At 40.2% G+C, this 141116-nt stretch overlaps 10 protein-coding genes across 17 annotated transcripts; 5 read left to right on the forward strand and 5 right to left on the reverse strand.

The window, feature by feature from the left end:
• Positions 1-1189: 1189 nt before the first annotated feature.
• Positions 1190-9817, forward strand: snx24 (sorting nexin 24). The gene is made up of 7 exons (XM_063478639.1): positions 1190-1381; positions 3297-3380; positions 7188-7292; positions 7423-7517; positions 7631-7660; positions 7807-7871; positions 7988-9817. Exons 1-7 carry the CDS (start codon positions 1313-1315, stop codon positions 8056-8058), a joined length of 519 nt encoding a protein of 172 aa, XP_063334709.1. The 5' UTR covers positions 1190-1312; the 3' UTR covers positions 8059-9817.
• A 59-nt stretch (positions 9818-9876) lies between these two features.
• ggcx (gamma-glutamyl carboxylase) lies at positions 9877-16736 on the reverse strand. The gene is made up of 15 exons (XM_063478638.1): positions 16531-16736; positions 16101-16304; positions 15857-16015; positions 14293-14458; positions 14129-14207; positions 13933-14039; positions 13692-13855; positions 13316-13617; positions 12934-13065; positions 12483-12634; positions 12231-12400; positions 11998-12128; positions 11769-11916; positions 10743-10947; positions 9877-10648 (listed from the first exon to the last, which is right to left on the reverse strand). Exons 1-15 carry the CDS (start codon positions 16553-16555, stop codon positions 10489-10491), a joined length of 2304 nt encoding a protein of 767 aa, XP_063334708.1. The 5' UTR covers positions 16556-16736; the 3' UTR covers positions 9877-10488.
• A 6197-nt stretch (positions 16737-22933) lies between these two features.
• Positions 22934-32440, forward strand: gmcl1 (germ cell-less, spermatogenesis associated). 4 transcript variants are annotated; one of them, XM_063478642.1, is made up of 15 exons: positions 22934-23276; positions 24474-24660; positions 24767-24886; positions 24971-25067; positions 25151-25248; positions 25346-25458; positions 25627-25692; positions 26904-26988; positions 27076-27166; positions 27470-27610; positions 27719-27788; positions 27918-27993; positions 28074-28219; positions 29869-29956; positions 30038-32440. In XM_063478642.1, exons 2-15 carry the CDS (start codon positions 24481-24483, stop codon positions 30176-30178), a joined length of 1512 nt encoding a protein of 503 aa, XP_063334712.1. In that variant the 5' UTR covers positions 22934-23276; positions 24474-24480; the 3' UTR covers positions 30179-32440. The 4 variants fall into 4 exon arrangements, with proteins under 4 accessions (XP_063334712.1, XP_063334711.1, XP_063334713.1 ...); XM_063478641.1 differs by having other exon boundaries at positions 24479-24660; XM_063478640.1 differs by lacking the exon at positions 22934-23276 and adding an exon at positions 23842-23991.
• Positions 32441-32797: 357 nt separating this feature from the next.
• On the reverse strand, positions 32798-34693 carry fam136a (family with sequence similarity 136 member A). The gene is made up of 3 exons (XM_063478645.1): positions 34426-34693; positions 34208-34348; positions 32798-33090 (listed from the first exon to the last, which is right to left on the reverse strand). Exons 1-3 carry the CDS (start codon positions 34510-34512, stop codon positions 32902-32904), a joined length of 417 nt encoding a protein of 138 aa, XP_063334715.1. The 5' UTR covers positions 34513-34693; the 3' UTR covers positions 32798-32901.
• Positions 34694-35145: 452 nt separating this feature from the next.
• On the forward strand, positions 35146-39525 carry pcyox1 (prenylcysteine oxidase 1). Of its 2 annotated transcripts, none has more exons than XM_063480677.1 (7): positions 35146-35419; positions 35564-35708; positions 37313-37519; positions 37602-37776; positions 37863-38074; positions 38165-38317; positions 38422-39525. In XM_063480677.1, exons 2-7 carry the CDS (start codon positions 35597-35599, stop codon positions 39090-39092), a joined length of 1530 nt encoding a protein of 509 aa, XP_063336747.1. In that variant the 5' UTR covers positions 35146-35419; positions 35564-35596; the 3' UTR covers positions 39093-39525. The 2 variants fall into 2 exon arrangements, with proteins under 2 accessions (XP_063336747.1, XP_063336746.1); XM_063480676.1 differs by having other exon boundaries at positions 35146-35353.
• A 4917-nt stretch (positions 39526-44442) lies between these two features.
• On the forward strand, positions 44443-47701 carry LOC134630886 (uncharacterized). 4 transcript variants are annotated; one of them, XM_063478647.1, is made up of 13 exons: positions 44443-44737; positions 44889-44942; positions 45047-45073; positions 45274-45324; positions 45417-45452; positions 45536-45556; positions 45642-45677; positions 45786-45824; positions 45947-45979; positions 46072-46086; positions 46282-46320; positions 46414-46446; positions 47313-47701. In XM_063478647.1, the coding sequence occupies exons 1-13, from the start codon at positions 44458-44460 to the stop codon at positions 47324-47326; spliced, it is 678 nt and encodes a 225-aa protein (XP_063334717.1). In that variant the 5' UTR covers positions 44443-44457; the 3' UTR covers positions 47327-47701. The 4 variants fall into 4 exon arrangements, with proteins under 4 accessions (XP_063334717.1, XP_063334718.1, XP_063334720.1 ...); XM_063478648.1 differs by having other exon boundaries at positions 45789-45824; XM_063478650.1 differs by lacking the exons at positions 46282-46320; positions 46414-46446; positions 47313-47701 and having other exon boundaries at positions 45789-45824; positions 46049-46079.
• Positions 47702-48831: 1130 nt separating this feature from the next.
• On the reverse strand, positions 48832-60243 carry slc20a1b (solute carrier family 20 member 1b). The gene is made up of 11 exons (XM_063478646.1): positions 59936-60243; positions 58168-58883; positions 57818-57958; positions 56936-57021; positions 56558-56654; positions 53133-53252; positions 51654-51911; positions 50898-51528; positions 50616-50801; positions 50401-50485; positions 48832-50200 (listed from the first exon to the last, which is right to left on the reverse strand). The coding sequence occupies exons 2-11, from the start codon at positions 58508-58510 to the stop codon at positions 50045-50047; spliced, it is 2103 nt and encodes a 700-aa protein (XP_063334716.1). The 5' UTR covers positions 58511-58883; positions 59936-60243; the 3' UTR covers positions 48832-50044.
• A 20318-nt stretch (positions 60244-80561) lies between these two features.
• stard7 (StAR related lipid transfer domain containing 7) lies at positions 80562-85968 on the forward strand. Its single transcript, XM_063478654.1, has 8 exons — positions 80562-81490; positions 81736-81899; positions 82067-82116; positions 82527-82637; positions 82823-82905; positions 83012-83111; positions 83210-83294; positions 83833-85968. The coding sequence occupies exons 1-8, from the start codon at positions 81036-81038 to the stop codon at positions 84009-84011; spliced, it is 1227 nt and encodes a 408-aa protein (XP_063334724.1). The 5' UTR covers positions 80562-81035; the 3' UTR covers positions 84012-85968.
• A 6704-nt stretch (positions 85969-92672) lies between these two features.
• drg1 (developmentally regulated GTP binding protein 1) lies at positions 92673-103724 on the reverse strand. Its single transcript, XM_063480679.1, has 9 exons — positions 103535-103724; positions 101872-101995; positions 101568-101743; positions 101393-101462; positions 98502-98671; positions 97683-97813; positions 94996-95163; positions 94728-94850; positions 92673-93042 (listed from the first exon to the last, which is right to left on the reverse strand). The coding sequence occupies exons 1-9, from the start codon at positions 103571-103573 to the stop codon at positions 92943-92945; spliced, it is 1101 nt and encodes a 366-aa protein (XP_063336749.1). The 5' UTR covers positions 103574-103724; the 3' UTR covers positions 92673-92942.
• Positions 103725-105942: 2218 nt separating this feature from the next.
• Positions 105943-133254, reverse strand: kcnn2 (potassium calcium-activated channel subfamily N member 2). The gene is given in 9 exon segments (XM_063480680.1): positions 105943-107971; positions 111489-111558; positions 114352-114360; positions 116184-116311; positions 116390-116500; positions 116662-116803; positions 117091-117509; positions 131770-131865; positions 132269-133254. Coding segments are annotated over 9 exon segments (2034 nt in total). The 5' UTR covers positions 133052-133254; the 3' UTR covers positions 105943-107695.
• Between the last annotated feature and the right edge of the window lie 7862 nt (positions 133255-141116).

The following is a 141116-nucleotide window of genomic DNA, read 5'->3' on the forward strand; positions in this document are numbered from 1 at the left end:
TGCAGGCATTCCTTTATACTCAGCTCTCTTAAGGTCCCACCACAGCACTGATTCACACATTCAAACGACACATTGATTCTTCTCTTTTTCAGCAATTCTGTTGTAGATTTGCTGCTGTGCTTGTGATCGTTGTCCTGCTGCATGATCCAATTTCAGCCAAACTTTAGCTGTCAGAGAAATGGCTTCACATTGGTATACAGTGGAGTTCATGGTTGACTCAATGTCTGCAAGGTTCCCAGGTCCTGCGGCTGTAAATATAGCTAAAATCATCACCCCTCTACCACGCTTCACAGTTTGTATGAGGTGTTTTGTGCTGATATGCTGTGTTTTATTTCCTCCTGCATGGCGTTGTGCATTATTGCCAAACATCTACACTTTGGTGTCATCTGTCCAAAGGACATTGTTCCCGAAGTCCCAAGGTTCAGGTGCAACTTTGCAAGGTTTAGCCATGATGCCAACCCTTCAAACAAGCCATACTTGTTCAATCTTTTTCTAATTGTAATATTGTGAGCTTTAACACTTAACGTGCTAACTGAGGCTTGTAAAGCAGAGTTGTGTTTTTGCTGTTCTTCCAAGCATTTCAAAGTCTCGAAAAGGATGAGGATGGAGCTGGAAAAGAGGAAGACCACAGAAAAGATTTGCACATGTAGTGAAGGAGGACATGCAGATTACTAGGGTGTCAGCAGAGGATGGTAGAGATAGGGTGAAATGAATGCAGATAACCCAACATTCACACACTTACATATATGCATCGAAGGCAACTCAGAATTCAGTATCTTGCCCAAGGATCCTTTCTCATGTAGATTAAAGAAGCCAGGGCTCAAACCACCATCCAACTAGCAGACAGCCTTCTCTGTCTCCACAGCCACCACAGATGCTAAATTATCGAAATAACAATAAAACCGAAGCCCGTGACATTAAAAAATACACAATTTGACACAATGTACCCATGCCCTTGCTCCTCTAATTCCTGCCTGTCGAAGTTAATTAATTAATTAATTGTTTTATAATTAAAAGGAAAGACATTCACGATTAAAAATGACCCCACTGGGCCACCTGAAGGTTAAACTGTCCTCTGTGGCGCTTTCTTCAAGATAATCCTTACAACGGTGTGCCCTCCGGTCCAGCAGGGGGCACCACTGAGATCTCTTTCGTCACATTTGAATTCTGTGATTTTTATCAGCCAAACTGGAGTAATCCACCAGCACTGAGTGAGTGAGTGTGTGCGTGCGTGTGTCTATGTGTTCGTGTGCGCCAAAGGATCAAGATCAAACATCACCTACCTGAAAATCACGCCTCAGTTCGAGTGAAGATGCATCCGGTGCGAGTGTCGATCCCGTCTTTTCGCTCAGAAAACAGCTCGGTGGAGAAAGGATACACGGTGAGCTGCTCCCTAATAAACCCTGTGTGTCTGTGTGTCGCCTGTCCTGCCGCTGTCATCAGATTTAATGTCAACTCTGCTGCTGTCTCTCTTGTTAGATCATAAACTGCACTCTGCTCGCTTCAAATCAGCACTGAATTCGCACTTTATGGCGCAAATGAGGCACGAAAAGAGGCAAAAGTTACTCTGACTTTAGAATCTGTGTCTAATCAAAGAGGCTCCAGAGTTTTAAACCAGCCCTCCACAGCCCAGCTGACATCTTGACATCTGTAAAATAATAATAATAATAATGAGAAGAAGAAGAATAGACACTGCTCCTGAAAAGAGTAACTTACTCTATCTAGAGTAAAGAATAAATAAGATAAAGAGAAATACTTTAATGAGGTTATAAGTAGCTGAGATATGCCCAGTTTAAAGATATATAATGTAGGGAGTCCTTGATTGGGAATAAACAAAGGGAAGGATTTAATCCAGGCAGCACTGCTTCACCCTTAAATGTTTTCTTTTGTAAAATATTGTCTAAAATCACTTCCAGTAAAGGCTGCTGTCACTGCAAACACATAAGGGTGGTTTCAGCTTTTTAAAATCAGTCATCTGTACTCATTTAGAGATCAAACTAATTTTACTGCAGTCTTCTAACATCAGAATCAGTAAGATATATATCTGTCTTTTACTCATCTTGTGACTACAACATTTTATCTAAGCACATCAAACTCATTTTGCCACTGTTACAGCCCACTTTGACCTTAAGTGGGCCAAACCACTGTCAGTGTAAAGAAGTTGGACTGCGCATTTAATACCAATTAATATTAAAAGAAGACCAATTTCAACAGTATATCTCAGTTTTTCTAGACAATAAAGAAATGCTGCTGTAAAAAAAAATGTAAGAAATCTGTCAGCGCAGATAAATAAATGTGTTCTGGTGGCTCACTGCCCAGAAAATTGACTTTTTCCCCTGCTGTGGACCCATTGTAAAAGAAAATATAAATATATATTAATTTTTATAGTAGATGGTAAGAAAAAACGTTTCTGTGGTTTAATTGTTATTGTTTATTTATTACTTAGGTGTAGAATGAATGGCAGTGGTGGACTTCATCAGTAGGAAACACTGTAAAATCTATGAAAATACAGTTAAGAGTACAAAATCTATGCCCTCCTTTACATTTTCCACAGCCGTGCGGGTCTTTGTGGGCCGTGTCAAACGCGGGTCTTGTGTTTGACACCCCTGCTCTAAGGAGTCCTATCCCCTTTATTGGGAACCACTGTTCAATTAGGCAACAGTTCCCAGTTTTGTGGTATCATTTTGAGGAAGGCTTTTTTTTCCTGTTTTAATGTCATGATGTTTTATTGCTGGAAGTCATGAGGACCTTAGAGCAGTGCTTTAGAGTTTGACTTCCTGACCTCCAAGATATTGTGTAATACCCATAAAAAGAACGTTTTCTGAATTTATTTCTCGGTATTCACGTATGGGCACTGTGTTCAGGTTTATGAGATGATTATATATTTTATTTAAAATATATTTTTAAATAAGATCCAACACCTGTTTGGATTCTTCCAGCATTTGTTAATAATGATTACTTGTTGGCTTTTCCGTCTTGGATGATGCGGTGTGTGTGTTCACAGCGCTGCCGTCATTTATAGTGAATTTCCTCCTTTGCAAAATGCTGTCCAGAACGGCAGTGTGCGAGCTGTGAGTCTCTTACTGAAGGAAGGGAAGTGGAGGGCAGCCTGTTTAGGGATGTTAACAGTAACTCTGACAGATCAATTTGTTTTTTCTGTCACAACAGCCAGATGTTTCCTCTTGTTGTGGAATTAATGCTGACATCGACGTTACTGTCACTGCTGAGTGTATGGGTACAGCGGAGAAATTTTCAGTTGAATGAGTCACTAAGCTGACTTATCTTTTTTCTTTCAGGTCTTTAAAATTGACGTGTTGATGAACGGCAGACAGCATACTGTTGAGAAACGCTACAGCGAATTCCACGCTTTGCATAAAATGGTGAGATTCAGCTTTCAGTTCTGATTCTTTTTTTTTTTCGCACAATCATTCTTTCCTGTGAGCTAAAAATTTACTAAAGCATTCAAGTGTTTAACTTCTGCCATTAATGTGTGAAAAACCTACAGATTTTACACATCAACAGTGTTGGGAAGGTTACTTTTAAAATGTATTCCATTACAGAATACTGAATACATGCCCCAAAATGTATTCTGTAACGTATTCCGTTACGTTACTCAATGAGGGTAACGTATTCTGAATACTTTGGATTACTTAATATATTATCATGCTGTTTACAACTACATGAATGTACTATTGCTGTGATTTATTACTGTTACTGAAGGTCCGCGGCTCCGAACCATAGTAAAGGGACCTCTGGGTAATACGTCGGGTTCGTGTCGGGCTCGTAGCTGAAAACTAGCTTTACTTTGTTGTCTGGGTCAACTTTGCTAGAGACAGAGAGAGGCGTTGAAAGGCTGCTCCAACGGAACTTATTGTTTCGGAGGAAAACACGAACACAGCGTACAGTTGAGTCTTAATAGCTTACTTACAAATGGGCTCGTCAGGCACTCTTCTTGGCTGCAGTGGTTATTATTATATTTACATGCTTCCAGCTCCCGTTTTTGCTTCGTGACAACTCGGACTTTTCCTTTCTCTCCCTCCCTCGCTCACAGACACATAACGTGTATGGCAGTCCATTCTCGCTGCAGCACGGACTACACTGCCCATGAGGCTACATTCTTTAGGGCCATGCCTGTAGCATTCTGCCTTTTAGCTTAGCACAACAACAACAACAAAAAAGCGCTCTCTCACCCAGGAAACACGCAGAGAGAGAGCGCGTCACCCTGTAACCATGGCAACCGTAACGCTGCCGTCTGGAACAACAGAACATAGCTGTCAAACAAACCCAAACAGTCCTGACCCGCGAGAATATGAAACAGGAAAGTACCGCCGTGTAATCCATTTATTTCACCAAAGTAACTGTATTCTGAATACCACCTTTTTAAACGGTAACTGTAACGGAATACAGTTACTCATATTTTGTATTCTAAATACGTAACGGCGGTACATGTATTCCGTTACTCCCCAACACTGCACATCAACCATGATATTCTAATTTAACTTAACACTGGTTTATGAATCACTCAAACATCAGAACACACCTGCCTGAACCAGTGTTGTGTTTACACATAACAACTTAGCAAAGCAACCAGTTTTAAATCTTTAGGCGCTTAGGAGCCTGTTGCAAAAACACATTCTCCAAAAACACATTCTTTAGTTGAATCTACAAAAAATGCCAATGATACCACAGTTTGACAGGTATGTGATAGATTTTTTGCACCAACTTGGTGATTCCCAAAGAGCTATTAGCTGAAAACGTGCCATATATATTACCAGAGAGTGCTGGTGCAGTGTGTCCTTAAGAGATTGAGGAAACTGGACAGATACGGACAAACGAATAAGTGTCAGGCCTAAAAAAAAAACTATGTTGCACAGATGAAGTTGTCCTTAAGAAATAATGAATAAATCCAGCAAAGAACTGACACAGGAGGTGAGAAATGCATCTGGGCCTTCAGCTGATCCATCTACTGTTCACTGAAGCCTCATCAGGAATGGTCTCAGTGGAATGGCAGCTGACAAGAAGCCATGCTTAAGGGAGGAAAACACTCAAAGATTATTTATAGGACAGCAGGGCTGGACTGGGACAAAAAAATTGGCCCGGGCATTTTGACTAGAGACCAGCCCACCAGGTATTATAGGAAAAGCCATAAAACCTTTGAATGAAAACAAACGCTGTTGTGACAGTGATGTACAGTCTTGTTGGTATATGTATGATTTCTATACATTTTACATCAGATGAAAACTTTGGTTGTAAGATTCAGATAATTATTTATTCAAAGCGAGACATTTTAAATGAGAATAAGAAAGAAAAGTATTTCTTTGTGCCCCCCTTTTCCTGTTAATGCCCTACCTGGCCCCCTGGCAAAACTTTGCTAGACCCGCCCCTGCACAGTTACCAACAGTCAGCTAGGTAGAAAAGGATCCTGGTGTTATTTGTCTCTCAGAAACAGTTCATAACTTCCCTTCAACTCATTCATGCCACCTTAAAGGTAAACCTGTTTCTCCATCACCTGTTCAGCTCTGATGATTCAGTAAGGACATCTCCTGGTTTCATCTTCATGTTTCCCTCTCACCACATGACCAGCAGCTTTTACAGCTGTGGCTCCAGCAAACATCAGCTGATACTAGAAATTAATATTAAATAAATTCTAACAACAGCTAATCAAGCTTAAACGTGCTGCTGTTGTTTAGCGCGACATTCACTGGTTTCCTCTTTCTGGCGCAAAGTGGGTGATAAACAAACAAGAGAGACGGGACTTGCATCAGAAACGGGTCTCTCCTCCTCCTGCCTCCCCTTTCTCTCATCCACGTGCTGGCCTCTGTGGAAGCTCCGCCATAGCCACCACCAAACACCAGAGTTATTTGTACACATATGCCAGCATCTGGCCAATCCACGACCTTTCATTTTTTTATGCCGTTACAAAAACAGCAACTAAAAAATGTATGTATGTAAATATATATATATATATATGTATGTATATATATGTGTATATATATATGTATGTATATATATATACTGTATGTGTGTGTGTTCATAGCTACATGCATAGAGAGAAAAGTAGTGGTCCTAATATTGAGCCCTGGGGAACTCCTTTCCTTATGATACTGGAAGAAAAGAGGAAGATCAAGTAAAATGGACAGACTGTGTTCTAGCTGATAATTTGAAAACCAGCTTAGAGCATTCACAGAAAAGTTCACATTGTGTAATCTGTTTACTGACTAAGATGGCACAAACACACAGTCCATTGTCTCAGCAATGTCATTCCCTACATTAATAGCAACAGTTATTGTGCTGTGTTGTTTTCCAAACCTGACTGATGTTTGGAAAGAACAGACACTTTTTCAAATTGTTTTTTACTTATTAATTTATAAACATTTAAAGAATCTTTGCTAAAATACACAATTTAGATAGTCATAGGCTATTTTTAAATGACTAATAATTACTTTATCATAGTAATAACCACACTATGGTCCCAGTGTTTTGTTGGTGATTGTTCTATAATATCAGTAATCCAAAAAAGACATTTTTAAGGATTTTATTTTAAATTACTAAATATTTTCAGTTTTAAAATAGCATGAAAAAGTCTAGCCACAAGTTTTCCCTTAACAAGTTGACTTCAGCTCTGCCTTTATCTACAAATGATCAGAGGCTGATAAACCGCAATAAGCCCAGGAAACACCCAAAAACGGTTGCATTTGCAGCTGCAAGGAGAGTAAGGAGTTGCAGAGAGGGCATAACATACAAAAGTTTATTAGCTGAAATGTTCCAAATCAGTTAACTATGAACAGCTTCTCAGAGCTAAACGTTTGTTCTTCTGTTTTCGGTGTGGTTTGTTCGGTGACCCCAAAAATATTTTGGCATTTTGAGTAATTTAAAATATGTGAAATCAATTAAATAAATGTCTGAACATCCAGCTTAAGTGCTTTTGCATAAAGAAATGTTATACTAGCACTTTTGTTGAGCAAAATCCTTTGCAAAGGTAAATTTGTTAGGTGAGAGAGGGTATGTAGAAGGTCTTCTTATTTTTATTTCATTGAATGAGAGAGTTGACACTGCGTCAGACAGGAACTCTGTGAGAATGAGGTTGGACTTGTCCAGTTGGTTTTCTTCTGGGCAAAATAGTTTAACTGTGCACATAACTTTGAAGCAACTGTACACATTTGTGTAACACTTTTAAATCCCTCCAGCTGAAGAAGACCATAAAACCACCCGAGATCCCCTCGAAGCATGTGAGAAACTGGGTCCCCAAGGTCCTGGAGCAGAGGAGACATGGCTTGGAGCTCTACCTGCAGGTATTTGGACACACATTCAGGTGGAGGGAATTTGTCTCAGATATAAAGAAGTTAAATGGATTCAAACTCGCCCCTGGAGTGCTTCGTTTTGGTGCTTTGTACACACTGAAATTTGCTTTTGTTCTGTTAGACTATAATTATGGAAAACGAGGTCCTTCCAAAGATATTCCTGGATTTCCTGAACATCCGCCATTTTCCTTCGGTGCCAAAAACAGAAAGTTGTGGGTGAGTGTAAACTGCTGGTTTACTTTAGAATAAAAGACCAGTTTGTGGCATTTGCGCTTGTTCCCAGGGTCGTGGAGGGTTATGTGGCATAACTTTTATTTTTCTTCTTTAAGGTCGTTTGATACAGAATCACTGGAGTCGAGGTGAGTCGTTTTTTCTCTCCCATAGGTCACGTTCTTAATCTGCACTTTAACCAGTTAAAACATAAGTAACTATTTGCTCTACACTTGAATTTCACTCAGATTGATTGGCACAGACCTCCTGATTTCTCCTTCTTCCTCTCTTTTAGTAAACTTTCGCATCAGCCGGTCATGCTGTTTCTGAGAGACCCCTACCTGCTGCCGGCTGGACACGGTGTGTTCAGGCCGCTTACACATAACATCTTAAAAGGCTTTCCTTTCTTCTCCATTTAAAACAAAATGTACTCATTCTTTATTTGACCTATTTTTCTTTCTTCTTCACCTTTTCAGATGAATTTTCTAACGTTGTGATCGAAGGCGTGGTGCACGGAGTTTACTACCCAGATCTTCAGCCAAGGTAGAGCCTCCAAGCCGAATCTGAGGGGACGTCACTACAAACGGGATGCTTCTTTTTTTTTCTGCACCATTTTAGGTGTGCTTCATGAAAAGCATAACACGTTAGGACACACTGAGCCCTTCACATCTTCCAAAGCAAATAACAAGAAAGGACGCCTGGACTCAGGTTCAGCACATTTTAAAGCATAAACACTATATTATCCGTTGTCCACTAACAAACTCTCCACTGTAAAAATGAAGTGAAACTGTTTGACTGGTTACTTGGATGTGTTGAAGCACAGAGGCGTATTTTCAGAAAAAATAGAGCTCGATACATTGTAACTAACTTTACTTTGTAAAAAACGTAACCAGCAAAATTAACAGGGAGGATCAACTGGAATTAGAAATGTGAGGCTCATAAGAGCAACGGACCTGATTGTATTCTTTTTTTGGTTTGTTAGTTTTAGTCACCCTACAGTGTATTCTGAATGACTCTTGCACTCTCATGAACTGAAAAAGGGTTAGTGTGCCAGACGCACAGGAGCATTTCTGGCATCTAAAGCACAGGGTTAGACTGAGGAGATTGATGGATCATGGCCTGCAAACAGGGAGGTGCCCTTCTCTATTTTATCTCCAGTGATGTGGTGTTTCTGTTTATTTCGAGCTGCCAAAAGGAGCCTGCTGTGGGAGTGCAGTGGGTGAATTTTTTTTTTTTTAGGGACTGAAGAGGGTGTTTGTGCGTTTTGGTGGAGCCGACAGCGAGACGTTAGGGTGGAAATGATTGACTTTTTAAACAGACTCTGGCTGTGATATTGACGTCTTTCATGAAGTCTGTGAGAAGTACTCTAGTGTTGATATTTGTGCTAGTGAGCTCGCTATGATGAAGTGACAAAGATTGAAATATGTGCTGACTAGTAGATGCAGATGGGAACGGTGCAGTTACTTTGGCTTCACTTGAGTTTTCCGTTCCCTCAGCAGATCTTCCCACATAAAAAAAAAAAAAAAAAAAAACAGGGAATCTCAGCCTTTTGAAATTAAGGGTTTGCTCTGTCGTCATCTTAAACGCACACCACCGACTTAGTCTCTAGTTCTCAACCCAACAGAGAAAAAAATAAGAAATGTGTGTAAAAGCTGTAGGTACACGTAGATTTCTCACTTACTGTTTGTGCATGACTTTGCAGATCGTGTTCATTTGTTTTATGGAAACAATTTGTGACCCGTCTCTAACACTAACGCACTCGTATTAATGTTTAAATCACAAATATAATCAAGGGTCAGTTAAGTTGTGGTAACTGGAAGCATAGTTGGCGCCGCCGTGTAAAAGGGATGCAAAGTGTTTCATTTTACAGACAGATGGTGATTTAGAAGACTTACAGCCAGTAAAATAACAGTGCAATATGATATGAAACACAAAACTTTGTCTTTATCTTGCTGCCTGGAATTTATTTCATGTAAAACTTTAAAATCTAACACCCTTCGATGACTGGTAGCTTTTGATGAAACGGACAGCAATTAATAACCTAATAGTTTTTTGGGTTTTTTTAACGTGACTGGACCTCCACTGCACATTTATAGCCAAATAACTGAATAATGAAGAGATTGTGATTGTGTGTCTTAGCAAATCATTGCCTGGAAATCCATGTTGTAGATTTATATGTATTTATATTGTGTGCCGTGTGTCATTCTGTGCCATAATGCCAGCCTACAGTGAACACTGGACGTCTGCTGTAGCACTTTATGAAGGGTAATGTGTACAATACTGACACCAATAAAAGGAAAAAGAATTCCCTATTTTCAGCAAGCTTGTCGTCAGACTCATTTCAATATCAAAATTTATTTTCATCAATAGATCTCCGTAAGAAAAATGACAGAAAATACTTTTTTCCCTTGCATTGTACCATAGCTGGTTAGAACGTTAAACTGACTGAAGTATCATGAATATTTGTAAACATAATTTATCTCAAATTGTTCTAATCTAGTTGGAGCTGGCAGATGAACAGAAAAGGAAGAGGAGCTTTTGACCACAAGGATCCTGTTCACTGAGATCTGTCCCTTTGAAACATAAAACCCTTCCTCCTTCAGTCACATGCTTCCACCTGCTTCACTTCTGTCATTCAAAACAGCATTAGCATTTCTGCACACACACATATGCTCCTCTAGCAAATAATGCCTGCTATCTGTTTAAGCGCACTTATTTTTAAGAACAACACTTTTTTAAACGGTCATTAACAAAAGCTCTAACCATGTAGTGACTTTACATTTGGACATAATCTGAAATGTTTCAGAAGTGAAAATGGAAAAAAAGAAAAGCGCTGTGATCTCCGGGCAGTGATGTCCCAGTGTAGTAACAGTCCAGTAGTAATAGCGTGGACACACACACTCACTCACATTGATGGGAATGTGTGATTCAGTACCTACAGGCAGTTCACCGAGTATTTTTTTTGGCCTCCGTGGCATTAAAGTTCTGCATGACCGACTTCATCTTTGAGCCGCTCGTCTTGACTGGCTTCTGCTTGAGGTTCCTTCATGTTGGCGTAGGCAACTTCCCTCGTCAGCTGCTCGAGCGGAGGCAGACCCACCGCCAGGTTTCTCATTGCAATGGCTGTCATCAAGATTCTGGAAGACAAATGTGCAGAGTTGGTGTGTTTGTTTAGTTGGTTTTTCTACACTTTGTCTGCATCTGTGCATTCTCAGAGAGCTCGGCACTCACCCTCTGCGTATTGTGTAATACTTCTTCACGGCAAAGCGCTGCAGTCGCTCCAGCATGCCGGCCTCCCTGCGTTTCTTAACTTCCTTCATCCGTCGCTGCCTCTTCAGGAACAGCCGCACAATCGGGTCAGTGGCATTGACCTCCGAACCCTCGTCATCATCTGCAGCCATGAGAGGCTGCAGCTCGGGAGGAAGTGGCTCAGTTTCTGTGGGGTGAGACGGACTCAAGTAAAGCAGGCACACCAGGAGAGAGCTGAATGGGATTTTTAGTGACATGCAGATCAGCCACCGACAGGTGAATGGAATTAGGTTTACTGTTTCATTAAAATGTAAAGCCACCTCGACTTTGTTATACACCACCAGGCTAAGCACACACCCCCACCCCATGAGTAGCATCATAAACTTTTATATATCTACTGTATTGTTTACAGTGTTGGCCTTCTTTACTGATTTTTTTACTGCATTTTTTTTTGTTTATGTATTGCTACATCCTTAATGAGCTAGAGAGGCCAGTTTGAGATAGTTTAGACATGAGAAGCTGTCAGGCACGAGGAACAGAGGAATGTGAAGTGAAGGAGGACATGCAGAGGAGGAGGCAGATGATCTGCTATAGCGACCTCTAAAGGGAGCAGCTGAAAGAAAAAAAGGCGGCCTCCAGCACGTACACACATCTGCGGTTGTAACTGGAGTAACAACTGTTGAAAGTATTCCAGCAGGAAGTTGTGTCTCGCCACAATGCAAAAACTACTCTGGAACGGCTCAGGGAGCTAAAGGAACAACTTTAACTTGTGCCTCCAAATTCCAAAGATCCAAACCCAGTTGAGTATCCATGGAAAGAAAGGGGAGAACAAAAGCAAGCCACAACCTGAAGAATCCTCTGCCCTGTTTTGTGGGTACACGGGTAACCTACACAGCACTGAGCATGTATGTTTTCAGATCTTTCTCAGGAACCTTACCACTATTCTGTAACCCCCTAAAATAATCCACTAAAAGCTATGCAATGTGTTATTTTTGAAAGCATCTTCACCTGTTCCATTGCGAACACGCTCCTGGATTTCATAGAGCTTGGTGAAGTTCTTCTGTAGTGCCGCCTCGGTGGTGTTTACATAGACGTACATGTAGCAAGAGGGGTCCTCAGACACTGTGTACACCTTATGATAAGCCCCGGCAGGTACCTACACAAAGCCACAGTAAGGTAAATACTAAAACAAGATAAAGAGCAAAGCATGAACAGTGACAATGGTGAGCAGCTGTACCTTTATCTGCTCACCGGGCTGCAGAGTGTAGTTCTTCTTCTCCTCCACTATCTCTACATTCACCTGGCCCTGCAACACCTGGATGCTGGTGTTGCCCAAATCTTCACTCACAAAGTTTTCCAAGTGGAGACCTAAAAAGGGAAGATAACAATAACACATAATGAGGAACAAAACAACACACCATACATGGCTTTTTCATCCAAAAGAAAAATTGTAAAAGTGAGGTTTGTAACCTGGGAAATCAGCAATAAAGACGATCTCGGTCTGGTTGTCCAAACTTCCCTCGATCTCCTGGAACTTGGTCCTCCAAGGCGAGAGGTCCACCAGCAGAGGCATGAGCCATTTGTTTGGTTTGAAAGGTGACCATTCAGCCCTCACAATGTCCACACGAGGATCAAAAATCCTTAGAAAAGCATCCAGAGCAGATTTAAACCTCACTCTTTTACAATTCTGACAGAAGGCTAAAAAACAAAAAGCTCTCGTACCTTTGCTGGAAGCGTTCATTGATGGACACCCAGATGTCAAAGTAGATTTCAGGATCGGAGATGTTATAACGAGGCAGGTACTGATGTAGGCATGTAGCATACTGCTTCAGCATGTCTCCGTGGTCCTTCCAGCGACGGCTCTGTGTGAACACCTACAGAAGGCAGATTGTAAATTGGAAGAGCAATAATTTAGGAAAGACTACAATCTAAAAAGGTCAAGGAAAGGCAGTTTTGTTTATTAAAGAAACATCCATATACAGATGGAGACACTGTCGGGGGAAATTAAAGGAATTCCAAACATCACAGATTACAGTTATAACTAATGCATAATATTAATAATTACAATATAGTCAAAGCACTTCTGTAAGCACTAATTTCTGTTTTGTTTTGGGGGGGTTTAGCTCAGATAGCAAACGTTATCGAATCTGACAGTGTTTCCCCTGTAACTCACCCCTGGGTTCAGATATCCAGTTTCACCCGTTTTCCTGTCTTTGTAGGTGATTTTAACGTGCTGATGGCTGCGAGAGTGAACCATCATGTCCCATGAATATCCGTACAGGCCATTAGTCCAGTTGTTATAACCCTTGACAAAAAAAGAAGTTTAAGTAAAGTCATAAATCACATCACCATTTTCACACTTTAAATTCACCACTGAGTGTAGTGGGAACTTGTTGATGAGTAAGCTTTCAGCTCTCTGTTGTCAACAGACGTCAGAGCTGCTCTTTGCTGTTGACTCTGATTGAGCAACCATTGGTCTCAGCAGATAACTCAACGAGGGCTTCATGGATGAATGTGTTATCTGTACAAGCATTTCAAAACAAAGATCTTAGTACCTGTGTGATGAAGTGAGAGTAGGGCATGATGAACTGTTCCATTATGTAAAGAACAGTAAAAATGGCTCCCAGCTTGTGTTTTAGTCTCAATTTGGATGATTTGGCAGCAGCTGGGGTCTGTCTTTGCTGAGTGCCACTGCCTTGGATTTCTTCGTAAACACAGGAAGGGCTGGACTGGGACCCCGGTGAAGTGAGGGGCAGGACTGGCCTGAGGAATGATGGGAAATGGGCAAAAAAATTTCTTGGCCAGTCAGGGTAGCAGAAGAGAGGACTGGTGGCCAGCATTGTGTAGGGAAACATCCCTGTGGAGGATTAAGACGAAGGTAAAATAACAGCACAGAATTAAAAGTGTTCCTTTAAAAAAAGAATAACTCACCAATGCTGAAGAGCTGCGAGTTCATACAGTGGAAGTAGCTGACAAAGAAAAATGCATAAGGCCGAGTAACGTCAAAAAACAGCAGATAGCCAGCGGTCAGATCCAAAATGAGACCGCCTCCGTGCACCACCAACAGGCTAACTAACTCCACAGGAAGAATCAGTCTGATAAAGGAGGGGAAGGCATGATCAGAAACAAATTACTGGGATAATCACAGTTAAAGGCTTCAAAAAATACCTACTTGAAGGGGTCAAACAGCCAATGGTGAGCCAGGTATGACATTGAGTATCCCTCCACCCAATCAGCATCCAACTTCTTCACTCCGGCAATGAAGTATACTATAAATATCTTTGAGGAACAGCAGAGACGTCATTAGGTGACTTATGAATCCATAAGCTGAAAAACACGTATCATATGTATGAGCTAAATAAACAAACCTGAGCTCGCAGCAGTGTGTAATTCCACAGAGGCACATGAGCATTTCTTATAGAGGGTCTCCGCAGTCCATCGATAGACCTACAAAAACACACACACGGACATCAATGAAAGAAACAAACAAGCACAAACACACACTCAAGTAGATTACTAAACATCACCGTACCAGTATCTGTTGCCATCCATGAGTAAGAGCTGAAATCCAATGAGGCCGTAGAGGTAGGAGTGATTGTTCCAGGCGGTTTTGTCCAGGAAGAAGATGTACCAGTACGTGGAGAGGAACATGAGGCAGGAGAGGCGGTAGAAGCAGCCGAGCATGATGCCCGAAGCGCCTTAAGTCAAAAACAAGAACCGCAAAAATAAATAGATTCTTATCGTTAATGAGTCTGTTTTTACACATGAATAGTATCTCCTAACTATCCTGACTCTATGGAAGCTTGTTTCCACCACTGAAAACAAAAACGCTTTTCATATCAGGTTATTTACTCAAAGTTTGAGTCAGTAAGTCAAGATTTTTTAGATAATAAGCTAAAATGTTGACTCATGGATGGCAAAACACTTTATTTTTCCAGTGGTGGAAACAAACTTTAAAACAACTCAGTTTGTGAAGACTTTTTTTTAAAAGGGAACTTGTCACTCTGAATTCACAGTGAAGTCACTGAAATTAACTTTGTTGTAAAGCGACATTTTAAATGGAAATGATTAGTTTAACTAGGCATCAAGGGTATAAAGATGCTAGTGTTGCATTATGGGAAATGTAGGACCCAGTTTCTTTTTTTTTAAAAGGTAACTTTTGGCTTTTTACCAGGCTGACCCACCGCTCAGTGACATCACAAGCAAACAGTGGATCGGACTGAATAACCGAGGGACACTGCAAGAGGCAACTTGTTAATGTCATAGTGTCGTGACTTTATCAAGACACTAATCATTAATAAAACAGTCGTAAGCACAAAAGTGAATTAATGAAAAGTCATTTTATAAAAGTAAAAGGTTGTCAACACCACATGCATACCCCGCTTTATCTTTCTTTGACTCTAATGGGATCATTCATCACTAAAAGAATATTATGTTGTATTTAGTAACTTAGTTACTTAAACTTACTTCTAAGTTATTAAATGGTTAAAAGCAGCAATGGCTGATGTCTTCTGACTTTCAGGATCTCATAACAGCAAAAACCCAAAAAATGCTGAACTCTGAGGGTGAGTGGTCAGGGTGCATGCTACGTATGTGCAAATCTGGCTTCTAGTTTCATTCCTTTACTGTCTTTCTCTCTCTCTCTGCAGCTTGTAGCCAAACTCCTGGATCCAAAAGAAACAGCCAACACTGAGCGACTACATTGAGCGGGGAAAAGAGGTCCAATTTTATAGAAATCTATGCAAAATTGCCCTTCCGCTCATTTAATCTAATAACTAGTAAACACTTTTAAACTTGTTGGTTATACGTGAAAAACATGTATAACTTTAATAAGGCTGATGTGTCCTAGCTTTGTATCTGCTGTCTGTTTGTTTTCTTGCTCAATCTTTAGTGAGCTCTACCTTTTCATTGATTTAAACCTTGCAAGAGTCGGCTGGCTTGGGGAGAAAAAATGTAAGTGGAAAAATGCAGGCATGTGTTTCCCACAGAGAGCGCTTCCTATTAAAAAAAAAAAAAAAAGACTGCATCCACTCAGACTCAAAAACAGGTGTTCTCTCAAGTCGGGAATAAACCTGGAAACACTGAGCCTGACCCACCGAGGAACATCACCACGTACACCAGGTACATCCAGTCCAGCGGCAAGGGCTGTAAGAAGTTGAAGAGAGGAAAGCGACACACGGGGGCCCCATCCAGGTACTTGTAGTCCAGGTTACTGAGGCCACGTTCCTGTGTGATGTCTATGACCATCAGCAAACCTGCACAAAGTATCAAAAGCATCACAGCAGGTCTGAGACAGTCAGTATACCCAGCAGGCAGACTGTACAGGTGTGATTAGTTTACCAAACAAGCAGCGGAAGATGCCCAGAGATGCAGGATCCGTGGGGCGGTTCAGGAGAGCCACAAAGCTGTGCCAGGAAGTCAGGTCCTCCTTCTTGAAGCCAAATATTTGCTCCATCTTGCTTCTGGTGGGCGTTTGTTCACGTTTGGGAGCTTTGTGCTGGTCCTTTGCAGTTTGATCATCTCCCTCACGGCGAACAAAAGCGCCTGCAGGGCACAAATTGGAGTTTTTATGTACTAAACACGAAGTGAATTAACTCACTCACGCAGAGTCCCTGCGTGAGTTACAAACCTTCCAGCTCTCATTTAAACACTGAACACGGCTCAGGTTTAGACGTTGTTTGCTACATGTTGGTCTAACTGGTTATTACGTTATTACATAAACAACAACACACGATGTGCGGGGGCAGTGCCACTGCAACAATAACCTCACCTGCCGTAGCGTCTCTCGCCTCCATGTTAGAAAAATGCCGGGTTCTGGTTCGGGACAGGGGGGAGGAGGGTCTCTCTGCTCTCCCTGACCCAGGTGCGGGAGTTCTGTGCGGTCACGGACAAAGTTTACGTGTCACAGCTCCACACACAGTAGTGTGTCAGGCGGACAGGAGGAGCAGGAGGAGAGGAGGAGGAGGCGGAGGAGGATGGGACAGGAGCGATTGGAATGTTGTGAAAGAGGTGCTTTTCATCTATTGGCTGATTCCCACTCTGGCCCCACCCACCAGAGGGCGTTTCTTAGACGTCACATCCTGGTTGAGACTTGCTGTAGTACGTGACCGAGCCGAGCTACCTGAAAATGGGAAAACTCAGCGGTCACGTGTCTTAATGAAGTTACTGTAACTTTATTTCATTTTTATCTTCAAATTTAGATCCAGATTCAATCACTCCGTTCCGTTTTTGACGACTGAAATTCCCCCCCAAAAAAGATGTATAATTGAATGCAAGAGTACGTTCTCTGTCTTTGTCTCAGAAAATATAAAATACATGCAAATTATAACATTTTCATGTTCTAATCTTTGCAAGGTACTTAATTAGTATTTAATTTTAAATGTTAATGGGGGAGGGGGGCAGTTCAGTATTGTCTAATGTTATTTATATAGTATGTTATAATTTTTATAAAGTGTTCAACAAGAGTCTACTCACCGGCCATTTCATCAGTCCACTTTCTCCATATAATGTAATCATCCAATCACATTGCAGCAACTCAATGTATTTATCCAGGCAGACATGGTCAAGACCTGCTGAAGTTCAAATTGAGCATCAGAATGGGGACGAAAGGTGATTCAAGTGACTGGTTATTTCAGAGACTGCTAAATTACTGGGCTTTTCCCGCACAATTCTAGGGTTTACAGAGGATGAAAATGAGAAAATATTCCACGAGCTGCAGTTCACTGGGTAAAAATGCTCTTGATGAAAGAGGTCAGAGGAGAACAGCCAGACTGCTTTGTTAGGAAAGCAACAGTAAGAGAAATAACAACTTGTTACATCAAAGGGGTGCAGAAGAGCATGTCTTAATGCACAATATGTCAAACCTTTAAGCAGATGGGTTACAGCAGCAAAAGAGCACACCAGGTGCCACTCCTGTCAGCTAAGAATGAGGCTGAAGCTCATTCTTAGCTGAAGCTAAAATTCAAATGGGCTTGCCAAAAATGAACAAGAGTGGATTGGGAAGACATTGCCTGGTCAGATTATTCTAAAATATGTGTACATGTGGATATTTTCATTTTGGGATGTGGCACCAATCCACATCCCAGAGTCTGGACTTGGGCCACTTCTCCAGCAATGTGGGCATTGTGGTGAAGCGAAAGCTGAACATGAAAGCAAAACCATCTATTTACTCTGGGGCAGAGTAAATAGATGTCTGTCCCCTGTGATGGACAGACAGACAGAAGGACTGACTTTGGGTTGTGGTGGAACAAGAAATTCTCATCATGGATGTGCAGTCAACATTTCTGCACCAACTGTTTGACGCTATCATACCAATATAGACCAAATTATCTTGGGAATGTTTCCAGCACGTGAAGCATTAAGACAGTTCTTAAAGCAAAAGGGGGTCCAGCCATTGACTGAAGAGGCCCGTGACTTTATAATGTAGAGCTAAGTAGAAAGAGGGGCCCACAGGCAAGCAGCTGGTGATGGTGGGGAGAAGGAAGATATCTCTGGCAGACCCAAGCTTGGGGAGGGAGAGGCATCTCATCAAAGTGGAAAGCTAAGACAAGGGAAGACACCCCTGCAATTGTGCTTGCATTTTGTGCACTGGATCACTTTAAATTCAAGTTCATCTATTTAAATTAGGAAGGCTGTTCATCATAATCAATTCCATAAAACCTTATACAAAGTTTTTATTTAAAAGAACTGTTAAGATAAACTTGTGTATGTAAATTTATCTCAGTATATTTGACACGTAATTTAGAACATGTAAATTACACATAATAACACATTACACATCTTCCAGGAAACTGTACCCTGCAACACATAATAATAACTGCATTTGAAATGATTAAATCATAACGCGTCACTAGTTCATTTACTTGTGTAATTCCGCCGTCTTACAGTAGATGGCGCCGCTGAGCTCAGCTGCTACATCAATGTGCTACATTGAACCGTTACCGTAAAACCGTTACTAGATACCACCGATAGACGGAGAAGAATAACAAAAGGTACCCCTGGAATTTCAGGAGGTTGTCCTGCCAGATAAAGTTAAAATAGGATGCATAAGCTTTCTGGTTAGAGCATATGTATCGCCGCCCCTCAGGTGCTATAAATGCCAAAGATATGGGCACATCGCTGCAGTTTTCAAGGGGAAACAGAGGTGTCCCAAGTGTGGAGGTGAAAACAGATTTGAGGAATGTGGGGATGATGTACAGGATAAATGCAGTAATTGTGGGTGGCAGCACAGGGTAAGTTATGGGGGCTGTGAAGTCAGAAAGAAGGCCATGGAGGTTGAACATGTCAAAGCAGCTCACAACATAAGTTACGCAGAGGCTGTCAAGAGGGTACAGAAGGCAAAGGATGGACCAGGACCGGTTTAACCAATGTCGACATCAGATTTAGTACAGACACATGGAACTCATACAGGACTGACAGTGGAGAAGATTATTTTGTTTATTGCCTATGTTATAAATTGCACAGATCAAGTGAAACACAAAACAGAGAAAATTAAAATAACTGTGAAAGGAGCAGAGAGGTTTTTTGGTATTAAAGATATATCTTGGGAACATATCCAATAAAAGACTTGGAGGGGAGGGGAAAGCAGGAGGACCAGGGGAAAGGACAATGTGATTATCTTACAGTGGAATGCCAGAAGTTTGATTGCAAATGGACAAGAGTTTAAAGGATTCATCAAAAATGCAAAAAGAAACCAGAAATAATCTGTATTCAGGTTATGATAGTGTCCGCAGAGATAGAATGGAGGGTAATGGAGGAGGATGTGCAACATTTGTGAAACAAGGGATCCAATATAGAGTTGTAGCTATAGGAACACAGTTAGAATATATTGTACTTGAAATCTGATCAAGAAATGGTAGCATCAGAGTGATCAATTTTTACAATACGGCTAACAAACTGTTGTGTTAGGAGGCCTGGGTCGTTGACCCAGGGTTTTTGAGTTTGTTATATTATTTATAATTTCTAGTCTTTGGTTTCTTTGAGTTCTGTCTTATGGTTTATGTCTCTGTCGTCTCTAGTTGCTCTGTCTCCCCTGTCAGCTGTATCCCCTTTTCTAGTTCGCGTCTCTGTGTATCCTTAGTTGCTATATCCCCGTGTCCAGTCAGTCTGTGTCTGTAAGTTCAGTCTGTGTTGTGTTTCCTGTTTTACTTTGAAGGTCTCTGTCTTTTCTCAGTGTGTTCAGTTTACGCTTCTTTGTCTCGTTAGTCCTGATTTGCCCCAGCTGTGTTTCCCTCCTGTTGCCCATTCCCTGATTACTCCCTCTGCGTATTTAAGCCCTGTGTTTTCCTGTGCTCTCGGTCGCGTTCTACTGTTTACTTAGCTGTGTGTTCTGTTAGTCCTCTGGTTTAAGTTTATTTTGATTTTTTCCAGTCATGTTATGTTACCCTTTTTTGAGTTCAGTATTAAAGCTGTTTTGAGTTCACCTTTGGTCTCCGGAGTCTGCACCTTGGGTCCTATTCCTGTCTGCACACAGCCTGCACCTAACATGTTGTCAGTAGAGGAACTTGGCACATATTTAAAGGGGAAAGTAATTTGGTGTGGGGACTTTAATGCATACAGAACATTATGGGGTGATTATAATGATCGGAATGGAGCAGTGATTGAGGAATCGATAGAGCTAAAAAATTATGATGGAAGTGGTACAAGAGTTAATGTTAGAACAGGTGCAGAATCAGCAATTGACCTCACATAGTGTCAAACTCATTGGCAGGTGTTTGTTCATGGCAGGTACTAAAAGAGACAACTGTAGGCAGTGACCATTATCCTATAATGACTGAGATAGAGCTGAGTGTAGAGAACCAGGATATAGGTGTGTGCAGAAGTGGTGCTTCAGTAATGCTGATTGGGATACATTTAGAATAGTTAGTGATCAGGAAATGCAAAAGATGGATATGAATGCTGGGGTGGATGATTTCAATTATTCTATTTGTAAGGCAGTTTAGACGCAGCAAACTGGGAAATAAAGAAGAAAGAAGGTATAAGGGAAAAGGTCGTACCTTGGTGGACAAAGCAGTGTGATAAAGTGATTAAGCATCAAAATAAAGCTTTTAAGATATTAAAGAGGAAACACAGTTTTCAGAATTTCATTGAATATAAAAGATTGCAAGCTGAGGTAAGAAGAACCATTCAAAATGCAAAGAGTGACTTCTGGAGGGGTTTTTGTAATTCAGTAGGGAGGGAGACAAAAATACAGAATGGTTGGTCAATGATTAGAAGGATGAATGGTATAAAAAGGGAGTATGGATATCCAATATTGAGGGATGGAGAAGCAACAGCTGTAAAAGATGAGGAAAAGGCAAATCTGTTCCCAAAACGTTTGTTAAAATCCATAGTTCAGGCAATGTTAGTGAAGAAGGGCGAAGAGAAAGAGAAAGACAATCATAGAGAATAGGGAATTACTGAAACAGGTAGAAGATACATTAAATATTTATTAAATATTCCTTTTACAAAGACAGAATTGAATTGAGTGCTTCGGAAATCCAAATGATCAGCACCGTGAAAAGATCAGGTTTGCTATATCTTGATAAACTATCTCAGTGAGTCAGCTAAAGATCTTTTATTAGAATTATATAACAGAGTTTGGGAGGGTGGAAACTGCTGCAAAGCTGGAAGGAGGCAGTGGATGTGCCCATACGTAAACCAGGAAAGGATGATACAAATCCAGAAAGTTACAGACCTGTAGCTTTAACATCTAACATCTGTAAAATAATGGCGTGAATGGTAAATGAAAGACTAATGTACTATATAGAAAGTAAAGGATACATATCTAAACATCAAAGTGGTTTCAGAAGAGGGAGGAATACAGTGGATCCAGTATTGTGTTTGGAACATGAAGTCAGGAAAGCACAAATAAACAGAGTGTAGTGGTGGTGTTTTTTGACATAGAAAAAGCCTACAATATGATGTGGAGAGAAGGACTTCTAGTTAAAGTCAGGAAATTGGGTATCAGTGGGAAGATGTTCAGATGGATAAAGGATTTTTTTTTAAGGGGAAGACAGATACAAGTGAGAATTGTGAGGATTTACTCGGAGAGGTTTCCTGTAGAAAACGTTACACCTCAAGGGAGCATTGTGGACAGGATCACCTAACACAAGAGGTACTGAAACCTTGTTGGGAGAAAGACGGGCAGGAAACAAAGAGCTTTGGCTGGATTGTGGGTAGAAGAGCAATAGAACTTAAACTGGATCAGTTCAACATCAGTCAAAGAGTGCCGTTACCAGCAACACCTCCATGGATACTTCCTGATGCCACAGTAGATTTTACATTATTGGAAAAGAAGAAGGGGATAGGGCAGTTAATTTAAACTCCCATACAGCACAGGCTTACATTGATCAGTATTATAATTATGTGCAAATATGGTTTAGCATTTGTATCCCGGAGTTTAAGGTCAATGTAGGGAAAAGGCTCAATAATGGACTGTCAGTATACACTGGAGAAATGCTAGCAATACTGTTAGCTGTTCAATGGGTAGAAGACATGAGACCATTAAAAGCAGGCACTTGTTCAGACTCAAGCTGGTCATTGGTCAGCTTACAGTGTCACCACTCAGAAAATAGAGCAGATATCCTAACAGAGGTTCAGCAAACACTTTACAGAATACACATGATGGGACTTACAGTTGTGTTTTTATGGATTCCAGCTCATTACAAATTTCCCACGTGTGGGACTAATAAAGGTTACCTTTATCTTAACTTATCTTACTATGGAGTATAAGCAAATGAAATGGCAGATAGAGCTGCAAAGGAAGCCACAAAACATGGGGAATTTGACCTGGCTATTAGCTTCAGTCAGACAGAGATAAAGAGCATTGTAAGGCAAGAAATGAAGAAAAGATGGCAAAAACAGTGGGAGGAGGAAAGGAGGGGATGGTGGTTGTATAAAATTCAAAGGATGGCAGGAGAAATGAGAACCACAGCTAGGAGTAGGAGAATGAAGAAAATGAGAATGAGAAAAATGAAACTAGATCTTATTGATTTACTGCAAACGGACTCTAGAAGTAAACGTTATCAGGCCTTATTTCAGTTTTAAAGGAGAGTAAATTGCTTGGGAGGATTTGAATTTTTTTGTTTTTTGAGCGACGTTCCAGTCACACTCCACACCAGTTGGTGGCGGTAATGCACCATTCAGTTGTTTGCCAACCGCCAATAAAATTTAGAAGAAGAAGACGACGACGAAGAAGAAGAACAAAAAAAGAAAACAGCCTCAGAAATTTTTAGTTACACATCATCTGCTGTCTTTGACTTTACTTTCGCTATAATTTAGAAAAATGTAACTGGAAGCAGAGGCAGATGTGCTGTCTGGAAACCTGTACGGAGCAGCAGCCAGTCAGAATAAGCGCTGTTACTGTTTTTATACACGATTCTGGTCTGTGAATGTGGCAGCTAAGCTAGCTCTGAGGCTGGATCGCCTCTTAACTAGCTCGTCAACGTTTGAGCTGAGATAATCATCCGGTGTTTACCGTCCACAATAACACGTCACACGTCTCCCTCTCAGCCTTCTCCCTGTCATAATCAGCAGGTGAGTCAGCCGAGTCGTTGTTTGGGTGATAAACATAACTCGCATCAGACTCTGTTGTGGACACTCTTAGCAAACTCCATTCAAGGCTTTGTTTTGTAAAATATTTTGTGCCTGTATTTAAAAATATAAAACAACAAGGCCACGTTTTGGGCTTATTTAAAATTAAGTCGAGATGTGATAGTGCCTTACTGTTAACCAAGGAGTGTGCCACTTGCTTTTTTCTGGATATCTAACTAGTTACATGAGGCCAATGTTGGTGAAAGCTACAAAGGCAAGTGTAGCACAAGGATAAGGAAAAGTGGTGTGGTATATCAGTCTGTTGCTATCATAATAAATAATGATGTTCAAGCATGTGTATTCATTTCACTTCACAGTCAGTCAAGTTATACAAGTTATGCAGGAAAGCGTTTCTTCCTTATCTGCCACAAAACCTGTTTTTGTTTCTACTTTTATTTAAGCTCCTTATTGAGTTACACTCATCTTTTCAAATGGTGATATTATTATTTATAATTTTATTTGTTGGGAATCTTTATTTTATTCACGTTTTTCTATTTAATTGAGCTCCTAGTCTTCAGGAATAGTTCTCCAGGCTTCTTGAAGGACATTCAAAGCTCTTCTTTGGATGTTGGCTGCTTACTTCAGTGATGTTGATGTCCGGGCTCTGGGGGAGCTGATCCATGACCGATAGTGTTTCACTGTGTGATTTTCTACCCAGGTATGCTTTTACTGCATTGGCAGTGTGTTTCATTGTCATGCTGAAAAATGAAGCTGTTACCAGTCAGAAGCTTTTGAGATGGTATTGCATGGTGGATCAAAATCTGATGGTACTTTTCTGTGCTGGCATTTAATTTTCAGAAAAACAGAACTTAGACAGATATTTGTAAAGCCTGGAGAACTATTGCTCAGGACCACTTTAAAAATGCCGAGGTCGTCTGGCTCACTAAAAGCAAAGCATAAAGAAATGACTTTTGCACAGTACCATATCTGTGGATTTCTTTGACTGTTGAGCAAAACAGGCAGTTTGTCTGGATGCAACCTGTGGTGTCTCGAAATTTAATGTGCTTGCACGACAATTAAACATTTACTTAATACAGCAGCTAAAGTACCACTCCAAAAGTATTGGATTTTGATGAACTGTGAAACTACAGTATACATAACTGACTTGATATTTGTGATTGCTTTATGTCTCTTTGAAAGCACAGAAATGGGAATTCTGGGCAGCAGGTTTCAGCTGTCCTCTCAGGGACCAGAAGAGGCCACAGAGGGCACAAGTACCAACCGCAAACATAACTGCGAGTGTAAGAAGAGGAAACGAAATGCTCAGTGTGACTGTGACAGTGAGCAAGAGGAGGATGATGGCATACTCGATACACCTCGCAGGCAAGTCCAGCCAGTTCAGAATTAGATATCTTTAAGTTGTCTGTGTTTTGTCTTACTCTCGTTTTTTTCTGTTGTTTGGTTTTGTTTTTATGTTTTCCTCGAGCAGGAAGAAATTAAAAAGCACATCAAAGTACATTTATCAGACCTTGTTTCTGAATGGGGAAAACAGTGACATTCGTATCTGCGCTCTAGGACAGGAGTGGAACCTCCACAAAGTGTACCTCTGCCAGGTAAAACAAACACACGCCGAGGCATCTCAAAGCAGCCAGTGTTACATTCTCTTGTATGAGTTATCATATCCCTGCACTTTATAGTCGGGGTATTTCTCCAGCATGTTCAGCGGATCCTGGAAGGAGTCCAGCATGATGGAAATCAACCTGGAGATCCCAGATCAGAACATTGATACTGAAGGTGAGAGTCACAGAAAACCGATGCTAACTGGCCTCCTTTGTACTTGTACTCATTGGCTGATGGCTTTGTACATCCCTGTGTAGCTCTACAAGTCGTGTTTGGGTCCCTGTACCGTGATGATGTTCTGATCAAACCCAGCAGAGTCGTCAGTATTCTTGCTGCTGCTTGTATGCTACAGCTGGTAAGTACGTGTAAAAACAAGTCGCTGAGATGTGAGACAGATATCTGTATTTTGAATGATACTAAATCTTAATAAGTTTTATGGTCTGTGTTCACAGGATGATTTGATCCAGCAGTGTGGCGAAACCATGAAGGAAAACATCAGTGCAAAGACTGTGTGTGGCTACTATGCTTGTGCTAGCATCTATGGCCTGGATTCAGTCATTAAAAAGTGAGAATGTTGACATAATTGGGTTGTTTATGCCACATAAGAAAGTATGTACATGTTTGGAAATTCTTACATATATATATATATATATATATATATATATATATATATATATATATATATATATATATATATATATATATCTGTGTATTTGTGTGTCTCTTTCTGCAGATGTCTTGAGTGGCTTCTAAACAACCTGATGACCCACCAAAATGTCGACCTGATGAAAGAACTTGGGTGTGTTTGACTTTCAGTGTAGCTTCTCTGTTCATGAAATAACAGAGTTAGATTTTAGAGTTAGATTTGTTTATGGAAACTATATTCAGAGTATTTAATGAATACTTGTAAATTTACCTTCATACTATACAAATTGTACCCGTTTCAGACTCTTTGATTACTTAAATATAAATTACTTAATCTAAGTGCCAGATTTTACATTCTTTTTTTTTTCTGGCATTTTTTAGCCCTCATTACCAAGAACAGGTGATATCCACATGAAAAACACATTTAAGCTTTGTTTGAAAACTGGAAACCCATCAATTTCACACCAGCTCTAAGGCTGCTTTTATGGTCACCGTGCACCTCGTCACAGGTGGCACATGCCTGAAATGATGTTGCATCTGCTGGCGCTTGCCAGCCGGGCATCTCTTGATTTTTGTAATTGGATGTGTTTTTACTGCATTTTTAATATATTACGGTACAGAACTTTAAAGTCACAGACAAAAGAGATTATAAAGAGGGAGATTTGCAACAATTTGAAAACATGAGACTATATGGGGGGGGAACCCACTTGACAATGTCTTGGCTTCCGGTTTCGACTTCTTCTCTTCCTACATCAGCGCTGATGTGGCAGTATTGTCTGAGTGACGACACCTATCATTCAGGAGAACTGGCCTGCTCCAATGAATACCTGCACCTTAATGGCGAGCATAAAGAAAGTGACTTTGTGATGATGTTGCAGCGGTGTGTTAAGTGACCAGTATAGAGGGTATACTAGCAATTTAAATGTCACAGTCTAAAGTCAAAAGCTAGTTTTGTCCAGCATGATCTTAGTCTATTATCAACTTGAAGCGTCAGTATCATGGGGTAGAAACTCCAATTGTAGCGTGTATGATGTGGAGAAATAGAAGCAAGTGTTGGTGCCCTGATGTTTAGTTTAATTTCTGTTGATTAAGTAGGGAAATCTTCAATATGTGCTTTTTAGGTTAACGTTCAAGGGTTATATCAACATGCAGGATAGGTGGCTGGTATGTGAAAGGTCCACTGTAACAGTAGTCACAGTTACTCATGGCTTCTCTCTGTACAAACACAGCCAGACGACAGTTCATGTAGTGGTCAAGCTTTTATTCATTTTGCCACAAACTGTATGTGGACCTTGACTGTGCCCTTGGAAGTTTTTGCTCATTTCACTATTTACAATACATAAACTTGTTGCTATCTGTTTACAGGGTGGAGGTCATGGAGCAACTCATCCAGTCCTCTGACTTGTTTGTCATGCAGGTGGAGATGGACGTTTACACTGCTCTGAAAAAGGTAGAAAAAGCACAGTCGTAGACATTTTTCCTGTCACAGTCACTGCACTATGATGCGTATTTTAAGCGTTCTCGCCTCTTTCTGCAGTGGATGTTTCTGCAGCTCAATCCGCTGTGGGACGGCCCCATCAAGCAGCTTCTGGCTGATGCCGACGCCTGGCTTTGCAAGCGCAGGACAGGTACTGTAATGCACATCGGGTGAAATCACCAAGGTTATTATAGCTAAAACTAAATTACAAACCAAAAGAAACATTTTAGTTATTTAAGTATTTGCCCACTTGATGAGGCTTGTTTGTTGAGGCCACTGTCACAAAGTGTTTTCACAGTAATGCTAATTTTTAGCTTTTTATATCTTGCTCCTATAAATAAACCCTATATCATAATAAAACGCTAAAATCAACAATTAAACGAATGGAAATTAAAGCTAATTAGATTAGCTGTGTTAATCACAGTCTGTCTTTCTAATTAACCTTTATCAACAGACCTTTGTGAGAAGGAACCCTTCTTGAACACAGATGAGGGCGTTCCTTTTCGGTCAGTGTTCAACTTTGTGCGCCTGCAGTACATCATCAATGACCTCGCGTCTGCACGCATCTTGGAGAGGGACAACATTTTGCCTCCTGGTAATTTATGGCTCCGGCTGATGCCATTTCATCATAAATGTGCATCTTTTTTTTCGTGTGTGGTTATTTTAACATCTGTTTCTTGTGTTTATGTACTTTATGTTCCAGACTGGTTGACGTCCGTGTATAAGAACCAGTGGTTCGCCATGCTCCGGACAGAGTTTGAGAATGATAACGGGTAAGAACCTGAAACTTCAAACGAGTCAGTAGATTGAATTTGGACTGATTTAGTGGTGCTTTATGCTGCACATGGATCACATGCATTGCTTTTAATGCTGTTGTGATGACAAACACTTCTGTTTATTAGTCCTCAGGAGCCCAACAAAGACGAGTTTGAGCAGAGCAGCATGAGGTGTGGCAGGAAGCTCATTAAAGATGGAGATGTGAGTTTGTTTCCATACAGTTATTGTTTATGGATTCATTTCTACAAAGGGAAAACACTTTGATATTCCCCTTTTCTCAGTACTGCTGGAGGTGGACGGGCTTTAACTTTGGTTTCGACCTGCTGGTGACCTACACAAATCGCTTCATCGTCTTCAAGAGGAATACTCTGAGTCAGCCATGTGGGGGCGCTGTCAGTCTACAAGCACGAAGACACTTGGCATACAGGTCAGTGGTGCAGGCAACCAGACTGTATAATCCCGCTTTAGTTGTAGGATCTTTACCTTAAATAATGCCTCAAGGTGACAGTTGTTGTGATTTGGTGCTATATAAATAAAATTTCATTGAATAGAAAAAATTTAAATAGAGAAACTACAATCATTATATTGAGATAAATGTGCAAACACATTCCTGAGCTAAGAAATATTTGCTCATGAAGCATTTGCTAAAGTTGATTTATATACAAAGTGAAGTTCAGCATTTAAAATGATTAGTTGCTATACTTCTCAGTTGGCTATAGTTATTTTATTAGGATACAGTGATGAAGTTGTGGGCCAGCACTGACTGTGAACATGTGACTGATCAACACTGATCACTGTAATTGGTAGGTGTTATCATATTTGGCAATAGGCTGGCATTTACCCTTTTGACTGTTTAATTCTATACAGTAATGTAAAAAGGAAAGTAAACCTAAAATCTGTTGAGAGCCGATGTAAAGAGAGACGAGATAACTCTTTATTGTCATTGCACAGTCATACCTAGTACAATAGTACAACGACATTTTAAACTGTCCCACGTCGGCAGCAAGCACAACACAATACAAACGAGACAACACAGTAACTTAACGTAATAAACAAAAAGAATGAGTGTATGTTTGTTTTTAAAGGGAGTGTCATGAGTTTGCTTTCTAGAATTTGTTAATAGTCTGGACCGCAGCATTTTTTAAAGTTTATAGACGGAGAAAGAGATGATTTGTCCATGCCGGTAAACGGGGCATTGCAGTAATCACGATATGAATAAACACGATGACACAAGTGCATGAATAATCATTTCCAGCTTAGAGGGGACTGTATGTCGCAATTTATCGAATTGTTCCTTAAATTAATGAAACGGGGACAAAGATTTTACTTGCAGGTCGAAGCCCAGAAAATAATCAAATATTACACCAACATTTCAAATGCTGGACTTAAAAGTTGAACAAAAATAAGGAAGAGCCCAGCTGATTTCAGGGTATAGTTCAAAAGTAGCTTTAATCATGATCTCAGTCATAGGACGATCTGGAGCACAGCAGCAAATTTACAACGGAGCAGAATCGATGTGTCGCAATAGTCCAGACAAAGTCCAGACCTCAACCTGAAGAAATGAAAGCTGTGTATAAATAAATGTCTGCAAACCTCAATGAACTGAAGCAAAGTTACAAAGACGAGTGGGTCAAAATTTCTCCACAACCATGTGAGACACTAATAAAGTCACACAGAAAAAGATTACTTAGTTATTGCTCCTAAAGTTGCTTCTACAAACTACTTTGCTTTTCACGTGACTTTGTCTGCATTTGTTGTGTTGTGTTACCTACTTTAAACTTGGTAATGACTGGATCATTTTTATTATAGGGTGTATATACTCTTTGGGTGTATACTCTACTCTTTGACATGAATGTCTCATGTCTACTTCTATACATGTTTTTGTTATATATACTTTAATATATTATACCTAAATTGTGTATGTATACAAATTTACAATAGAAACTGATGTATAGTTTATAGTGTTCAGCTGATATTTTAAATGTATCACCTCTTTGCAACAAATTGAACTAACCTGGTGGCAAGCTGTTGAAATGTTTGAAAGCTTTACCTATCTTCAAACATCTTTGTCTCCAGGTTACGTCTTGCCTCCTTTGACAGTCGTGGAAAGCTGGTCTGCAGTCGCTCAACAGGTTACCAGCTGCTCACTCTAGAGAAAGACCAGGTCAGTGAATACTCCCTAGTCACCATTTCTAAAAGGAAATTGTAAACTTGGTAACATGCTTCAATTCCTTCAATCCTATAGGAGTATGTGGTGATGAATCTGGACAGCCGGTTGTTATCATTCCCCCTCTACGTGTGCTGTAACTTCCTGTATACATCGCCTCAGTCAGATCACCGTCCAGACTCCTCAGAAAAAGACAGGTCTGCTCGCAGTGTGTCTTGATGCCTGCTCACCAGCCATTAGCTGCGGCCATTCTTCTGTTACCGCAGAGACACTTGACACAAGCTTGTATGTACAATCTATGGCCTCATTTAACACATTTTGACACTGGACATACCGTCTGCATGCTCTCTAAACTCAGCGAGATGTTCTTGGGGAAAAAACGTTTTGTATATATGTCTACATGGGGTTTACAGTATAATGAAGCCCTATACTAGTGGTCAAGAGGGATCGGACCACCTTTTGCTCTCAGAGAAGCTTCTCTCCACCTTGTACCTCTGCTGTTAACCATCTGCACTGGGATGCTGGACCATTCTTAAAGATGGGAAACCTCCAGGTGTTTGGAGAAGCTCATAGTCTGCTCTTGACTTATCACTTATGAACTTGTGGTCATTAAGCAGACTTTGTAGGGCTTGACTTTACACTTTGTTTTTTCACTGTGTACAGGACATCGTCATCTGGGAACACAAACAAACACAGTGAAACTGAGTAGTTCCATCACATTTCAGAGCTTCTGACAATTTCCTAAGAGGAAACACACATTTGTTCTTAGAAGGAGAAATTGTGTATTAAGTAAGGACAAGAGTAAACTCACCTTTGCGTTGCTGCTGCATAAGAAACCACACACCTGCTCAGTGCAATGATGGCTGCTGGTCATAACAGTAGACAAATAGATGAAGCGACAAGTGCAGAGGCACAAAAAAAGCAGGATTTTATCACCCTGTAGCTTCCATGGGTCACTCTGAGTTGGTCATTTCCACCACCTTGTATAAAATTCATAATCCACGATGTTCACCAGCATCACAAGTTTAAGACTCAGTAATCCTCCCCAGTTAAAGCTGAGGTTGCAGTAAATACTTGTGCTATTTGGTGCTCTCAGCATAATCTTATTTTTGAGACTCACAAAATAAAAAAAATTCCAGATTTCCTTTCTGCAGTATTTATCAGCTACACTCCCCACTGTGTGTTTTACTGGTATTAAGGCAGTCACCTGCTCACTCTTCTTTTACAGTGCAGCTGCTTCTTGTTTGGCACTCTACCATCTATACTAGAAGTACCATTTAAGTTCTGTTTTTGAATACTTATCATATTAATTTGGGAAATATTTGTTTGGCGGTTTTCTAAATCTGTTGTTACCTCATGTGGTTTTGATATCTAATGGAGGTGAAAGCTTTTATTTGGCCATTATTTATTATTTTGTACTTCATTTTTATTCGTATCGATGTACTTTTGCAAACAATTTCTCCACTGCCAATAAAATTGCCCTCTGACATGGGCTGTGGTGCTATCACGAAATCTCTGTATCTAGTGAAGGTCTTTATTGCAGCTGCAAGGTTATGTTTTAACTACAGTTGATAGATAGGCATGTTATCAGTTTCATATGGCCAATTCAATAACGTAAGAAACTTGAAGCCTGATCAGTTGCTGTTTGTTTCACTCTTTAGTCAAAAGGTTCAAAGGTCACTGTGCTGTTGGCATATCTTTTGTTTTAGTTGGCTCATCTCCAGAGTCTGTTCTGGTCTCTGCAGTAATAAATGAATTTAAAGCTCAGAAGTTTAACGGCTAATAAGAGCCTGGCTCACCAAAGAGATTTTTATCTAATCTGGGTTCTCTTTTATCTCTCTGTTGTCAGCGTGCCTAATCTAGTGCTGAACACAGTCATTGTAATGGGGAAAAAAGTGAAATTCTCAGAGGCAGGCCACATAAGGAGAAATTACCCCCAACTTCTGCTAACTAATGGTCGGTTCTCAGCCCTGTAGAAATATGGGCTGGTTCTCATAAGGTACCGAGGTAGAGCCAGCACCACATCCGTGAAAGAAAGAGTTTAGAGAACACTCGTTTCCCAGCTGTACATTTATATGACGTAAGGACCAAAAGTAAGAGTCTTGTAAGTTGTGAGGTCACAAACACACAGTTACTCATCGTCTCCTACCTGCTGACTACTTCTCGGGTTTGACTCGCTGTGCATTTTCCGGTCATTTGTACAAAAATGAGTTCATTTCCATTCTACCAGATAGGCTGCATAATTAGGGTGCATAACGTGTGCAATTTAAACATTTTCTAAATAAACATATTAGATTTCAAGTAGTAAAATTATCTGTGTGGTTTACATCAGGTCTGCAGTGTGTTTATTGCTCCTTTTATATCATTTACTCAGGCTGAAAAGCTGACAGTGTTGCCTTTGTTGTACCACCATGTGTGTATATAAGAGTATACTCCACTGTTGTCATTAAAATATATGCAAAAGTGTTATTTGCTATCACTTTTTTTCAGTGTTGCTGGAGTAATGCATCCAAAGAAGGTTTGGGTTCTTTTTATTCAGATATATAAATTCACAATTAAATGAGAAACGAGAAAAAATGAGGGATCGTGATTTTAAGGAGTTTCATCGAGAATTAAAAAATCCTTCACGTGGATTACACATTTTGGTTTTCTTTACATGTTGAAATGCAACACACAGATGTGCATTAAATACATTAACCGTGTTTAACAAATGCACACCTTAAGACTCCTTGTGCATTACTGGATTTCTTTCTCGCTGCAGGTAAAGTTGGATCTAACAGGCCAGAAACTTTCATTTCAAAGTTGAAATCTCTACACATCAGCATTAATAATCACAGTCTTTGAACTCTCCCTCTGCACCTCCAGCCCTTCACTCCTTAGATAAATAAACTCCATGCCCCCGAGCTTTCCCCAGGATGGACTGCAGTCATTTATCCCGCCCCTCACTGCCGTATAGAGTCCAAGTTCTCTTTTAGTCGTCGGGCCATGCTGGGGATCAGGTTAACATGGTCATCCACACAACTGCCCACGCAGCGGTCCATCAGCGATCGAACAGCTGGCTCCTTGGCGCCGGAGTCAAAGAGATCCTTTGCTTTATCGTTGCAGGTCATCGTACATCTAGTTAGACGGTCCTGAAGGTGGGCCAGGAAGGATTGGACTTTAGATTTTTTAAAATATTATTCATTTATTTATTTTTACAGATGTCTACTGCAAATCTAACCAGCTGTAGATGTGCTTTTTAAATATTAGGTATATTCTTATCTAGTTCAATATTACTAGTGATGGGTCACATGATCCAAATATTACAACAACCAGAGTCATGAAGAACTTCAGCCACACTAAAAATGAAGAGTTGCTGGCAACTGAGAGACTTAAAGGAGAGCAAAAAGTAATATTGTGGATTCAGGCGAGCCCTAAACCCACCGGACTTTAACAGCTTATCTGACTAGAGCTTTGAAAGGGTGTGCAAGTATAGCTTGGGAGACTGACATTTTAAACTGCTGTACTTTATTTCAAAATCAGTTACATTTACTTGTAATGATGCTCAAGTCTAAGCAAAGGGGTCAATTAAGGGTTCCAAACTGGAGATCCAACATGGCTTGCTTTATTTCCTATTACCTAAAGACCAATATCAAAAAGACTCAAATGAAAAGACAAACGGCAACACAGTTTCAGTTAGGAAAATCAAAATAATAAGCCATCTTCTTTACCACCAATGTAAAGGTGTAGTTTTATTTGCCTAGACTCCAAAACCCACTAACCACAAGTCTATACATTATTTATGCTCAGTTAACACCCAAGTACCCTGTAACAGACATTTGATTTGTAACACTTGGAGAATAAATGGGGAAACTGCAAAAATATAAAAACATGCCCACTTATTTTTGCCTAGGATATCATTTACTACATCTATTCTTTAAGTTAAATATTCACTTATATTAATTTTATGTTAACACCATATGTCAGAATATAGGTTACATGTTGGATCACATGCTTCCATCTCTCCTTATCCCTTGCATCCTCCCTTTCACAACTCTCTGGATGTCCTCCCTCATTACATGCACCTCCCCTGACTTCTCCCTTATCCCTCCCCGCCTGTCAGCTCCATCTTTAACATCCTTTGTCCAGTAAGCCCACTATCCCTCCTTTGCACATGTCCAAGCCATCTCAGCCTTGCCTCTCTAACTTTTTCAATCTTAGTTACCTGGCACAGACAAAGTGATGACAGGTGTTTGCACAGTGATTTACCTGAAACTTCTCCAGCTCTGAAGTGACCAGACCCTGAGCTTTGGCCAGGGGTGTGTGACACGTTTCGATGCACTGATGCACCTGAGCCATGCTGTCTGTGGAGCGATCGCAGCACTCTGCGCTGCACCTGAACATGCGCCCCTGCAGCGAGAACAAACAACCTGTTACCACCCGGACTCGAACCTGCATACACCACCGAGAACCCGCAGACACCCTACCTGCATTTTACGGATGTGGTCCTTCTCCAGGCTTTGGACCATGTCTTCGATCACATTCTGCACGCGTGCCTGATGAGCCTCTGCCATTTCTGCTCACTCTGGAGACACCTTCAAGGTCCGCTTAGATATTCACCACAAGTTTATTATCAAACCCGGACCGGACTCACCTGCCCGCGGGGTCCCCAACTTTCTTTACTTTACAATTTGGTAATAAGTAAGGTCACCTCCATTCAAGCATGGTTCAAGAGGAGAAGTAATTGCGTCACTTCCGATTTCCTTCCGTACTTGAAAAAATACGTTTTGTTACTTCAGAATTAGGGAACGGGGTTGAAAAGTGTCAACACATTTAAATAAACACAAAAATTCTTTTTAACTAACTCGTCTTTATCTATATTTATTTTGCCGTGATTAAGTAAATAACTACTTCCGCTCAGCTCCTAAGAAAGGACATTTGAGCCCATTTCCTGTTCATATATCTTTCAAAATAAAACAAAATAAATGTAGTCCAAGGACGCTAAAAAGCAGAGAAAGCGATATGGATAACAGTTATGTTAGCTATTAGTCATTATTACAGACAAGATAAATCCTACAGTAGGCAGCTTTAAAATGTTTCGAAATTTCTGCGCACACATTTTTTATTAATCGCTGATGCTTTTATTGTGACATTCAAAGCAACCGTGCCCGGAAGTGTGTCTCAATAATTAGCGACGTTCGGGGTGGGCAGAGGTGGTTCAAGCGTTAAACTAGTTTAGTTAGTTTTCGTGTGGGTTTTACAGGGGCCTCTGTGAATAGCTCAGTCTTGTATTTAAGCAGTCTGACAAAAGTTTTAGTGAGCTTTAAAACTTGTTTTTACTCTTGTTTTGAAGCTTGACACCCTGAAGGCTACTTGTGGACCAACAGTAGTTCCCCACCATTGACTTCTGAAATTGTAAGTCTTCGAAAGCGCCCTGTACCCCTCAGTAATTTCTCTTTTAGGTTTAAAACGTTAAGTCAGGTGAGTGTGTTAATGCTAGTTTCACTTGTCTAAAAAGCTGTGCCATTATTTCCTTTGCTGTTCTATTTTTGAAGCCCTGAATGCAACCTTTGACCAAGGCTGATAGGCACTTGAAGTATCTCACGTTTTCGCCCTCCTTTGCAGATGCTTCTTAGTGCAGAGCTGTAGATACCCACAATGAGACTACAAACCCTGTCACTGAGAGCGCTGCTATTCCTGGCGCTTTGGCACACAGGAAGGAGAAGTCTAGCCTCAGCCCCAGAGCTGCAGGAACAGCCTAAGAAGATAGGTAAGGCAATAAGGCAAAAAAATAAATAAATAAATAAAAATAAAACACGGACTCGTGCTTTCTGTCACTCTTCAGCTTCTTTAGAGAACAGAGAAGTACTTTCATTCTGTCAGCCCTCTTAAACTTATCTTTGTGCCAGGTTTCTTGGTTGTTTCATCATCAGTTAGTTCCACGACTAACTGAACAATAATTTTGCCCCTGTATACCAGCACAATGGGTTTTTTTATCAAACAGTCAAGATATGATCTTTAATTTAAGGGGTTTAACAAACGTATTTCATCTGCTGTTCACGAACAACAGCCAGCTTAATGCATAGTCCCCCACTTCCAATTTCTCTAAAGAAACTGGACAAACTAACTTGGATTTAAAATAATGAGGATTGCTTTTAACAGGCTAAACCACCAAAAAAGTCCAGTGCACTGTTTTCGAGTAAAATTTTAAAAAGTAAATCTAAAGTAAATTTAATCTCATGGCATGGTCATCTTTCACTCCCTGATGAGTGATGATGAAAATCTGTTAATATTTTCAGGCTGAAAATGACCGTTTCATGAAAATAAAGGGTATTTCTGCTTTTGTTCAGAGCTGTTGAATGGAGAGTCGTCTCATTGGTGGTTCAGAACGTGGGATTGTCATGTGACTCATGTAGATTTGAAATAGTTCCCAGAAGTTCATAGCAGGATGTGAATGTGTTAATAAAAAGCTATAATAAAACTGCCTTTTTCTCTGTAATTACTAATCAAAAAATGCATTGCTCTACAATAGACTGTATGCCACAGTGAGGTTATATTTATTTAGAAGTCAAATATTCAAGGATTAGATTTAACTGCAAGGCTTACCCGCCTCCTCCACATATTTTAAACTTGTTGATTTGTTTTTGTTTTTTAACATTGCATTCTAATCAACAGAAGACTAATCATAATATGTTTTACTATACATTGATGGAACAAAATAAATATTCCAAAGATCTTTTTTTTTTTTATCTTCCAGTTTTGGGAAGAACAGAGACTGAAAGGTGACTCTTAATGATGACAGCATAATGATTCACTGCACTAGTGTTAGTGTACGTGCACTTTCTTGTTAAATACATTGCACCCTTAATGATTTTTTATTTTTATTTTTAATCTGCTTTCCACTTTTTGTGCGACATGTAAGAAATATGACGCTAAATTAGAACACATCAATACATCTGTACTGGGCAGATTACTGTGCCAGGCTTGAATGTGTATATACAGAAGACAGACACCCTACCCTCTCTCTACATTTAAGACGAGGCTTCAAACTTCTCTTTTTTTTGGTAAAGCTTGTAGTTGGGCCTGAATCAGGTGATCCTGAAGTATAACTTAGTTATGCGGTTATACTTACTTCAAGTTATTATTACTTACATTGTATACTCAGCCTACATTTGTTATGACACTTTTTCCACTACAGACAGTCAAACGTGGATTATCCAACTCCACTCTTTTTAGCTGTTGTACTTCTCGTCTCTTCCATCGCTGGTAGAACGGGAGGAGGAATAAACTTTCTGATTGTGCTCTAGCCCTCAATCTGAAAGATGTGCAGGTTAATTCATGTTAGCTCACCTTCCTGTCACTGCTCTTTTAAAGCTGTGGTTGGAGCAGGAATTGGCGGCGCAGCGACAGCATATTACCTGAGGCAAGAGTTTGGACCTGGGGTCAAGATCGACGTGTTCGAAGATGGCAGTGTTGGCGGGCGACTTGCAACGGTGAAGATCGGAGATTATGAATACGAAACGGGAGGCTCAGTGATCCATCCTCTGAACCTACATATGAAGCACTTTGTTGATAAATTAGGTAAATTTAACATCCCCTAAACCGCCTGGATTAAAGATAAGAAGTGCATAAATTGTAGCTTTTATGTTTTATGTTTTCACAGGTATTCCTCAGAGAAAAGACGTCCACTCTAAAATGGCGATCTTTGATGGAAAGCACATCATGTTCAAAGAGAGCGACTGGTTCATAGTAAATTTCTTCCGCATGCTCTGGCGATACGGGTTGAACTTTCTTCGAATGCAGATGTGGGTGGAGAGTGTTCTGGATAAGTTTATGAGGTGAGGATGCTGTTTTCTTTTTGGTGGCTTCTAAATTTCACTGCTGTTAGGTTGCCCTAATTATCTTTAAATCCTTTTCTGAACAGAATCTACCAGTACCAGCAGTATGGCTACTCATTCTCCACCGTAGAGAAGCTGTTGCATGCCATGGGAGGTGATAGTTTCCTCACTCTGATGAATCAGACCCTGGAGGAAGCCATGATGGGAGAAGGATTTTCTCAGGTCTTCATCAATGACATTGTTGCACCGATCACTCGTGTCAACTATGGGCAGAGTGTCCGCATCAATGGCTTTGTGGGTATGTTACAAAACGTGTGATTTAGCACAGATCTCACCGTTTTTTTTGGTTGTTGATTGATGAAATGGAGTGGGCATGTCTTGTTTTTAGGGGCGGTGTCATTAGCAGGGGCAGATTCAGGCCTGTGGGCAGTGGATGGAGGCAATAAGAAAGTTTGCTCAGGACTTCTTTACAACAGCAAAAGTGAGCTCATCCCTGCTAGAGTCACCTCCATTTCAGTGAAAGTTCGACCATCCAAGAGAGGTACCATTAACATTCCTTCCTGTCATATAGATCCGACCTTTTTCTCTTTCACTTTCTTGATTCTTCATATTTCATCCTGATATCCCTTCGTGTCCCACTTTCAGGCACCCCTGTCAGTTTCTACGAGATTAACTATGTTGACCAATCAGGAGCTGCACATTCCCTTTATGATATCGTGATAGTAGCAACGCCTCTTCACCGGGGGAAATCTGACATCACATTTTCAGGCTTTTCCCCTCCAATCCCTTCTCACTACCACGGGCACTACCACCAGACGGTCGCCACTCTTGTCCACGGCTTGTTCAACGTGTCTTACCTGGGGACCACAGAAGCTGCCTCAGAGTTCACCGTGTCTGATGTCCTCACCACAGACTCAAACGGTTCCATCATCAACAGCCTGAGCTCTCTGGATCCTGTGCACATCCCCAAAGGTTACAAGCGCCCCCCTGCTAGCCAAGCTAATGTCTGGAAGGTGTTCTCCAAAAAGCCGCTGTCCCAGGAGCAGCTGGAGAACATGTTCCTCTCCTATGATTCGGTGTCTGAGACCAAATGGCTGGCATACCCCGCGTACCATCCGCCGCACCGCAAGACCCCTCCTTTCATCCTGCACAACCGGCTGTACTACCTCAACGCTGTGGAGTGGGCAGCAAGTGCCATGGAGATGAGCGCCATCGCTGCCAGGAACGTGGCCCTGCTGGCACACCACCACTGGCACGAACAAACCAGCAAGATCGATCAGGAAGACCTGCACACGCGCCTAAGAGGAGAACTCTGAAAAGTGAGAACTACTTAAGAGTAGAATCAGAAGCAACAAAATAAGATCAATCGAGCCCATTTTTATATGTTGGATAACATCGTAGTTGCCAGAGGAAAGGCTGATCTGTGGGAGCATGGTGACACTAGAGCCGCAACTTTAGTTGATCAGTGGTTTCAGCTTTTCTAGTTTGGGAAATATTTGTCTTACATTAGGCAAGGCAAGGCAAGGCAAGTTTATTTATATAGCACAATTCAACAACAAGGTGATTCAAAGTGCTTTACAGAGACATTAAAAACAAAAACAAATAAAAAGCACGATTTAAAATTGATTAAGACAAGCAAACAAACAAACAAACAAACAAACAAACAAAACAGTATTTAAAATCAAAAATCAAAACAGTAGATAAAATCAGAACAGTAGATAAAATCAGAACAGTAGATAAAGTCAGTAGTTAAAATGTAAGTTTTGAAATTTAAGCTTAAAAGTGTGGATTTGGTGCTTTATTCAAAAGCAGCTGAGAATAGGTGAGTCTTCAACCTGGATTTAAATAAACTGAGTGTTTCAGCTGATCTGAGGCTTTCTGGGAGTTTGTTCCAGATATATGGAGCATAAAAGCTGAATGCAGCTTCTCCGTGTCTGGTTCTGACTCTGGGAACTGATAAAAAACCGGATCCAGATGACCTGAGGGATCTGGAAAATTTTATACCTGTGTGTGGACAAATGGGGCATTTAATTATGCCAGTCTTTTTTTAAATTAATGTTTATATTTTGGCTATATTTCATGCATGGGATCCCCAAAAAAGATTCAGACACACTAAAGTTTGGCACTGCAGTTGCTCCAATCCCCAGACATACACCTACCAATGGATAAACAGTGGACAAGATAGATGAAGCACACATACATACAGAGAGTCCTTCATTTAAAGCAAGATACCAGTAGCAATTGATTAATATTGGCAATGACAATTTCATTTATAAAGGACATTTCATTATACAACTCGATGCGTTTAAGATAAAAAAATAAAAAGCAGTGCAAGTCTACAGTGCCTTAAGGCAAAAACCCCCAACAAAACAAACTTTACAAAGAAATAAAATACAAGTTGACACACAGTCATTAAGTGTAAGTCTGTGAGACTAAAAAGGTTTTGAGTTTTTGAGTATAGACACAGTTGTAGTTGACCTCAGGTCAGCAGGCAGCTGTGAATGCTGTGCTGAGGTTGGAAGCACCCCCAGCACTCTTGGATCTAATTCAGTTAAAAGATCCACCCCTGGTGACCTGAGACGTCTGACTGGGTTATACACACTGAAGAAGTCAGACACGTACTGGGAGACCAAACCACTGAGAGCATTATGATCTATTGAAGGAACAAAGTTACTTCTTACTTATTTTCCTGCTGATGATTTGGATAATCCTGCAAATGTGGTGTTATAGTAGTCTAACATGCTTGTTATGAATGCACAGACCAATTTCTCAAGTAATTTTGAAATAATTTTCTAAAATATTGAATATAATCTTTAGTTGCAGGTAACATTGTCTAACAAAATCTGACAATAAACATGGAGTTAAACAAGCCAGCAGTTTACCCACATCACAATTCTATCATTATTTTAATCACTTATTGCACATGGATGATGTAACTACTTCAGATAATTGTAGGTTGGTCTAGTATAACAAAGATGTTCTATTTACAGGCAGTCATAGAGTTCTCATTTGGTTTTCAAATTAGTTTACAAAAAAGGAAGAACGGTAGCTCTGTGGGGCAGGTAGAAGGACAAAAAAGCAAAATCTAGGGGTTTGCCTCTTCAGTTCAGTGGAGCAGGCAACCACAGGCTGGTAACTACATGCAACATGGCTGGAGAGCAGCGGTCCAGGTTCGAGTTTGACCCGTGGCCCTTGAAATGCAAAAAATTTAGGAAACTATTATTACTATGTTATGTACACTTTATTGATTCCCGTGGGGAAATTCCTCTCTGCATTTAACCTATTCACTCAGTGAGGCAGTGGGCAGCGATTGAGCGCCTGGGGAGCAGTGTGTAGGGACGGTAACTTGCTCAGGGGTACCTCAGGGTAGCCGTTCAGTGGATTCGAATCCCCAACCGCCGATCATGGGGCCACCACTCTTACTTACTGAGCTATCCCTGCCCCTATATAGCATAGCCACATAAAACAAGTGAAGCACTCTGTCGTTAGGTAATGTGAATAAATTCATGGTCTTAATCACTTATATCCAGTTCAGGGATGCAGGGGAGCCAGCTTACATACAAACCTATGACCAATTTAGAATTGCCACTTAACCTAACATACAAACACACTATTACACGGAAGTAAGTGTAAGCTACTATACTACTACTACCTGCAGTGTGATCTCTAACCCACAGGGGGTGCTAAAACTGAAAATACAAACTCCACACATGCTAAAATTACTAAAAGGAAAATACTCAAAGAAAAGAAAAGCAGGACAAAATTATAGAAAATAACTTCCATAAACAAAATATGAAATAAAAAATCTGTAAATTGTTTAATTTTCCTTTTAAAAGTACTTCTTCAGATGCTTTCTGGCTGTTTTGACTACTTTCTTTCTTTCTTTTTTCTTTCTTTCTTTTTAAATGCGATGCTTTCCCAGATCACAGAAGTTAACTTGGGCAGTACACTGTTCTCATCACAAGCAACAGGCATCACCAGCAACACAACACAAATCACATTAAATGTTAAAACAAAACTGCACTGTGCTGAACTGTGCAATCACTGTGAACCATGCTGCACTGCAGGCCAGACACACAAGTGTTTCTCTGTCATTTTCTTTAGTGTGTTGCTCCTGTTCTATGTACTGTACAGAGAAAGAAGTCAGCTTGTCATTTCCCTTTAGCCAAATTCTTGCACGTGGTGTTTACTAATATGCTGATGTCCCTTTGCTGATCTGTTTGTATGTCCTCGGATGGATTTCCAGTCTTTCTACCTCCTCAGCAGACTACTGTATGTTTTTTAGTGGGTACTGGCAGCTGTCAGCAACAAATGTGCCACCAAGACACTTTCTTTGTAGTAAATCACATTGATGTCAGTTGTGACTCATTGTTAGTCCCACAGTGACTACAATCGAACAGTCTAAACCCATTACACACTAGATAACGTGTGTAAGAATTAATCTAAACTATGATTGTGCCTTAAGCAGGGTAATTGGCGTATGTGTTTATTAAATTTTAGTTGCAGTTTAACAGATGATTTGGTTCTTCCTGTGTGTTTTTAATGATTCTGTACCTGTGATTTGTAGGATGTCATGTTGTTTAGAAATACCGTATCTGCCTATGGCGCTTTCATGTTCTTTAACTACTTTGGGACAAAGAAAATGTAGTTTGCTAATTGTTTCCTAAGAACCTTTAGAGGCATTTTCTCTAGTTTTTTTTTTTTTTGAAAATAGTTGAAATATTATTACTATTATGCACTTTAACCGATTAAAAGAATTTTATACTTTTATTTCAACAGTGCTGAAAACTCTCAAACTGAAACTGTATTTCTCTAAAGTGTTTCCAATGACGGTAAAGTGATCAGTGCGACTTGTACTGTTTGTGTGTGTGTGTGTGTGTGTGTGTTTGCTCTAAACCCTTCAGCTTCAAAATAAAAGTCTAATTAAATTATGTTTGTAGTATTTCTCAATAAATCTGTTTGTAAATAGAAAAAAAGTTGGGGTGCTCTGAATATTGCTGATAAAAACACGTGGCAATGAGTTGGCTATCATTTAAATTTAAGTTGAAAAAAGTACAAAGTCAACATGTCATGCCACTTTATTAGCTAGATCTTGCTTGTACTGAGTTGGACCCCCTTTTATCTTCAGAACTGCTTTAATTCAGATTCAGAAACATTCCTCAGATTTTTCTAAGTGACCCTAAAAGTGTGAACAAAATATCTTCCATGTTACCAGCAGCAGCCTGACCTATTAATACAAGATGGATCCATGCTTTCTTGTTATTTATGCCAAATTCTGACCCTGCTATCTGAATGTCAGAGTAGAAATCGAGACTCATCAGACCAGGCAGCAATTTACTATTGCTAAGGTATAATGTGAGCTGCATTCAAAAATGCTCTTCTGCACACCTTGGTTTTAACAAGTCCTTATTTGAATTGGTGTTTCCTTCCTATCATCTTGAAGCAGTCTTTCTCCTCTGATCTCTGCCATAAACAAGGCATTTTCACTCAGAGCTCTGACCCTCACTGGGTATTTTTTCTTTTTCGGACCATTGAAACCCTAGAGATGGTTATGCGGGAAAATCCCAGCAGATCAGCTGTTTCTAAAATACTCAGACAAGCTCATCTGGCACCAGCAAGTGTTTATTTCATTTTAAAAATGACTAGCTTATTTAGGTCAAAGACTGTTGGTGCACTAATAAAGGTCATCTTTATCTGTTTTTAGAAACTCAGAGTAAATAAAGGAACTTTGTTGGGTTGCTGGTGTAAAAGGAGCAGTAAATTCTTCCCCTTTTTCAGGGAATAGATTAGGCTGCACTTTGCTTTCATCCACCACTACAATCATATGTCCTAACCGCCCGTAAACAAGTGAGTCATATAAAAACTGTTAGAGGTGTGGTGCATTTCCAACGTGATGCTCGTGTAACACGATCTCTCCTGCCTGTCCCCGTTTCATTAACTGCAGTGAGTGAGCACAGCAGCACGTGCAGAGTGTAAGCTACAACGGGTAAACAAAAAGAGCGCCATCCCACCTGTCAGCATAAACCGTGTCTCCCTTGATTTCCTCTGATATGATAACCATCATTCTCTGTATTTTTTTAATCTTTTCTCCCATTATTATTTATAAATATAATTATTGTTGCTTTTTGATCCACTTAAAGAAGCAACCCCTTCCCATCTTTACTTACAAAGAATCAGATTAGTTTTTTCACACCCAATCCCATTTGCACATCTTAGCTAATATTAATAGTATATTTTAAAATTGGCTTTGTCTTATTTGCTATTTTCAGTTAAATGCAGGGTTTAAATAAGTAATTATAATTGTGTATGTCTTCCAACTTATTTTTGCTCTTATAAATCTTTAAATCTCATCATTTAAAATTCAGCTTTTCCTCTGATCTCGAGGTTTTGAAGAGCAGGTCATTTTTTATGACAGATTAAGGATTAAAATGTTTAAAAGCTGCATCAGTTTGCATTGTAATCATGAGATTGGGATCGCTTTGATCTGTGTGAGATTAATTGAGGGATTGTTTTGCCGGGCTACATTGTGACCCATCATTTGTAAGCCAAGTATTCTCGATGAAATCATTTCCATTCGTAAAAAGGGAAACGAACATTGTTGTCAGCTCGGATACACGGAGTCCCTATATTTTTCCCCCTCGAACATCCCAAATAAAGGTCCGTGTGACTGAAGGGCCAACAATGGGTGGCATTGACGGACGGAATAAGGATACGTCTGTGCTGAGATGTGCCACCCAGCTGTCCCCTCAGGTAGGGAGGGACAATGGTACCAGAGCCGCCTGTCCAAGCGCAACATGTGACGGCACTGAAGATATAAAAGACTGCAAAGTGGCAACAACCCCATATACGATATTTGGAGTGACAAGCCCCCCTAAAAATCTTTCACAACCAGAGCAAAAAAACAAGATGAGATTTCCAGTGCAGCTGTTTGTTTTCCTTGCTGTGGCAGCATTTCACACGGGTAAGAGGAATAAAAAGTTAAGATGCAGTTTTGTGTTATCGTGTTTTTCTTAGATTTCATACTTGTATGTGTGAGTGTGGCTCTTCAGAAACCTGAAGTTGCTGATGTTTATTAAGAGAGCAGATATATGAAATGTTGTGATGGTTTCTAGTGCTCTCAGCATCTCTGGAATCTGCAGAGAAAGAAGAAAAAGCTGCAAAGTATGGTGAGGGATTCATAATAATAATAATAATAATGATAATGATAACCAGTAAAGATGATGTTGGTAGCAGATGCATTGCTGCAAACTTTTCTTGTCTTTTCATGCAGATGGGCTAGCCGAGCTGCAGAAAATAGGTACAGTATCCATAGAGCACCTCTGTGTTCACAGTGGACACTTGGTCATTAAAAGTGGCTTAAAAGTAATTAAGATCATGTAGTATATTCCACAAAATAACCCAGACTGGCTTGCCCTTGTCTTAGTTAACTGTTAATGCGTTTCTGTGTGATGTTTCTCGGCTCTTACTTTTGTAATTTTGATCACTTCATGTCTTAAGATCAGATGGAGTTTGAGACTGCTCAGAAAAACCAGGAAGCTCACATGAATGGTAAGTTTAATACAAAAAGTTGGCCTTGATGAATAAATGAGGAAAGATTTATTCCCACTGTGGTTACTCATTTTTCGCCTTTTCCCATCAAGCTACTGAAGATCAGAGTGGAGATTCCCGCTACCTCGGTGAGGGCAGACTAAAAATATTTAACTTAAACCTTTTAATGAGTGATCCAGTTCCAGGTGGTAATGCTGTCTTTCATTCTCAGAGGCCGCTCAGGATCACTCCGGTAAGCTCCAGTTAATTACACGACGAACACCTGAACTGACTGCTAAGTTAAACGCCTTCATCACCTGTTAACATGTTTCCATCAGTGGAGGAGCGCGTGGACTCTCAGGATGCCAACGCAGGTGTGTAAAAAAAACAAAAAAACAAAACAACAAAAAGCACATCAAGCAGGTGATTCTTCTTTACCTGAGGGTCAACAAGCAGTACTTAACTGTGAAATCCTCCTCCAGCAGAAGGTGGTGGAAATTCTGATGCTGCAGGTCAAGGAGGTAAGAGAGGATTTACAGTTCAATCGTGAGCCTGCGGGTGGCAGCAAAGCAGAGGGCAGACCTCCAGCTCAAAGCACAGTGACATGCAACACATAATTCAATCCCTGTCCCCTTTCACACAGAGGCAGAGTCTGAGTCCTCTGAGGACGCAGATGGTGAGTCTGTGACATATTTTTTTTTTAGGCAGTGTAATTTAAGCTCCTGTCCTTACACTAGTGTTAAAGTCTGCTTTTATTAATGTTGACAGGGCCACAAAGGCAGGGTAAGTGTTGTAAATCTTTATTACACCACAACAGTTTGCACAAATACACTTTGAGCCTGGATCTAATGAGTAGCTTGTGACTTTTCCACAAAGCCAAGACAATTTGTGTGCTTTTAGTGTCTTTTTAAAATGTATTTAAAGCTTGTTTAGAGGTAAATAAAAACAGGAAGTGTTTTTATTTGAATATTTTCCTAGAACACCACGAGGTTGTAACTGAGGCTGTGACCAGTTTGGGTAAGATCAAAATCAAAAGACTGAAAATTCATTTGAATTAAACACCCCGACTACCTTCAGTCAATCTCCAATCCTGCTTTTTCTCCTCTGTAGATGAAAACACTCAGGATTCAACCAAGGAGCAAGGTAACAGTGTAAAATGTTCCACAGATGCATCAATGAATCACACAAAACAGTGAAAGTATCCTGAGCTGTTTAATGTTTATCATGCAGTAAATTGAGCCTGACTCAAAGACTATGATCAACATTTTTTCTTCTTCTTTTGATTCAAGAGTACCTGCTGAGGCAAGATGTGGTAAACTGCTGTGTGCAACTTTAAATTTAAATTGCAGGTTGTGCAATAGAGTGGCGAGTGCAAAAACAAAGCCAGACAGAGCCAGTCTCAGCTGGATTTAAACAGTGTCACAAAAAACAAAACAAAAAAAAAAACCCAACCCTCCATAGATGTTTGTGTATCAACAGTTAAAAATGCCTCAAGTGCAATTACAAGTTTACAGCCTGGCAGCTTGGGGAAACTCTTTTTTTAACAGTTTACAAAGTGTCTGAAGAGGTATGTGAGTCACAACACAGACGGGTTTACTGCTCGACCTCAAAAATAAGATGCTAGGATTGTTTGTTCGAACAGAGTCCTCCTTGTATGTGATAAATCTGGGACAAGAATCCGGGCCACTCGGAGACGTCTGTCCCCAGACATCTGCTTATTGTGCTTGATTTATACTCGTGGATATTTTAGGACCAAGGATGCATTGTCCCTGTCCTGAAAGTGTGCTAAAAGGACTGTTTTAAAATTGATCCAGTTATTTAGGTGTAAGGTTCTCTAATAAGGGTGATCTCTCCAGCCACTGGTCTGAAAAGACTGAGTGTAGTAGAGGGGAGAGCAGGCCTCATGATTGGTATCCTCATGTCGAGAGGCCTGGAAAACTACTAAATTGCGGTGTTTGCAGTGTAAAGCTGGCGTAAAGGAATCTCTTCTGTCTGTTCCTGTGTCGCAGATGCACTGGAGTGAGAGGGCACAGCAGCACGTGGATACCAGCACTGGCTCATGCAGTGTGCCAACTACCCCGAGCTTACAGTAAATTTAAAAAAAAAAAAAAAAAAAAAAAGGGACCCATCCTACCTGTCTGTATAACCTGTCCGTCTCCTTGTTTCCTGTTTCCTGTTTTGCAACACAAAGTGCTTTTCAAGATTGCAGCTCAGAAAATGCTGCGTCATTTTACCTTCAGGCTGAAATTTGACTCCTTAATCAACACAGTGTACTTAACATGTGTCAAAATTCAGAGAGCCAACCACATAATAAAAGGACACATTGTATGTGATCATAAATAAAGAACAATGTACAAGAGTAGCTGCGGATAAATAAATATAAACTTTTAAAATGAAATGGGTGTAGCCTTGTAGCTTTTCAGTATTTAGATTCAGTTTTTGTTTTTTCCAAGTTCAGTGAGAATAAGGACTACAGCTCACGCCACAATGTCCTGTGACCTGATGTGTGAGCAATAAAATTAAGAATACATGCAGCAATCTGATCATCACTGAGGCGGAGGACTGGATCCAGATGGTCCAGGCCCTTACATTTTTGGGGTTGAACATGGTCAGTTTACTGTAGGCCTCCCAACAGCTTATCAAGGTAAAAGAGAGAATGTCTGGAATTAGAAATGCTGTTAATGTTGTTTGGAATGTGTTTGAAAACAAGACATGAAACAGATGATTGATAGAGTTAAAGGTACTACAGGCCCATACTGAAGGCCTTATGATGTGAGGAAGTGCAAAATTTGATATAAAAGTGACACAACGAGTAGAAAAATTAGTTTAAAAAAAAAAAAAAAAAAAAAAAGTATGCGCAAAAGAGAATTCTAGAATACCAACGGAATTAATAAACAACATGCACACTATCAATTCAAGAGGTGTGCTCACCTGTCACAGGACTAGCTGTTAGACAGGTTTCTGTTTATTTTGTGCAGAAACTGGCAGGAATAATTTCCTCAAGCATTATCTACAGCAGTGGGGTTGGATAAGAAGAATGAACCCTGCTGCCTCTGTAGTGCAGAATGGAGCAGGTGCGATGGGTTGTCTATGACAGACTGCAGTTTGTTCAAACCTTCTGTCCTTCAGCGACTCAAACGCCCCCAGATTCTGGCCAACTTTTCGATTAGTTTGTTGATCCTACTAGCATCTCTGGCAACAAAGTAAATGGCACTCATTACCACAGTCTGGTATATCTCTGACATCTTGCTGCATGCACCGGAAGCGCCTAACCTCAGAAAATAGTGAGCAGATATTTGTTTTGTGTTACCAATTGTCAAAATACTGTTAAAAAGGAGTTGGAGGGGGGTATATTTTAAGGTGTTGAAGGCCTTCCAGAGATGTTCACAAGAGGGGAAATTTATTAAAAATAAAATAATAATCTGTACAGATATCAGTAGCTGTATACTGTGTTTGTATTGATACACATTGCAGTAATGTAATGTCCCCTTCATTGTAGATCATCAACAAAGACAAGTTCAACAAGTATTCTGTGTTTTTCAATTTTTATTTCCATTTTTCCTTCCACAAATGTGGAGTAGTACATCTTGATATGCCTTAAAAACAAAAACTCTTTGGTACCTAATGGAAAATAAAACAATTAAGGCAGCTACAGCATCTAGGTTGTGAAATGCATTCATTACTGCAGTCAATCACACACTGGGCACACAATAAACTTCCAGTTTTCAGGTTCCTGCTCCTCATCATGTATCATCCAGAGGAAGGGCGGGACAACCTAGTTGTCCAGGCAAACTGAATTAAAGCGTATCTTAATGCGGACTACAAAAACAAGGCTGAAGCCGACCTAGAGCGCTTAAACCATTAGGGACGATTCAATCAAGTTTTAACAGGAGACTTAAGGTAATGTTTGGGAACACGTTGTTGCACTAGCTGACGTTCAGAAATGACATTTCTCAACAGATCTGTTATTTCCGCACTGATCAAGAACAGAAAGTCCCAACCTGGAGACGCAGAGCGATAACTCACCAACTACCAATTTGGACTGTGCCATTTCTTACTAGTGTGATGGCTTATGACAATTACGCAGTATTCCTCATAATGTTCAGCTGTAGTCATCCAGCACGGTAGAAAAACATGCTCAAACAGGTGAAAACATTTTGATTTCTTAACAAAGGGGTCCTAGCTTGTCAGCTGAAAGAAAACCGGCTGTAAACTCTACTCTAAAACAGCGAAACACTTTCACCTAAATACTGCCTTCTTATTTTTCTTGAATCAGTCTCCAGCATGTGTGATGACTCGAGTGTTACATCTGTAATAGGCTAATACTGCATTTTAAGTTGTTCATTCCTGCCTAATGTATAAAACAAAATGGCTGTACATAATAATCATACATAACCGCAAAGTAAAAAGAACACGAATTATTACAAACAGTTGATTTAAGATGAACTCTTTACAGAATGATGAGATATGAAAAAGAAAGCCAAAAGAAATAAAAAGGTCGCAACTACAAGTTATGTGACCAAAATGGAACAGATAGCAAGTTATAGTCTGAAAATGATGCAGCCAAGAACCACAGGCACATGTCACCGAACCTTTTCTAACTTTTTTTTTTCCTTTTTCTTATGAAGTTGTTGGCCAGAGGTAAGCGATATATTTTGGCCTTCAAACTTCACTCCTTTCTCTCCGGGTGCGCGTCGGAGCATTTTTTTCTCCTCCCCCTGCTTGGGGTGCAGCTGAATGCTCACAGGATGACGTGGACGAAGATAGCCATGATAGCAGCACTGATCAGACCAGAGATGGGAACCGTCACAAACCACGCCATGAAGATGTTCCTGAACAGACGCCAGTCTACTGCTTTCTTTGAGCGCAGCCAACCTACTGCCACCACAGAGCCCACCTATTTCAGATAAATAACAGTCAAATGATCTTCCTCTAAATGATCTATGTGCATGCATATGCCTGACATTTTATTGAGGAGAAACTTGCTCCCCATGTGGAACTTCTACCAGACTGTTTACTCAAGCCTCCCTCTTATGAAACAGTCTCTTCCCTCATCTCTCATTTGAGTTCCCAGACCACAGTGTTTGACCAGCTTACCTTGCAGTGGGTGGTGGAGACAGGCAGGCCAATGTTAGAAGCAACCACGACAGTCAAGGCTGAGGCCAGTTCGATGCTAAAACCACTGCAGGAGGAGAAAGAAAAAACTCATGTGGATGTGTCTGAGCAGCTCAAATATACGGAGCAGTAATGTCTGGGGAGGATGTGGTTCTGGTGACTTGAAGAAACAACTTATGAACTGTCTGAGTCTTTACCTTGAGGGGGTGATGGGGGTGAGGTCTTTCCCCATTGTCTGAATCACCCGGCGACCCCATACCCAGAGTCCAGCGCAGATACCCACGCCACCATACAGCAGTAACCAAATGGGTGTAGGTGCATTTGAGAACACGCTGCTTGTTTCGTAAACCAACCACAGAGCTACCAAAGGTCCAATGGCATTACTGCAGAGTGGAGAAATTTTTTTTGTTGTTATTAACAATCTGGCAAAGAAACACAGGTCACCACACACTTGTCTGATACGATATCATTAAACATACCTAACATCATTTCCTCCATGGGCAAAGGATCCAAAGCAGGCAGTAAGAATTTGAAGGAACTGGAACAAGACTGAGACTTCTGGTTTGTCTTTTTCAGGCCTTTCATCATCCAGGGAACTCTGGCTGCTACCTGTATCCTTGATCTCCATGTCTAGCCTCACATCACCCTCTACCAGACCTTCAGGAGTTGTGTGCTCTGCCACAGCATTGCAGTAGCTGGTGTAGCTATCCATACGCAGTCGCTTTCTCTCCTGACTGCCTGATCCTGGAGCCTTGTTGCCATCCTCACAAGCACGGAAGTCCCCTTCTTTATGCTTGTCATGCATGCCAATGATGGTCATGGTGTAGGCGGTGTAGCTATTGTTGCGCCGGATAGGTCTGTCGCCTCCCTCTCCCATGCAGTCGCTCATTTTGGCCAGGTGGAGCTTGTGCAGTAGGTCTTTGTAGAGGGCTGAGTCTGTGTGGACTGTGTGGTACTGGCTATAACCGTTACTTGGTGGCTGTGGAGGTCTGTTGTTGAACTGAACATGATTTTTGAATTGAACCTGATTTTGAGCATTTGTGGAGGCACCGTTGCTTTGGGCTTGGTTACTAAAATGGACCTGACTGTTTGATTGAACCTGTGCAGGGGCTGCAGAAAAAAGAAATGTCATAAAATCATCTGCAAGTTAATCATAAAATTATTATGAAATATCTATAGGTCATTTTAAGATGAAAAAGAGGCATTTAAAACGTATTGTATTTTGGCATATTTACCATCATTTGAATTGCTGTAGTCTGTGTCATCAGAATCTCCGATGTCAAATGCCACCCTGTGTTCCTTATTACTGTCGGCTTCATCAGAATCTCCGATGTCAAAGGCCACCCTGCGCTCCTCAGGGGCAGGAAGAGGGTCAGCAGAGTTGTAATTGGCAGCTGGTGTGGTAGATGCCTGCTTCAGGATTGGACAGTGGGCTTCTTTAAGCTCCTTCTTTTCCATCAGAGGGCTTTCAGTGGGACTGGACTTGATATCTCCTATTAGGGCAGGAGTTGGATTGAGAATTATTTGGATCGCATCCAAACATATACTTAGCATAGCAGAGACATCCTAACCCAGCATCTGTTTTTCCTTCAACTTCAGCTGTAGGGAGTCCAAGTGTTGCATAACCTTAAAGTCAGAAAACCCTTTGTACTGTAAATATAAAGACCTGTGTCCAAGAGTGGACTCCGGTGTTCACAGGATCAGATTAACAGGATTACAAAGGACATATTCATATTACCACTATTATGTTGTCTTAAGAGAGACAATAAACTAATGTCTGAGGCTCACATGACATTTGTTTGTAGCTTTAAAGTGAACTAGATACTCAGATTTATTGAACAAAAAATAATGGCACTAAGTGTGTCCTGGTGAGATTGCATCATCCAAACTGGTCATTGCTGGATCTGAAGCAATAGGTCCCCCTCAAACACACCTCCCAATGCACTGCCAGTGCCACGTCAACACAAAGTCAGTGCAGGCTTATTTTTAGTCGAGGAGGTAAAGACCAATTAGTGAATCCTTATGACCCAATTAGTCAGCCTGTCTACTGAATCAAGGCAGTTTATGCCTTGTCAGATAAACCTGCTGCTCCAAGAGAGAAGTGACGAATAAAGGATCTGTCAAATACATTTTTAAAAAGAGAGCAAACCCATTTTAGGAGACACATTTTTCCCCAAATATGTCATTAACGAACCATTTAGAGTTCTATTAAGTAATAAAAGGCAATATTTGTGAACCTAAGTCACAGGTTGTGTCAGACACAGCTTTTCTGTAATCAACCCGAAAAGATAACTTATGCCAGGAGAGACTAAACCTATGAGTCATTAAAATGCAGAAGAACTGCATTGTAGATAACAGAGTGAGACAAAAATACATTCATAAAAATACATTCATGGAGGTTAAAATGAATGGTTATGTCTTAACACCAAATCACACTACTCGGATGCAAATGCATCAGAGTTTACTCTGGTTTTAATTCTATAATCCTGGATTAAAGCAAAGACAAAGACAATATTTTCACATTATTTTCATTAGAGCGAATCCATTGTGAAAAATATATCCCTAAACTCCATTTGCTGGATTAATATAATCCCACACTCGATAGGCGGAGTTGCAGTGCAACACTCCAGTCATGATTTGTCCAATGGCTTAAGTAAGGAAACTGAGTCACATGGAGTTGAACAGTGAGTCAGATTGTCAAAAATGGGACTTACGTTCAATCTTCTTCTTTAGGCGAGGGCAGACAATAAACCAAACCACAATGGAGGTCAGCAGACCACAGGCCAATGAGATGAGCAGGATGCCCCACCAAGGTATCATGCCAAATCCCAGCACTGGAGGATTGCCAAGTGCCACGCAGATATAAACAAAAGCAAATAAGAGAAAGGCACATTTAAAAAACAAAACAAACAAAACAACTAGGCAGCAGGAGCTACCTTTTCTAGCAGACCACACAAAGTAATACACCAACATTAAAATATAATATAGAACAGCAGTTTTATAAATATGTAAAAATATAAGCCCCTCTAGAAGAGGTCCTATGAGGGCAATGAAGTTTCATTTTCATTCATTAATGGCACTTATGTTTGAAAGTACTCAAGTACTCTGCAACAACTTCAGTGACTGCATAGCTTCATTGTGCCAAGTAGTTAAAAATGGAAAGCATGTGTACCCCCAGACATGAACAGTTATGCAACACGAATGTCACCATGACCCCAAAGTGCCCAGCTAACAATTACACAGAAACAATGAGTTCCTCAAAAGGAGACATAACTTGGGTAGCATAAAAGAAAAGCAAAAAAAAAAAAAAAAAAAAAAGGGGGGGGGGGGGGGGGTCCTTGTACTAGAGCACTTTGCTGTAAAAATGAAGGCACCCTCTTGCCAACACTGCAGCAAACCTGGTGCAGCACAAAGATCTAGCGCAATGCATGCTGGCAGAAAGTTACCATTTACATTTCCCTGGAGAAGCAGTTATCCATGTCATACACAAAGTCAGCAGTTTCATAGGGACAAAAACAAATTGTGGATAAAAATAAATAAAAAATAAAAATCTACCACCATGTTTGAATGTCCGGACATGACCTTGGCCATAAACGCCACACTTCCACTAAGATATGGATTGTTTAGGAAGTGTAAGAGAAGAAAAGGAAATGAGGGCCAAGGGGAGGTGATAAGTGTCTCAGTTACTGTGTTTGAGGGCACAGTCCACACAGTGCACCGAGTCACGCTGCAGCATGAGACTGCGGAGCACCTAACTCATGTTTATTTAGTTACGCAATGGAAGCTCACTCCCTTTGGGACAGGAGAGGCTTAAGGAAAAAGTGGACGGTGACTCTTAACAGTTAAGTCTTGTCTAGGACTGAGTACACTGACTCACTACTAGAGACATCCAAACACACGTGGTACTGCCATGCATTATTAAACAGGAACTCATCTGATATCAAACAGGATTTTAAAACTACACAATAAAGAGGGAAATTATCCACCCAGATGGTAATTATTTTTTTTTTTTTTAAAAAGGAAAAAAGTAGTATAGATTAAAAAGCTGGGCTGCATTTTGTAGTCTGATTAACACTCTTACAGAAAGAAGTGACTTTATACCACAAGCATGCAGTGGGATGACTGAAACTGGACAGTAAATGAAATTTAACCACAGCTGTGTTCCAAAACCCTTGCAGAAACCTATATTCCATGGCCTGCATTACACAACGTTTGTTTTTTTTCCCCCTCCCAGTACTGTACATGCAGTACACCACCAACCTCAATTACAATGACAGTTAAAGGAGTTTGAGTCACTTGGCAAGAACCCTTTTGGTTATCTGTCCTTAGGGCACTAAGGACTAATGACATTTGTAACTCCTCACAATGAATTAAAATCTGTTACACAAGAGTTGACTATAGCAATCGCTTAAAAGTTGTTTCAGGATCATGGCTCAGGTTGAAACAAGTCATCCGTGCTGTGATGCCAATTGTTTAGTGCCCCCATGGTAACTAAATCCAGTGACTGTTTCTCAGTGGGTTATCGAGGCAGAAAATTTGTGCCCTGCTAAAAAGATGGAAGTTTATCAATTGAGGCTGGTATGAGGGGTCCAGATATCCTGTCACTCTGACACTTTAAATACATAAATAATTTTAAAAAAAAAGGCCACGGTCCTGTTTAGGCTTGTGTATAGAGCAGGTGCGAACAATTGAGTGACGTGCAGCAACGAGGACAAAATTTAGGGCAGATTCAGCAGACGTCATAAACAGGGAATTGCGTTCAGCATCTGTGCTCTGAAGGCTTAACAGTACTTTACCTGAACTTCATTTGTCTTCATGACTGAATGGCATGAAGTTGGCTTTTAGGGTACGTCTCCCTTTTACAATGTACGGGGCTGCAATGCAGTGACAGCAGCTGAATGATTTATGAAGGAATGAAGTCACACTGAGCCTCATCTGTACAGGACAGTCAGCTGACCCTTAAATTCTCTGGCCCAAATGCTGACTTGAGGTCTCTGGCACTGGTGTTTATATTGAGCATAGGAATGTGCTGTGGGATGTCTGGTATCCAACTTCACCACTAAGCTAGCATAAAGATCAGGGAATGTCACAGGAAACCAAACACACTGGACTCAGTTAGCTGCAGATACTGTTGCTGCATTAAGGTGCATTCATCAGCAATAATGCGCTGCTGTTGTCCTGGGTGCCAGAGCAGTGTAGTAACCAAAGCCAAGCCTGCACTATAGGTCTGAAAACCTAAATGTTATTTATTTTTATTTTTTTTTATTATAATGCAGTGATGAATTTGTGTTACTGGGCCAATGACAAACAACTGAGGAGAGTAGAGTAAAACCTGGTCTACTTTACTTTTACAATGAGCCAAAGTTTGTATTATGACCTCTGTCTTTGTGTACAACAGGTGGAGTATATGAATGCTAGTTTGTCTTGTGAATATATTTAAAAACAAAATCAAACATAATCTACAGACATTACAGAAATTGCAGCTGGCAATTTCACATGTGGTGAACTTGATATGACTGTACTGTTGTGCCTGACTAACCAGGGGTTTACTGTCTATGTGGGAAGTGCAAGTGTTCTCTTCTTAGTGTGCTGATGTGCTTTCACACATCAGCTCACCAGATCTGGTCAAACTCTGGCCTGTAGCCGTCATTTAAATGGCCCAGGCCAGCTAAGATCTTGAACTGTTAGGCCCTGCAGAGAGAAGAAAACAAAAGGAGCGAAAATGGCTCATTTAATAAAGAGTTTCTGGTAAACCAAAAACCAGCAAACATTAAGAGCATTGCCACACAGATTCAGAGCAATAATACAACTACTAGCAGCAGACAACTTTGACAGCACACTCTTTACTTCTCTTTTCCTCCTGCATGCCTGCAGTGATGTCAGGAGTTAAATGAAATCTTATTTCCATCTCCCTGTTGTGCTCCACTCTAAAACTTCATGCCAGCTATGACCCACATAGAACCACAAAGCAAGAGAGCTTCAAAAAAACATGTTAAAATAAACACGGCTTCTGTGAAAATGGTAAACAGTCTGGTTCAGGCTGGAATATGTGTGGGCATCCGGCTGTCTGAGGGAGCAGCTTATTTTAAGCTGTGGCTGTGGGCAGGCATGCAGAGCAAAATGAAACAATGATACTCACCCGGAGCACCAGTGAACATGATGGAGAACAAGTTGATCGCCATTGTCATCGCATAGAAGACAGGCAGGGCCTTTAAGCCATTGGGTACTGGGTCTTCCTACAGGAAGAAAATAGAATGTTCAGAAATCCAAATTGCCTCATTTTGCTGTCAGGTTACATTTCAAGGCACAGCAAGCACAGTGGAAATCTGAACCATGTGTTCCTATAAGGAACTGCTTCAAAGCACGGTAGCTTATTTCCTGCCATGTAATAAACATTTTCCCAATTGCATTTTGGGTGTGGACCAGTACAGTGTTGAAACAGCCTTAAACCACAACTTCAGTCTTCTAATGTTACATAAACCGAGCGTATCCACAATTTTGATAAAAGGAGACTTACTTTCTGTAAGATGAACCTGCGCACAAAATAGAAGACAACGGCTGACATTATTCCAGACAACAGGGGACTCAGGAACCAGGAAGCAACTGCACAAAAAAAATAAATAGATAAATAAATCCAAACAAACACAAATGGGAGCATTACAAAGCAGTGGGAAAGTAATGAGAGAATTTGTCAAAGAACAGTAGAAAAAAAAAATCCAAATTCATTCAACTCCTACTATACAGCTTATTTTAATAAAGAATGATTTTATTTAAATAGAGTTACATGAGCATGATTCATAGAAACTAAAAACTAAAAGACTTAACACCTGTTAGGTCTTGACAGTCTAAAATATCACACAGGCAGTCAACATGGATCATTTTTCAGTCAATAACAGTTCTCAGTGTGTGAAACTCTGGACTCCTGCCATCTTATTAGTGAATGATTTTTGGTTGTTTTACAATATGTGGTTTATTCCGAATAAACAGTTTGATGGAACCCAAAGGGAGAAGGAAGAAAGAAAGACACCCACCCCACAAATGTGACAAACTGAACTCTAGAACAACCCTTTAAAACTGCCTATTGTTCTCCAAGTCATCATACGACCTTATCAAATAACACCCCTTATTTGTACTGCCTCCTCCCAAAGTCCAACACAAAGTGATTGAAATCACTATTGATTTGTACAATGAATGCTTCCCATGTCTGAATGTGGATTTAGCTGAAACGCTGGTCCTGCCATTCATGAACATACTTGATTACTGACCTGGATCTGGGATGGTATTATCACACTGTAAGAGTTCTCACACACCGCCATTAATAAAATATACTTAAAATGCCTGTGATGAAATTCAGCTAACCATTAAAGGGAATTTCTATGTCAGTTGACTGGTTACATACCAATACGTAGGAGTTCAAGCCACTTGACGCCCTGCTGGCCTTTGGCAACCAGCGAGAAGCCGATAGTAGCACCAACAATGCAATGTGTTCCAGAGATGGGGAGCTTAAGGAAGGAAGCAGCCAGCTGCCACACAGCAGAACCTAACCAGAATACATTCATGACATCAGTTGCATGGTGTCATAATTTCAGCTTTTATACAGTTAAGACTGGTACCAAAAATATTCTACAACCAGATTCACCACTACTCCAATGCATTTTGACATCTTTAATTTCTACAAGCAGTGCTCTGTCCACAGGGTTCATTGACCGAGAGTTCAAATTACATGAAAGATAAGCTGCAGATACTCACCAACCATTGCACTGACAGATCCAGCCATCAAGACATGTTCAGAGCCGTTGTACATGCCCACATCAATGATTCCCTTGCGAATAGTTTCACTCACTTTGGCCCCAAGAAGCACAGACCCCAGGGTCTCAAACACTGTTGCTAGAATACATGCCTGACGCAAAGTGACCACTCCAGAGCCCACGGCTGTACCAAATGAGTTAGCAACATCATTGGCACCGACAGAAAAGGCTAAGATGAAGGCAATGATAAAGCCAACAACCAGCAACCACACATACTCAGTCAGAGGTGTGTAGGTTACCATGGCAGTGGTCAGCACTATTGCAGTTGCAGTTGTTGAAAACATTTTTTGTAAGTTTTAAAGGAACTGATTCACAATCTTAAAGGAATAAATGCCAGACAAAATAGGTTTTTATATAAATCTGTTTCTAAACAGCAGCTAGTAAAATAAAGAGGTAAATAGAGGTAAATAAATAATTAGCTTTATTTTTAGGCCCACCTGTCTTAACAGAATTTGTGGGATTCAGCAGTGCAAACTTGTAATGGGTTTATCTGGATCTAACCAGAAAACAATTAAAGTAAACTAGAGGTACAGTGAAAAACTATTGCTATCCTAAAATTTTGGTGGATCTGTTATTGTTCTTTGGGTGCCGAGAGATTAAGCAGAACGAAAAGCCAGCCATTGTGCCACTGTGACTGCAGATGAGCAAGGGTACATCCTGAAAAAACAACACACACACAAAAAACAAGGCATTCTTCAATAACACTAACGTGAAAACACGGGCAACAACGCTTTTACATAAGGAATAAACCTTTACATCACGAATAAGATATACGAGTAGAAAACCGGCAGTAACTGTGGACCGGAAGAAAGACCTCTGGTTGCTGCCCTTCCTTAAAACGGAGGCCATTTTTAGTAAATGGCGCATGAAAGACCGCAACTATATTACACCAATGTCCTTTATTTTGACTCAGAATAGTCGCATTTAAAATGTTAATTGCTGTACGGTGGATGATAAGCGATCATGATGGGAAGCTCGAGATACGTCGAGCCGTTTTATGTGGGAGACATTTTAACTTTCCCTACTCGCACACGTGTCGTCATTCATTCACGCAACACGAGCGCCGTCTGTTCGTACAGCTTCACGCTCTGTGCTACAGAAGTGGCTGGCCCAATCTTAAAAAACAAAAAACGTTTGGACCGATCTCAAATTTGGCGTTTTAATCCACCATAATAGTGGCTGCGTCCATAAACAGCGGTTTACTAGTGTTTGACGTGTTTATTTTCCGTAACAGGGGGACGCAACCGGATATGACTCAGTTTAGGGAACACAACTCAATGCGGCACCGGTTCGTTGTGTCGCGTGTGTCGACCCGGTTTAAAGGTCTATAAAAAGTGCAAACCAGATATAGTTCTTACTGGCTATATTCGCTTAGCGTTAACATTAAGAATAGCAATTACATCAGCGTTATACACTGATACAAACTTAACATTGTATGGGCCAACTGCTAACGGACTCCCACACATAACAGTCTTAATCAATTCAAAGTCAAGAAAAGTATTTAATCCACATCAAATGTATTTTTTTCTACCGAGTAAATACGCTAGCCACCATCTGAATCGAATGTATAATACAATGGCTAGGGTTAGCATCAGCGCGCACTTTGACGTACTCCTTAATTACAATAAAGCCTTAGTTACAAAATTCGTAAAATGAACGACTATGAGCTTTTTATTAAAAAGGTATAAAATGTTAAATATAAAACTTACCACACACTGCAGTTATCAGTCCCGTAGAGTAGTGCTCACTAGCCGTTAAGCTAATTAGCGCGCGCACACAGACGTTAAGACAGCGCGGGCGGGATAAAGAAAAACTTAAACGGATTATGAAATGTAACCCGTTCAAAAAATCTGCCCTTAATTTTTTTTTTTTTTTTAAATAACGCGACTAAAGAAAAATGATAATTGCGACAAAGTGAGTCAATATGGAGAGAAAAAAAACGCCTTATGGAATCGAGAAACTTCTCAGTTTGAATGAATGCCTGACAGACTCCAGAAGAACTCGCTTATACCGGTGAACAGAGCTGGGGGTGGCTTCTGTTTTATTGGATCTGTGCAAGCCCCACCCGCCAACTGGGCGGGAGTAACTTCCTGTTTTCACGTGAAGGGTGCGTGGTCGTGCTTGCTCGTGTGTGCCCACTGGGAGCGTCTCCCCTCATTGTAAAATCTTATTTAATAAATTTGCAGTTCGCCCCATTGTCTTACTGTCTGGTGAGCTGACTACCGACAAACACATAAAAAACTGTTAGATTCCGTCACAAAAAATGTTGCACGTTTAGATGCTTTTCAGAAGAAATAATTTTATGAAAAGAACGAAAAAACTGCGCGTTTTCACGGGGAAATATAGCATACATAGACATAAACCATAATCGTCTATTTCAGAGAAGCTGTCACCTGGAAACAGTGCATGAAAACAGTCAGTGGTGTTTACGTCAACCGCAGAACAGAAGACCTGCCGTTCATTGAAGTGCATTGTCCGGAAATAACAACATTCACAGTCAACAAAAGTCGTTTTCTCTGGTCGCTCTTCTTTTATTATGTTTATCAAGAGAGACGTGATATCCTGGACAGAAGTGTTCAAAAAGCATGACAAAACATATTGTGAGCTGAGATGCGATAGGTTATAATGTAATTTGGGCAAATAATCTATAGCCTACTAGTATGACAACGAGTAGGGATTGGATTACACACGTTACAGTAAACAATGTAGTAAATAGCGTAATTTTATAAAATATACATTATTGCATTATTTTATTATACGATGGCCTTGTTAATGCCGTTATTGTCTCTGGCTCTGTGACGTCACTTCTTTGAGGCGCATGGAAATTTTCAACGGCTCCAGTAATTATGATTGCTGTCGGTGAGCTTGAAGGCAGCATTACTGCAAGGTATAGGAGAGGCGACGTCAAAACACAAGTTTCAAGAATTCCTACCATAACCTCTAACGACATAATTTGCGCCTTCTCTAACTCCCACCTCAGCCCAGAAAGCCTCCTTGTTTACTCCCAGAGGCTGCAGACACAGAAATGTGACCTCACCGTGGCCGTATAGAGGAACTGCTAATGTCAGAATATTTAGAGTTTGTTTAATTGCTTCAACTCAAGGAAATCAATATGGTATACAAACCAGATTAAAATTTGCTCATCCTGAGGTTATAGTTATACGTCTTGGTATGAGTAATTATAACCCCACCCTCTTTGACAGAACTTGGGAGAACAATTTTCAAACTTTAAAAAAAAAGAAGAAGACATTATTACGATGACACAGGGTTAGGGTTAGACCTCAGAAGATTTTCAGGCTACTTTCTGTTCACTGCTCAAAAGTCAGAGTCACAGAGGAGCACCCGATGGGATAAAATAACCACTTTCATTTGACTACATATGCAAATTGTAGCCAGTCTGATACCTAAAGCAGCATAGAAACAAATGGTTGTGCTGGATTCTTCTTCTTTTTTTTAGTCTTAGAGAGAAGTTAAGCTAAACAACAGGTTCTGAAAAAAACACTTAGCCTGGCCTTTTGATTCTGAAGTCCACAGCTTTCATGAGCAACAAACACATGACCTTAAAGAAGTGAGCAAGCTGAGCCTAAAAAAAGTGACCTGCTGTATTACTACAGTATTTTATCACCCCTGTTTATTGCTTACAAAGGTCTTAGGCTACATAGAATAACTGAACGAAAATCTAATGAATGGCAGGTAATTCAGATTAACCTGTACTGAAACCTTACACTCTGCTTGGTTAAACAGCGCCATCTGGAGTACATTATTATATATAAATAACCCTGGGCCCGTATATTTACAAGGCTTCCTTGTAGCAAGAGTAGCTCCCAGTGATCAAATTCTTAGAAATGTTTTCACCTTAAAGTTAGGACTGTTCACAAAGCACATGAGCCCATAGCTCCTCAGCTGAAAACTTGTTAGGCGAGGGGAAGAGGACCTTTAAGAGTCTTAAAAGCTTTAGAAAAAATACAGTCGTAAAACCCATTGACATGCAGGTTAATTAATTATTTTAAGTTTGACAGGGAACACCATCAGTGTGATGCACAAAAGAGCCAAAAAAACAAACAAACAAACAAACAATCTGAAAGGACATGCTGCAAGCTTGCAAGAAAGAGTCTGCTGTAAAGATAGAAGGCAGGCCTCACCATTTATACAGTGTCTTATGGCAACTGGAGGAATTTCTGCATTTATTGAAGTGTCTGTGAAGGTTCTCAGTCATCCAGGTCATCGTAGTCTAAGGAGCTTGGAAAGAAAAGCGTCTGGACTTCTTAAAGTTGCTTGAAGACGTTTCACCTCTCATCCGAGAAGCTTCTTCAGTTCTAAGGTCAAATGGCCGAGAGTTAAATCTGGGACTCTCGGCCATTTGACCTTAGAACTGAAGAAGCTTCTCGGATGAGAGGTGAAACGTCTTCAAGCAACTTTAAGAAGTCCAGACGCTTTTCTTTCCAAGCTCCTTAGACTGCATTTATTGAAGCATCACACATTTTGATCATGCAGAAGAGTCATCTCTGGGCTTCAGTAACCTACAAAGAGGAGGGAGAAACAAAGGATGAATAACAGTGAACTAATTAAAAGCAGCAGGTTAGATCCCTTGGAGCACTTTCACAGTTTCACGGTGCGCTTAGTGTTACTGATAAAAGCTGAACATTTTCTCTGTTAATTTCAAAGACACAAATATTAGCAGTAAATATAACTATTGACAAATTAAATCGAACGAGAAACAGCACATTTAGGCCTGTTTTACCAAACATTTCATCAGCCTGCGGATGTTTTTAAAATAATGTACACATTATTTATAACAATACCATGTCTAAACCGTAAATTAATGAAATCTACTATTATCAGCTTCTGGTTGTTTTAGAACCAATGACTTATTGTTCCTGCCCTAAAACTATGGTCAAATCTGTATTTCAAAACTAATCTATTAATATTTATGGTTTGTGTTTGTGAAGGCATCAATAGACAGGTCAAATTCAATAGAGGAAATTCTTCAGGCTCTGAAGCCTTAGTAAATTCTGACCCTTTAGGGGATAAAGTCTCACATGTTGTTTTTATCACTACCTGTACCCATGCAAATCATATATAACCTTAGAGACATGACACGTATCTAGAACTGTCGGGGTTTGAAGCTTGTAGTGGCAATACTTCTATCTTCCTAAGTATCGCAGATGCAATGAAGTGATAAAACAAACTAAACATGGAGACCACCATCATTCCGCAGTGAACCACACCTTAAAACAGGGACAACCTGTCTGTACTACCTGTGTGTCTCTTTGTTTTGTAATAACATTTCTAAAAAATATATGCTTTTAAGTAGGTTAATGCGATCTAGATCACCACCACTCGGGTGAAAAGAAAAGATAAAAAGGAACATAACATAGTTTACAAACACAATATTATATTTTATTTTATTACCAAAGACCTATTTGCTGAAAATGTTGCATATCTCAGCATGCTGCACCTGGCAGGGCGGAGGCTTGTTGCGGTGGGGTTGCTGCTGTGGAATTTATGTAGGAGCTGCATATTTACGTCTGCTATGTTGTCTTCTCTTGGTGGGTGTGGTGCTAGACGTTGGGGATGGTGGGTAATGGCTCCTGCAGGCTTGCTTTTGTGGAGTTTTATGCTGGGTGGCATGTAGTTGGTGGGCAAATGGAAAGGTATTTCTTTCTGGACCCTTGTCTGGGCACAGTGTCTCCCCTTCCCTGCCTTGGGTGGCCTGGTTCAGTACAGAAATGCGTGGGCCTCTCCTGCCCGCTTTCTCCTTCCTTTCTCTTTCCCTTGGTCTGCTCCCTGTGCTGCGCTGGGCCGCATGATGCAAACTTGGAGTCCTTCTGCAGGATGGGTGCCTGGTCCCTGCACCCAGCCCTCTGGGATGGGGTGGTCTGTTGTGGAGTGGTGGTGGTGGTGGTGGTGGTGGTGGGGGGGGGGGGGGGTATAGGCACCTTGGCTGTGCTGGCTGGTGTCCACTGTGGCTTGGTCTTCACTGTCAGTTGTAGTCACTTGGGTTTTCTAGGCTCATGTGGATTCCTGTTACCTCCCTGGGTTGTGAATCTGGATTCTGGTGATTCAGGTGACCGATGGGAGTGGGGGTGTGCTCACAACATAAATCACCACACTCCCTGTTATTATTTCTGCTTGTTTCTTTATCCTTGCTTGAGCGTTTTGATCCTGGGTTTCATTGTCGTGTATTTGGCTCTCTTTGAAGGGAAATGAATATAAGAATAGTAACAATAGGATACTGGGGAAGATAATGTGCACGTTCACAAGGAAAGAAGGGTCAATTTCAAATTCAATAAAGGGTGCTTTCACCACTGTTATAAAGAGAGAAATTCAACCAGCATTACCACCTGTACCCAAGTATGTAATACAGATCTTTAGAGACATGATTGTGGAGCTTTGAAGCAAGTTGTGGAAATACTTCTGTCTTTCCCAGAATCAAAGATGTACAGGAGTGATAAAACAAAACATGGAAACTAGCACCATTGTGCAGTGAACCACACCTTAAAACAGGGACAAGCTGTCTGTATTGCCTGCGTGTGTCCTTTGGTTTCCTAACTTTTGTACTCAGAAAAGATTTCACAACTACTTACGAGTAATGCTATTCAGATAACCACACAGGCAGTGGCTTTTGATTTGCTGAAACTTATAACGACATCTGTATGTGCCAAAGATGAGGATGTTAACAAAGTGTTTGCATAAAATGTTGATCTATTTGCCAGTCTTTCACAGAGTGGATAACTCTTTGGATCTGTACTTAATTTCGAAAGACTCAACATCACCTCTTTCTATGCCCAGTCATCCTGAAAGTGCTACTGATATGTTGCAAATTTTAATAGGTATGCAGTACTGTGCAAAAGTTTAAGTTTACCTCGCATTTACCCCACAAGACATTCATAGAGTTTTTAAAGTTGTCTTTAGGTCACCAGATTTTCTGAAGGTCTTTCAACCTTTCTTCTTTGCATATGGTTTGGCATGACTGTTGTGTTTTTTAAGCAAATTAACAATAATCTATGAATCTCCAAAAGTTGAATCTGTTCATCTGGACGTAGCGTTTTGTGGGAGAAACGTTTCGTCACTCATCCAAGTGACTTCTTCAGTCTCGGCTGACTGCAGGTTTCCCCAACCCTTATAAACAGTACATTTGCATAATGACTGAAACCAGCCCACTGAAGGAACAATGGGCTGTGAGGTCAGTTCCTTAATCATAATTATGCAAATTCCTATGACCATTGATCAACAATCACTGACCAAAACCCACTGATCAAAGAACACTGATCAATGGCCATGAGTACCATTCACAGAGAGTTGGGGAATAATCTATGAACCATTCAAGGATTTAAAAAAGCACCTAAATCAAGGGATAAGCCAGTGTCGTTTCTACACATACCAGACAACCTAGCAAAGAGCCAATTTAAAAGACTGAGCTCCAACAGGGAGATCAGTTTGAGAACAGAAAAAACACTTCAGCACATAGCACATGAATCATCACATCTCACAACATAGAAGACATAAGCTTCGAAAGTGTTTGGAGGGGGTGGGGGGGTGAGTGCAGATCTGTGTCAGTGTAAATGCATATGTGTGCGTGTGTTCCGTGTTCAACCGAGAGAAAGTGTCCCTTCACCCGGTTAAGCAAAAGTCAACCATCTTCGATCAACGCGGATGGCCTTGAAGGATTTTCAGTTTATTAATTTATACATTACACATTAAATACATTACCGAGTTAGGATTTTGTCATCAGACTTTAGGTTGCTCATGTTGGTTTGCTAGTTTTTAAAAGCTTTAGCTTGGATAATGGTAATGGAATAGGGATCCTGGACCAACACTATTATGATGATGTAGGAACAACATAACCACCTTCCACATGTTTTGTGTTATGAATTTAAATATTAGTCTTCTACGTAAAGCAGTAAGAAAAATAATTGTGTGATTATGAGATTTTTTAATTTTTATTTTGTGGATGATTGGAGCACGAGGTTCTTCAAAAACATCTTGGCTGGTCTTATGATACTAAAGCCTCTGGGCAGCTTTTATGATTGTGATGAAAAGAGCATGCAGGGCCTTAATAATGTATTTGAACAGTTTAGCAGTGATGATTTAGATCTGTCATTTTATAAGCTAAAAGATGTTTTCGAGTTTATTTAGATATTATTCAAAAATGCAGCATATATAAACTCAAAATTGATAAAGTCTACTGTGATCTTCTTCTATTGCCTTGCTTGAATATTTTAGGACCAGGCATGCCTTTTCCCTGGGCTAAAAATGCACTGAAAGGGTTGTTTTCAAGTCGATCCAGTTTTTTAGGGCTAAGGTTGTTGATGCACTGATAAATGTGATATTTAACTGTGTAAAAAAAAAAAAACCCAAAAAAGTTAAATTCAGCACAGGAATCTCTTTATGCACTTGTACTTGTAGTAAACTCTGATCTTTTACAGGATAGAGAAGGCCTTGCTTTGTGCTTTCATGCACCAGTGCAGTCATCTTTTGTCTCTGTACCCAAATCGATCATAAAAACCTGAACATGATTCATATCAGGGATTGTGGAGGTTTCGTACTTAAAGCTAGTACCAGGAATTCTTCTGTGTGTAGTGTCACAGATGAAAGGAGGTGATAAACTACAAATGAATACCAGCATCATCAGTCAGCATGTAAATAATAAAGGGACCGTGCTTGCATAACCTCCTTTAGATTCTTGTTTTCACAATCTGTTCAGACCATGTGGTTCAAAAGTTTCACTTTCACAATTTCATGGTTTGGTAGTGTTAATGTTAAGAGCTGAATGAACACATAAAACAGCCAGTATACGACAGAATTAGCAATAAACATAAGAAGTAAATGAACTTTTGATCATTAAATTGGTCGGAGTGAAGAATGAAGTGTGCAACTCATCCTGTCTTTCTTCCTTTATTAGTTCTGTTTTCTTTTTAAATGTGAATATTTTATGGCACCACTAACACCACTGTGCTCCTGGTCAGCACATCCAAACTTGGACATTCCAAAATAAAAGTCTTCTGTTATTGGATCTTTGTTTTGTTAGTGCACCTGAAGGCATCATTGCAGCAATATGGGAGAAATGATTTCAAAACTCAGAAAATGTTCATCGTTTCCTCCATTAGCCAAAGGCTGCAGACACAGAAATGTCAGAACTGTCAGTGTCAGAATATTTAGAGTTTGTTTAATTGCTTCGACTCAAGGGAGTCAGAATGAGTTCAGAATGACTGTTTCTGGTTACAGTTAATTTGTGAGGTCTAAATCACCATCAGTAATTTTAAGTAACCCTAACCCATTACGATTAGCAAGACTTGGGAGTACATATTTCAAAACCCCAAAATGACTGTCCCAGCATCCCGACAATAAGGCTGTTCACTGATCAAATATCAAAATCACAGAGAGACACCTAATGGGATAAAACAACATCCCATTACATTAATATTTTTTTCCTCTTTTTGCCCAGACTTATCACTTTATTGACCAAGATTTGTACAAGCCTAATTGACTTTTTGTTCTAATTTTAGCTGCAAAATAATAATAATAATAAAAAAGTCTCCTCCTTCAGGAACAATTAGAATTTTCTTCCTTGCCCAAAATGGGTCAGGACTAAGGTAATGTGAAGCACACAAAATCTAGTTAGAGCTGATTCTTTCTGTCTGACTTCAGACAGCAGTACCTTGTGAATGTCTTGTGCAACCATGATATATCGAATATCTCTGTAAAGCTTGTCTTGGCTTTTTTCTGAAACCATTCTAATTTTGTCTTTAGCACAATGGAGTTATGGTTATTTAAAAAGAGCTTGAGAAATGGGCCCGCCATGGTATACACCATGAGGCAGAGGTTCCCAAAGTGTGGGGATGGCGCAGAGCCATTGCAGAGGGGGGTGGGGGGCGCTTTTTTTTATTTAAAAAAAAAAAAAAATATATATATATATGCTTGGACACTGCTAGCATAATTGACAGGTTTATGACTGTGCTTCCACACAAACGCAAAGCAGAAGCTGAAGCACCGTCAAATATGTTTCCAAACCGACTTCCCTCCAAGCCAAATACTAGAAAATATGATGAAGCATATCTTGCCTTTGGCTTCACCTGCACAAGTGCCAAGGTAGGTATCCCCGGCAGAATTAGCTTCCCCTGTGTCGGGAGCACGCGCTGACCTGTCCAAATCACGAACAAACAGTATCCCACTTTCTTGATTTTTAGTTCACAAACACTTGTTGTAATGACTAACTACTCCTGACATTTTGAAGATGTTAGCTCTTTATACAGTAAAGTTACAGTGGGATACAAATAATGTCAGGCTGATCCTGCCACAATTTGTTCCCCCTGTTCAAATCACGGACAAACTGTATCCCACAGTTGTTTATGTTTTTTTAACCCATTTTGCACAGAGAGGCATTTTTTAAAAATGTATTCATAGCAATCTTGAATATTATTACACAGGAAAAAAACAACTACACGTAAAATAATTACACCGTGACACCTCTGCCTTTCTAAATGGAGGGACAGTAACTGTGTGTGTATGTAAGCGTGTAAAACCTGAAGCTAGTAAGATTAACAGTACCATTATTTTGTCTCTATCCACCATTGTAGAAATTCATCTCATGTAAACAATAACGTGGCGCACAGTGTGATGTGAAAAAAGGCACATACCTTTGACGTTGCGCGACGAACTCCGTATTCCTCGTCCACACGTAAAGGTAAAAATTGAGTTTTCGAAAATCTCCATTTTCGGTGATTGGAAACGCCGTTTACGTGTGGACAAAAGGTGTTAAGGTGTGGACGTAGGTAGGTGTGGAAGCTGCGTTTTTCAAAATACCGGTCTAGGTGTGGACAAAGCATAAAAAAAATTACTACCGTAGTTTATTTTATTGCTGCCTGTAATTTATTGCAGTTTACTTTTAATTGTTTAATTGTTTACTAAATGTGTGTGAAATAAACAGCAATGGAGTTTGAAAACAAAATATGGGTGTGTGGTTGGAGAATGTGTTTGTGTGTTTGTGTGGTTAGGTGGTGGTGCTGGTGGGTTTAGGTGGGGGGGGGCGCGAAGATTTTCTTGTAAAACAAAGGGGGGGGGGGGCTAGCAAAAAGAGTATGGTAACCACTGCCATAAGGGTTAAGACACAAAAGTCCTTCACAGCCTTAATGAGCAACAAACACAAACACACAAGATTTTAAAGAATGTGATGAACTGAGCATGCGGTATATTTAATCTGCCTCACCCTCTTCATCAGCACTTTTGGAAGAAAAAGACATGCTGTGGTAAAGTCTTTTATTTTATTACCCTGACCTGTTTTGCTATCACTGATGTTGGGCTCCACGAAGGGAGACACAGTATTAACCTTTCGCTGGGATACTGAGATACTACAGAGTTTTGTTTTAGTTATAAGTCTGTAAAATTCAGACTACCAGAATTGTGTGGTGCACCCAATTTACAGCTTTATCTTTAACTATAAAAAAATAATTCACATAAAACATGTCTGGACGAACAGATATGCGTGGTGCAACAGCGCCACCTGGTGTATATTATTATTATTCTATTTGTTCTGCACGAATTTTCACAGCTCCCTAGTGCTAAGAGTAACTCATGAAAACAGACTAAATCCTTCCATAGAAACGTTATTAATACCTTTAATTTGATTATGCATTGTTCAAGTTTAATTCTGTTATTTTATGCATACTGTGAATTTGGTATTTAATTGCTTGTAAGTGCCTTAAAAGGTGCCTATAAATAAAATGTATCATTGTTATTATTATTATTATTATAAGTGAAAACTAACAGTGCCACCTGCTGCACATTATTATTACCATTATTTTATATAAAATCCCATTCTGGTATTCACAAAGCTTACTAGTATGAAGAGTAGCTCCTCGTGGAAATGAGATTTTCCAAAAAAAAAAAAAAATCCCCTGAAAGTTGGGAGTAAATCCTGGCAACAACAACAAAAAAAAGTTTCTAAAACTGGAAAGTGCATACCAGCGCTGTCATGCACTGCCTGATGATGCTGGTATCCATGTGCTCGTTTGCTTATTCACTTCAGTAAATCTGTGAAACTGGGATAGGAGTTCTTCTTGGTACACATATACCAAAAATTTTGACTCTGGTATGGTTTTCTATCTTATTTGTGCACAGGTACTGATAAAATATTATTTTAGTGGTGTGTGGAAACACAAAGCAATGCTTACTGTATCCTTTAATTGGCCAGAATTTACTGTGACTGGTATCATTTTTTTAAAGAGATTTTTTATTATCAGTGCATAAAGAGGTTCCATTATAGATTTAACTTGTCTAACCACAGTTAGGTGAATCAAAAACCCTTGGTCAATTTGTAAACAATCATTTTAGCAGTTTTCGGAGAAGAATGAATGATTTGTGGTCCTAAAAGATCCAGAAGCAGATGATAGCAGACCTAATAAATTTACTGTTTAGACATAGTGAAGTTATAGATGTCTAACTAAACTGGAAACATACTTTAACTCACAAAATGTTTAAAAACACAGACGTGCACGGGTAGTTTCTTATTTCCATGCTGATAGTATGCCTTGCATTTATTTACCATTGTGATATTTTTATTGGTATATTTTATCTATTTGATATAAATAAGGGGAAATTCAGCTCTCCAATCGACTGCCTCACTTCTGCCTAGACATTGAATTAAATCATATCAATAAAACAATTCAAAACAGTTGCATCACAAATGAAGTCATGTGATTTTTTTCCAGTGATGAAAAGATGTATGTTTACTTTAAAATCTGCTATTTTGTAATTTGACCAATTTGTGCTCTGCTCTGTGTCCACTTGATGGCGCAGTTTGTGGAAGTTGCCATGTTACCCTAGCATCCTGAATGCAGTGGCCGTAATGGCCATTACTGTTCTACCATTCATATTTTACGTACTGTTAGGTCCATTTATATTTGGACTGATACAAGTTTTGTTTTTTTACCTGTTCATTGAAACATGTCCTAATTATAGTCAGTTTTGTAGCTTCACACATGAGGAATATAGTCACTTCTTTTTTACTGAACCTTGTGTCACATGTTACAGGTACAGCTTTGTACATCTAAGTAACTTAGAGCCCTCTCTTCGTCTACAGTCTTACATGATGTTCCCTTCTAGCACAGCCTCAATACTCTCTCTCTCTCTCTCTCTATATATATATATATATATATATATATATATATATAGAGAGAGAGAGAGAGAGAGAGAGAGAGAGAGAGGGAGAGAGAGAGAGAGAGATATGTTGGTTACATACCACATAATCTGATAGTTTCTTTGCTAAGTGTCTGAGTGCAACAACAAGTGAGTTCACTTTAAAAAAAAGTTTCACCTACAACTAACAATCAGCAACTAACTTCCAGAAGTTTGCACTGCTGAATCCCACAAAAAGACAAATGGGCCTAAAAATAAAGCTAATTATTTATTTACCTCTCTGTACCTCTTTATTTTACTAGCTGCTGTTTAGAAACAGATTTATATAAAAACCTATTTTGTCAGACATTTATTCCTTGTTGGCTTTATCATTGCCTTCATCTTAGCCTTTTCCCTCTTTGCCAATGATGTTGCTAACTCATTTGGCACAGCCGTGGACTCACTTTGCGTCAGGCATGTATTCTAGCGACAGTGTTTGAGACCCTGGGGTCTGTGCTTCTTGGGGCCAAAGTGAGCGATTGATGTGGACATGTACAACGGCTCTGAGCACTGATGGCTTGATATTTCAGCTCAATGGTTGGTGAGTATCTGCAGCTTATCTTTGAATTTGAACTTACATTTGAACTTCAACCCTTTAGACAGAGCATTGAATGCAGAAAATGTTAAAATGCCTTGCAGTAGTGTTAGATTTTGGTGGTTGTTGAACATTTTTTTGTACTGTCTCAACTGTAGCTCTCTTAAGCTCCCCATCTCTAGAACACATTGCATTGTTGGGCCTATTATTGACTTCTTGCTGGTTGCCAAAGGCCAAAAGGGGGTCAAGTGGCTTGAACTCCAATGTACTGGCAGAGGTGGGAAGTAATGACGTACAAATACTTTGTTACTTTACTTAAGTAGAATTTTCAGGTATCTGCACTTTAACTTTTTACTTTTACTTCCTACATTTTTAAACTATTATCTGTACTTTCTACTTGTTACATTTTCAAAACGTGCTCATTACTTTAAGTTTAACAGACTCAAACAGTTATTATTTCATATCACTGCAGGCCTTCGAATGTCAAACTGATTTGAGTCTATACGGTAACACAGGAATGACAGTCCTGTTTGTGTATTACTTACCAGGTAAAAAAAGAGAAAGAGGCAAAACCGTGTGTCAAAGTCAGTTAAAATGGTCATCTAGAGACACAAAGAGCATACAGGGAGTGATATTTTTTAAGTAGCAGGTAATTTCAAATGCAGTGTTTCTATTAGCTTAACAACACACAAACTGCTTGTGTGCAGTTTGTCTCACAGTGTGTCGTTGGCTAAAGGTCCATCTACTGTATTTCACAGGGAGAGAAAAGCAAGCTTCATTCAGAGATGGAGACGATGAGAAAGAGAGGACAGGAGAGGAAGAAGAGAGGTTAGATTCGTTATGTAAGGACTGCTTAGTGGTATTTGATAAACTGGAAATGTTAAGCTTACATGTAAGTCCTCATGTTTTTAAATCAGATATTGGACCTGTACATGTGACATTATGTTTTTTCATATTGTGAAACATGCTGCAAAACAAACTGAGGCAGCCTAATTGTGTTATTTAAAGACTGCATGAAAATATTCAGTAGTTTAGTCATTTATTAATATTATTTATTATTACATTAGCAGTGTTGGGGAGTAACGGAATACATGTACCGCCGTTACGTATTTAAAATACAAAATATGAGTAACTGTATTCCGTTACAGTTACCGTTTAAAAAGGTGGTATTTAGAATACAGTTACTTTGTTGAAATAAATGGATTACACGGCGGCATTTTCCTGTTTCATATTGTGGCGGGTCAGGACTGTTTGGGTTTTGTTTGACAGCTATGCTCTGTTGTTCCAGGCGGCGTTACGGTTGCCATGGTTACAGGGTGACGCGCTCTCTCTGCGACTGTGTGTTTCCTGGGTGAGAGAGCGCCTTTTTGTTGTTGTTGTTGTGCTAAGCTAATAGGCAGAATGCTACAGGCATAGCCCTAAAGAATGTAGCCTCATGGGCAGTGTAGTCCGTGCTGCAGGGTGAATAGACTGCCATACCTGTTATGTGTCTGTGAGCGGGAGGAGGGAGAAAGAGGAGAGTGGAAAAGTACGAGCTGTCACCGAGCAGAAACGGGAGCTGGAAGCATGTAAATATAATAATAACCACTGCAGCCAAGAAGAGTGCCTGACGAGCCCAGTTGTAAGTACGCTATCAAGACTCGACTGTACACTGTGTTCGTGTTCGTAAAAAACAAAAAATATTAAAAAAAAAACAAAATGATAAAAAGGGTCCAGAGTTTGACACAAGAATTCTAATAAGAACTATTACTGAGTGAACAGTTGAGCATAAAATGATCCATGTTAAGTGTTCGTGTGACATTTTAGACCTGAGCTGTGTTGAAATTAAATAGACCATTCAAAGAGAAGAGTTGCTATGAATCATTCTCATGTAACTCTATTTAACCCTTTAACACATAGTGGTCACTACAGTGGACAGCTATTCAAAGGCTGTTTTTTGCATTTGTGTCAGTGTTGATGATATACGTGCACATAAATAACTACATTGGACACTAATGTGTCACTCCATACACATCAGTTGTCCACCTAAGTAGACATGTAAAAAAACGCTTTAAAAAGTACATGTTTGAAAAAATGAAGTTCAAAAATCTCTTTTTCATGCCTAAAGAAGAATGAAAATGCTTAAGAAAAAAATCTGGATTGAAGTTGTCATAATTCATGCATGAAAGGGTTAAGTAAAAACATTCTTTATTAAAATAAGCTGTACAGCAACCGTTAAATGAATTTAGGATTTTTTTTTTTGGGGGGGGGGGGGGTTCTGCTCTCTTTTTTGACCAATTCTCTCATTACTTTTCCACTGCTTTGTAATGCTCCTATTTGTTTTGTGTTTTTTGTACAGTTGCATGCTCCTAATGAGACAATGGATGGTGTCCTGTCCTGGGCATCACTGAAGTCCTGGAGAGTCAATGGTGTCTTCTCATAGTTCACCACCTACTATCATTAAGGCTGCTAGAATTAAGATTGTGCACAGGTACAAATATTAGTCATTGTTCTTGATCACAAAATGTGTTTTGAGCCTTTTCAGCAAAGACTATTCTTTTTAAGGATAAATAGAAATTTGAAAATCCTTTCTCTTCCTGCAGTGGTTTTTAGCATCGAACTGGCCTCAGCCTTGACTGTCATAGTTGCTTCTATCATTGGTCTTTCCCGTCTCCAACTCCAACTGCAAGGTAAGCTGGTCAAACATTGTGGTCTAAGTCTCTATTTCATTTCAGTGCTGCTATCATGGTGATCTTCAACTACAGGTCCTTCTCAAAAAATTAGCATATTGTGATAAAGTTCATTATTTCCTGTAATGTACTGATAAACATTAGACTTTCATATATTTTAGATTCATGACACACAACTGAAGTAGTTCAAGCCTTTCATTGTTTTAATATTGATGATTTTGGCATACATAACTCATGAAAACCCAAAATTCCTATCTCAAAAAATTAGCATATTTCAGCCGACCAATAAAAGAAAAGTGTTTTTAATACAAAAAAAGTCAACCTTCAAATAATTATGTTCAGTTATGCACTCAATACTTGGTCGGGAATCCTTTTGCAGAAATGACTGCTTCAATGCGGCGTGGCATGGAGGCAATCAGCCTGTGGCACTGCTGAGGTGTTATGGAGGCCCAGGATGCTTCGATAGCGGCCTTAAGATCATCCAGAGTGTTGGGTCTTGCGTCTCTCAACTTTCTCTTCACAATATCCCACAGATTCTCTATGGGGTTCAGGTCAGGAGAGTTGGCAGGCCAATTGAGCATAGTAATACCATGGTCAGTAAACCATTTACCAGTGGTTTTGGCACTGTGAGCAGGTGCCAGGTTGTGCTGAAAAATGAAATCTTCATCTCCATAAAGCTTTTCAGCAGATGGAAGCATGAAGTGCTCCAAAATCTCCTGATAGCTAGCTGCATTGACCCTGCCCTTGATAAAACACAGTGGACCAACACCAGCAGCTGACATGGCACCCCAGACCATCACTGACTGTGGGTACTTGACACTGGACTTCAGGCATTTTGGCATTTCCCTCTCCCCAGTCTTCCTCCAGACTCTGGCACCTTGATTTCCGAATGAAATGCAAAAGTTGCTTTCATCCGAAAAAAGTACTTTGGACCACTGAGCAACAGTCCAGTGCTGCTTCTCTGTAGCCCAGGTCAGGCGCTTCTGCCGCTGTTTCTGGTTCAAAAGTGGCTTGACCTGGGGAATGCGGCACCTGTAGCCCATTTCCTGCACACGCCTGTACACGGTGGCTCTGGATGTTTCTACTCCAGACTCAGTCCACTGCTTCCGCAGGTCCTCCAAGGTCTGGAATCGGTTCTTCTCCACAATCTTCCTCAGGGTCCGGTCACCTCTTCTCGTTGTGCAGCGTTTTCTGCCCCACTTTTTCCTTCCCACTGAGGTGCCTTGATACAGCACTCTGGGAACAGCCTATTCGTTCAGAAATTTCTTTCTGTGTCTTACCCTCTTGCTTGAGGGTGTCAATGATGGCCTTCTGGACAGCAGTCAGGTCGGCAGTCTTACCCATGATTGCGGTTTTGAGTAATGAACCAGGCTGGGAGTTTTTAAAAGCCTCAGTAATCTTTTGCAGGTGTTTAGAGTTGATTCGTTGATTCAGATGGTTAGGTTAATAGCTCGTTTAGAGAACCTTTTCATGATATGCTAATTTTTTGAGATAGGAATTTTGGGTTTTCATGAGTTATGTATGCCAAAATCATCAATATTAAAACAATGAAAGGCTTGAACTACTTCAGTTGTGTGTCATGAATCTAAAATATATGAAAGTCTAATGTTTATCAGTACATTACAGGAAATAATGAAATTAATCACAATATGCTAATTTTTTGAGAAGGACCTGTACATCAGCCTGTGAGCATTAGATTAAGGAGCTTTTGGGTCATGATGTTTAGACTTGATATATTGATTTTAGATTACACACCTGGTGTTCTTCTAACCAATGAACTGGGAGATGGGTTTTTCTCATCCAAGATCAAATGTGTTTTTTGGCTGTTTGTAACTCTTTTTTCTACCACATTTTACAATGTCTCTCTGTGACTCTTTGGATGATGATAAAATTGTTTTTGGGGCTGATTTTTGTTTTCATCGCTTCATATTTAAAAAAAACCCTTTAAATTGTTTAAACAGTGTTTAAACAACACTTTGTAAAACACAAGTTTTCATTATCTTTTATTATCTTCCTAACACATGTCAAACATGCAATTGTCACATCCAGATTAGTTGGAAAATGGCCTTGTAGCACACACATGAAGTTATTTGTTGTTATCTGAAATTTGGGTGTTACAAAGACACTACAGATAGAAATACTGGACATTTCTCCAGCGGATATCTTTCCAAACTGCAACAAACTACTTGAGTCCTCATCATCATCCCAGGAACTGTCATATTACTAAAAGTCTGTTCTCTACTCTCTGTGACTCTTTGGGTGATGATAAAATTGTTTTGGCAGCTGGTTTTTGTTTTCATCACTTCATATTTAAAAACACTTTAAAGTGTCTCTGATTCTGATTTATGACAAATAATGTGTATTGGTCATATATGCTAATACATGTACTTTTCCTTCCAAGAGAAGCTCAATTTTTGTGCATCATTAGTGAAGCGAAAACAGTCTCATTGAGTTTCAGGATATAATAATAAAAAGACTAGACTTTTATTACACTAGAAAGTAACAAAACACTAAGTTGCGCAAGTTAAAGAGTTGTCTGAAAAAAAACCATGTGGAGGCAAACCAGTGTAAATACATAACTGTAACTAACCTTTATCATGGAAGTTCTGTCATGTGAAAAGCAGATTTTGGATTTGTTTAAAAAAAGAGTGGCAGAACTGTGTTTAGTGTGTGTAATTTCTATAGCAACAATCATCCCGGATGTGTTCTTCTTGAAACATGCAGAACATTAAATGTAACAAATTAAGATTGACATAATGAGCTGCTCTATCCTGTGGACTAACCAACCAACTCAACGTATGATATTTGGCTTACCCTATGATGCACGTGAAGCAACTTACTGTGAGCAATAATTCACAGCCTGCAGTTACCCATGCAAACCTTGGTGAATCTTGTGATCCAAAACCTGTCAGAGACTTTAATTCCCAGACACCTCAGACTTCAGTAATCCTCATACAGTCTGAAATGGTATCTACACCACCGCCTGTTAAAAAGGAAGCACATCCAATTTTGAAACTGTTGTATGGTAACGCAACAAACGCCAGCCAGAGTAAAGATGGCAAATTTGGGGTTTCTCATAAAGAGCTTCATGACAAGGTGAAAAACATAAATGCTCTAGAAGGAGAAAAGGCTTTCTTACTCCAGGAGATAGCAGAGCTGAAAGCACATGACGAAAATCCAAAAGACATGTTGGTGCCTAAAGCACAACCCACCATATCCAGCGTGTAGCCTGCTGTCCAGCATGTCAACAACACTGGTGACTTTAATCAGTTACACCTTGGAAGAAAAGACAAAACATATAAAAAGACTACAGCAAGAAATATCTGTTCTCTTAAATGAGAGAGAGCAGCTGAAACAAAGTGTTCTCAGAAAACTGTCTGTAACACAGCAGGACGCATTAGCACAAGGTGCTGAGAATCAAGTGGAACCTGACCAGCCCCCTGCACAACCTGAAACAGCTTCAACATGTGAGTGGAAAGCTTTACTCACAAGTTCTGGGCTACTGTTCATACGGAACGTTGAAAGATCCAAGCCAAAACCTGCGGCTATGCACAAGCAAGCTTCAACAGTCACAGCACAGCAGACAGAAGACTGCAGAGACCTCTGCAGAAACTGCACCAGTGTCAGAACTTCCAGCTGTAAGTGAAGAACTTGTGTCTGCATCAAATGATCTTCAGACTCCTGTAGATCCCAGACCAGGAGAATGTGAAAGAGGATGAGAACTTTGCAGACGGTTTCATGACCAGAGTCACTAATTCATAGCAGCAAATGAAAGACTCAGAAAACACCCAAAAAGAAATCTGTGAGATGTGACTCCTATAATCTTTTCCACCTGCAAACATGAATGACTGAATAAATAAAACTGAATTGAAATTCGATTAAATTGAGTGAACAAAGAAACAACAAATAAAGGACAGAGAGACAACAAAACAATAGAAACATTAATAAAAGTTAAATGCTAATATTCTTGTCTCCATTCATGTGAATTTTTAAATGTAATAACATGTAATTACTTTCAAATTTGCAGATTTGTTAAAACACATGAAAAATTTGCAGCAGCTCTTCCAGCTGCAATCAATGGTGTTCTGTTGAAGAGGTATTATATGGCGTTATGTTTGTGCCACTATTCTGAGGGCATGTATAAAAAATTTGCAGGTGCAAGTATTGCATGTTGAGGAGAAATGTATTTTTAGTGAAGAAAAGCTAAATTTGAGAGAACAAAATTCATTGCTGCGTGCAAAAAACTGATTCCAGTGTTTGCTATTATCCATACAAGCGCACAATAGCAGCCCCTCGCCCTCAGTTTTTGCATTTGCGCTTGCTCGCAATGTGTTGCTTGCGCTCTCAACATTTCTGCCTGTGCGCGTTCAACTCTTTCTGTACACCGTTATATTTGTGCCACAAAACCAGCCAATCACAGACTTGGATGCAAAAAATCTGTGGTGCACTGGTGGAGGAACACAGAGTGGCGGAGTTTGAAATATTACCCTTTCTGATCACAAAATAAACTTTTAAGATGTTTTCAGGCGAGAATGGTGCTGTCTAAACTTCAATTATCTGCGCGATTTATCAAGACATCACATATTTGCAAAAGTGCTCTAACGTTTTCCGAGATGCCTGTTGAGAAATGTTGCGTGTCCCAAAAACGTAGGACGCGGCCTACGTTTTGGGACACAGCTTACGTGGTATGTGCACTTAAAACCGGATCGCAACAAATTGGCGCTTTCGAGAGTACGTTTGCTGATAGTAACGCCATGTGATTCAGCTAATAACACAAGGATTTCATCATTTGTGAAGCCACACTGAAAATAATCAGCAATTTGTGCATTCATGACTGGCTATAATGCTGGTAGCTTAGCTGTAGCATTTGTAGCTGAGGGCTTCAGCTTCCGGGTAACAAGGAAATTACATCATTCACTTAGATTACTGATTGGCAGCGCTAACTCGAAATTTCGAGTTATTAACTCAAAATTTTGAGAAAAGTAAGTCAACATTTTAGAACTACTAATAAGTCAAAATTTCGAGAAAGATAGCTCGAAATTTCGAGTTATGGATCCTTTTTTTTTAGTGGCGGAAACGGGCTTCCATACTTAACAGTTTGTTTGTATTTTAGGCCACTTAGAAATCATTCAAAATATCTAACTAAAAGGATGAACCATTTCTGTGTCTGTAGATAACAGACAACACAGCAAACAAAAGCAAAGAAAGAATAAAAGTGGTTGTATCAAATATTGACTTTCAACCTCGTTAGAATTAAACTTTTTTCCCTTTCCATATTGTATTTTCATGTATGACTGCACATTATTTTTTAATTTCTTTCACCTTTTCTATTTTTTTCCTAGCATAATATAAAGAAATGATGGGTGGCTTAAGACTTTTGCAAATTAATGTGTACATTTATTAAAAGTTAATGACGAGGAGTATGTTCCTCGACTTATCTGACTCCCCTGTTTGAAGTTAAAATGACTTTACTCCTCACTTGCAGTATCTCCAGGACCTCCATGTGGCCACGGACCATACTTTAGCAATCAAGTATCACCGCTCTATTAAGTCACGTTTTGCGCGTAATTTATGGTCATGGTTAGAGTCACCACTCTTACTACGACTTTTGCGCCGCTGGAGGGCGACTTGACTTCCTCTTCCTCAGACGCTCCATCTCACGAAGTACCAGCATTCCCCTTTCTATTATGCATGATTTTTACTTTCCGTAAACACTTATCCTGGACTACAGCTGCAGTTTACCTTCTCTTCACCTTTAACCCAGATCATCGCTTAAGCGCTGCAACTGAGGAGGATGGGCTTTAGTAGACACACGAAGCTGGACAACCAGACATGCTGGTGATTAAACTACTCAAAATCAAACGGAGTGTGGCCCTGTCCAATAAGAAGTGACATGAAGCAAGAAACATCCAATCACAGGGCGTATAGCGAATTGTGGGCGGGCTTAAAAAGCGCGTGCGTAAGGTAGAGAGTAGGAAGAGGAGGTCAAATGCATTGAGTGAAAACGTGAGGCTGTTTCAGGACAGATACACAGGTGGAAAGCTACAATATAACAGTTCAGTTTATAGTGAAGTTATTAGATATTATATTCAGAGGCAGGAGCGGGGGGGTTTCGGTGTATTTTAGTTTGTGCTGGTAACTTCCGCTAATTTAGAAGCTAGTGAAGAGAGATAAGGTTAGCTAATGCTAACGTTACATGTCGCTTGTTTGCAGACAACTCCGCAGCTAGTGGCACTACTAGAGTAAGTTATGAATTTTGCTTTCTATAGTTGTGCATCATTATCTGCGTAGGTAGAGAGGGAATGCGCAGTGGTAGCTCGCAGCGCATTAGCTTTGGAAACAAAGTTTGTTAGCTAACCTTGCTGCTGCACTTTGCTACTTCTGGAATTCACGTTGTCTTTGTGAACTTGTGTCACGGACACAGCTGTCATGTTTCACTCGGTGCCCCGCCGTCCGATCTGTGAGATCGGTGTAAATACAGTGAGGCTTCAGAGCAGCTGGTCATTTCGACGCACTGTCGAGGAGGGAAGGGGAAAGCTTGAGAAGCTCCCGTTGCTAGGCAGGAACGTGGGCCTGCTGCTGTCCTGGCTGCAGAGGGCAGGTGTGGGTGCCAGCGAGTCCGCGGCCTCTGGTCCCAAGAGGAAGGGTTTGCTGTCCATATTTGCGGACCATTGCGGCTTTGTGACCGGCCAGAGACTCCGGCGTGCATGCCAGGTTGGAGAGCTTTACTCCAACCTGTACTCGGAGCGCACCAAGTGGACCCTGGTTGGCAACATATGGCGCAGATTACAGAGCAAGCACGCCCCTACTGGGAAACTTGTGGCTGCCCTGGCTGGTGTCTTCATGTGGGAGAATGAGAAGATCCAAGATGAGGAAATTCAGAGGTGGGACAACTTTTTATAAATGCATATATTAATGCAAAAAAAAGAAAAAGGAATAGATGTAAAAATGCCGCTTACTCTGTTGGCACTCTCAACAAAGCAGCATTGACATTCCTGTCTTGATTCAAAATTTGAGTAAACAGTGCAGTTAAATTTATTCTTACATTTGTATGCACAGTTCAGCATTTCATTATGATCTGAATATAACCTGTAAGTAATCTAAGCTTGATATTTACATCTTTGTGAAGGTGTGGACTGGAGCTGCAGACGCTGCAGGCAGCAAAACGACTAAGTGTGTCTTCGGGGACTGCAACTGGGCAACAGGAACCTGGCTGGGAAATTGTGGTGGAAAAGACGGACTTCAGAGTGTGGAAGCGACCTATTCCCAACAGTCACCTCTACGAATATCGAGGTCAGCTAGTCACACACATGTTTAACAGAGTCTCTCATATTTGTCCAGTTTTGTCATAGAGGGAGAAATATTTGTAGCTCTAAAGGATTCTGCAGATTTTTCTTGCATTTTAAGCAGGTAATTGAAGGTACTTTGAGCTGGTCTGATTTGTTATCTTTTACTTGCAGTATTGGGCTCTTATGACGATGTCACACCAAGACAATTCTTCAATGTACAGGTATATTTAAGTTCAGTCTAATTATGTGCAATTTTGACTACCTCAAAAGTTTAAGTCGTTGAGGAAACTGCGTGAAGCTGATCACCTATTCTATTTCAGTGCTGACATACATGAGGAAATGATTAGGATGTACGATTAGGCTACACTCCTAATCCATTATTGGGGATTTAGGTGTGCAGCAATCTCTTTACTCTTGAAGTTTGACCTTCTGAACCACTGTTTACTCAAACAACCTTTTAAAATCGACACATCAAGTTTGGTTATAGATTAATATTAATTGGAGTGGGTTTTTCAGGGTGGTGGGTTTATGGGATTTTATTTATTTATTTATTTATTTATTTTTGGAATCGCATTACACATCACAGGAATGCTTTAACAACAATAACACTCTGCCTTTCCCTTCCCCCCAGTTGGACATAGAGTACAGGAAGAAGTGGGATTCTCTCGTTATCAAGCTTGAAGTGGTGGACCGAGATGCCAATACTGGCTCTGAAGTTGTGCACTGGGCTACACACTTTCCTGTGAGTTTGTAGATTGCTATTTGTTCAGCCTACCCTGCATTCACCTGTGACACTTTTTTTGTTATCAGTCAAAGTATGAATAACCTTCATTTACCTTTTGATCAAGAGCAACTGCCAACCAAGTAAGGTTAGGTTGCATTTCGTACACTCAGTTGTTATTTGATCTTGTTTGATGTCCTTCACAGTATCCCATGTATTCGAGGGACTATGTTTATGTGCGCCGCTATGATGTTGATTTCAACAACAACCTGATGATCTTGGTCTCCAGGTCAGACTTAAAGAGATGTTTGTTAATTTGTTTATTTTGGGGTGTATTTATATAATCAGACTAAATGCTGTATCTTATCTTGTGCATTGATAATCTGGCTGTGCAGAGCTGTGCAGCATCCCAGAGTACCAGAGACACAGGAATATGTGAGAGTTCATTCATACCAGTCAAAGATGGTCATTCGCCCACACAAGTCCTTTGATGAGGTTTGTGATGAATGTCATGCTGCACAGATTATTTAATTTTAAACCACTGTGTCCTTTTTTTGAAGTTGCTCAGCATAGTTTTGTTTATCTCCTCACAGAATGGATTTGATTATCTGCTGACTTACAGTGATGACCCTCAGACCGTCTTCCCCCGCTATTGTGTGAGCTGGATGGTGTCAAGTGGTGAGTACTGAAAAAGTCATACGCTAATCACGAAAGGATTAACTGAAATTTATTCAAAAAAGAATATTTAAAAATGACTAATGTTGTTCAAAGAGCTGTACAAAACACAAAATAGAGAAAGAGGATAAAGGAAACTGACTCAAATTCCAGTGAATAAATATAAGTTTTCAGTCTAGTTTTAAAAGTCTCAGTGGAAGGAGCAGATTTGACGGGGTGGGGGATGCTTTAACAAGTTTGGGGGCAAACACAGTTTAAAACAATATTTAAAAAGTTGACTACACTGTGGCAGTGCAATTTGTCATGATGTTGTTAATCAACACCATAACTAAGGGACATAAGGCAAGATTTTGACCATATTTTACATCATATTTAACCACATATATTCATATTTAATTGAATAATACTACATTTTGTAGAAGTCTGGACAGAAATGTAGCGATCTAAAATGTAAAATTTAGTTTTCAGAGAGAGTGGTCCATCATGTTATGCCTTTTCCAGCCTGATTTTGAGAATGTTCTCCCTCTTAAAACCTGTCCAGGTATGCCCGATTTTCTGGATAAACTGCACACTGCTGCCCTGCGGGCCAAGAACTTGGAAGTGGGAATTCAAGACTACACGAGTGTCATTAAATCCAGTGACACAAACAGGCCGTCAAGCCAGGAGCGCCTCACTGGAGAAAACGCCCATACAGGTGGTTCTGGACAGATCTACGCTTGAAATGGAGATTTCATAGAGAGCAGAGGTTTTCTTGGTGTGTTTTCACTTGCACTCGAGACAGGAAAAATAACCCTCCAACCCCAAACTTAGGGGTAGATTAGAAGAACTGAAAATGAAAGGTGCGATCTATGTTAGTGGCACGTGTCCATCCATAGACATGTTTATGCTGTTTATAGAGGAGATGTCACAAGAACGATGGACTACATTAGTGACGGCGTTGTTGTCACTGGAGAAAATGTTGCAATGCAAGTTGTCGTTCAGACTGCTGGTTTTGGCATTTTTCTTCTTCAGCCAGTCAATGCCACCTGATGTTTTCCTGCAATTGTACAGTTGAGCCAAATTTCCTAACCGTAGACATGTTTTTGCCAAACACACAGTTTTACTCATTTTAATGTTTAATGGCTTGTCTTATGTTTTTAGACAAAGCTTGACTTTAAACTCTATTCAGACCCGCCAGTGGGCTCACGACTGTATTAGCGTCTTTAGTGTGATTTCAACAAGTTGTGGCGGAAATGAGTATGACATAGAACTGCAACTACACCCGGCTTGGACATTTTTACTAAGAAGTTGACGCTTGGTCAAATTATGCGTTAAGAGAAGAACTGAGGCCCCCTGCTGGGAATTTAAAGCAAGTGGTTTTCGATTTGTTTGAAGCATGACAGATGACAAGTTAAATTATGAGTTTGGCCGAAAAATGATACAATTACTGAATTTAAAAATAAAGCTTTTCGTTTGCTATCGACATTAGTTTACTATCCGCCCTGTTGAGGTATCAGACGGTCCGTCTCACTGTGTTCCTGCGAGTGTTTAAAGCTTCCAGCCTTCTGAAGATAAACCAGTCCTTCAGCATTAGGGGCATAGTGTCTTATAACAACCATATAAATCCTCAGATACAGTGGTGTAAAGTTTTAGGTATTTGTGCCACATCCCAAGCCATTTGCATTTCATGTGATAGTCTTTTTTTGTTTTTGTTTTTTTTAAGAGGTGGTCCAATTTCAGTTCAGAACTTATTTTGTTACTGTTGGGTTCATCAACACAGTTTGCACTCCTGGAGGTCTGGATATTTCTGTGTTGCTGTAGATCTTGTATACTCTAAAAGTCACATCTGGAGGACTGGATTTTTTTTTTTTTTTTTTTTTTTTTGTGTGTGTGTGTGTGTGTCAATGGGTGCAGTGAGATTCACGGCTTTCTCCTAAATTTTGATGCTACCGTTTTGTTCTCGTGTGTCCTACTGAAACTCCTTTGAATTCATCCTTCCAAGTCACCCTTGCATGCAGGGGGTGCTATGAATGTACAAATAGCAGCACATGCCACAGAATATATAACATCGCCTAACGAAGTACACTGTTTACAGACTGGCACAAGAATCGTGAAATAATTTATGTTGTAAAAAAAACCCTCACATCTTGTAGCGCAAGCTTGTGCTATAACTTCCATAAATGGTACATTTGAGTGAATCGGCTAATTCTGTATGGTGGTTTCCACTTGTGTGAGGGAGGTCCTGTGTGTGGATACGCGTATGCTCCCAGTGTATCAAAAGTGTGTGTAATTATATTCTGTTGTGAAGTGTTTTCCTGCTGTTTGTGTTTTTAACAATGGCAGTGTAAGATGAGATACTCTTCATGGGTTGACTGTGCAAATTGACTCTCATTATAACCCAATTAAACAGTATGTCATACTTGCTAATGTTTAACTTGTGTGTGTATGTAACATTTGAATGATCTGATAACTGAAGACACCTCTGTGCCACCTGCAGTATTTAAAACCAGTTTTCACATCTTATTTTTGTTTTGCAGGTAACTTTTTTTTCTCTCTCCATTGTTAAACTATTTTAGGAACAGAAAGAGGGGAAAAGTGTTGGTTATGAGCAGGTGCACTTGTAATCCATGTGATTTCAAATTAATTTCTGAAATGGAAGAAACATTAATCTGATGAAATAAACAGTCCTTTATGTGTATCATTGTGGGTTCAACTTTTGATGCAGAAAGCATTGGCTTTGACTTGTGCTGCTCGGGGACATGATTGATTAGCATAGTGTTTGTACTGAAGGGCCACCGTCGTCCAGTCTAATGGGATAATCTGTAAATCCAATAGGCTGTCTGGTCAGACGGTCTGTGACACTCTGCACATATAAGCTTTACTGCACACACACTGTTTAATTTGTCTGCTCTGGATAACACTCACTGCTATGTCTATGCTGACTATTGATTCTTTGCAGATAATCAGCACAGTGTACTACTTTAGCATCAAATATTTATAAGTGTTAAAATAGCTGCATGTCATTTATAAAAGATATCTGCCAGTTTTGTCTTAAGTGCTTGACTTGAAGTTACCTTCACATCTTTTTAGGTTCATGAAGACCTTTTACCTCTCATCCAAGAAGCTTCTTCAGTACTAAAACTGATGATGAGTCCCAGGTGCAATTAATGAGCACTTAAATCTGATAGGTTTATGTATAATAGTATTGAATGAGTTCATGTGGCTGAAGTTTGTGAAGGTGATAATTGGACAATGTGACGTAGCATTTTCCAATTGATACCTTGGGTCCATCCGTTAAAAGTCCCAGTGACCATAACCTAAAAGTCAGAGGTTTCTTAGATAATTTCTGAAAATTACCAATGCTTTCCAAATTTAATCCATAGCTGCATTTAAGAGGATGCTTTTTTTTCTTATCTTTGTGATGTGTTCATGGTGCAGATGTAAATAAAAGGTGCAGTCCCTGTACAGAAGAAGAGAGGAGACAACTTAAACAGAGTAGTCTTTTTTTCAAGTGGCAGGAAATTTGAAATGCAGCTTTTCAAAGTTTCTTACTAAATAACAGCAAACATAATTTCTGCACAGTTTGTCACAAAAAAGTTTTCTGCTAGCTAATGTGCAGTTGCTGTATTTCTCAGAGAGAGAGACCTTAATGGGCACAACAGATGTTTTTGCAAAACATCTTGCAACCTTTAATTCGACTGACTTAATCCACAGAAAGCAGCAGCACAGGTCAGCTGCTGCTTTTATAGGTGACTGATCAGTCTACTCAGAGAAAGATCTACTGGAACTCCAAATAAGCTATTATGTCACTTATTAAGTAATTCTGCTCCTCACATTGCACTATAGCACTCTGTTTGACCTCTACCTGTCAAATCAATCTTTAACCTTTTGTAGGGTCGATCCCAACATCAGTTGCCTCAATGTCCTTTATAGTTTAGATTAAAGACCCTACAATAATAGGGAGAACACTCCAACAATCAGAGGACCCCCTATGAATAAAGATTTTGCAACAGTGGGAAGGAAAAATAACCTCGCTTTTTCAACAGGAAGTAATCTCCAGTAGCGCCAGAATCGTGGAGGGGCAGCCGTCTGCCGTGACCATTTATGAATGCATTGAGGGGAGGGAAAAGAGGCGAAAAAGGGACACACACACACAAAGAAGGGTCACAGAGGTTGAAACACTTGGGAAGGGATCTCTGGATTGCATTGTAGGTGGCTGATAGCTGGTGTTGTAGCACACCAGTTCTCTTCAGTGATGATCTTTCACTTTGGCTGTTGATGTCCTCCTTTACTCCTTTCTCAAACCATCTGTCTTTGTCCAAAATGGGAACATTCGGATTCTCACAAGAGCGTCCCCTCTCCTTTAAGTGCAGACGTACCACTGGCTCTTATTCTGATGAGGTGTTTCTTCTTTGCATCTCTGGAGTGGATGTTTGGTCTTTCATATGTACAAGCACTCCTCATTGCACTGCACACCAGACATTGTGTAGTCTTTACTTTAAGTTGGCAAACAACCCTCAGGACTACCTCCAAGATGACAACTTCCCAGGGTTAAATACCAGGTACACGCAATTAGCTGAACCCGCCACTTGGAAGAAACGTGAAACATCCTCACAGACCAGAAAGAAGCCTAGCCGCCTTCAACACAAGCACTGAAGACTGAGGACCTACAAACACAAATCTGCCAGTTTAAATTCATAGATAGAGATCTGAAGATTGAATAGCTCAAGCTAAGAGTAGTTTCACACGGGAATGGGAATAGTTGTTCTCATTTAACAATATTCTTGTCAAGTCTAGTTTGAAAAATAAAAACTGTCCACTGTGATGTGTGTATCTAGTGAATTAATCTTACTGAACCTGCTTATCCAGTCCTAACTAGTTTTAGTTTGAGAGGTTTATCAAATATTATACCTTAAAGTGTTTTTTATGCTTCACAGCAGAATTTAGGGCTACGTAATCATTGCTTTGAACGGCAGATGGTGAGGTCTTATTATTTTTCACTTTACAGTCTGCAATCAGCATGGCAGTGCAGTGTTTAGGAGGTCGCCTGACAGACGTCCAAAGCTGCTTGTTGACTGTGGCTGTCTTTGTGTTGATATTTCATGTTATTCTGCTGCCTCCATCAGTTTTCTCAGAGCATGCTCATTCTTTATTCTGAAGCTGTCGTGACTGTGAGTGCTATGTTTCTGTGTCCCTGTGCATTTGTTAACTCTATTATAGACTGGCCACGTACCCAGAATGTACCCGACCTCTCTCTTAATCGCTTGAGCCCCCTCGCATTGGGTAAGTGGTTAACAAAGTGGATGGATGGATGATTCTGTCACTGCAAACTGTCTCAGTGAGACATTTGAGTAGAATGTATTAGTAACACTTACACAATCACTGTATTTAAAATAGCAGCTACAGCTGAGGAATAACAAATGGCATGGCACCACATCCGTAATGAGTTGATTGATTAAAATAAGAGTCGTAAAGAAAGGAGGAGTCTGGTTTTCATATTTCAGATTTATTGGTTTGATGCATTAGTTGGGATTGGACAACACAGACTGAATTTTAAAAGAAATAGCCGACCTCTGCGGAGAAAATGGAATAATATAATTTGATGATCATTTCAAGAACATAAACTCGGGCTGAGACATATTGGCTTGTAAGTTTCAGGCGTTTCTAAGAGTCTCGTCATTTGATTTACAGATCTGTGATGAGTCTGCAGTCCTTACAGACGACACATTGCTTTAATATATGACCTCTACCAGGCTGAAATCACTGGACATGCTCAAAATCACTGAGCACTTATTGTAATTGATCATTTCCACAAACCTCCCATATTTTTTGCTATCCAACTTATAGATAAAAAAACCACTTTATTTATATGAATGCTATGAACCCGATTGCTTGCTTTCACTGTTAAGTTTTCCACTTTATTCAACATAACCAGTAAAAATACACAGAATATTTAGATGGTATTAATGAGACATAGCCCCACATCTTACTGCATCATGAGATTTTATTAAAATATAAACTAAACACTTGTAATATTATTAAAATTGACCCTGTGGTTATTGATCTTCTTTGTGTTTTTCTACCACACACCACCGCTGTCGTCCAGTCTTATTTACTGCCCTATTTTTCGTGATCATTTCATTTATACATGAATATTTGGAAAAATGCAGAGACATTGAAATAGATATCCAGATAGCTGAGGCAGACAGTGCACACAAGACTCCAAGGTGCTTGGCACAACCATGGACAGAAGATGCACTGCATGGTTAGATCAAGCACAATGGAGTCATGAGCAACGACAAAAAAAAAGTCCAACAGATATCGCACAGATGCAACTCTGCACAAATCGACCAAGCAACATGCCGTATCGACCAGGTTTTTGTGCAAATGTTAAGTAGCAGGTTTTATTTTGTTCCTGAAAAAAAGACACAGCATTGTTAGAATATTTTATGGGTTTTGTTGAAGGACGGTCCTGCAGTCGGAGCTGTCGGCAATGCAAAATTTCAGAAAAATCCAAAAAGTGTGAGAGAAGTGATCTGATCTCATGGGGATGTTTAAAAAAAGAAAGAAAGAAAGAAAGAAAAGAAATGCTACTGTTTGCTCTACGATCAAAAAAAGATGAAGAGACTTGCAGCTAGGAAGATCTGCAGAATTAAAAAAGGGAAAGATTACTCACAGGTCATGCTCACTGCGGGAAAAAAGGGCTACACCCTTCCTGCGCACGAACTGCGTCAAACCCCACCCTCTCGTCCTTCACGCCCAACTCTAACAGAGGAAAAAAGTCACCATTTGATCACTTTTCACTCTTTTAAAACTCAAATCTCAAACATTTTTAAGAAAGGACCTGCAGCAGGCCTGAAAAATGTTGGCTTGATTAAATTTGTTTCCTCATTGGGCATTCCCAAAGTGATCAATGGAAACAGAGTTTGGGTAATTCATCTGTGATCTTGTTAGAGTCGCAAGATCTCATAGAGTCCAAGTCCCTGAAATTTTAGTAGTTACTGACTAAAAACAAATCATGCTCCCTGGACACTATTGAATTAAGAATTAGAGGTATAGCTACTTCTCTGTAGTCCATCTGGGGTGCATCTGCCATCTACTAAGAGCAAAGAAAAACCACTCCTAACATTTTAGTCTTAACTATGTTAAGTGTTCCTGTGGTGTGATACCATCAGGCTAAGAGAGCTTCTCTTCCAAAAGGTTTGACAATCTTGTTACCTTCCCTTGTGTCTCTTTCTAGCTCCCCGAGGACATTTTACTACAATGAAAAGGCACGGCACAATAATCAACTTACAGGGCTCAGCAAGTGAAACCACTTTGTGTGATGAAATTACACCATAACGCATATTAATGCACCAAACAGGATAAAAGCTGCATTTGGAAGTGACCAAATGGCACGAAAATTGGAGTACTTTGGGTGAAGATGGTGGGCGGCGGTGATGAAACAGACTTTTGTTTTTCAGAACAATGAGGATGTTTGAAGGGATGCAGCGCAGCTGATGGGATGGTTTAATGGGTTTTATGCACAGATGATGATTGTGATACATGATTACGCTTACTTACCTTCTATTTTCCAGTCTTCTTCTGGAAATCAACATGGCTTAAAATACTAAGAAAAGTATTTGAAAAAAAAGTGCTTTCTGAGCTAAAGCAACAAAACCTAAAGCAACTGTCCTTCAAACCTGACCAGCACAGTATCACTGAAAACAGTTGGTCTCAACCTACTCTGTGTTTAACGGACAACTTTCCAGCTGCTTTCATTGGAAAGTCTCCTCTACACATTGTCTTTCCAAGAAACTCACCTTTCCATTCGCTAGCCTCAAAGCGAACGTAAAGGCGCAGGTGGTTGAGGGGTGGTGAAGACTGCTGGGTGCTCTGAGCTGTGTCTTGGGGTCTGCCAGCTTGCTCTACTGGAGACAGACTGTCCTGACTGCGTCCTCAGCACCCTTCAAGTCCCCAACTCCTGCCCCTCCTTCAAGCTAGGAGGGGTTGGTGATGTTCTCTTGGGATAGGTGCACTGGCAAGGAGGACTTGGTCAGGCTGGGATTGGATGTAGGTTGGGGAGTCTGAATGGGGGGGCGCCGGTTCCGCATTTCATAAATATTAATACAGAGTCCTCTCTCTCCAAATGGGTAGATTCTTTAATTTTGTTAGAGGGGGAAGTGCTTTATTCACTTAATGGCTTTTATTAGTGCCCAGTGTTCAACTCTTTCATTAGCTAAAGTGCTGCTATAATTTACAGGGTAAAAGGGGGTGGGGAAGAGGCGGTGTCTGGGAAGGGTTGATCCTGCTGCTGCTGCTTCTGCTGGACAGGCAGGCATCACCTTCAACCACTGCAGCTTTTACTAAAAAGCGGCTTTTGGGCTAAAAAAACTGGAGTCAAAAGATATCAAATACACTCCATGAACCGTTATCCTGTCGGTCATGCTGTCTCGCTTTCACATCTGTTTTTTTTCTAAACACATCTGTGCAAATCTAAAGTGTTAAGGATGATCCTGAATTAGACACTGTAACCAATTTTTTTTAGAAGAAAAGACAATATTGATGACACTTCTAACAAATAAGTGGCTTTTTACTTAAGAGCAGAGAAAGATTTGTAGAAACATGCAGTGGATTTCTCTCGCTGGCAAACTGGAATCATTTTTCTTTGCGGTTCCATATCATATTCATTTAGTAAATGAAGATAAAAGCATGCATTTTTTTTGCAATACTATATCCAATATATGATAAAATGTCTGCATTTTATGTATACATATTAAATATACTGTAAGGCTCTCTTATTTAGCTTGGCAACACATCTTTGCATGGGTTTTGCGAACATGCTTGATAATTAAAAAACAAAACATGAGCATCTTTCACGTTTGGACTGCTTGATTTCACTCTTCAAATTTCTAATCTAGCCATATTATACTACAGTTTACATGCTTGGTGTCATCCATCGCATTCATTCATTAGCATCTGGTACTCGCACTCAGAGTGGTCTTGTTGTAACATACGGACATTAAATAACACCAACTTCCAAGAGTGCACCCAGTGCCAATAAAAAGCAGCTTTATTTTGCTCTGTGGAGTTTGGCTACTTGTGAACATCCCAACAACCCTCAGACTGCATCTGAGTGAATGAACTTATTAACCTGAGTGGCCGTCCCCACCAGAGAGCGGGGGAGTGGGTGGGCCACCAGTTTGAATAACTATCCCCATCATCAATGTCATATAAATCTCCCCTCCCCTCTGAGCCACAGTTAAATGTTTGCCATAATGCCGGCTGCGGGTACGTATCTGCAACATTTCTGTGGGATTTTTCCTAACAAACCAAATTTAGCACAACACAGAGCACTCCTGGTTACACTTTTTGATAAAGTAATAAATCTATTATCTGAATAAAAACACAAGAATACACACATTGAGATTCCACTGTGATTTTATTGTACAGTTCTTTTAGGAGTCAATGGAAGCCTTAACCAATATTCAATATGAACTATTCATGGTGTTAAGTACTGTGTGTTACTTTAAATATGACACTTTAACCTGCCATTGTTTTAAATCAATGAAAGCAAAAACAACAGATGCTGTAATGACAGACATGTCCGGTCGTTTATTGAGCAGCTGTACAGAACACTTTGTGATAACATGGGTCATGCAGTGAGCATTAAGACTCCTTTTTTTTTTTTTTTTACTTTTTCACCAGCTGGATAACATCTTCATCCTCCATCACATGGTCCTTGCCCACCTTTTGAGGGTTGTGCTTTACAGAGGAGCCCCAAACAAGTGCACTGAAAGAAAGAGTTAAGAAAAAAAGAGTTTGATCCTGGTTGACTGATGATTCGTTCAAGAGTGTGAAAAGAAAATATATCAGGCCATTATAAAGTAGCCCTACAAATCATTCTTTGCTACAGCTCTATTATAAAGGAACCTACTGGGTATGTGACATCCTTAAGGAGCAAAAGCTTGCATGTGTCACAGTTTGACCCGTCCGTTCCCTTGAGGATGGCTAATGCTCAGCAGCACTAACATAATGAATGATTGACGATGTTATCTTGGCTAGGCCATTTGGAGATGGTGGTGCAACACGCGGTCACATGTCTAAAAATCAAACGTTCCAGTGATGGCAACATTTAGTCTGGTAAATGTTGCCATTAAGGGAGGTGATAGAGTCATGAGAAAAATAATGTACACCCAGTTTTAGTTTTAAGGTTTTGACGCATAAAAACACATTAAGAATAATCTGATAAATACCACGCTCTAAAATCACTTATATACAACCTCAGATGAACTACCCCCCCCAAAAAACAAAACAAAACAAAACAAAAAACGAGCTATTACATATGTGTCATTATTTATTTAACAAAAATTAAGCCAAAAATGAAGAAACGATGTGTGAAAAACTAAAGTACACTGTTCCTGCTTCCATAATAATGATGAGGGTAAGTGGTGTCCAGATGCAGCTACTCAGAATGCATTTCAAAAAAGAAATTTTGGCAGTTTGTTGGTCAGGAGGATTCAGGTGTGTTAATGACGGGGCCCAATTGTTGCTGCTCATCAAAATGCTAACAGTTATTAAATGTAATTTACAAATAATCTGAAATCCATCATTCTACAGAGAAAAAGATTATTCACAAGTTGGAAACATTAGAGACAGCTGCCAATCTTCTCAGGAGTGAACGTACCATCAAATTCAGCACAAGGTCAGATAATGTCATATCTACAAGCCTCAGTTAGCATGATAAATGTTTAAGTTCCTGACAGTACAATTAGAAAAACACTGAACAAGAGAAAAAAGGTGTTGCAATGTTTGGGACATTGCAACACCTTTAAACTCAAGTGAAATGCAGTGGTGGGACATTTAGAGATCTGTGCATAAACAAATTTCCGAAAACCTTGATAAACTAAAGCAGGGGTGTCCAACTCCAGGCCTCGAGGGCTGGTGTCCTGCAGGTATTAGATGTGTCCTTGATTCAACACAGGTGATTTAAATGGCTAAATTACCTCCTCAACATTTCATGAAGTTCTCCAGAGACCTGGTAATGAACTAATCATGTGATTCGGGTGTGCTGACTCAGGGTGATATCTAAAACCTACAGGACACCGACCCTTGAAGCCTGAGCTAAAGCAACGTTATAAAGAAGAGTTGGGCAAAATTCCTCAACAATGTCACTGAATGATGAAGTCGTTCAGAAAATGATTAGTTTATAATATTGCCTTTAAAGGTGGTTTTCTACAAGCTGTTGAATCAGGGGTTGTATATTTTTCACAAAAATCCAGCCAAGCTTTTGTTAAATAAATAATGACACTGTGTAATATTCAATGTAATGCTGTTCATCACATGGTATTTTATTTTATCCTCATCTGTAAAACCTTAGAAATTGAGAGAGGGTGTACTTATTTCAGTAACTTAAATAAACGAAAGACAAAAATATTTTTAAAATATTAGCATTTTAGCTAAGGCAACTATACTCACTACTTAAATTCTTTGATGAGGTTTTTGTGAATCTTCATGCAGAAATCCTCCACTGAAGTTCGTTCATTGGGGAGCACAACAGGAGACGTGTAATCAGGAAGCTGGCCTTTGGGTTTGGTGTAGCTGTAAGTAAATGTATCATCTCAGTAACTTTTTCCAGTCTGAACACACAAACACTTCAATTTTCCAAAGACTTGCTTTAAATCTATAACTGACTTTCGCCGCATTCACAGCATCTTTTGCAGATTGTATTGATGGAAATTCTTACATGCGCACAAGCCTTAAGTAGTCCCACATCCTCTCCAGCAGGTCATCAAAGTTCCAGCGGTGGTGGGCTGAGATGGGCACAGTGTGGGGCACTTTGTAGATGATGTCGAGCTCTTCAATGGAGATCTGGTCGATTTTGTTGAGCACATAAATGCATGGGATGTAGACGCTGTTGGGACAGGGACAGAGTCTGTAAGTGAAACCACTACATACTCAGTTATACTAAATAATCCAAGAAATAAAATGGTGAATAAATGAGTATATTTTGGTGCCGCATGAAGCCTTCTACTACATTTACCTGTTAACTAACATGTCAGCTGGTACGCAAATGTTAGATATTACAACTAATGCCATTTGCCTAGCACAGGGTGCACGCGGTCTCAAACAGAAGATTTACAAATCAATTACTTTTGGCAGAATAACTCCTAATGAATATCATTATAAATTCATAGAGCTTGCAGTAAAAGTAAGATCAGGTGACCTTGAACTATCCCTCGGTGTTGCTGCTGTTGGCTCAGAATAATGCACGACCTCCCATAATGCATTTGCCTCTTTCACTCCTCTCGCACTTACATGCGACTAGAGTAAGTCCTTTTTTTGCACTCTGTCACAGTTTGTGCTTTGCCATCTCTGTGCTTTTCCCTTTCCCCTCACAGCAGATGGCTGCTCCTCCCTGAGCCGCGTTCTGCCAGAAGCCTCTTCCTGTTGAAAATGAGTTTTTCTTCCCACTGATGCCAAGTTTTTGTTCATAAGGAAATCGCTGAATCACTGGGGTTCTTCTATAATGTTGTCTTTAGCTTAAAATATTAAGTGTCTTGAGACCATTGTGATGATTTGGTGCTACATAAATAAAACTGAACTGCATTGTCAACTAACACTCTACTATACTCTGAGTCACTGACATGCTCTACTGTTTCTACTACATTTAGTAAGACATTTAAATTCCTTTATTCTGCTTAATGAATTTGAGATATTTTGTTTTTCATATAAAGCTTAATATTTTCATTTAAATGTAAACTTATCTTAATTTATTGTATTTATTTTTTTAACTTCAAATTACCTTCTGCCTTATTTCTTTTGACATATCTTATTTTATCGATCTATAAACTGTTTAAGCACTACTGCCTGATGTGGAGTTTACACGCCTGGGTTCTCGCTGTACTTCGTCCCAGTCCAAAGACATGCAGTTAGTGGGTTTAGGTTAATTGGTGATTGCAAATTGGCTGTCAGTGTGAATCGCTGTCTGTCTCTCCGTGTTAGTCCTGCCACAGACTGGTGTTTTATCCAGGGTGTACCCCACCTCTCTATGGTAGCTGTGATAGCCTCCAACCCTCTGCTACCCTGAATCGGATAAGTGGAAGAGAATGGCTGGATGGATGGAATAAATAATGCATATTTCATTAAATTGTATAACAGCATGTGGATTAAGTGAAGCCTTCTACTTTTAGGTGGTTACACTTTCCACTGTGTCCATTTTCCTCCCAAAGTTCAGTGATTTTTTGTAGGAAAAAGTGTTTACTTTTCACAGGAACATTTGACTTTAGTTTTTTAATATATGTATATTAAGTAATTTTAATCATGTTTAAAATATGTAGTGCTACATATCCTTTTGTTAAGACACCTCTCTTCAAATAAATACTGTAAGTATACAGACAAGGAGGGGGCCCCACCTAATGCTTTATGCAATTACAGTTCATAGGCCCATAGGCTTCTGAATTATGAGAATTTTTAAAAATATTTTGCCTTGAAACATCACAGTGGATTTTAACTCAATTAAATGTGAATGGAAGCCAGAATTTCATCATTAATTCAAGGGATTTTCACAAAAAAAAAAAACAACCCTTCTCTGCTCAGGTTCAGCCAAACGCTTCAAAACTGATCAGACAGAGCTTTGCAGTGCAAATGGATGATGACCCAAAGCATACTGCAAAAGCAATGACGAGTTTCTCAAGGGAAAGAAATGAGACATTCTTCAGTGGCCAAGTCACCTGATCTCAAATCAGTAGAGCAGCTTTTCAGTTATTAAATACAAAAGTGAGGGCAGAGAAACCCACAAACAAGCAGCAGCTGAAGGCAGCTGTCGTAAAAGCCTAGTGGAGCATCTCATGGGAGGAAACAACATCTTGTGATGTCCAAGGGTGACTTCAAGCACTCACTGCAAGAATTTAAAAAAAAAAGTCCTTGTATTTAAAATTATGTTTGTCCAATTACTTTTCAGGATTGTTTAGGATTCACAGCATTTTTTGGCCAAATCCCTTACAATAAAGCTGAAAGTCCGGACTTCAGACTTTGATTGTCTTAAGATCCACAATGGGGGTGTACAGGATTTAGACATTATTTAAAAAATATTCTATAGATATAGTGTTTGGTAAATTTGTTTCTTTTCTGAAGTTGTAGTTTTTATTTTACTGTATTGTGGTCTTTCTCCTAGTTGCTTTTTTCTGAGGAGGGACCATGCTCAACTCCACATCCCATATTTGTTGACTTCTTATGTTAAGATAAAAACCTTTGAGTCATCTAAGTAAGATTCAAACAGGAATTCTCCCAGATGCTGCCTAGCACATAAACAGCATATTTAAATCCATCTGTAGTGGGAATGATGGGAGTGTTAAATGGGATTTCAGACCGGCAGGCCACACCCACTGAGAATGACTAAGAAAGGCCCATTGTGACACTTCAGCAGCTCACCGATTTCCCTCCACCACATCGATGAGGTCATCAGCTGTGGAGTCACTGCGCAGAGTGATGTCGGCGTTGTGGATCTTGTACTCTGCCAAGATACTCTTAACTGTTTCAGCGTCAAGCTCACTCTGTGCACACTGGAGAGAGAAAGAGAGAGTGCATGTGGATGGATGACTTAAAGTAACACAAAAAAGCAAGAAAATAGTCATTAAAAAAGTCACACAATTTAAAGATCTGTATTAATAAATTATTACATATTAGAGTCAGCAATACAATAAAAATCCATATGTTCTAATCCATGTGGCATCACTACCCATTTCTGCATCTAAATGCTCTGCTGAATTAATAAAAATGGCTGCTCTCCAAGGTGTTACAATAAACTGCAAAATATGAAAAACATTCAGCTCTGGACATAAACAAAAAAGGGAAAATTAAATACCACCCATGTTTGTTTGATTAGAGAAAACGGGATAGTTGACATTCTGCTACCTCATGATGAGCTACAGAACTACTGTTAGGCTAACATTAGCGCAGGTAAGATGTAGCAAGAGGGTTAAACTGTTCTCGAAAGTACAGATAGACACAAATGCCGGATGGGAAGATAAACACCAAAAAAGGACAAAATATCAGACAAAAAAAATGTCTGGGACTGTGAGATTTTAAAAACTTAGCTTGGAGAACACATTACACTTGAATGTAGAGGCTGAGAATGACAAGTAAATGATGTTTTAAGTATCAGTGTAATTATTCACTTCAGTTATTAATTCTAAAGTGAAAACTGTAAGTGCAAAGTTTCATTTAGTGTGTTTATTATATGAGACGTACCGTAGCGGTAAAGTTGATGCCTCCTTTGTCCTTTTTCTTGAAACCAATGTTTGGTGGTTGCTTGTTAAGCCGAATGCCGAAGCCTTCCAGCTCATGTTCTATTAGCTTCTTATGAAGAAGAGGCTTCAACACATCGAGCACTATCAGAATCAGATTGCAGGTTCGAGCCACTGTGAGAGAGCGGAAAAAGAAACAATAACATCAGTCAGAAATGTGTAAAAAGAAATCCCAGTTGAAGTACACCTGTTCAGCTGCTCGTTAATGCAAATATGAAATCAGCCAATCACAAGGCAATATTTAGACATATAGCCAGGTAGGTCATATGGATCAAGACGACTTGCTGAAGTTCAAACTTGAGCCTCAGAACGGGGAAAAAAAGGCGATTTAAGTGACATTGGTTTTTGATGCAGGATGAGCTGGTCTGCATTTCGGAAAAAGCTTTCAGGATCTACAGAGAATTGTCTGAAAAAGGGAAAATATCCAGAGAGTGCTGTGAGGAGTGCTTTTTATGGAAACCAAATGACCACTCCATAAACACATGGCACAATACAGGAGGGAAAGCTCAACAGAACAAAACAAATAAACTTAAAGGAGAAAGCACATTTTTTGAGGATGCCAGTGTTCACATTTTGGACCAAGAACACAGACGGTTTGAGAGACGAGTAAAGAAGTCCATTTACATCCACTGTGAATGTCTGTCACTAAACAGAGGTGGTGGGTGTGACACGAGTTATCAGCCACCTACAATGCAAATTTGAGAAACTTTCCCAAGCATTTCAACACCCACTCTCACCTTGCCTCAGGTGACCTCGATAGCTCATATGAGGTGCAAAAAATGTCTTCACAAACCTAAAGAAATCTAGTTACCTTCTTTTCAAGCACTTAAGACTACCATGACCTGTAAAATCTACATAGACCACTGAGCATTATTTAAAATGTCACAGCCTACCTAGGTATTGTTGCAGCAGGATAGCACACCATGTCACAAAGCATCTTAAAACAGATTCTGTAAACATGACATTAAGTTGTCAGCAGCTGTGTCACGTTATCATGTAAATATCTGAGGAATGTTTCCAGCACCTTGTTGAATCTGTGCCACATAGAATGAAGGCAGTTCTAATGGAAGTACCACAACCTGGTACAAGGAAAGCGTAACTAATAAATTGTCCAGTGAGTGGATAAAGCTGAGGTTCACTGCCTGCCCATAATGGTCAAAAGAAATCTTTGAGCAGGCTTGCACTTTTTGATGCCAGAGAAAATGTAACAGTAATGAAGTGGAAAAGTTTCAAAACGTGCTTGCATACACGATATAAGTGTGCCATGGGAAGAAGGCAGTGATGAGGCTCATGAAAAGAAGAGCTTAAAATACCAAGACTTTATCCAAGAGTGTAGAGTGAAAGGGTGGCAAGTATGTCTCTTTCCTCTAGAAGTGGGGTGTGGAAGGTTCCCAGTACAGTCACTGTAGATGGCACTCACTACACTCAGAGTTTCAGAAAATGAGCGGAAGACAGCTGTATGCAGGATTGTGGAAGCAGCAGAAAGAGCCTCTTATGGGCTCTGGTATAAAAGGGAGGTGTAGGGTTGGAAGTGTGGAGGTGGTGGGCAGTGATTTGGCCATCGCTGCTGACACGCCAGATGGAGGGTGTTGCAGTTAAGGGTTGAAACGCCAGGTTAAGCCTGGGCATGACATCAGCTCCAGGCCGAAGGCCACAGTCAATCTGTAGAGCATCAGCAGTTGTGTTTTAAGCAAACTTTAGATAAACAATGTGAATCATTGTCTCACTGAAAATCATTGATTTTAGTGTTCTCGCATCTACAAATACAACATCTTATGATTTAATCTGTCTATAAATATATACAGGAGAAAACTAAATTCCAGTAGCACTATTAGTTGTGCTGCCATTAGGGCTGGGCCATATCATACAGTTCACGGTAATACCGGTATAATGTTGGGCAACGATAAGAAAATGAAATATCGCGATAGCATATGGGTAAAACGCACATGTGCAGTGCCTTTGTTTTCATACGCACATGGCGGAAAAAGCATGGCGGCGACGGAGAATGAGAGAAGGGCGAAAGTGGATCGTTGAATGAAACGGATGAATCAGAATTGGTTTGTAAAAATGCTGCAACTTCAGTGGTGTGGAACTGGTTTAGCTTTCGTCCGTCAGATACACAACAAAGCACTATTTTTGGTAGAGCATGCTAGCGGGCTGTCGTTATTACCGTGTTTTTTGGAAAATACAGCACACTTAAAATCAATCCTTTGATTTTTCTAAAAATCGACAGTGCCCCTTATAATCCTGTGTGCCTTATGTATGAATTCTGGTTGTGTTTACTGACCTCCAAACGATTTTATGTGGTACATGGCGCTCGAAAATCTGTCAAATGTTTTAGTATGACTTTGCTGAGCTACGAACCCGCACCGCTTGATGGATTACGGCTATCGTAGGCAGGAGCCTCGCGGAGTGATACGTACTGTGCTTCAACATAATATTACCATATTGTGTGTGTATAACCTCTTTTTAAGTTTTGTGGATATTATACATGGTTATGCTGAGGGTATGTCGGCCAATTTCCACTGGAAATGCCTTTTGGTTAAACTGTCAGCAAGGAATTTGCATTTGCACTGTTAAATTTTTATATAACTTTAATGCACATAAAAAACAGCTGCTTGTTTAAGTGAAAATACATTGATGGGTTTTTTTTTTTTGCACTAATAAAGTTGTGGAGTTGTAAAGTATTTTGTCTAGTTTCAATTATATCGTCAGTTATATCGTTATCGATCATTTTCAAATGTATATCATGATAAATATTTTTGGTCATATCGCCCTGCTCTAGCTGCCATTGTATTTCCCTCCAAGCAGATTCCACTGTAATCAAATCATTACCTGCGATGACCTGTCGGCCTCTGCCCTTTCCATCCTTGGCGCCCTCAATGATTCCTGGGAGATCCAGGAGCTAAAAAGGAAGAAGTCAGGAAAAGAAAAATATAAGCAAATAACTTAAACCTTACCACAGCATGAACAATATTCCAGATTTTGACGAAAGCAGAAACTCTTGTACCTGAATTTTAGCACCTTTATACCGAATGACTCCAGGTACTGTTGTTAGAGTGGTGAACTCGTAGGCAGCAACCTCAGAGTATACACCTGCAAGGTTACTTAGCAGTGTAGACTTTCCTACAGAAGGAAAGCCGACAAAGCCGACACGAGCGTCACCGGTTTTCGCTACATCAAAACCTAAAAGTTGGAGGAAACATATCAAAAAAAATCAAATATGCATTAGCATTCATGGCCGGGCAAAAATAAATAAATATTTAAAATAAAAGTTTGGTAACATCATTAGGACACAAGTATCCTGATCTCACCTTCTCCTGTCCCACCACCGCTGCCTCCTTTAGGTGTGATGAGTTCCCTTCTGAGTTTGGCAAGACGTGCTTTGAGCAGACCCAAGTGGTGAGCTGTGGCCTTGTTCTTCTGCGTCCTGGCCATCTACAGTGAACAATAATACCAGTCTGCATGAGAACTTTCTAAAAAGCATTGAGTAAGCAGTTTTTACTGACTGCACTCAGGTACAGTCATGGTGAAACTTAATACAGAATAGACTTATCCTTTACAATTCAAAGTTTAATTTTGCCCATCTGGATTTACTGTAATGTCAGTGCAGTAACAACACTATAAACCTGCTCCCATTCTCTCATGTTGTACAGTTTTTACTTTATGCCAACTTAAATGCAAGGGTTTCTTACATTTGACATGCAACTTTAACTTACATACTTGAATGATCATAGTTAAGGCAAAGAGTTTTTTTAACCTCAATTAACAGATATTCATTCATTTTATTTAATCTTAGTTTTTCTGTCCATTTGATAAATAATACAGTTTAAAGCATTTAAGGTGGGAGGAAAGATTTTTAATAGGCAGGAAAAGTCCTGGCCAAGATCAACACAGCTGTGTTTCTCTGCACATTACAATGTACACCTAGTGCTGGTCTCAAGTTAAAGATAAATGGGTAGGTTGTGACAGGGAGGGCGTCCGGTGTAAAGTCTTTGCCAAATCAAACATGTTAGCTAGAAATGTTACTAGTGACTTACAAGAACTGCTACCGGTACAACTGACCAGCAGGGTGGCTGCTAATGGCCAAAGACTGAGAAAGAATAGTAGGGGAAGGCATGTTTGGAGGCAGCAAAATAGAAGGCAAGATTTTAAATGTAGGAATTATGGCTGGTAAAGTGAGAGAGATGGCTAACAAAGGAAAGGATGTTCAAGATGGATCTGCCAGGCAGGGAGATAAGAGGAAGACCACAGAGAAGACAGATGGAAGCAATGATCTGCTGTGGCAACCCTTAAAAAAGACAGTGAAACAAGTCGTCTTTGCACTGCAACCTGGAGGGTTTCCTTTTACTGCCTCTGATAATACAGTAAGGTTTCCATTAAAAACTAGAAACGGCTTTTTCTGAAGAAACTGCAATGTGATGATAGCTGATGATAGCTGAAGCTGAATGTTTTGAGCTGAAATGAAACAATTGCTGAATGTTAAGTTAAGTTTAAACTAAACTAAAAACTTAAACTAAAACATTCAGTGTAATTTAAAGCAAGTACCCCTGCTGGTACGAACTCTTATGTTCAAATTTGAGGCTTTCTCAATACAACAACAGACGGCACACCATACAAAGATCATAATATATGGATACGTGTGGATTAAAAGACAACACTGTCGTTTTAAGTTAACTTGTATTGAACAGTTAAAGTATACACGTTATGTAAAGGCGAGCTTGTTACTTGTTACCACCATCAACCTGCACTAGCACATCCGTTACACTGTCTTATATGATTAGTAATGGATTCACAAGTTCACTGATTGGGTAAAGCAACTTTATATGCACTTTGTGGCCAAAAGAAAAAAATGTGAGTTAGAAATATTGAGAGTAAAACAAAGCCCGGCTGTAATATTTTTGCTAACGCTAACAGTTTGTGGCTAGCTTAAACGTGACTGTCAGCGGGTTAGCCCGCCCGCTGTTTCCATCTTACCTCATTTTCAATTTCTGCTATTTTGGCGAGTATACTCATGGTGACGGTGTTCCCCGTGTACAATTCACGTTACCGATTGAAATTGAAAATCTTTTACATGGAAGTTGGCAAAGTTATTGGGGTACTTTAGCATGCACACCACACAAACGCGGTTGTGCGGTGTTTCCAGGGAAATCTCGCGAGAACCCGGACAGAGGCGGGGCATGATACCCGGTGCGTTGACCAATGACAGCCCGCGTTCACTCACAGGTTGCTCACTGAACAAAAAAGAGAAACGCAAACGCAGCATGAGCTTCCATAAGTGCAAATGCTTCATTTGCGAATCAGGAAGGTGGAATTTAGTACAACTAAAATTGCAAATAAAATGTATAAACACAAGTACTGCTATAGTACGGCTATGGATAATGGAAAATTCCATTATTCATTTGGAAAGGTTGTTCTACTTCACTGGATATCAGAAAAAACCCCATTTAGTTAACTTGCTTGATAAATCCCAGTTAGCTCTTCGAGGAAAAAAATCTTTACGTCAAAACGTACAATAAAGCTATTAAACACAATATTTTATTAAGAATTAATGTAGGCCTGTGTGCCTGTGCAGATGAGCATTGGCTTGTACTTTTCTCAAGTTTCGGATGTTTCTGAGTTGTGAGGAGACATCGTCGCTCTAAATTGATTTAAATAACTGTTTTACGCTGTAAAACATCAGATTTAATCAGTGTCTAGCTGAGAATGTACCACTGTTGTCTTATAGCTTCATACAAAAGTCATACACCTGTACCTAAAATACTGCATGAGTACATTTACTCAGGTTGGATAGTGCGCTTTTATTTCTTTTGCTCTTTTAATGAAATAATCCACAAGTTAAATATTAGAAGTGCTTTTCAGTATAAAACAAAACTATTTAACTACACATGAACTAAATTATCGTCTCCTAAATTAGGTTATGAATAAAAAACACCTCTATAGAAGAAAATCTTGATGAAAAAATAAGCTCGTGGGCCACTTCACTGAGTACACCTCAGTGGTATGAGGTTAGAATACTCTTTGCCTTTTGAGTAGCCTTAATTCTTCGTGACACAGATTCAACGAAACGCCGGAAACATTCCTCAGAGATTTTGGTCCATGCTGAAATGATCACACAGTTGCTGCAGATTTTGCAGCTGCACAACCCTTTATGAGAATCCCCCATTGCCACATCCCAAAGGTGCTCTATTGGATTGAGATCAGGTGACACCGGAGGCCATTTGAGTACAGTCAACTCATTATCAGTCAGTGTGAGATGATCTGGACTTTGTGACATCATGTGTAATCCTCCTGAAAACAGCCATCAGAAGATGGACACACTGTGATCATACTGAAGACCGATCGATATATCGGCACTGCTGATATTATGAGTTATGTTATGAGTGGTAATGTTATCAGTTTTCATGTTGCATAGTTTCTCCACCAGAGGGCACTCTTTAACGTCCCTGCTGGCACCAATGACTGTTATTGGTTGGCACAAACACAACAGATCTAAGTAGAGTCAGGCAGAGCATAAACGAGTAATCCAGGACTTGCTTTGACAATAAAATATGATTATTTTTAAACTGAATTGGAAGGACTCATAAATAACATAACAGATATTATGGAAATTTGTTTATATTTCATGTATCATATTTCATGTCACCCATCAGCCCGTCTAGCGCCAACAACCACGCCATGTTCAGTCACTTAAATCACCTTTCTTCCCAATTCTGATCCTCCGTGTGAACTTCAGCAGGTTGTCTTGACCATATCTACCTGCCATGTGATGTGTATGTTATTTAATACATGGGTTTTTGTGTTATTTATGAGCTGTTGAAAAGGTGTACCAAAAAAGCATCCAGTGAGTGTATAACTGCATATAAAGTCAAAGCTGAATGCACACAAAGTATTGCAAACTGATACTTCGGTAAGATTAATATAATATCACATTTGTTTAATAATAATTACATTTATTCAGGTAGACGTTTAAATACTGTAACTGGATTTCTGGTGTATAATTGTAAAATTGTTGCATGCTAACTTTTAAGAAATAATCAATTCTACCTTTCTGCTTCTAAATAAGAAAAATCTTATAACTTTGTTATATACTTAAGGACTATCCCTTTACTTTTGCCAACAGAATGGCAATTCTGACTATATCAAATAACCTAATGTATGTCATAGCGAGCCTATTTCTTTAGAAGATCTACAAAGTCTGCGGTGCACTTTACCTGGAGCGTACATACTGATGAGCACATTGTCTACAACACTGGTTATTGCACTGAACTGTGTAACATCTTTCTACAAAAGCGCATAAGATACAAACCCACATTTAAATGCACACAAAAAGGATGGAGACCGGTGAAATTGTATATTTTTATTGTTTAATTCTTTATCGTTTAAGTCGCATACAGTATAGTCTGTCATTGGTTTCTATGCTGCTAAAGTTTGTGAACGGAACATCTGTGTTTTGTCAACTCTCTGATTGATTTATTGTTTAATGAGTGAGCTGGTTGAACAAGACCTGTGATGGATCTCCTCTGACCCATGCGATGCTCTGTGAACCTTGGAACGGCTGTTTTAAAAATACACAACCATTATGGTCGTATACTGAGTAATAATGCATAAAAGGGTATGTTGGACACATCAGGAGATCTCACAGTTCATATGTAGCTACAGTGCATTAATGACCAAAGTGGATATATGAATAAAATCAGAATATATGTTAAATCAATTGTGGACCGTAACATTTCCAAGTGTAGTAAATGCCAATCACATTTACCAGCCCTGCTCTTCCAGCTCATCCAGCAGTATCATCCAAAGCGTATGCTGTAAACGATAGATGAAGTGTAAAGAATACCACAGTTTTTAAATCACACTGTTTGTTAATTATGTTCAGGAAAAAGTCTCACAGACAGTTTTATGTATCTTAACTCCAGTCCGAGATATCTTTACCGTGTGCTAGTTACGCTGAATCTGCCTCTTAATCGATCCCACGTTGTTGTTTGTTTAGTTTTAAGAGGTGTGCTTCTCCTCATTAAAGTATATAAAAATAGGCATTTACTTTTTAAAAGGTAGATATGGTTACGGTTTTGTTGTTCAGCATTTGTTGTTGCCCAGCTGGGATGGCAGCAAGCATAAAGAGCACAGGCAAAAGAAAAAAAAAGGACAGGAGGTGAGACACAGCGAGACCGGGGGTTAATTAGTAAATGTATGATCACTCAGTAAGTTTCTAAAGACTTTTGCAGGTTTAAGATGATGCTTCTTTGTGAGAAACAGAAAGGGGGCTTCGATTTGAATCATTAACACTAGCCACAACTCGATAATTGACAATAATAAACCCATGCCCGAACATTCAAAATGTTCTTCTTTTAATGAGCAACGTATCTTTATATCATATCTTAGTCAGCATTGAAGTGCATTGATTAAAAAGTAAGTGCAAGTACAGGTTCTGATGCATTCATTTTTACTAGAGGATTAAATTATTTGCAACGTGGCCCCAAAAAATAGTCATTCTACAGGGGCACTCTGCAAAGGAAAACCACTATAGTTGATGCTGTTTCTAACCTAAAAGATATATGCTGTTTTCCTCATTTCAAGCTTTTAAAGTTATCTCTGAGTGACAGTGTGTAGGAGCGATTTTCATCTGGCTTCTGCTGTCAGTTCACTCCAGTCCGTAAACCGCAGCACTTTTTCTCAATATCACTGCCATGCTCCCTGACTGATTTCTCAGTGGTTTCTCAGTTTCCTTTGAGGAACACAGAGACCGAATCAAGCCAGCAGAAGCACAAAGTCTGTGAGAAGCACTATTTTAGTGCAATAGTTTCACACTTGGTAACCCTGCTACCTAAAACTGGCTACCTCTGCATAGAGATGGAGAAGAGTTCTTATCACAGCCCCATCGATAGGCCTTTTAGTTGTTACTGAGGGAAGCGCCATTATTTTTATGTCACCAGAGCAAGGATAACAACATCTTTTGAGGTAATAAAAAATAAATAACAGCATGAAGTTATCCATTAAAATGTATTGTCCCCAGTATCTTGGATTCTGTCATCAGAATTTGGATAATACTTATTGAAACCATAAGGCTTTACGATAAATGCAACTTGGCCATATGATGGCAAAAGTCTCCAGTGGAGGCGTCCCCCCTGGACTCTAGCTGCTCTCGGAGGAGGTGGGCGGTGCCGTGGAGGACGACCTCCGCCGGGACACTGACTGTGAGCGCTCAGGGCTGTGTTTGTCATAAGGCTGGAGCTGCACCTCCAGGAAGTCCCTATGCTGCTGGCTGATGACCTGGCTGATGAGTCCGGGCAAAGCTTGCAAGTTACTCAGTAGAGTCTCCAGCTTCGTCTCCAGCAGGGCAATCCTTTTCTCCATGTCCTCCCCTCTCTCATTCAGGTCTGATACCATGTCATACATGATGTTCTGAGTCTGGAATAGGAGAGATAAAACAAGCTTATTGTTAACATTTTCAAACCGATGTTACTTTTGGTGGACCACCAGAAAATTTATTATACATTAAAAAAAATAGGGAAAATGCATTTTTATCACATCAAGATGCACTGATAGTTCTGAAAAGAGAAGAAAGAAAACTGGTTACAAGAAGCTACGAGTGCTAAAGATTCACTGTTCAAACACATCAAAGTCAAAGTAAAGAATGACTTTAAAATAATAAACTGATGTATATCTATTTGTACGTCTGTCTGAAAACAATACTCACATTCTGCCTGCAATTTCAATGTCAGAAATCGTGAATAAACATCAAAGGCGCTATGCTGTGTAAAAGTGCAATAAAAGTTCAGCTAATGTGATGCTTCCACAGTCTGAGTCAGCTCTATAAAGCTCACAGTTTCAGATGTTACAGGATTTTTTCACTGTATTGCACAATATTTGCTTGCTAAACCAAGATAGAAGGAAGAAAAAAACTCACCATCACATTCAAAGTATTTTAGGATTTCATGTTTCTCTTAAATAACAACAAAAATGTTCATGACTGAGTGCAGTAATGACACGGATACACTCAACGGCCACTTTGTTAGGTACACCTGCTCCACTGCTTGTTAATGCAAACTTCTAATCAGCCAATCTCATGGCACGTCTGACATGGTGAAGACGACCTGCCAAAGTTCAAAGTCAATATCAGAATGTGAAAGAAAGGTGGTGCTAGAGGTCAGAGGAGAATGGCCAGACTGCTTTGAGTTGATAGGATGGCAATGGGAAGTCAAACAACTCCTTGTTACAGCTAAGGTATGCAGAAGAGCATCTCTGAATGAACAACATATTGATGGGCTACAGCAGAAGACCACACTGGGTGCCACTTCTGTCAGTTAAGAACAGGAAACGGAGCTACAATTTACTTGTAATGGTGTGGGGGATATTTTCTTGATACACTTTGGCCACTTAGTACCAAATGAATATTTAAATGCCACAGCCTAACTGAATATTGCTGCGGATCTTGTCCATCTCTTTATGCCCTTTATGGCCACAGTGTGCCCATCTGCTAATGGCTGCTTTCAGCAGGATAGTGCACCACGTCATGCCTCTCAAATCATCAAAATTGTTCTCAAATGCCCTCCACAGTCACCACAACCTAATCCAATAGAGCACCTTTGGGATGTAGTGGGATGTGAGATTTCCATTATGTGCAGCCAACAAATTTGCAACTGTGTGATGCTGTCATGTCAATATGGATCAAAATCTCTCAGGAGAATGTTTCCAACTTCTTGTTGAATCTGTATCACGAAGACTTAATGCAGTTATGAAGGCAAAAAAGGGTCCACCCTGGTATTAGCAAGGTGTATCTAATAAAGTGTCCAGTGAGTGTATACACCTTACGCCACACACGAGATCAGCCTGTACAGAACCTGCATAACATGACAGGGTGGTGATTGCACCAATGTTTCAGTTTATGTGTCAGGCTGAACGCTGTCGTAATACTGCACGGTGAGACGTTCCTGCGCAGGCTTCTTGAGCTGAATCAACAGTTCAGATTTTACAAACTCAAAGTAAATGCTTTATGATACTGCCATTTTATCCATCTTGTCTGCAATGGCTGGTGTCTCACCCAGAGAAACCTTCACCATCCTTCAAAATAAGGTCAGAGGAACATTATGGGAGCACAGTATCTGCCGTAAACTGATCTAGAAGGGTGAATTTTATTTGGACAGTTTACAGGAGCTTATGTTTTCATGCAGACCAGAGTACATTAGTTTGTGACCTTGAGGAGACAGGAAAGGTGCCTGCTGACTTGACATGATGCTCTTCTGATGCATCAGCCATCTCATAACAGGCTATTAAAAAACAACAACAAGAAAAGAAAAACAAACAAACACACAAACAAACAAAAAACCTCCATGAAAATTATATAACTATAACTACTCTTCTCTAAAACGGTCTGGGCTTCCAAAATAGTCAACAACAGCCTAAGAAATTCATGTCACATTCCAGATGAGGAGTGGTGGTGGTGATGCTGCTGGAAGGCGATCTCTGAGGTACTATTCAGTGCAGGACTAATAACCCCTGGCAGCTTAGAGGCGATGTCATCCATCACTTACCTTGTCCTCTTCTGATTTGAGGCGGGGATGATGGGATAGCTTGTTTATATGAATCAGTGAGGACTAAGGAAGCCATGACATTACTTAACCTGACAACTGTTGTTAGGGTTGTGCTATTAATATCAAATTAATCCAATAAAGGTCTTTTTCTTCTTAGTGTAATTAAGAAATGATTGCATCCAGGCACAGGCCTCCAAGTTTCAAACCGTGAAATGAAAGGAGAACATGCTCAAATATGGTGGAATGGATGATAGAGAGCAAGAAAACCATTAGTAGATCATTGAGGAACGTATGTGATGGAGCAAGAATACAGGTGGTTAATAGACATCTACTTGGGCTGTAATGTAAAACCGCAAATTGACATTATAAACCAATTTCTGTACAAGACGAGGGAAGAAGAGCGAGCAGAGTGGTAGAGATGGTTGTTAAAGCCACCTGAGCGAGCAGTTTTGTAATTTAAGGATATGTACTGGAAAAAATGAAAAAGAAAAAAAATCCTGTGGAAGGAAACTGCATTCAACCAATGTTACATCGTTTATGTCACGCTGGATGAATAAACAGGGTCTGTATAAGTGACTCTGGAGGAGATAATGAAATAAGGGGATACGTTGTGATCTGAGGAATTTCACTGTGCACTGCAGTGGCAATGCATCTTCCAAAAAGATATGTTCAGCTCTATTTAGCTCCGTCTTTCCACCGAGAGCGTGAAAAGACTGAAGCCACACTGCCCTCCTATGGCTGCAGACTCGTACAACGCTGGCCATAAGCCACCTTACTCAATGTCATGTCGCAGGTTTCGGTGCTGTTTTACAGCATGAGGTGATTAGGCAATATTAACTAATACCTTTCATGACATGCTGGCCTGAATCCAGTTTGACTGTGGTGTACTTTTGAATGTCAGAGTGCTCTGCTTTTCTCTCCTCTTTTCTCTGCCTTTATTTCTGGCTGAATCATCAGATCACAGTGTGTCTCCCTTTCCAGGTTACTGTTTCTGCTGTGTCAGGCTGGCGCACTGCCTGGTCTTTCCCTAAGGTTTGTCGACTTCTGTTTAGTGCATCTGGAGACAAACATCAGAGAATACATAGAGGGAAAAACTGTGCCGGGTTTCTCATTACTCCCATTCAGTAATTTTTTTGTCCCGGGGACAGTGATTTACACTGCAAAATAAAGATGCGTTATTATTTCATACCCCAAGCAAATTGAATTCCAGGTGAGCGCAGTCAACCGCAATCAACACACAGATTGTAAAGCCTGTCTGTTTATTTGACACCTGTAGACTTTGATTTATATTAGAAAACACAACTAATTCAACCAGTCAGCTAGCATGCATTGGATTCAGCCACACAGAGGGAGGAAACCTACAAAGGCAGCAGTGTACTGTTAGTCTAGCTTACCTTAGCAAGGTCCACTAGTGAGTTTGCTTGGTCATTCAGCTTGCGTTGCTCCATTTTAACACTTCTCAATCTGAACACAAGACCATTCAGAACCCAATAAATTAACGCTATTAGTGTCGATATGTTTTTTCTTTTTCTTTTCTTTTTTGTTCTTGTTGTAAATTTGTGCACACACAAGGCATACACATGGAGAACACTCCCAGGACATGCATGGGATATGTGTAGAGAATGCAGGGTTTGGAGGGGCAGTCTGCTTGGTTGAGCTGCATGCAAGTGGAAAGGAGACCACAGAGAAAGAAAGGGTGGGGGGAGGAGAGGGAGCTGCCACGGGGGGTGAATGAAATCAGCTCTGCGTCCTACTCAACCAATACACACCACAAGGGAATGGGGGTGGGGGGGTCATATCTGGGTACAGTGTAAACAGCATTTATCAAGTCCTACTGTATGTCTTCTTGACATATGAGATTAGAAAACATCAACAGCAAGGGAAAAAAGGTCAGCTGTTGTTCCTGTAAAGTTCCCTTCTGGTTAACTTTTTTGTCTTTACTATTCCTATTTAGTCACTCAGAGAGCCAAAAACATCACACACTGTTTTGTATTAACACAGAGGGTAAAGTTTAACCTTTAAACAGCAGCTATGAGCCTGCTTCCCTTTTGAGACTTTCCAATATTCCCATTAGAACAGAGAAAATCGCGTCATCATGACAACTTAAAGAATCATTTTAATTGTTAATTGCGGGCAGGAAATGAAAAGATTTTTTCCAGAAACTCTCTCGTGGGCTAAAAAAATCTGCAAAACGCTAATTTTTCTATCACCCCAAAATCCTACCTGCAAAGACTGAAAATTGCCTACTTTATAAAATGTGCTTATATAATTTACAGCTCCTGTTTAATTGTGCTTCTGAAGCACCTTTTTTTTAAACTCTTCTTCTCAGGGGACTTAAAAACAGCAAAATGTGCACTATTGCAGAGTATTAGCCACATGTGGCTTCAACATATTAAAGAGGGTTTTTTTTCCTTCCTCCTGAATTGCTTAAAAATAATAATACACCGTTAATACAGTCTGACTCTTAGATGATGATTGAGGGTCAAATTTTAAGATTGCTGAAGACGAAGAAATTCAAGAGTCTTTGAGGGAGACGGATATTTCGTCAAGAAACTCCCAAATGTGCAGCGAAGACCAGAGAGTGCCACAGAAGCCACTAAAGAAAACTTCAGGCATGGGGCAAAAATGTCCTGCCACCTTAGCCCCATAATGCTTCATACAAAGAAGACTCTCAGACAAATGCAGAACAAATTTCAAAACATCACTCTTATATTCTTCTAGCTATAATGAAAAAAATAAAGAAAAGAGCAGCAGTCTGCTCTAAATTACAGAAGATAATAGGTGTTCGGGGTTACACGGTGTTTTAGTTGACATGAGACCTGTTAGAAATATACATTTCACAATTGGATGACCAATAGCTGTCAGAGGGCAGGTTGAGGTGAGGGCGAGAAAGCCTGCTGACCTTCTATTTTACATTCAAAGTATGTTTTCCACAATCAGTCACTGCTCATGGGCACTTCCCTTTGTGAACGGGCACTTTATATGCGGTTGGTGTTCATCGGGGGAAAACGGCTATGCTAAGCGTTTCAATCTCAGTTAGTGCCGCTCCACATTTTTTACCCTCTCAAGTTGCTTTATTTGTCATGACCTCCATTAAACTCATGGTGAAAAGAAATGCAAATTATTCTTCAAAGTAATGGATGGGTCTGACGTCTTCTTTTTTTACCCCCCCGTCGCCCTTGTCCCTGCTGACCATTCACACTGTTGGTCACAGTTGCAGCCTCTCGAGCACAAACGGGATTTCTTCAAGGCTTTACCCTGACCTTCCTCTTAGGTCACTTCCCTCTTTGTTCAATTCGCTGATCTCTGAGCTAACAAGCGCTCACTGTCCTGCTTTTTTTTTTTTGCCCCCACTATGGTTCCTCCTTCAGCCTTGCGCATGGAAAAAGACGGCCTCCCCAAAGGGAGACATTTGATTTCACAGCCGTTATGGCCTAAAACATTCTGCAGGACATTTGGCTAGCACTTGTGTGATACCGTGCCTCTAGCACGTGTCATCCAAATGACCTCAGTGTTGTTGTGTCTCCAAACTCTTCTTGCATGGCAGCTGCATGTCGTTGCTATTATGCTGTTTACCAGCCACGACAACAACAATGGACTGGCATCTCTGCTACTGTGTCATCCAACAGGGAAATGGAGGAAATGTAGCTGCAAATGTCGTAACAGGCGTAACAATGGTTCCACTTGCCGAAAGATGACCCTGAGCCCTGATCTGTGCGAGCGTGGCCGCTCGGGCGTATCGCATGACTTTTTGGAGTATCACAGAACGTACACGTCTGCAGGCTAATGCCACTCTGGTCGTCATCCTTCGGTAGGTGAAAGCACAGTTGATTGGAGTTTAATCAGTTGCTTTCTGATTAAAGATCAAAAGTCTCATCACATCCATGCAGAAATGGAAAGAAAAACACCCTCCATCATTGATAATTGAAATTCACTTAAACTGCATCTGTGGGTGTGTATACAATGTGCAGCACATGTCTGTTCACTAACAAGGTGCCTGTACCGGTGATTTAAATCAGACAAAGAAAAATGTGATGCTGTGTGTTTCGTCAAACTGACATGCCAACTAAGAAAAACACACTTTTAGCAGGTGTGACTGGGTTGTGTGAAGCAAAGATTTTTGAGGGATGAATTTCACTTATCAAATGAGGGAGTGTAATTTTTTTTTTTTTTTTTTAGTAGTTATTGGGTTCAAGGACAAGCTCTCGTTAGCATGCACACAACAGGTCTGTATCTACATGAGAGGCGAAGACTTACTTTCGAGCTCTATTGCATTGTGTCGACACAAACAGGAAAAACAAAAACAAAACAGGAACAAAAAGGAAACATGAAGTAGACAAATGAATTATTACAATATCAGATAAACATAGTCAGATGGCAAACTCTGTTTGCTCACGTCTGGCTGCTGAAACCCTCATCGCTACACTGTCACCTGTGAAGAGCAGCCACCGCTTCTCCTGACTTCCCTCATCTTGAAACCAGTTTGTCATTTCACCCTGCGTGGACCGCTTCTGGTGGCTGCAGCTGGTTTTGTTCTCTGAATCTAATTTAGCCTTTTCTGGTCCTATCAGAAAGACAGTGAATAAAAGCAATCTTCCTGTTAATGCCGGCAAACCAGAAGTGTCTGTTTAACAACAGCTTTTACCCCCATCAACTAATAAGGATGTGTGAGCAAAGTCTTCTCACTGTCTTACAACTTTGACCAGTAGAGGAAGTCAAAGATTGCTGTAGGCCTATTAAAAGCCTCCACTTGTTAATCCACTTCCTATTCTATATTAATTGTACGCCAGAGTTTGTCTGTCACACCCTGCGATTAGGCTACAGGCCCTACTTAAAACTCTCCCACACGAACCCCGTGAACACTCTGCCTCATAACCGAGACCGAATCTCTCTAACACAAAGAATGTGACCGGGAGATGTTGATACCACGCTGAGTGGTCGTTCCAAGCACACAGAGCAACGTGACTTTTCCCAACTGAATCTGGTTCTTTATAGATTGCACTTTAGCTCTGAGCCATTTCCATTATTAGGCTGTCCAAGAGAACAGGAGGTGGACATGAGAAGCCGTCATCAATGCCGCGAATCACCTGAACCCAACAGCAAGGGCATAATGACTCGAAAAGCAGCAACAATGAGAGAAAGCTATTAAACTGCAAGTCTGGATGTGGGTTGCAGCAGCAGCAGACAGTTTGTGTATATTTGTGTCTCCCTACCTTCCCAATAAACATCCGAATGCCGTTAAAACTTAAATGTGTGTCCAAAAGATTCATGAGCAAAGCAAAGTTGCACACAGTAGACCACGAAGACTCATATATATATGCGTGTGTGAATAAAACCACAGAAAGCAAAACAAACATACAAACAGAGGACATTTTTACTTGAGTATGAACAATATACCAGCGTATTTGCTATTATTTATTCTAATAAAGCGCCAAGGTGATTGCCAGTTAATGAAAGAAGCCTCAGTGTGGCTGTGCTGGTAAGCACTGTAAGCTGAAGGAAAACAACAGTGAGGTGAGGTTAAAATCAATACTGTTTTGGAGTGAGATAGCACTTTGGGGGTCCTTGGGGAACCACTAAAACACTAGCTGACAGGTGAGTGTCTGAGCAAGCGCTAGAGGAGTAGAAACCGAAATGTGTCAGCCCTGAGGTCAGCCTGACATCTGACTCACAGCGAAGAAGACACACAAGAGTCAACCTGACAGCAAAAGGTGGAGAAATCGATATCATACTCCTGTGAATTCTGTAAAACCTGCATATTTTGAGGTAAAATGAACTTTACACAGAGTTTCTTTTTCATGATGCTAGTTTATGCCTTTTTAAAAACTGGTAAATGCTTTTACAGGAATCTCCAATGAGTCATTGTGTATATATAAATATATACATACATAACATTCAAACATCAGCAGAGGAAGTTGTGAAATCAGTCAAGTCAAAGCATGGTTATAAAAATACAAGATCCTCCAAATCTATGAGCACATAACTTTGCTACAGGTGTCAAACAATTCAGATTTCAGGTTTGTGTTGCTCTGGTGAATGAAATTGCTGGATAAAAGTGGCGAGGTCAGGGTTAAGAGCACGGCACCTACTGGTGAATGGCTTGGAGAAATTTTCTCTGGTGCTTCCTGACTCTGGCGTGGTCCATCTTCCTCACCAGTTTAGTGTTCTTGTAGATGAGCCACGTCTCCCTGAGAACATTCGCAGCTGTGTTTTTCACCTTAGGGTGCAAAAACAAAATTGGTTAAGACTGTAAAGAAATAAAGCATCTATGACACCTTGCAGAGCTTTCACTTACTCTTTTTGTTAGCTGGGTGTCCATCATAAAATTGTGAACATGTTTTTCAGCTTTGGTTAATTCCAGTTTCTTTGCCACCACAGCCACCACCAAGGCAGTGCAGCCAGCGCCCTGGGGAGCCAGACAAAATATACAGGGTTACTTTACTTGTCAATATTTTTCAGTCACGATAAATTAGCAGGAGATCGGCTGCTTTTACATAATTAATAAGGGTCTTTCAATAGTTTCACAAGCTGATAAAAAAAAACAAAAAACAAGCATCATAATCTCACCATAATGCCAGTCAGGAGGCAGACTCCTTTCCCACAGTACGTATGTGGGACCATATCCCCATAACCAATGGTAAGAAACGTGATTGAGATCAACCACATGGCTCCAAGAAAGTTGCTGGTTATGTCCTGGTTATCATGGTACCTGTAATGAATAATAAATGTAACAGACTGACACACCTTCATGCACCTGAACAAACTGATGCTCACGACTGCTACTTATTTCTTTTTTAAAAAAAGAGGTTTTAGCCACTGTAATGCCTAAAATCCAACGTTTCAGGACTCTGCAGTTTCATAATCTTTTCTTACAGCTTGTGTTAATCCTTCTATCTTGATGCTCAGACAGAGAGCGAGTATTCTATCTATTTTTAAGCCTTATCTATGTTTCATGCTGAGCAGCGCGGCATAGCATGAGAAAACTGATCCAGGCACCTCTCGCAGGCTCTCACTGTCCATGCAGCGATTATCCATAGCGAGATGGTGAAGACCAGCAGCACAGTGCCGGGACAGATGGTCATGAGAGTCTTCATCACAAATCGCGTGTTAAAGTTAATCTTGTTGAGTGCACCGATGCTGCGGGACGAGGCATCGGTGAAGAGCTTGCTGTGCAGCAGCATGACGCGAGCGATGAGGTACAGGCGCAGGAACATGGGGATGGACAGGATGATGTCCACATCTGCGTCCGTCTTGGATGCCACGTAGGAGTAGGCCAAGCGTGCCGTCCAGGTGAAGGTGTAGTTGCCTGGGATGGGGTGTATGGCGCACACCAGGATCTCCAGGCAGATGAAGAAGATGCGCTCGTATGTCATGGCTATCCTCCAGTCATCAGCTGCATTGTCCACCATAAATAGCTGCAAGGAGAGTGCACCATGAGGGTGATGAAGGGTAGAAAAACCAATCAAACAAAAGAAAACAGCTGAAATTTTCATCATGTTGACACAGCACACTACAGGAAATCATTAAACTCATTAAAGAGTAAACAGCAAATCGCCTCAAGCCATTAAATTACATTTAAAAAAAAGAAAAAAAAGAAACTGTGCTCAGAACAACATTTGAAGGAAGTGTAGCCAAAGAAAAAGGAAAAGATTTCATGACAAGGGGAGGATGTTACAAGCTTTCAGATATTTACAGATATATACAACATCTAATGACCTCAGCATGGCTTAAATGTCATATCTGTGTTTGTGAGCGCACCACACCAGGTGGTTTTAATGCCTTAAGGAACGTTTGTTGCTATTTTCCCCATTTCCTTTAATGCCAAAGGTCTTTGTAACAAAATAAGACTGGGGCAGGGTCATGTTTACCACTGTGTTGCATCACCCCCCCCTAACAACAATCTTAAAGCATTTGAGAACTAAAGCTTTGAAAGTCAAACGTTTCCCCATTTTTGCTTGATGTAGGATCTCAGCTGCTCAGCTGTTTGACTTCAACACAGACTCACTGTTGCGATGTGTGTAAAACACTGGAAACCTCTGAAAAAGACTTCTGGATGGCAATATGTTCCTCTAAAAGGCTGCGTATGCCATTCAGCATTAAAGACGCTTTTGAAAATGTGGAAACCTTTGGTTGTTCTGACCACAGCAGAGTTAGTTTCCACCCCAGTCCATCTTAAATGAGCTTGGGTTCAGAGAGGAATTGTGTGTTTATCTTCTTTGATCTGAAAGCATCTGAAAATGGGACTACTTATAAAAACGACTGCAATTCTTAAACAGTTAATGCAATACTTTTGTTACAGCCATCGATTTAAATCTGAAAGTCTGCACTTCACCCATATCTCGATTGCCTGATTTAAAATCCACTGTGGCAGTGGACAACTTAACTGTTGGTACAGTAAACGGTTATTTCATCAAATTTAAAAAACAAAATAGTCCGAAGACTCCAGATGTTCACTTATGATTGTAAATCAATTTTCTTTAAGGTTTTATCTTTTCAACAAAACTGAGACATTCAAAGATTTTCAGGGCAGTATGGACTTTTTAAAACTACTTTGACGTGAAAACTAAATAATGTAAAAAGAAAAAGAAAGCCAGAAAACGGCAGACTCATCAATGCTGTATAAAACAGATTCTGCATACAATAAATTATTGAAATTTCTGGAATAAATGACAAGTCTTAGTGTAAAGCATCTTAGTGCCTATAGAATAAATTGTTCTGAAGATGACTGAAGATTTTGACTTCTTCATTAAAATACATTAAAATAAAATATTATTACATCAGGCAATACATTAGCGGTGTGCAGTAAGCATTTTCAACTTCTAAACAGTATACTAATGAGAACATCTGCCACCTCCACATTAGCATTAGGTGCTGATCGCCTGGCCACCCTGACCAGAAGGCTGGCGGTCTCACTGGGGACCTCAGTGTGAGTGGATTTCAACACCTCCCATCGCTCTTCTCCACCCTATCCTCTGTCATATACGCAGCAGCTTTCTCACATGGTCACTCCTGCTGATGTCCCTTCGCTCCTCTTTATCACTTTCTACAGCTATCTTCAACTCGTGTCCTCACACGACTACCAATATCAGCTCCTTCACGGTCTCCACTTCTCACGCTTAAGGTTGTAAACAGGCGATCTCAATTTTATACCTGTTACTTTATATTGTGAGGTTTGTAGATAAAAAGCGCTCCAAACCGTATTCCTCTCTCTGACACCTCGCACTGGTATCCCTTCTCTAATGCGCCCGCTCTATCCACTCAATCACATCAAGGTCCTCCGCCTGTACAAGCTGTCACAAGTGGCAGCAGATTTTTCACAAAATGTTGTTGTCAGCAAATCCAAGCGAGGTTTCCTGGCAGCTTCTTTTTTTTGCCATGAGAGCAGACGCCTTTATGAAGGAGAAAAAAAGAAAAGAAAAACTGCACTATTACGTGTCGTCAGAAACCTCCCTAATGTACTCGGTAATAAATTATGGGGTGTCCATTGACTTCTCAGGCTTAACTATGATATACAGTACAATGATTTTGCTTACAGCCCTCTGAAACAACATCCTGCACAGTTCTGTTCATCTTTCAGCTCAGAAATGTACAAGAATTATTAAAGTAAGAGGAACATCTTCACAATTCGTTCTATTAATGTGTTATATAATACTGAAGTATTTGTTTGCTTGCTCAATGGTAAGAAATGAAAATCAAAAAATAACCCAGATATTTAATGGAAGGATTAGTTTCAGGTTATGTTGTAAGTCACAAAAAACGTATAGTTAAAAAAAAGTCATGATGCTCGCTGCAGAGTTTTTGTGCTGATCTTAATGTGAGAGAACAACTGAAACTCTGCAGTTACTGAGTGGGCAGAGCGTTAGCGAGTTTTACTCGCTAACTCAGTGATGCCGCTCTGTAACTTTATGTGGTCTGCAACTATGTAGTTGAGTTTCTATTGTTCCTAAATGCACATTTTGCAGGGGCAACATCTCACAAGCAGTCAGGTCAGCTTAAACCTGTCAGTGATATAACTCCAGAGGTGGAGCCATCAAAAAACCCTTTTGATTTCCCGCTTGGCTTGGCTCCCTGTTAAATCTGGAATTGAATTTAAAGTCCTTCTCTTCCCATACATGATCTTGAATAATCAGGCCCCATTTTATCTTAAACACCTCATATTAATGTATCATCCCAATAAAGCACCTTACTCTCAGACCACTGGCTCACTTGTGGTCCCTAGGATAAAAGTAGAACGGGAGGCAGAGCTTTCAGCCCGGCCCGGTTCTGTGGAACCAGCTCCCAGTTTGGATTCAGGAGACAGAAACCCTCTCTTCTTCTAAGATTAGCCTTAGAACTTTAATTACTGATAAAGCATATAGTTAGGGATGAATCAGGTGACCCTGAGTGATCCCTTACTTATGCTACAATTAGGTCTGGGCTGCTGGTGGATTCCCATGATGCATTAAGTGTTTCTTCATCACTCACCTGTTTTAACGTGCTGTTAATGTGTTTATACATCACTCTGCATTTAATCATTAGTTATTATTGATGCCTGGCTCCACAGCATGTCTTTTGTCCTGTCCCCATCCCCCAACTGGTCACGCCAGATGGCCGCCCCTCCCTGAGCCTGATTCTGCTGGAAGTTTCTTCCTGTAAAAAGGAAGTTTTTCCTTCCCACTGTTGCCAAGTGCTTGCTCATAGGGGGTTTCTCTGTATTATTGTAGGGTCTTTACCTTATAAAGTGCCTTGAGGTGACCGTTGTCGTGATTTGGCAACATATAAATAAAACTGAATTGAACTGAATAGGAGTAAAAAGATTTTAAAGAAAATTAGATGACCATTTTTAGAATAATTCATCATTTGCAGCGCATAATGTTAGTAAACATTATATCTGAAGAAGTCCCTACACACAAAGGACAACACTGAAAAACAAAACTGACTGGCAAAGAAAAAAACATGATACAGAAATGCTGCTGCCTCCTCTGCTCGTGTAAGATGGACTGAGGTGAAGTGGAAAGCTGTCTGTGGTCTTATGTATCAAATTTTAAATTCATGCTTGAATTCATGCGCGCTGCTCTAACCAGGCTAAAGAGGAGAGGGACCGTTCGACTTGTTGTCTTGCTGTCAGGAGAGGCCTTATTTATTTGTGTAAGACAATGCCAGACCCCATTCTGCGCAGAGTACACAGCACGGCTCTGTTGCAAGAGAGTCAGGGTGAAAAACTGGCCTGTCTGCAGTTCAGACCTGTCGCCTATTGAAAACATTGGATTAATAGGCAAAAAAAAAAGACAACAAGAAGCAGCAAGAAGCATGTGATTTACAAAACTGCAGCAGCTGGTCTCCTCGATCCCCAAACATTTAAAGAGTGTGTTGTTAGAAACAGAGAAAAACCTGATCCTAACCTTTTTAAAATGTGTAGCTAGCATTAAAAATGTGGGTTTATTTTTCAAAAACAATTATATGCCTCCCTTTCAGCATCTATTACTTTGCCCTTGCACTTTTAATCAATTATATAGGGCTTATATGATTTGCAAATCAGTCTGTCTTTAACTTTATGACAAATCATATGGTCATAATTTTCAGGACACTCTGGAGGCATACATCATGATTCGGCAGTTTGCCAGCTACTCTCCATTTAATTTGGAATTTCTCATTATAGAAGCAAAAAGAAAACTGTCCCACTCCTGAAAGGCTAATGGGATCACTGACCTAGATTGTAATTTTAGCTGTGACATGTTACCTAAAATGGAATCGCTGAAATAGTCATGTTTCTCACATCTTAAATAAAGCTCCCCATTCAAAGTGTTCATCCCAAGGACAAAGCGAGCGCGCAGAAATCAATAAGACTGCACTACAGACGTGTATGAGTGCTCCACATGCTACAGTTTGACAGCTTCAAAGGCACTCCGAGACTACAGCTTCAGCTGCTTTAATGCAGAAACGGCACACTGCACGCTTATTATAGCTTCTGAGCCAAGAAATGTGCAGGAAATATCAGCTGTCAACAAGCCGGCACAGTACAACACCAGCCAACAACAACAGCAACAAGTCCCTGAATAAATGGTACAACAACCCCACGTAGCCTCTGCAGCTCATTTGTATTTATTTAGAAGCTACAATCAAAGTCCCCCGCCCTCCCCCAAACACTGAAAACACGTGAATTAAATTTTCAGCGGTGGTTGTTCCTATCAAATGAGCGACACTGAGCTCCTTTAACAAACTGACATCTGTCAAAGAAGTGTGTAACTCTAACCACAGCTTGTCCTGTTCGGCTTTCCAGCTGAGTGTAATGTAGACATGGAAACACAAGCTGTGTCTCCACTCACACTGTGGTCTCTTACTTACAGAATTAGCTCTCTGAAAGAGACTAAATCTATTGTTTGTACGCGGCACAAGCGACGTTTTATTTTACATTTTAAACAACAAACCGGTCGTGTCAAAAGCAGTTACAAAGTTTGTTACCTCCAAACAATGTAATTAAACATTTAGCAGGAGCTTGCATAAGGAAAGCCTACTTGGTGAGTAAAAGCAATTATGGTAATGGATGACCTGAAATACAATACTCATGGGGCTTTAACCGCACAGCATGAAATATTTCATACTCGCTGGAAAACCAGCAGTTATGACAGAGAGGCGGAAGAAACTGCATCTATGGATGAAAAATATTCAACTGTGAGGTTGTTTTTTTTTAAAAAAGAAAAAACTTATGTTAACAGTGTGAAAAACAAAAGCCCTGATGAGAAAGAGAAGGTTAATTATTTACAGCACAGATGGTTTAAGTACTATAAAAACAGGCTTTAAATATAATAATTCCAGTTACATCATAGTTACATTTTTTTAATGTTAAGAATGAAAATATGAAACAATTAATAGAGGTTCAAAAAAAACTAATGAGTCCACAAGTAAATTTTGTGGTGATCATTAAATTATTATTACATTGTTTTTTATTTACATATAGACAATTACATAAATCTGAACATTATAACCACAGAGACATAATTATTAAAAATATGTCTAACCTAACATGAGATTAAAATAAAGGCCTGTGACTTGAGAAAGATACCTGAAAGTTTATTTTTAAGATAGAGAAGGTAAAAAGAATCTATTTAAAGCGGTAAGAGCTCCGCATCTTGACCTCGTACACAGTGGATCATTAAGATTTGAAGATGAAACAGAGGCACAGCTAGAATACAACAAATCATTTTTCTTTTCACTCAAAAAAAATCTTGTGCATAGACTTTCTTTGTCGTGTTCACTGTGTGGAAATATGACATTTAAATTCAGTTAATCTTTTGTAAAAGTGGCAGAAACTCTATCAGGTGTCACTTAGCAACCTAGTTGCTAAAATCAACTTGTTTAATCTGCTCAAACGCTACACGTGTATGCTACTTAGCGTACACTTGTTAACCACTTTATTAGGTACATCTGTTCAAATGCTCGTTAATGCAAATATTTCATCAGCCAATTGCATGGCTGCAGCTCAGCGCATTTAGGCTTATAGACAAGGTCAAGATGACCTGCTAGAGTCAAAACCGAACTTCAGAATGGGACTGCAAGAAGATTTATGTGACACTGAATGTGGCATTGTTATCGGTGCTAGATGGGTGATGAACAGGCAACAAAAACTCAAACAACTGCTTGTTACAACCAAGGGATGCAGAAGAGCATCTATGAATGCACAACATATGAAGCCTTGTAGCAGATGTGCTACAGCAGCAGAAGATCACAATGGGTGCCACTCCTGCTGGGAAACTAAGGCTATAATTCGGCTCACCAAAAATGGATAACAGAAGCCTAGAAAAATGTTGTCTGGTGATGGTAGAGCCAGAAATTGGCATAAACAAGTTGAAAGTGTGCATCCATGCTGCCTTGTATCAGCAGTTCAGGTTGCCGATCATGTAATGGCTTGAGGGATGTTTTCTTGACACACATTGGACCCCTTAGTAACAACGCCGGTCTACCTGAGTATCTTGGTGACCATGTCCATCCCTTAATGGGCATAGTGCGTGCACCCATCTTCTGATGCCTGCTTCCTACAGGATAAGGCTCCATATCACAAAACTCAAATCATCTCATGATCATGGTTTCTTGCATATGACAGTGGCCTCATATGACCCGCACAGTCACAATCCAATAAAGCACAACGATGGGAATGTGGAGCTGAAAAATCAGCAGCAGCTGTGTGATGCTGTCATGTCAGTATGGTTTAAAATCTCTGAGGAATAATTCCAGCACCTTGTTGAACCTGTACAATGAAGAATTAAAGACGTTCTAAATGTAAAGGGGGATCTAACCTGGCATTAGCACCTGGTACCTAATGTAGTGGCCAGTGACATTTCTAATTAGCACAAAGTACAGCTCAGAGTGATGGGAATGCCATTAAGTCTGTGAGGTTATAAACTAAAGGATCAGGTAAAAAAAAAAAGAAAAAGAAGAAGACCTTAATGGCATTAGATTAAAAGCTACGGAGTCACTAAATATATTTCAGTACATCCTGGGGGAAAGACAAACATGTGCACCTTATTCAATGGAAATCCATCCAATAGTTGCCCAGACATTTTATTTGAATGTGAACTGTGTGGTCACACAAGAAGACAAGTCTGGGGATCACACAAGAGATTAGGATTTATCCTTATCTGCTCAGTATGAATGGCTATAATAAAATTTCATGGTCGTTCCTTTAATAGTAAAATGGCTAAAAATGTAGTTGCAAAAATAATTGATAAAAAACAGGCCTTTAAGTTCTTACAATCTATATTTATCACATGGATATTCAAAGACACATTTGTTTGTATCTATATATGTGTCCTAACCTTAACTGTGTGCCTTTATTCTAAAACAGCTCTCTCCAAAACCCCCACCTTAGGAAAAAAACCTAAACTCAGTTCAAGAGCACAAACGTTAATCCCCTGCAATGTACAACAGAGCCCAGGGAACAGAGCGCCAGCCTGTTTCTAACTCGGGGCAAATCAAAGCATCAGCAGTTTCTCTTTGACATTCATCTTGTTTTCTGGTGGACTTAAAATACAGTCTAATCACTCAGAGTGCATGCCCCTTTCCCATCATCGAAAAGGCTTCTTCATGTCAGTCTGAGAGACAGCACAGCCGAATATGTCTTGAGCTCATTCCCTGCCTGCCGATGTCCTGCGTCTGCACCGTGCAGCCCCGGAGGAGCTCACCTGCGCTGCTAGCTGGGTTGGTTACTGGTTTCACTACTCTCAATATAACTAATGGAGTGCAGCTCAATATTTAATCTGTGTAATGTGGAGATGGGAACATATATCTTGTCACTGAGAATGAAATCACTCAATCTCATTAGTGAATTAGGTTGAGAGGTTCAGTCCAATTAGGCATTAATGCAATGCTTTATTTATGATATCAAAGTGAGCCACTAAGAGGCCAGTTTGCAGAATAAATCTGAAGCTTTCGCAAATTCTGTTTGCTTTCGCTTCCGAGATTAAGTCTCACATTTGCATGTGCAATTTTTCCATTCGAGCAAAGTGAAACATTTCCAAGCCAAAGTAAAAGCTCGTATAAATCTTTCTTTAAAGTGCTGTGGCTGCAGCCAAGTCGCCACACATTAATAATCTACATTCAGCTGCATGTTTGGAGTCACACACACACACACACAGCGCAATTTCATAAATAATCTTCAGGAGCCTCAGCTCTATGGGTGGTTTGGTATCTCTGCCCTTGAAAGGCGGTACGTTCAGTGAAAACATTGAGGTCACCAGCCAGTGGTGGTTATCTGACTCCAGTCTGGAGTCTCAGGTAGAGGACAGATTTCACTGGGAGCAATGCAGAGCGTCTCCTGCAGTTACACCATATCTCTGACACATACGCAGCACTCAGGGGCAGTCTGAAGAGCGCAGCCAAGTTTGGCTTTGGCAGGATTTTGCTGGCACAGTTTGGGTGACGCGTTGTTGTTTTATCTTTTCTGCTGAACCGAAAAATGTAATATTGTGCGACTGCGAAACATCAGCGCAGACTCTTATCGCAAAAGTACACATCAAATACAAAAAAAACCAAAACAACCCAGCCCCCAAAGCATTTTGCATTAGTTTAAGAGAACTCAGCAGAACTGTCATCACAAGGTAGAGTGACACAGCAATGGCCTTAACACAACACTTTGATGTGAGAAGAAGAGGGAAACTTGCAAAATGTCAGTTTCTGTTCACTTAGAAAAACAGAGAGAACTCATCAACCACCTCAGCAGCTTGCAGCTCATATCAGACTCTGACAAGGACAAGTCAAAGTTAGGAAAGAGCTACACACTCTGCTTTATTAACTTCCACAACACAGCTGCATTGCTTAACTAAAAAGTCTAAAAATTACTCATCTGGAAAAATTAAGGAGACGTATAATAAGATTCATGCTTCCGGCTCTTTATCAAAGCTGGTGTGTAGAGGGAGGAATACATATAATTTTCCTTGTGGACACTGAAAAAAAAAACTAAGGACAAATCTTTTTCTTTTTTTTAAGCACACTCAGCTCAGTAGGTCACTCCTCACTGCCATTGCAGCACAGCAGTTGTATCCCTAAACAAATGACAGCCTGTGTCCAACCTCTGTCCTGCCTGCTCAGAGTGACCTTTTTTTGAGTTTTCAGTCACTCTGCGCAGAACAAACTTTGTGTTGTGGAAATCAGAGAGCGCAGACTTTACCGAGCTTGACAAGTAAATCAGTTTTAAGGGGCTAGAAGTGGTGGGGAAACCATTTCATCACCCTGACTTATGCCTCTACATCTGACAGGCATCTGTGAGTACACATGGATGTGCATGCATAATCTACTTCACTGCAGGAACAACATTTCCCACATGGAAAAGTGCACTTTAGAAACAGCAATTCATATTGCAACATTGCAAACACATTAGGCTCTCGTAGAGGCGTAAAAATGAAGCGTGGGGGATGTGGATGGGGAGGGCGTGTTAAACCTAAGAACATTGCATAAAACCGAATAACACAACAGCTGACAGAGTGCTGATGCAGTAATGCTAAATATGGATTCAGTCGATGGGTGGGTTTGTGTTTTGGTGGGCGCGGTGGTTTCCAAACTTTTTCTCCAGGGGACGTCATTTGCAGATAGAAAATAAAAATATTTGGGTTGGTGAAGCTCTACGTGGGAAATCTACCATTTAAAGCGATGAGTTTCTGAACTCAAGCTCTAATGTCAAATATTTGGAGTAAATGTAGGGTGCAAAAGTCTTGTGCCACCCCTCATTTCTTTACATTTTGTTAGGAAAATAGGAAATAGATGCAGAAATTGTCTAAACAAATATAGAAATAGAGCTTGAACTCTTTTAGACAAGCTTTCTCATAATTACTTTTGTCTTCAGGAATAGTTTCCAGGCTTCTTGTTAAAGCGCTTCTTTGGATGCTGACATGGCAGAGCCTCCACTGTGTTTACAAAAGGCTGTAGACACTCTTTGCATCAGACCTGTTGCCACTGAGACTATTTCTGATGAGTCTTCAGTGAACTGTACATGAGTAAACTGGAGCGTCAGATGCGTCTTTCAGGTCCTGCGTCAGGTCTTTGTTGGATTTTTTTTTTCCAATTTGTCAAGGACATAACTTTCAGAGCTGTAGAGAGTTTTTTAGACCTGCCACTTCTTGTTTTGTCCTCCACTGCCCTGTTTCCTCAAAATTTTAAAGACACACTCCACAGCATGCTGAGTTATGCCAAGTTTTCGATTAATAGCTCTTTAGGAATCACCTTTTGTTACAAAAATCCTATTTTATGTCTGCCAAACTGGTTCAGCTAAAGAAATGGGAACAAAGGATGAGCTTTTGTGACAGGATGCTAGCAACAAAGTGTCTAACAACTCAATTCAATATTCATTCTTTACTAAGTTGTGTGTTATGTGTAGACACAACACCGGCTGATCCTTGAGTTAGGTGTTTTTTAATACTTGAATGATTCATGCAGTAGGTAAAAATATTCCTCTGAAAATGGCCAATGTCCAAATAAAATCTTTAAAAGACCTCCATCCTGGAGAGCTATTGTTCAAGAGCACTTTAAAAAATTACACGTCTTGTTCCTTGGAAAGAAAATATGAAGAAATTGCCGTTGGCTTTTGCATTGTAGTGCACATTTACATTGACTTCATTCATAGGAAAATACTGTACTTTTTGCTTTGCTACACTTACTACTTGGCAGCCTTTATGTGAGGTAAACAAAACATGGTCAAAGACAGAATGATTCAATTATCAGAAAGTTAGTTGGCAACTGATTCCTCTTTAGGTTTAGACTATTTGATAAAACACGAGTTTTTAGATGTTACGTTGTTCATTTCTTTGCAGCGAAAGCTTCTACTTCTGATATTTTAGGTAAACTTCCTAATCACATTTCTAGATACATAAGAAACACTTTCAGTAGCTTTACTTTCTGAGCTTTTAAAATGATTGACTTTATATAATGATTTTGTACTTAGTTGTTAATACTTGTATAGCATCTGATAACCTCTTTGCCACTGCCAGATTTACCTGTGTGAATTTACGAATCACTGAATATTTACCAGTCAGTAGCCGTATTCTTCCACCTGTTAAAGTAATGTTTCTGACTTTGGAGAAGCTTTTCTCAAAAGAGTTTCCAAAACTGCCAGTTAAGCAGATAATCAAGTTAAAAATTAAACGCCAAATTAAAAATCAAGAACCCCCCTCCCCCCAAAAATTCTCTTGTTTCAGCTCGTCTGGTGTGACAGTTTGCTGGTTTTTGTTTGTATTACATCACTGTCAGTGTTTGCAAGTATTGAACAAAATCCTCTGCATTTAATAATGGAAAAAAGGCTAATTCAGCACCAATAAACGATACCAGATTATTTAGCGATATAGTAGAGACTTAATGATATGAAATCTGAAGTAATATCATGTCACGCAGAAAAATGCGCATTTAAATCCATCCATCTCCATCAATCCTAACTGCAAAGACACTAAAGTCCAGGTGAAACTGGACATACACACTGAACAGATCGCCAGTGCATCACGTGACTAACATCTACACCCAAACCAGTTCAGAATCATCAGTTAGCCTAACATGCATGCCTCTTGACATTTGCACTCAGCACAGTGCCTGCAGATGACCAGGTTCAATCCCAACTCTTCTTGAAGTGAAGTGAATGTGCTAACTGTTATATCACCCCAATTTAAACATCTATCAAAATATTGGCAATGGTAAAATTTTCATTGGACTAGTTTATGTCGTTCCTAATGCACCTGGCGTAGCACCTCACTTCTAATAAAAAAGTCAACCTTCAATCAGGATTTTCAATTTGGGGCATTACACCTTTATTTAGTCCTGGTAATTAAATGTTTAAGGATTCAATCTGGAGTCTGCTTCAGTTTATCTTCCTTAAACAAAAAATAAACAGAAAGAAAACAATCATTTTGTTTCTTTCACAAGTGTATCGAGTAGCAGGCAGCATACGGACAGAGAAAATGAGAAAGAAAAACACATTTTAACAGCTCTCTCCGGTCTCTCTCTGTTCTGTGTGCTTGTGTGTACTTGTGTTTACCATCAGCAAGACAGATTCAGAATTAATTCAGCCGTCTACACATGTGCATGTCTAAGTTTTTGAAGGCACATATGTCAATCTGCAGGAACCAAAAAAGCGACAACTGGCACATAAAAACAGCAACAACTGACACAAAAGAGCCTCAGGCAAGGAGGGACGGGAGCAGCTGGTGTGGTGGATGTTGGAGTATAACAGTGTGAACTGGATTTAAATAGTGAGACAGAGTCAGTTCCAGGGACTGGTTACTCCCAAAGGGAATGTGATGAATTAGAGGACAGACCTTATAATCAACTTGTATATTTACAGAGCAGGTCTAGTGAGTAAGACTGCGGTGACTTGATAATATTTTCTGACTCATCAAAGTGTTCCAGCTTCTACTTCAGTCAGCGTGAATATGTGGCGAATTGCAATAATCAGCTGTGAAGAAACAACTGCCTTAATAAAGTTTTCTAGGTCAACAAAGGAGGAAATGTCTTTTATAGCAAAAAGAGAGCTATGTGGGGTGAAAAATGTTTTGGATATTGACGTGACTGTCAGAAGGGACTTGATCAAAGATGTCTGAGCAGCCTGCCTGTGTGTTAAATATGCATCTGCTGACAATTAAAGGAATGGAAAGAAGGCCTTGCTTTAGAGCTAAAATAATCACTTGAGCTCAGGAAACAGCGGTTCCTCAGAGTCATTATAAGCAGAGAAAAGAGATTTAAACTTCTTGAATCCATGTTTATAATATACAGATGTGTTGCTGTAACATTGCAGCAAGGATATATATACATAAAAGTAGTCTCAGCGTCTCAGCAAACTGGTTTCCTGTGAATGGGAACAATAACCGCGCGGCTGATGCAGGACTAATTTAATACCTCTAACTAAATAGAAACATACTGTGTACAAAGAATGTCTCTTTACATCAAAACTAAATTGTTACACCGGTCGGCAGCCGTATAAGCAAATGGTGAAAAACAGCTCTGTTTATGGATTTATTTATTCACTCTGTATTTTAGCAGAAATGTCCAATGGCCAAAAAAAAAAGAGGAAGAAGAAGAAAAAAATGGGTTTGATACTTTCATACCAACTTATGATTTTCTTTCTAATTTATACACAGCTCCTGGGAACCATCTGCAGGGGAAATGAAACAGCTTCTGTTGTGCGGTGAAATATGATAATGATGCCTTTCTACCATCTCTTATGAAGAAAGGTTTACAATGAGAGATCTCAAGGCAGTGACACATTTTACTGTTGGGCTATTTTAATGACTGAGCCTCTCCTGGGGTTTGTAGCTGCTAAATATACCAACAAAGCTGATGAAGATTCTGTTTGCCAGATGCAAGAGGTAAGAAGTGATGTTTTATCAAAGTGCAATGCACTATTTCATAAACAAAATGAGGCTACGTCTTGAGTTTGAGACTAAATAGAATGGCAACAAAGTGAAGAAATAAGGTCAGATGAAAACAGCTGGATCAGCTTTTACAGTTCAGCTGAAGGCATTTTTAAAATCACCCTCTTGTGCAAAGGTAAGAAACTCCATTAACATGATTAAACATGGCGTCGTTTAGGATTCGAGAAAATGCTTGGGTGGTGTTTCTTTTCAGGTGAAGCTTTTCCCATTTAGGTGAATTTAAAAAGAAACAGACAGAATCACATCAGGCACATGAAAGCCGTCTGGCATGCAACGGAGGTCCATACTGCAGGAAGTGAAAATTTGTGGCAAAGACACGAGTACTGAAGCACAGTAATGCAACAATGCTCTGAGGCATCGTCATAAAACTGTCATGTTGGAGCATCTCAGGCTAATAATCATTCATCCACTCAACCCTGTGAAGAGTTCCTTAATCTTCCCAATATCTATAATGAACTGTTAATGCGGCTTCAATAGATGATGATTAGGCCTACAACAGCACCAGTGCAACAACCTCTCCCATCATTTAAACACTCACAGTTTCTTTGAAAGAAAAAAAAGATGGCAAAGAAACAAGCACACATTTCACACGTTTCACAATGTTCATGCATTAAATGCACACAATACTTAAATCTGACACTAAATGAGCAGCAGTGACTTTAAAATCAACCTGTAACATTGTAAAAGAAGGAAGAAAAAGTGTGCAGAAATACAGCAGATTAGACATAAAACTGATAAAACATTCTTTGATTAAAACAAAAAACAAAAAAACAACAGAGTGCATCAGCATTACCTGTATCTCCCTTGCATGGTAGATGATAATCAGCCCCAGGAGAATGATTGTAGAAAGGCTTATCAGGCATTTTAGAGCTAATGAATACAGGGATTCCTGCAAAAGAGCAAGGACAGTAAAGCCAAAGAAGACACAACAACATGACAGAAGATCTTACCTTACATGCTGGAGTAACTCCTACTAATGTGCCAAAATAAATAAATAAGTACGTAAAAACGGCATGATTTAGCTTTTGAGGACACAGTGCAACAAATTCTAACATTGCAGCTTCTTCTCCCATTCATTTTTTGGAGGTGGTGGTGGTGGGGGGTCCCCTTCATGGCTGGACAGCTGTGGGCCTTTTGGCCTGCGTGCCTGGGACTCTGTGCAGTGAGAACACTTTATCCTGCCACAAGTTGTTTAACGTTAAAAACACTTGTTTCGTGAGTCACCTGTCCCCTAAATCAACTCTAGCCTACATGGGACTGCGAGGCACGGACTTTGAGTGGGCTATACGCACCTTTCCATACGCTCCCCATGAGAGTTCAGTCTCTATAACCATAACAACGATCCCAAACATCCCAAAGATTAAAGCATAGTCGCTGAGCCGTTTCCTTTTCTCAAACAAGGCCCTCCTGTGCCCCAGCTTCTCCCCAATGTTCTGGTTCTTCTTTTTACCCGATTTGGCCCCGCTGTGGCTGCAGCCTCCCCCTCCGTCTCCCGATGCGTAAGGCATCAGGGTGCTTGAATTATTCTCCGGCTTGGATACTAAAGTGTCCGACGCATCTGCGGCGGAGATGGGCTGCAAAGGCTGGGACTCGGAATCAAACTCGTGTATGTTTCTGCGGGACGAGCTCAAGTTGCTCAGCGGCCGCATTACGCCGCCGTTGTATCTGCAGCTGCTCATGGCTATTTCATTGTAGGAGTTACTGTCTTTGTGGCTGCTGCCCAGGCTGCCCCGCTGCCTATCGCGGCAATGCTGCTGCTGCTGCTGATGGTGAGGATGATGATGATGATGTCTGGATGAACTACCATGACTAGAAGGTGTGAACTCGCAGACGCTGTACTGGCAGCCTTGCCTCGAAGACGTTTCCGAAGGTGCCCTTAAAGTTCCCACAGTGGCCGGCGACGTCCCGCGAAAGACGAGGCTTTTTCTCGCATCACAGGTGCAATTATTGCAGGTGCAGCATTGGTCGTGCTGCTTGCCGAGGCGATCCTCGCGTCCGCACTAGTGCTGGTACTTACAGTGCTGGAGCTGCTGCTCTGGGAAGAAATCGTTCTGCAGCTGTAATGGGGTTTCCATGTCAGTGCTGCTTTTTAAAGCAGCGACCAGGCGCCACAGAGCCCCCGACAAAGGGCGTCACGGTCCTTACGGGAGGACAGAGCTGCTGCATGAATAGATCCATTTCGGCTCCGGTAGATGTGTGAGAGGAGCCTCCGATTGGGCAGAGGGGACCAAAACAACTGTCTCGACGTCATGAAAAGGTTGCAACCACAGGAACTGAAGCCCAGCCTCGTTTCATTCTCATCAATATAAGCGAGTGAATTGTTGCTTCCCCCCACCTGCACTGTCACACCTTTGCAAAGACACACAGGAAAAACTTACTCAAGGTGTGTGTGTTTTTTACTTCTCATTATTTCTATTGATTTGTGAAACGTCACTTGATCAGTGCAGCTCTGCTTTGCTGAGACACCGCCACTCCCACAGGTGCATTTTAGCTTTTGCCCCCAACAACACATCAGCACCTCCTATTAATAAAACCCGGACTGATTTCCAATTTTTTGACTTGAGAGGAAACACAAGTAGCTCGCTGTCACCCGTGATTTACAACAAGGTGCTGATTTCATTCATCTCATTGGCCGTTGAGCGCGTGACGCCTTCGCGAGCAGGGTCCTGTGTCTCCGCAGCCACAGATTGATGTGAGCGCTGGTGGCTGCCTTATTAATGGAGTCCAAGAGTTATATCACCCCGAGGAAATACAACCAACTGTCCGAGATTGAGCAGCTGTGGCATAAACCAAAGACCGAAACCCAATCATCCACACATCGCGGCGTAACAGCAGCAGCAGCAGCAAATTTAGTCACAGGGCCGTTTGGCGCTATTGGAGTTATGTTGTTGTGTTTGCGGTGGGATTTGAGTGCGAGCTGCGCAGTTTGATTGCTCGGAATGATTTCTTTGCTTCATCTGCAGTGGAGTCGTAAAGTTGCCCTTCTATGCAATATGTAAATTAAGCATAAAGCGTAGATCCAGAAACAACAAAACAGCTCCAAACGGGCGCAAAAGTTTGAACTGCACGAGAGTGCGTGGTAAAGTATTAAAGTGCACGTGTTTTCCTGCAGTTATCTAAGTGGAGCTGTTTACTGGAGCTCACAGACAGAAAATTTGAGTCTTCAAAATCAGAAACTTTCGGCTCCGTGGACTGCTCCACTCGCCCATTGATCACTACCAAACCCTCAATAAAACAATCCTTCAGCACAGGATCGCAATGCGCACTTACTCCTGATTGGCTGATGCACACGCCACGTGACATCTCTCGCCTTGACGAGCCGGAAGCTTCTTCTCTCTCTCTCTGTGAAGTCCGGTGAATGAGAGCCGTGCTCGTTAATTCAAGCCACAAATCGCACACAATCTATGGGAGTCTATGGACTCTTTTCTGTAAGGCAGATAAAACAGCCTTCATTGAAGCTGAATGGTCATTTCTTCCCCCCACTTTAAATAGAAAGCATTGTCAGATATCTTAGCCTTCGTTTCTCTGCAAAACGGGCAGAGCATTTTAGTCCTTAAAAGCATTTTGAGCGCTGTTTTAAAATTACTCCGTAAGAACAGCAACATGTTTGTCCTCTTAGGTAATTTAAAAATATGTTTACTTTGCAATGTCACAACACTCTATTTTGTAATAAGACAAAAAAGAGAAGCTCTAATTGTAAGGGAATTCCAGATCTTAGGAAAAAAACAGAAGATCCAGAACAATCATATGCACAATAATATGGGGAAAAACAGGAAGTTATAAAATCAGATATTCTCGGTTATTTATATTTAGTTAAAATAGTATTTGAAAACTGCTAAAGCCTGGCTAACCCACCCAGGTACACATTTATGATCGAGTTACTCACTAATATTCAGAGGAACTAGTTATTGCGCCTTCTAGTGGTCGCACAGAAGGGGAGAGAGAGATTTCAGTGGCCAAAGAGACGAGAAGCACATATTCTAATGAGATGCTGGCAGCTGTGATGGTGTACATTTTATTCTTTCAAAATGGCGTGCACCAAACAAGGAAGGATAAATATGAATGTGAATTCTAAGCTAGAGAATAAACCCAGATAAATCGTTTTATATTCACGCATTTCTGCTCTTTTGCTTTCTCCTGTTGAATAATGTACATCCAGTTATATGAAAACCAAAGTGTTTCACAGGACTGTATGGAGTCCCATGGAAAACTTTGGGGCTTTGTAGAGGCACTTTTAGCAACAATAACTTGAAATAATGGTTTTCGTTTGACTTTGTCAGTCTGTCACATCGTTAGGGATGAATTTGGGTCCACTCTTCTCTACAGCATTGCTTCTGTTCATTGAGATTTGTGGGCTTTATCTATGCACAGCTCTCTTAAGATCCAGCTGCAGCATTTCAGTCAGTCACCTTTGACTATAGAATACTTTGATATACAGAAGAGTTCATAGTCGACTCAATGTCTGCAAGGTGTCCAGGTGCTGATATGTGCTAATATAGTGTATTTGGTTTTCTCCAAACATGGTGTTGTGAATTATTGCCAAACATCTCCATTTTGGTCCCATCTGTCCACAGGACATTGCTCCAGATGTTCTGTGGTTTGTTCAGATGCAACATTGCAAACCTGAGCCTTGCTGTCATGCTCTTATTAGACATGGAAGACCTTTTCTTGGCAATCCTTTCAAACAAGACACAGTTGTTCAGCTTTTTTCTGAACTTTAACATTTAACACATTAACTGAGGCCTGTAGAGTCTGAGATATAACATTTTGCAGTTTCTCTGAACATCGCATGATCTGACTTTGGAGTGAATTTGCTAGGACATCAACTTCTGCACAGAGTGTGACATTGTGTTTACACATAGTTGAATGCTCCAGAGCAGCAAACTGCCAAAACCGATGCTTTTTCAGAGGTGCTCACACTTGCTGATGATCAATTAACCAAGTACCTTTGATTAGCAGCACCTGGCTGCAACTTACCCTCTTAATTTCTTTAGAAACAGCAATGGAGTACTTAGTTTTTTACAGGACTACATGGAGTCATGTGCTACGTGTGTAGCTTTGGTTCCGTCGACAGGAATGTGTGTTGAAATTTCCAGGATTAGATTCATGAGTTTTGCACCAGAGTTGTGTCTGTCCTCCTTTGTGCCATTTCTCCATTCTTGCCTCTGATGTACCTTGAAAGAGAAACATAATGCTTCCTTACACAATTACAGAGTCAGCACCAGTTTGCTCCGCAACTCCACGTGTTTATCTACTGGACTGTGTTTTGATCATACTGACAAGTAGGTTAGGAAAAAGTGAGGAGAGAAGCAAGCTGCAAAGTTAACAGCCTGCTTAGTCAGCAGTATAGTTTGCGCCTTCCTTTCAAAGCACATCTGACGGAGTCGTGCACCTGAACCCAGTGTCACCAAAACAGATTCCCGAACGTCTTTATTTAGACGCTTTGCTTGCTGAAAAAGCATTGCTGGCTTTTAAATTTCAATGTTGCTGATTAGTTTTAATACATTCTTGCTAGGCACACATCTATTGTTTTACTCAACGGATATGTAATGTCAGAGCCTCAGGTGACTTCAGATGACAAAGGATCAAAGGTTTGGTCCTGCGAAACCACATTTAAGCAGGGCTGTGGTATCATTTTATTTACATTATTAAAAATGTTTCCCATATACCTGTAAAACATGAGATCAGTATCGCTCAGTAACCCCCCCCCCTCTACAATATATGCTTGGACTCGCAGGTACATTACAAGCATGCAAGCAGATCTAAATGCTGTTTATTTTGACCTTTCCTTTCTATTGCGACTGGTGCTGTGGCTTAAAAATTGAGACATCTTCTTGATTGCAGAGAAAACTGCAGCCAATAAGAGCAAAACACGTGGTTCTTGGTTTGATGCAGTCAGCTGACGACACCTGACGACACCTTGGTACTGTGTGCCAGAGCTCCACAAAACACCTTTGAACTCATTTGCTGTGCCTGGCTGGTGTCCTTGCGTTAAACTGTAAGCGTAGCAGTCTTACATGCACTCACATACAGCCCCGGCCTAACTGACTGCTTTTTCCCCTGTTGATTGAAAAACCCAGTTTGTGACAAAACAATATTAAAATAGCTCAAGGTGATACTGCCTTCAATATAATCTCTTAAGCCCAGTCATGTCCAACATGTACAAATACGAGTGTCTGCTCTTAATATTTTTTATTTTTATTTTTAAATACCATTTAATGTTAATTAATGTTTAAGTGCATATTTCTTATGTAAAATGACAAATAAGTCTTATTATTGTTATTATCATTTGGTATTATAATGGGCGGTATCCTGCTGTTGTCCATCTGCACATAAATGATTCGTATTTCAATGTAAATGTGTGTACGCAATTATTTACATTGTGATTTTGTAGATGGATAGATAAAGAAAGGAAAGTACTTTCTTGAGGCATTTCAAGAACAATGTCACCTGCCTCCATTGTGCTGGGAATGAATTAAACATGATTTATTTAGCTGTGAGTCATATGGACACTGGATACCTGACTTGAGTGAGAAGCTTTAACTCCAGCATCATTTTGCATCTGTTTTCACTACAATTCCTCCTCTAATGTTGCTGATACCTGAATCCGGAGGGCTTTTAGGTGCGTCACACCTGACAGAAGAGCCATTTGTGTTGAGACGCAGATTTACTGGCAATCTGATTTAAGTGGCACCTTCAAGGGCATGATGGCGTGTCATGGATCCTGGGATTTTGACTCTCGGTTTCAAGCTTATTTCCATGAGGAAGAGTGATATAGTGCTGCTGTGCTGATTCATCTGTAAATGTGTCACTTGTAATCTGGAGAATGGGCAGCAGCCATGCATGCATTGGCAGAAATTCGCAGCCTAATTGGTCTGTCTGACTTTCGTGTGTTTTATGGCAAGAAGACTGAAGATGAATGTGAAATACAAAGTGAGGAGTGAGGTTTCTGACTGCGGCATGTGGCATCAAGAAATGAAGATTTAGTAGTAAAACACAAAGACATATTTTACGTATCTGAACATAATTAACATCAGTACTTGCAAAATCCTTTTATTAAACTTGCTTTGTTTTCATCTGTCTCTTTCCTGCCACTGGAGATTAGAAAATGTATCCACTGTGAGTGGCACTTTGAGGACAACCCTGACAAGCTCAGCATGTTTTTTCTTCAAATTATGTGTGTGTGTGCGTGTGTGTCTGACAACCTGAAAGCACCACTCTTTGTCATTTTGTACAAATTATGGATACAGAAATGCAGCATCGCTCGAGTACATAATAGGACACTGCTTTGAGCACAGCAACTTAAATGAGGGGTTATCCGAAAGTCTGACGTCAACTGTGCCGTTCCCCTTTGCTGTTCTTTGATCACTTCTATAACCCCACCTACAGATAACAAAAGGAAACTTCTCTGGAATAATAATTCTGAATTAAGCCTGGAGAGTCTAATTTTGGGCAGCGTGGTGGTGTAGCACTTAGTACTCTTGCCTCACAGCAAGAAGATGCTGGGTTTGGAGGTTCTCAGCCTTTCTGTGTGGCGTTTGCATGTTCTCCCACAGTCCAGAGACATGCAGTTAGCATGGTTAGGTTAACTGGAGAATCTAAATTGTATGTAGTTGGGACTGTAAATATGAATAGTTGTCTGTCTGTTAGCCCTGTGACAGACTGGCGACCTGCCCAGGGTGTACCCTGTGTCTCACCCTGAGGCAGCTGGGATACACTCCAGTCTCTCACTAACCTAATAAGATAAGTGGAAACAATGGATGGAGCCTAATTTTGAGGAGTGACTACATTAGCAAAACTGGACTATGCTATCTAAAGCCATGTTGGTGGCTGTTTGATGTTGTATTTAGACATGTTGGACAGAGATGGTTGTGTGTCATTCAGAGTGTTGGCGGTGCAGCACCTGGGTCCACAAGTCGAAAAGCCCTTTTCCACTAGCACCTACTCGCCTCGACTCGGTTGACATGGCTCAACTTGACACATCTCAGTTTCTAATGTTTTCCATTACAATTGAGCACCACCAAATATGTGTGAGGTCATTATAGCAATGCAGCTGAAAAACCAGTGACGGCATTTGTATGAGACATGAACACCACAACAATGGAGGGTGTAGAGGTGATAGTATGCTTCCTGCTTGGTACCAGGTACTACCACCTAATGCAAAACTCTGAAAACCGAGTTGAGTCGAGCCAAACCCACCCAAGTAGGTACTTGTGGAAAAGGGCTAAAAGTGTCCTTGAGCAGGATACGGAACCTTAAATTGCTTCTCATGCATCTATTGGACTCTGATTGAGTGATAGTAACAGTTAGAAAGCACTTTGCAGAAGTTTGCAGACGGGCACATGAGCATTAGAACCGGACCACAGAGCAATGGAAGAAGGCGGTCATGTCGTATGAATCACATTTTCTTTTACATCATGTGGATGGTTGGGTGCCTGTGCGCTTCTTACTGGGTAAAAAAATAAGGTGTTGACTCAGCCTCCAAATTCTCTGTATCAGGATTTAAATGAGCACTTGCTAGCATCTCGGTGGAGATACGTCAGCACACCTTTAGGGGTCTAGTGAGTCTATTCCGCCAGTATGATGTTAGACAGGTAGTCATAATGTTATGCCTGATCGGTGAAAGCACCAGTCAATTTTCATAGTTTTTTTTTTTGTTTGTTTTTTAAGTATTTGAGTTTTAGTTCCAGTTTTATTTTAATCCTTATTTGTGTTTTGGGTACTTTCTTGTCGGTCTTTCTTTCTCTTTTTGTGTGTGTGTGTGTGTCCTTTCTGGGTCCCAGTTATCTGCTCTTCCTGTTTTATTTTGGTAAATCCTTTTCTTTGTGCCTCTTTCCTGTCTTTGTTCTTTTCCTGTCCTTGTGATGGCCTGCTCTGCTGTGAACTGTTTGTGCTCACCCTGGCCTCCCTTGTGTAAATTTGTTTGTGCTTTCCTCCAGTCTTGATCAATTAGCCAGTTTTTCCACTTCCTATTGTGTGTTTAGTGGTTTCTCTGAGTTTCTCGTTCAGACTGGCTTGGTTATATCTTCAGTTTGATATTCTGCTTCTCCTCTTTTGTTCATCTGTATGTTTAATTAAGTGATTATCACAACCTCACCTCCCTGAACTATAAAAAAAGTGATTTTAGTTTAAATTCATTGAATAGAAGTAGGATTGTGATTGCTTTGTGTGTGCTCTAAGGAAGCCTATTCAACAGTTTTCTTTAGTCTGATTCTCCACAGAGTCCGTGGAAGTTCTGATAGAGACCCCCCTCCCCATAATTTATTGCAATCATGTGCCTTTCATTTTAGCTGAAAGGGTTGATTCCTGCCAAGCAGGGTGCAGTGTTTCTGGAAATAATCAGCCGAGAGGAGAGGTTATAAAACTGTTAGACAGTTTAAGTCACCCTGACCAGACTGGAGTTAATGAGGATATAGAAGGTGTGTGCGTGAACCTGAAAAGCTCCTTGTAAAGTGAACCTGTTAGGCATTCATTATTTATCGTGATCAAGCGTTGCCATGGGTCTCCGTCTACTTAGGAGGACTTCACAAGTTTGGCACCAGGCCTTGAGTGTCAGTTTCTACTGCCAAGTGTTTCTGAGACAGCCTGAAACAAAGAGTCCAGACTCAGAAATACAGGCACAGTGTTTGTTCAGAGTTATTTCCTGGGAATATAAATGGAGAAACTGACACATTGTTCCAAATCTAAAGTCAGTGCAAGGGATGGAAGATGCAAAACCTGTCACTGACACATGACAAGAGAAAACACCAGACTATCACAGAGTCAACACAAAGAGACAGACAACCATTTGCCCTCACGTTTACACCTCTAGGCAATTTAGGATCAATAATTATCCCAACCCCACTAACTGCATGTCTTTGAACTGTGGGAGGATGCCAGAGGACCCGGACAGAACTCACACAGATACATGGGAGGAACATGCAAACTCATCTGAGGTGACAGTGTTAAGTACTGCACCACCGTGCTGCTTTTGCCATTTGTGTTACTAAACATTCTTACACCATACACCATATAAACGAAATCTCTGCCGTGGTTAAAAGTTTGCAAAAACCGAAACTGCTTGGATAAAAGTGAAGACAGTTTTGATAAATGCAATGGAAAAATAACAGCACTCATGAAAATGCTAAGTGACACCTCGGT

Source organism: Pelmatolapia mariae, linkage group LG7 (assembly GCF_036321145.2).
Source record: "Pelmatolapia mariae isolate MD_Pm_ZW linkage group LG7, Pm_UMD_F_2, whole genome shotgun sequence".
In the NCBI taxonomy this organism is placed as follows: domain Eukaryota; kingdom Metazoa; phylum Chordata; class Actinopteri; order Cichliformes; family Cichlidae; genus Pelmatolapia; species Pelmatolapia mariae.

What these genes read in the sequence shown, in the direction of transcription:
- snx24 (XM_063478639.1), top strand. Translation starts at nt 1,313, where the DNA reads ATGCATCCGGTGCGAGTGTCGATCCCGTCTTTTCGCTCAGAAAACAGC. An exon ending in TCCACGCTTTGCATAAAATG is followed by an intron (nt 3,381 to 7,187) that starts GTGAGATTCAGC and finishes AAATCCCTCCAG; the next exon opens with CTGAAGAAGACCATAAAACC. An exon ending in CCTGCTGCCGGCTGGACACG is followed by an intron (nt 7,872 to 7,987) that starts GTGTGTTCAGGC and finishes TCACCTTTTCAG; the next exon opens with ATGAATTTTCTAACGTTGTG.
- ggcx (XM_063478638.1), bottom strand. Translation starts at nt 16,555, where the DNA reads ATGGAGGCGAGAGACGCTACGGCAG. An exon ending in ATGGATGGCAACAGATACTG is followed by an intron (nt 14,208 to 14,292) that starts GTACGGTGATGT and finishes GTGTTTTTGTAG; the next exon opens with GTCTATCGATGGACTGCGGA. An exon ending in ACACACTGCTGCGAGCTCAG is followed by an intron (nt 14,040 to 14,128) that starts GTTTGTTTATTT and finishes TGTTCCTCAAAG; the next exon opens with ATATTTATAGTATACTTCAT.
- gmcl1 (XM_063478640.1), top strand. Translation starts at nt 23,954, where the DNA reads ATGACCGATAGTGTTTCACTGTGTGATTTTCTACCCAG. An exon ending in CTGGATTCAGTCATTAAAAA is followed by an intron (nt 25,459 to 25,626) that starts GTGAGAATGTTG and finishes CTCTTTCTGCAG; the next exon opens with ATGTCTTGAGTGGCTTCTAA. An exon ending in GGACAACATTTTGCCTCCTG is followed by an intron (nt 27,611 to 27,718) that starts GTAATTTATGGC and finishes TTTATGTTCCAG; the next exon opens with ACTGGTTGACGTCCGTGTAT.
- fam136a (XM_063478645.1), bottom strand. Translation starts at nt 34,512, where the DNA reads ATGGCAGAGGCTCATCAGGCACGCGTGCAGAATGTGATCGAAGACATG. An exon ending in ACCACATCCGTAAAATGCAG is followed by an intron (nt 34,349 to 34,425) that starts GTAGGGTGTCTG and finishes TTCTCGCTGCAG; the next exon opens with GGGCGCATGTTCAGGTGCAG. An exon ending in CAGAGCTGGAGAAGTTTCAG is followed by an intron (nt 33,091 to 34,207) that starts GTAAATCACTGT and finishes GCCCACCTTCAG; the next exon opens with GACCGTCTAACTAGATGTAC.
- pcyox1 (XM_063480677.1), top strand. Translation starts at nt 35,597, where the DNA reads ATGAGACTACAAACCCTGTCACTGAGAGCGCTGCTATTCCTGGCGCTT. An exon ending in GTTCTGGATAAGTTTATGAG is followed by an intron (nt 37,777 to 37,862) that starts GTGAGGATGCTG and finishes TTTTCTGAACAG; the next exon opens with AATCTACCAGTACCAGCAGT. An exon ending in AGTTCGACCATCCAAGAGAG is followed by an intron (nt 38,318 to 38,421) that starts GTACCATTAACA and finishes TCCCACTTTCAG; the next exon opens with GCACCCCTGTCAGTTTCTAC.
- LOC134630886 (XM_063478647.1), top strand. Translation starts at nt 44,458, where the DNA reads ATGGGTGGCATTGACGGACGGAATAAGGATACGTCTGTGCTGAGATGT. An exon ending in AGAAAAAGCTGCAAAGTATG is followed by an intron (nt 44,943 to 45,046) that starts GTGAGGGATTCA and finishes CTTTTCATGCAG; the next exon opens with ATGGGCTAGCCGAGCTGCAG. An exon ending in TGATGCTGCAGGTCAAGGAG is followed by an intron (nt 45,825 to 45,946) that starts GTAAGAGAGGAT and finishes CCTTTCACACAG; the next exon opens with AGGCAGAGTCTGAGTCCTCT.
- slc20a1b (XM_063478646.1), bottom strand. Translation starts at nt 58,510, where the DNA reads ATGTTTTCAACAACTGCAACTGCAATAGTGCTGACCACTGCCATGGTA. An exon ending in ATCTGTCAGTGCAATGGTTG is followed by an intron (nt 57,959 to 58,167) that starts GTGAGTATCTGC and finishes TATTCTGGTTAG; the next exon opens with GTTCTGCTGTGTGGCAGCTG. An exon ending in GCTTGAACTCCTACGTATTG is followed by an intron (nt 57,022 to 57,817) that starts GTATGTAACCAG and finishes TTTTTTGTGCAG; the next exon opens with TTGCTTCCTGGTTCCTGAGT.
- stard7 (XM_063478654.1), top strand. Translation starts at nt 81,036, where the DNA reads ATGTTTCACTCGGTGCCCCGCCGTCCGATCTGTGAGATCGGTGTAAAT. An exon ending in GACAATTCTTCAATGTACAG is followed by an intron (nt 82,117 to 82,526) that starts GTATATTTAAGT and finishes CCTTCCCCCCAG; the next exon opens with TTGGACATAGAGTACAGGAA. An exon ending in CACACAAGTCCTTTGATGAG is followed by an intron (nt 83,112 to 83,209) that starts GTTTGTGATGAA and finishes ATCTCCTCACAG; the next exon opens with AATGGATTTGATTATCTGCT.
- drg1 (XM_063480679.1), bottom strand. Translation starts at nt 103,573, where the DNA reads ATGAGTATACTCGCCAAAATAGCAGAAATTGAAAATGAG. An exon ending in GATGTGGTGGAGGGAAATCG is followed by an intron (nt 95,164 to 97,682) that starts GTGAGCTGCTGA and finishes CTGTCCCAACAG; the next exon opens with CGTCTACATCCCATGCATTT. An exon ending in TACTTAAGGCTTGTGCGCAT is followed by an intron (nt 94,851 to 94,995) that starts GTAAGAATTTCC and finishes ATTTACTTACAG; the next exon opens with CTACACCAAACCCAAAGGCC.